The sequence below is a fragment of the Amia ocellicauda genome, chromosome 9, assembly GCF_036373705.1.
Source record: "Amia ocellicauda isolate fAmiCal2 chromosome 9, fAmiCal2.hap1, whole genome shotgun sequence".
Classification (NCBI taxonomy): Eukaryota; Metazoa; Chordata; class Actinopteri; order Amiiformes; family Amiidae; genus Amia; species Amia ocellicauda.
The window spans coordinates 11,583,471-11,727,649 of record NC_089858.1 but is presented as its reverse complement, the minus strand read 5'-3'; the positions used below and the strand labels follow the sequence as shown (position 1 = coordinate 11,727,649).

General features: G+C 38.9%; 1 protein-coding gene across 5 annotated transcripts; it reads right to left on the bottom strand.

The window, feature by feature from the left end:
* Positions 1-40,876: 40,876 nt before the first annotated feature.
* LOC136758612 (pre-B-cell leukemia transcription factor 3) lies at positions 40,877-137,007 on the bottom strand. Of its 5 annotated transcripts, XM_066713145.1 has the most exons (10): positions 135,360-137,007; positions 134,143-134,216; positions 63,639-63,880; positions 60,087-60,277; positions 58,403-58,538; positions 57,175-57,204; positions 49,025-49,190; positions 48,011-48,123; positions 46,560-46,649; positions 40,877-43,035 (listed from the first exon to the last, which is right to left on the bottom strand). In XM_066713145.1, the coding sequence occupies exons 1-10, from the start codon at positions 135,554-135,556 to the stop codon at positions 42,943-42,945; spliced, it is 1,332 nt and encodes a 443-aa protein (XP_066569242.1). In that variant the 5' UTR covers positions 135,557-137,007; the 3' UTR covers positions 40,877-42,942. The 5 variants fall into 5 exon arrangements, with proteins under 5 accessions (XP_066569242.1, XP_066569245.1, XP_066569243.1 ...); XM_066713148.1 differs by lacking the exon at positions 48,011-48,123; XM_066713146.1 differs by lacking the exon at positions 57,175-57,204.
* Between the last annotated feature and the right edge of the window lie 7,172 nt (positions 137,008-144,179).

Here is a 144,179-nt window from a genome sequence, read left to right as displayed (position 1 = left end):
GCAACCCCTTCTGTTCACTCCGCTATGAAGACGCATTGTATGTAAGGAGCGTTCTCCAACGGGATGTATTTTATTCCTTGGACCGGTGTACCAGGCACCACTTGAAACTGCTTCAAAAACACCTTCCTCCAAATCTTGACGAGACGGGAGCCCTTGTAGTTGTCGTCAAGCTACTTTGAGGAAAAATGTGGTGAACTTAAAACTCAGAAGTTCAAACACTTTTCAGGATGTGAGCATTAAAGAGAACATTTACAGCCAGGTGACTTAAGCAGGTGTGCCAACATTTTTGGTGATATTTTGTGGAAGTCTGGTTTCTTGCTCATGAAGTACTCAAGCACATGACATGTAACATTTAAATCATGTATATACATTAATGGCCTCATTTCATACTGAATTGTGATTCATTATTTGATCTTGTCTGCTCAGACTGATATCTAAAATGATTAATATCTATTTAACAAAAAAACTTGCAGAAAAAACTCAAAGAGGAAGGAAAGGGAATGACATGAAAATGTGGTAGAGGTCTGCAGCCTGTGACGCTTAAACTGTGAGTTATGAGACACTTAATTTACCTTTACTAAGCTTTAATTTAAATCAGTATTTATCTCAGCTGGACATGACCCTTGGAAAGCTACTGCCTTGGAAGAAGAATTTTCCCAATAGTGGTTTTGAGGTCAGATATTTTATGAACAGTTACACCCTGTACTCCATCTGAACTGATTTGCATAATCCATTGTATGCCTTGCAGGCTATGAACTGTATGTTAAAGTTTATGTGAGTATATAATATTCTGTTATACAAGAACATATAACTGAACTAGATGTCACCTTGGATGAAGGTATATACTAAATTAATAATAATAATAATAATTATTATTATTATTATTATTAACAATAATAATAATAATAATAATATTAATAATAATAATATGCCGCAGGTGGCTAGCAAAGCAAATACCCATTAATCAGATTGACCACATTTGGGCATCCAACAGAATATGCAACTAATTAGAATCAAACAAATATATAGTCCTCTGTCCTTTTTTCTTACTTCGGAATCCTGATGTGCAGCATATTAAATAAAATATTGACAATTAACATTTCAAGATTGGCCATCAAATATAAACCAAAAAAAACGGTGTAGTTTAAACTTCAACATCCATTGTTCTTCCATTGTAGTGATGCAACAATCCTGGTTAAAGCTCCACTGATGAGAATATTTCAATTTATTTAACTTGCCATTAAAGTAAAGCATCTAAAAATAATGAATTATGCTGCCTGTTTGTTCTACCTCATGTGCATAAACTGTTGCAAAAGCTTTTTATCACATTTGTTTTGAAAATGTGAATAATTTTCTCCACTGAGTGCATTAGCTAACATGAGTTTTAAGTGACAGTCTTTGGCTTTCAGCTTTCGTCTCTGGAGAATGATACATTTTTCCCATTACTGTATTGTTAGATTAGAAATAGAACAAAATTGCTTTGAATTAGTACAATTTCCATTCAATAAAATTAAATTACTGAGTAAAAAAAAAAAGAAAGAAAAAAATCAAGTTAGCAAAATGTATAATGTGAAAAAATGCATTTTAATAATGTATGTTACAGTTTAAGTGCAGCAGTGAAGGGGAAAAAGTTAAATATTATAACAATAATAAAACACATAAATAATAAACCAGATTGAAAACCAACCTTTATAAAGTGTTACCCTATCATACTGCTGAAATAAGTATTTTAGGAAGTCTTGCACAAATCCACACTCACTTGAAAAAGACAGACACACTCTGCAATCCAAAGCTCAAGAGATTTGTTATGATCCTCCTTAAAATGAGTTCCTTATGCACGTAAGAAAGGCTATTTTTTTCCAGCTGTACTTTACCCACTCTGCAATTCAAAAATGCTTAGACACCGAATCTGACATTGTATTTGAAATCCCACAATCTCTGAAAAGCAGAAGACAATTAAATTGAGTCGAGGAGAAGAAAAAGACATCGAGAGGGCCCAATTCTTATCGTCAAAAGGATAAACCTACACCTAACAATACAAGAGTTCTCCAAGAGTCATTTTAAAAATAATTATAATTATGAAGAAGGGATTCAAAAACTTTGCAGGATAAGAGCTCATATGTACACCGATTTCTCTCTGAAAGCAATGCTCCAATATTAGCATTATACGTGCATTGTGCGACTCTAATGTCTCATGCAAAATCAACTGCAAATAAAGGTTATATTTTATTTTATTTCTTTGGCGAGAGATGTGTAGTGGGTGGAAATAAGCTCTACACGATCACAAGCATTTCAAGTTTCCTAAACCTGCATCCCCGAATCCGTTCTTGCCGTCGCTGTGCACATTTCATTATTTAACACCATTATGTTCTCACAGAAACGTGAGAGTCCTCCAAGTTCTCCGCAATCCCCTGCCCAAGACGAGGATGTGGTGTACAACCCGGGCTGCCTGAAGGAGGTCATACAAATGTTCTGTTTTAACATCAGGAGGTAAAAGGTTCACCAGTGGGAAATTGTTTAATCCCACTCTGCTGCGAGCTTTGTCGTCTCAGAGGACAGAAAGACGCATGACTTGGGCAGGAAATTTTGTGGAATCAAAGGCAAGGGCGGATGACATTTCATCAGGACGAACACATTGCACATCCACAACCCATGAGTACTGACCAGGCAACGAAATAAATTATCTAAGGCCGTCATATCTGTCTCTCTCTCTCTCTCTCTCTCTCTCTCTCTCTCTCACTCTATTTATTTATTTATTTATTGGAGGCTCTTTTTATGGACTTTGTATTTTTTAAAAGGTCCATTTACCTGATTGTGCCCGTACAAAGCAAAATACTAGATTATTAAAAGCTTTAAAATAATGCGTAAAAGGTGTGGGTGAGAGGGGAAGGATTGAACGGCTAGAGTGCATGGCTAGTGTCATATAATGATAAGCCCTTTAGTGTTTTTAAACCTCAAACTGCCCACAGTCTCTTGATAAAATGTCAAGGGTCAGTGTATTTAACATCCCACAAACAATATTCTGGAAACCTCTAACAGCCATTTAGGTGTCAATAACACAGGGCTTGATCTATTGTGTGTTCTCCAGAGCAATCTTGATATAACCATTGCACACAGACACACAGTCATATCGTTAATGAAAGCTTGCAGACGCAATTGACAGCTCTTAGGTCTCACTTAAGTGATTAAAACCCAGCGTTGTCCCTGACAGGATTCATAAAAGAAGTTTCATCATGGATTCTCTCTGTGCCCTTTCTTCTGTAAGGGAAAAGCACAACACTAATGTATAATCTCCTAGGTGAATTTCTTTGACCTTAAGTAAAGCCTCCTCAGCTGGTTTTCAGATAATGACGGTCGGCAAAGAGAAATCAATAAGAAACTTTCTATACGTAAGTACCCCATTAGGGTTTCATTTTCAATACCACGAAACAATCCCTTAAAATCAGTACCTTGCTTATATTCGTGCAACAAACACACAAACCGTAAAATGCCAATAATGATCTTCACTTTTCCCCCTATACTGTTACAGACTGATGTCTAATTTGTCTATAAAATTAGTGTTACAAAAATCTACTGACATTTGACACGGAGAAAAACATTTCACATTGCAAGCCCATGGCACAAACAGCAGAACTTGGGTGTCAGATGGAGAACTAATGCAGTTCGGACAGGAAACACTATGCGCTCACAGCTACACAGTAGACAACAGGGATCTACGTTGCAAAGCAAGCTGAGGTAACCCTGGCTGATATGGAAACCACCCAACCGCCCCTGAAAAGCCAGTTCTAGACACTCCTATGGTAAAACAACTTTTGACTTGACTTTGGATGAAATTACTCGATTCACACAATGTGTGGAAGTCTTTAACAGTTACAAGGTGGTTTTCTTCCTTTGGGTGGGAACTGAAGTCAGCGGTTGATCACATGGTCATAGATTGCCTCTGCATCAACTTCTTTACCTTACCTGAGGTCTGATCTGCCTCCATAATTCCCTGCCTCAGAAGGCCAGAAGATATGTGTTTTTCATTCAACCAGAGCCTTCTGGTATCTGAACTGAACTAATTGTTTTTCGTAGGTCTTAACCAGGTGAGTCTTTCAAGACTGACTGCAGACTCGACTATACATTCGCACATTAAACCTGTCTGTTTAATAGCCAATGTTTGCCATTTTAACCTCCAAAAAAACAAGCCATGGCCCTAAGACTTTAAGGATTATTAAAGCTGTCCACCTGTATACAGATAACAGGGCTATGAATAGACTGGATATCCTGCAATGTCCTAGTTATTATACCACAGGGCCCCAATCCACCACCCCTGGTTAAAATGTCAAAGGTCACCCTAAATAACCTCCCTCAAATTATATTCTGGAATCCTCTAATAGCCATTAAGGTGTCAATAATGCCTGATGTATGTTTTTTGTTCCTCAAAAATCTTAACTATCAGACACGTAAATATGGACACATTCCTAATAACTCAATATCTGCTGTCCATTCAAAATGATATTTCTTGTGAAAATCTCTATCTCCTGAATGGTCTGCTGAGTATCTCATTGTCTTGCTATCAGGTTCAAAGGATTATCAAGCAATCCGGTGGATGGACAAAGCTGCAGCAGTGTTTGTTAGCTCACCTTGGAAAAGATGATCAATGAATCTTCCAAATCTTTCCTGGTGCAATTCTCAGAACAACACTGGACTCTCTAAATTATACTGTAATAATTGTTATTATTAAGTGTTATCATTTTTATGTTTGTGTAGCAGGGGGTGTTTGTATTTATTTTTGTTATTTATGCAAACTCAGCGACACAATATGAGCTGCTCCTCCATGGGTAATGGTATCATTTAACTCGATTTTGCAATCTTAACAGTAATGACAAGAGTCTGTAGGGGAAGGGACAACACTGTGCCAATCGCTGCCTTGGAAATATTACTTTCATCCACTATGTTAACTTGGGGCCATTCGTCAATTAGCGGAACAACCAAAAGCAGTCTCAAAATGATCCACCCATATACTAATTAAAAGGGTGTAGCATTTACTAAATTAAATGCCACAATAAACATAAAAGGAGTTGCAAAAGTAAGAAATAAAAAGCATGTTACTGGCACGTCTATGGGGCTCTCAAGACACATTGTAATGTTCGGTCGCCTGATGTGAATCGTGGAAAGTGCAGCAGTGCCACAGCATCATGTACCTTCTGTTGCGATCCCATCTGGGTTTTTAATTTGGTTCAATTTCATATCAATGAGCGGAAGAAAAATATTTGTTGAACCGCTGGATGCTGATCAGGCGAAGGAAAATAACTGCAGCGATTATTTAGGGGAAGAAAACACATCCTTGGTGTTCAGAGATAAAGCAGCGTTTGTGTTTTAGTGTTTTCTACGGGCACTGACTGGAATACAGGTGTAGAAGTAACGAGTAAACAAAATGTTAAAATTACTTATGGTAAACCATTTCATTTACAACACAATCAGTAACAACCTGGTTGTCTATATTTACCAGTGAACGGATTTTCAAAATGTACCAAAAACTAACAGCAGTGCGAAAGAGCAGGACGTCAAAATTGTAAACAATGCAGAACTGAATGTACAATGTCCTTTTTTTATCCCGTCGAGTATGGCTTTAGGCCTGGATATGTATAGAACACTGTCCTCTTAAAAGTAACCAATGACATATTCTTAATGTGATGGCTAGGGATCAGTTCTACACAGCAACCTTCACAGACCTATCCCAGAGTTCAGACCTGCTAAATCATGATCTTCTCCTCTGGAAACATGGACAAATTTGCAATATATGATGATGCAGCAGTAGATTGGTTTGCAGGCTACTTGAAAGATCATATTCAAAACCAATGGGTTGCACCCATGCCTTAATCAATAAATGAATCCAACTGATGTGACGTGCAGAAGCAAAGCAAATGTACAGCTCTGGTAATTTATTTGCAGCATTAATGTACACTTGAGGTGACTATCTGCAATCAAACACTGCCGTAGTCGCTGCACCAGGGGGAGAGGGGATAGGAAACCAGTCCGCGGTTGCTAGTGCTGAGCACGTGCTTCTCCCGTTCCCTGTTCTAGTGACAGGAAGAGAAAAGTAGAGACTCACTAAATATTTATCAGCTGTTGCTCTGGTGGGCATACGCGCTGCCCGGTGTCTGAACGGGACAGACAGGCCCTTCCGAGTTTGAAGTGGCTGATTTAATGTTCAGACCCTGGGACGCGTCGTCACTTTGCTGTACTGTGACTAACTTGTGGGCCAGTGGCATTATTTAGACGGAAAGCCCCCAGGGCAGATTATTTTAAGTGCCTCAGAATGTATAGTCAGCATTTACAGTGAAATATCTTCTGTTTAAAACACTTTTAATGCTCAGGCTCCCCCAAGGCAATGACCTGGTTCCCCGATAGCGAAAAGCATATCTGTCTCGGCCCATTTGCCACACTGCAGCTGAAAAGATCGTACTCCTTCACTGCTCTAGGAGAATTTTCCTCTTGCTTTCAGCATCCCTTTTTCCAATGGTCGTCCTTTCTGTCCTCAGCTTGGGACCTTTTTAAGTATTTGTCAATTGCTTCTCCAGCAGAGGTCAAAATGGGGGGGTTCCAAAATAACTTGAGGGGTATTTTCCATCATCCGATGCTTTAAAGTTTCTGTTTTAATCCCAGAAAAGTCCACGCCAGAAAGAATGCAGCACTTAATTCAGCCGTATCTAATTAAAACTATAACTTCTTAAGAACTGTGCAAAAGTCTAAAAGGTGGCAGCCTTAACATTTCAACACAGACTCCCCCCCTTAATGAATGAATTCAATTACATCGTATTAAAGTGATTTATAAAATAAATATATTATATACGTCCCTGAGTAAATACAAATACATAATCAAGCCTAAAAGCTCTTGGCTAACCCACTGATTTGACCTTTTCTTAATAAAACTACCATTAGGAAACAGTAAACATTTCATTCTACACCATAATGCAATATTATGTGATTACTGTATTCATTTCAAGTTAAAGCAATCTTTTAATGCATGTAGTGCCTTCTAAATGCATTTGTTGCACTGAAGATCAAAATAAAACAGGGATTTCGATTCAGGAGAGGCATTCGTTTTTTTTTAAAAGGCCGTCCCTTGGGAGAGCCATTGATTCATTAATGAATCTCAGGGCAGACAAAAATGGATTTCTTCCTTTGGATGTGTCTGTATATCTCTCCTTTAACATGCCGGCAGCGTTACGTTGCATTTGATTACACATTGGGAGGAAAAAAAATCTTTGCATTTCTATAAAATATTCATCGCAGTGGCTGTGCAAAGTGGTCTATATGTGGGTGCAGTGGTCCCATATGTATAGGGTATATGTGTAATCTGTCAAACACGTGTGTGAAGACTATTGAGACTATAATCTGTGAACGATATACAAACTTAAAAATAAAAATAAAATTAAATGCAAAGGAGCACAAATGATAGAATTACAGAAATAAAATATAGATATATACACTCACCTAAAGGATTATTAGGAACACCATACTAATACTGTGTTTGACCCCCTTTCGCCTTCAGAACTGCCTTAATTCTACGTGGCATTGATTCAACAAGGTGCTGAAAGCATTCTTTAGAAATGTTGGCCCATATTGATAGGATAGCATCTTGCAGTTGATGGAGATTCGTGGGATGCACATCCAGGGCACGAAGCTCCCGTTCCACCACATCCCAAAGATGCTCTATTGGGTTGAGATCTGGTGACTGTGGGGGCCAGTTTAGTACAGTGAACTCATTGTCATGTTCAAGAAACCAATTTGAAATGATTCGACCTTTGTGACATGGTGCATTATCCTGTTGGAAGTAGCCATCAGAGGATGGGTACATGGTGGTCATAAAGGGATGGACATGGTCAGAAACAATGCTCAGGTAGGCCGTGGCATTTAAACGATGCCCAATTGGCACTAAGGGGCCTAAAGTGTGCCAAGAAAACATCCCCCACACCATTACACCACCACCACCAGCCTGCACAGTGGTAACAAGGCATGATGGATCCATGTTCTCATTCTGTTTACGCCAAATTCTGACTCTACCATCTGAATGTCTCAACAGAAATCGAGACTCATCAGACCAGGCAACATTTTTCCAGTCTTCAACTGTCCAATTTTGGTGAGCTTGTGCAAATTGTAGCCTCTTTTTCCTATTTGTAGTGGAGATGAGTGGTACCCGGTGGGGTCTTCTGCTGTTGTAGCCCATCCGCCTCAAGGTTGTACATGTTGTGGCTTCACAAATGCTTTGCTGCATACCTCGGTTGTAACGAGTGGTTATTTCGGTCAAAGTTGCTCTTCTATCAGCTTGAATCAGTCGGCCCATTCTCCTCTGACCTCTAGCATCAACAAGGCATTTTCGCCCACAGGACTGCCGCATACTGGATGTTTTTCCCTTTTCACACCATTCTTTGTAAACCCTAGAAATGGTTGTGCGTGAAAATCCCAGTAACTGAGCAGATTGTGAAATACTCAGACCGGCCCGTCTGGCACCAACAACCATGCCACGGTCAAAATTGCTTAAATCACCTTTCTTTCCCATTCAGGCATTCAGTTTGGAGTTCAGGAGATTGTCTTGACCAGGACCACACCCCTAAATGCATTGAAGCAACTGCCATGTGATTGGTTGGTTAGATAATTGCATTAATGAGAAATTGAACAGGTGTTCCTAATAATCCTTTAGGTGAGTGTATATATATATATATTTATATAGCATTCACTTTTGTGGCCATACAACTTAGCTGAACAGAAATAATTAAGCTAAGAAATAAGTTATATTAAAATGTATTAATTCACAGTCAAAAGCACATAAATGTATATCAACACAACCAAAAAATATGATGCCCCATATAACTTTTTTTTTTTTTATGGAAATAGACATCACCATAAATTGATTTTAATGCTTAGCTTTTAATGTGTCTTAATATATTTTAATTAGGTTATAATTAAGATGAATATTTAAATGCAAAGTGTAATCAAATGAATTGCAAGCTTACACTAAATGGTTATAATTAAAGGGAATCAGAGTTACATCTGACAGAGGAAACGTATGAATTTGCCAGCTTTTAGACTCAATAATGAGAAATCTGTAGCTTTCTCTAGAGTACGCGCCTTTTAAATGTCTAACTGAAGATCACATTCATTCTATTGTTATCGGCATCTAAGAGAAGCCCTTATGAAATGCTCCCTGGTACTTTCATAAAAGACCACACTGAGGCTTTGAAATAAGTGACAGTGTTTAAGCATTATTTCATTTTTGAATAGCAGATAAATAAGTAATGAATTCAGTAGAAAACGGAGAGAGAGCAACCATACACTTGCATAGTATAATGAGAAACCAAGGGGAAACGAACAGCAGGAATATGTACTGCGCCCTTTCACAGCTTCAAGCATGGTAGTCATACAAAATAAACCCAAATAGATCATTCTTAAAACTGTAGATACCGTGTTGAACCCACTGTTTTTTACCACCATCAACAAATTGCCCTGCCTGTGGCTTTGGCTTGTTGCTTCTAGATCCACAGAGCATGTCAACGTCCCATTTGATCCATTTACTTTTATACAACTTCAATAGGAAGGTGCTAACCCTTTGGTGACCTACACAAGTTCTGAATACATTCTGACCCAAGCCAGCACCCACCGGTTCCAAATTATAATGCTGATACACAATGGTAGTTTACCTTGACATGCAAGAAGCCCCTGGCAAAGAGAAAGCCATCATCAAGTGACTTGAATCTAATTTGTAAATGGCAGATGGGTTGAAGTACTGATTCGATCCAGGCCTTAGGCTTCAGAGTTTAAGAGTGCATCACAAAAAAACCCACTATGACCCTGTGTTCAAAATTGTACCCATTTAAATACATGGTTGCCTTCATTGTTTTTATTAAATGAGCTATGAATAAAATGTAATCTGGCATTTGATAAATACTGTATGTCTGTCCTTTCAATGTGTGTCAGACATATCTAATGCATGTAAAATGTATCTTAATCATCTTAAGCCTCATAGTTTGTTAGTTTTTACAACTTTTAATACAAACACTAAAACAAAAAATGTTGTATACAAAACCAAAATCATTTAATTCTTATACAGTTGAAGCAATTATACGTGACTAGCTGGCATATCATATTCCCTCGCCCCCCAAAAAAACATTCTCCAGCTCTCCTGTATTTCCTGGATGTGACACGTTATAGAGATATATAATATTACATACAATGTGAAACTTTTTTCCTTTCATTTTTTACGGTATTTCTTGAAAAATGTGTTTGTCTTGGGAGCTGCAGGACTGTAGAGTGCTGGGCACTTAAGGTACCAGTAGGTGTCACTATTTTTACAACACAGCATCTGTCTCCTAGCCTCTGGGACAGCAGAGCAAGGGGAACCATAGCTATGCATGCTGTAGAAAACAGAGTTTGATTATTTTACCACGTAAAGGCTTAAATTCCTGTGTGGCAGTTAAAGTAAAATATATGTCTTACCACTCTAAATATTTGCTGTAAGAAAGTACTAAAAATCACTTACATCGCTTTATGTCCACATTTTGGATATTGGGTCAAACAATGCAGGGAGGGAAGCAGAACAAATCCTGTATTTTGCAAAAAAAGACAATATAACAGACTTAAAACGATTATGCTCTGTACTGTACTCTCTTATTAAATGTTGCTTATTTTAATTTCTGCGCTTCACACAGACTGATGCATACTTTAATTCCCTGCAATCCAATAAAATAAGTGTTTTGAAGAGCTGCACTTATTTAATAAGGATTTATTTATTTATTTATAAACAGACACATTCTGTCTGATTTTATTTTAAAAAATGGACAAGAAGTTTGTCTTTGGGACAGAATCACAATATTATCTTGGCAGATATTTTTTTTGAATTCACTGGGTAGACAAACTTGTCCATCAGAGCTGTGCCAATGTGTTTTAGAGCCCGGCATGAAGGGGCACGCACTCAATGACAGAAGCAGGTCATTTCTGCTCGCTGGCGCTATAAATACTGTCTGGCCCTGGCCGTGTGCTGATGCTGCACAATCCCGCGGCGGGCCTGTCTTCAGCTCCTGAGCTACAGCGCCGAGTCCGAGCGGCACACACTTACTGCAGGAGGGTTTAAATCACTCACTTCCTCCTCGACTCCCAGCGCCTGGGAACACTGTTCAAGGCTGTTGTTTGCTCTGCATATTTGTAGACATTGCGATATATTGCACTTCTCCCAGAAAACACCTGAATCATACAAGTTTTCAGAGTAAAAGAAAAAGAAATTGAGCCTCATCTCAATTAAAAAAAACAGACTAAAATGTAAACCTTCTTTCTCCTACACTGTTTTAGGGGGAGGTCTAATTTATGTCAATTTTAAAGTGCACAGAAACCATTACTTTCCATGAGTTCAGAAAGGGTGTGTTTTTGTAAAACCCTGAGTGCTGTCGGAAATCAACTGGAATCTTTATTGGTTATGTCTAGAAGTCAGTGTTCAACAAAATCCCAAAATATATAATTGATATGGAAGTATAGCTTAATGCATAATATTTATTAAAATAAAATTATTTGCTTTAATTTAATGGTGTGAATGTTTTTGAAAATAGCTCATTGTGCATTGTGCTTTAGAAAAATAAGTCTCTGAGAAACACTGAAGTATAATGGGATGCCGTAAAAGACGCCCTGAAGTGCACATGGGCACAGGTGGAGTTTGGTCCCGCTGCCTCAAACTAGAAGTCTGCTGCTCTTCAGTTCATTCTTTTCTCAGATCAATCCAGTGAATTTACAGCACCTGTTTCAGGTGTAGGAAGATGGATGGAGTCTTTATTTGCTGTTACCACAGTCAGCTGTGGTGGCCCAGGTCTTTGTAGAAACTCATCAATACCTTATTAAAATGCCTCCCCTTTCTTCTCCTATTGCTGTTATCCTCTAACGAAAGAAACATTCCCAAAATAGCAACAGGTGAAACGCATGGACCTCACAAAGTAACAGACCTCGCTTCCTCATATCTACTTTCTAAAAAATATAATTATATATATATATATTTTTTAAATTGTCTATCAGAAGTCTAACCTTCTGCACTGGCTTTCTTAAGCAAGAGCACAGCACAGCACCGAACAGAGCTGCAACTGGCACAAATGTGAGGTGGGGGAAGAAGGGAAAAAGAGAGAGAGCAATGTCTGTAATTTATTCCTGTTTGTTTAGATCTTGCCCAAGGTTAAAACAACACCTATTTCTCTTGGTGTCACATCTCTTTGGCTGTGTGTGGAAGGTTACAGAGTGCCAAATAAGGTCCGGAGAACACTAATAGCAAAAAAATAAAGATGAATGAAAAATGAAAAACAAGAAAAATACTGCCCCACGTCCTTTATTTTTCCCTTCCATATGGAAATGCAAATGCAGCTGGATTTGAAGCCCTTTTTACCTTAACGGGCGCTGACAGAGTCTTTACATTTTCGACATTCATGCAAGAATAATGCACACAGCACTTTGGTTCAGAATGAAATGTATTAATGTTAAGGCATATATGTTGAGGGATCAAATATGCGGTCAAAGATGGCACAGCTGGTAGTTGTACAGAATGCTAAGTCTTGTTCAACCTCAAGGTTATCTTTGAAAGCAGAGATTTTTTTTTTTTTTTTTTTTTTTACAGTTTTGGCTGGATGAGACGGTTTTGAACTCGGAGGACTTGAATTTGACTTTTGGGAGGTGTGAGAGTCCGATAAGTCCTCTCACCTAAAACTGCATCTTTAACTCGTTCAAACATGCTGTCACCACTGCTGGGTAGATACACTTACAACACCGGTAAATACAACAGCATAAATATAATATTCTGTCAGACATTCTGTCTACTTTATTTAAAACCTCACCCTTTTTGTTTTATAATAAAAAAGGGGGCAAAGGGTGTTATGCTTATTAAACAGTATGTCAGCACTCAGAAAATATGTATTTGTAATCCAGTAAGTACCACAAACAGTAGCCATATGAATTTTGTATAGCAATGAGACATGAAGAGCAAAACCATTTCAGAAGTGGTTCTAAGATATTAAATAGGTCATCAGCACGATACAGGCCGAGCTTGCCTCCCATAGATCACCACTAGCCCCTGCTCACGCGGTCTAATTATGCCATATTTGGTCAATAAGCCATTAACATGCAGTAGAGGATGTTAATAAGGATTTCATGAAAGGAAAAAAAAAAAGTCCGGGGTAATTTATGAGATCAACACCAGTTAGTGAGAAGGATAAATATTTCATAGCACCACAAACCTGCCCCCTTGCCCCCTGTGGCCTCCTCTCTCCTCAACGTCTTGCACCCCGGTCCATCCCTCTTGGGCCGACTCAGATTCCCTCTTTACATCGCCCATGGGGAACCTTTACGAATAAAAAAGGAAAGGAAGTCATACAATTTAAAAATCCAATGAACAGTATGTTAAATTCAAAGTGTCTGTGTAACCCGTGTGGGTGATTTTTTTTCTTTTCTTTTTTTTATGTGAAATCCCATAGCCATAAATCAGAGGCCTGTGTGACTGTACCCAGTAAAGTCAGACTTAACATTACGTTGGTGCTATTAACAATATTTATATAGATGTCATTTGCCAGAGGATGTAAGGCTGGGAAAATATGAGGCAGGCAAGCGGCCATTTTAAAGCCCTGTACAGAGTAAGTGTAAGGTCTTTCAAGGCAACAACAGGGCTAACACTTAAAGCTAAATCTATTTCTTTGAGACAAGCTTTGTACTATTTAAATTTAATTTTGAGGGAAGTGCTGCAGCCTAAACACACAGTGCTGCAGGCTAATGCTGGCTGGTTAAACAACCGCAGGCTGTTTTTTCTCTTTTCCTCACAGTTAGTATATAACATGCAGCACATACATATACAAGTATAGGTTTAAAATAAACACTTCAAAATGGACAACGATTTACCCTTTTCTCCCAACTTATCTCCTTACTAACCCCAGGAAGATTGACCGCTCTGCGTTGTGCACGGAAAGCATTTCAGTGATGTATTGCAATTGCTTTACCACACTCACAATGGAACTGCATGGAGAGATGCACTTAAACATAAAAAAGCAATACTAAAATAAAATGTGTATATTAGGAGACATTAATGATACACAAGGTCCCTGACTGGTGTGATACCCTGAGCAAGTCATCTAACTGGTGTACTGCATCAAACTTCATATGAGGTAAAAGACAGTAGCGACTGTAAGTGACTGCAGCAGCAGTTGTTGATGCACAGATCTCGTCCCACTCTCTGTAAGTGGCGCTGGACAAAAGAGTCTGCTAAATGACTAATTACTTGTAGTAGGAGCAGTAGCTGTAGGTGACACAACTTGGAAGAAGATGAAGTTCTCCATTCAGTCACCGGTACATTTCTGAACAGAACAGATACTTCCAAACTAGAATGCTGTTTGTCTATCCCGATGAGGGAGTTATAACAGCTCCACATTAAAACATAGGGAGGAAAACCAACAAACAAAGCAAACACTACAGATGAGAGAGCAGCCATCTCCTAGCCTTCAGGTCCCAGCCAAGATCAGCTGTTTCTTACTGCTTCCAGCCTTCAAAATAACACATACAAACCACGTGTGGGCCTTGAAAGTGCTGCGTGCAGACCGCTCAGTCTGATAGATTAATACAAATGAAATCACCTCAAAGTAGTTTAGAGGCTGCTTAAAAACAAAACAAACAGAAGTATTGCGCGATATAAAACAGATTATAAGACTGCAATTTTATTTTATCCCACGCCCCCCCACCCATTTGATTTAATTTATTTTACCTATTTCTCCCATTTCTTTCTTTTTTTTTCTTCCAGCGAAAATGGGGTTTATATTGATGAGCTGGGCCCATTATTGATTTCCCATCATTCCTGGTGTGGACATTTTCTGGTCTATTATACCACAGTCGCGGCATATTCCCTGTGCAGCCGTAAAGTGGAAATATGGACAACCTGACCTTGGCAATATGGAGATAATGAAATATCCTTAATGATCCTTCCTGAAAGATTTTACAGGCTCGGCTATAGACTGCCAACCCGTGTACAATAATAGTTAGTGGTGGGGGATTTTAAAAGCTGAAATCTATAGCCAGCTATATATAGTGTTGATGCAGTTAACCCTTCCACTCGGCAAAATTAATGCTACCATTAACAGAGCACAAATACACAATAGTCCCTCAAAAGTGAATTAAAGCACAGAAGACCGAGTTCTTATAATTTGCACCGTAATATTAAACAAGGCTAAAGAGTGGCTGAAAAATACATGGTTGATGTAGCAAAAGGAACACAATAGTTTACTGTTGGCCGTGTAGTACAGTCATCTCGGCCCTCTGTAGTTTTCTAGCTCTTGTGACTTTAACGGTTACAACAGTGACCATAAAATCCATTCAACGTTCAGCTGAATAGGGGGCTTCTCTTCTACAGGAGGAAAGCAGGAGCTGGTTTACAGGCAAAGTCTGAACATCATTTCAAGACCACAAAAGGAACCCGCATCCTGTTCTTTAACAGTCCAGCCAGCGTTCTTTATTTTATCATGCTGAGCACCACTTAAAAGTGCTTCAGTAAAGAACTCTGCACTGAAGGACTCAGAGAGGAAAACCCCAAACCAGTTCTGGTTTATATTATGTTCAATCAAGTCATCAACAGGTCTTGACAATAAATTATACCAAAATAAACCAACCGTAAAGAATCCAGAGTCTTTTTCTTTTTAGTAATATTTATTAATAATTGTTGGAATGCCTCAATTACTGTTAAAAAAAATAATGTTGCTCCTTGCTTTTAGGAACGGGATGGGCTAACATTTCAACCTTGGCATGCTTGTCGTGAAGGTAGATTGCGCAAGTAAAAGCTGGACGTCAGTATAATGTGGTTCAGTAAGATGTACAAATGCTGCCTCATAAATTTTAATGATGTTTACTGTCGGATATTGATTATGAAGACACATTGATTGGAAATAAATATGCTAATTATTGAGTAAAGTAAGAATTGAACGGATCACCTATTCTGATTACCGTTACCAGGACATTAAAAACTAAATTAAAAAAATCAAACCGACTGCACGAAATCCACATAGCACTCAAATGTATGGTGTACAGATTTATTTTTTTATTTTTTTAGAGCAGTGATGTAAAACATGGAGAAACTTTCTTACAATGTGATGGCTCTGCTATTCTAGAAACTTCAGAAAGAACTTCAAACAAAAATTACATCAAACGCCGAAGCGTGCGTCTCCTTTGATGTCGTTGACAAAGAGTACGTTTTGTTGCATCGCATTTAAAAAAAATCAATCATATCGCAGGCAAAATTGGGGGAGAAATGGGTTTTCACATAAAAGAGCACCTGGGATGTGTGAAGTTTTACTCTGCACAGCAAGAGGCAATCTCAATGAAGATCCTCATCTGTGAAACAGCAGCAGCAGCCAAAAGTAAATGAACCTTCTCAGCATCACTAAGGGTACTGGATTCAGCTTACAGAGAGCACTATCCCAGAAAATGTAATCGCCAACACAGCAATTGTACGTAGCGGAGGCAAACAAAAGCAAGAGTCTTATGAGGTTGCCTGCAATGATTTGCCAGGTCCAGTTCCACATTTTAAGAACAGAATATCATCATAATATCATAATTGTACAGGAAAAGTGCAGGATGATGTCACTGAACCTTTCGACTTCCCATTTTCTCCACCAACTCAAAATACTGAATAAAGTGGGAAGCCTATTGAGATGAGGAACTTAATTGAAAAAGCTTATCTGCTTCCTAAGTAATATTTCACGAAAGAGAAAGCACATAACAATCCTGAAATTGAACCTGCTTTCAAATTACCTTTAGTATTTACTGACAGGATACAACAAAGTGGTCTGAACTGAGTATCAGGGCTACAATAAAATAAAATAAAAACACCACGCAGCTTTTCATTGTGGGTTTGCTGCCACAGTGTCTCACTTCTGTCGGCGGTATGATGATCGTGAAGAAAAAATAAATACGACGGAAAACTGAGCTCTGCAGGCTTCTCAGAATCTATCATTTCACATTCCTCACCGAAAAAAGTGCTTTATAGAGATGGTTTATATGTAATGACTGTAATCACTGGCAGATAAGCAACTGGTGCACTGGCGAGAAAGAGAGAGAGACATAGAGAAAGAGCCAGAGTGAGTGTAATTGTTTCTTTTGGACCCTCACTCTGACAAAAGTAGCAGGTTTGAGGGAAGTGCCTCGGGTTGAATGACATTTAGATTACTGAGATTCCAACTCAATCCACGGTCAATACGCTGCACCACAAAGGAGGACCTGAAGCCTAGCAAACAGGTTTACAGAATAAAGTAGCAAATCTATTTCAAGGCCAGATAGAAGACTCAGCAACATGCCTGGAATCACACCGATGTGAGCATCTCAGCAGCACTGTCAACCCCCCCACCTCAATATGTGTAGGATCATGTGCAAGACAGTCCAAGCAACACATTTTGCTCGTCACATTCTTTTTGTGTTCCCATTTTTGTGGAATGTGAAAATCAAATTGATACTGTAGGTTAGGTTTTACACAAAAAAGGTGCCTTTTAGGTATCCGAAATCCCTAAAGACATATTTTCAAAGGCACACAAAATGCGTGTAAGGATTTCATTAATTCCGCCAACAAAAAACAAAAATGTATGGGTCGGCGATTGAAAAGTAGACCCTTTCTAGCAGTAGTGTGTTGGAGAATGAAAGAAGACTCAATTACTGGAAAATGCAGCCAGAAATAAATTAGATTTGATATTGCGATTCACTGAATTTGAGATCATAAAATAAATCGAATCAAATAAAACAAAAAACAAAAATTTGAAAATGGATGAGGAGGCAACTGTTTGCATTGCATAATAAAAATATCAAACCATCAGATACAAGCTCCTCCAGCTCTCCAACATCATTGAGTTCCAGATTTTACAGATTTCTACAAGGAAAACTACACATAGCTATGTTTTTATTTAAGTAGCTTAGTGACGCTTTTCCCCTGCCCTCTAACATTTGTCAAGTTGTACAGTAGGTTTGGGGTCCAAGGCCCAAAGGTGGGGGATTGGGGGGCAGCGAACAGATGCTTCCCAAAGATGATCTCTGTCTGGGGGACAAAATACAAATATTGAAATCTTAGGATCTAACTTCTTAGAGCAATTTACAATTCATTCATCCTACGATCTGCAAGAGCTTCCAGGAGTGGATCTGTCAGCTATAGTCCCACCGGAAAGCCAGACTGCTTTATCAATCACACCTGCTAAATTTAACCAGCAAGACACCATGTCATCCAGCAGGAACACGACGATCAATTCTGCTCAGGAGCGGCGGATGGCTTTTGTGGGGATTGTCACCCCCAAGCGCAGAGAGGGAGGGGTGTGTGAGGGGATCGACTCGCTAGAGGATGCCCCCAGGCAGGAGCACGATCGCTCTGGAAACATTGCCGCAGCCTGCAAGCCATACACAAGTCTCCATTGCATCCATTTCATAGTCTCCCCATTTCCACTTCACACATGGAAACGGAGGTTTGAATTATAGATGTAAATCACACCTGGTGGGTTTTCACTTTCTTTTTTGATGAAGGGAGATTCAGTGTTTTATGCTATGCTTAGAAGAGGGAAAAAATAAAAGACAGACATGCCTGAAAGGAACATGAATGATCTTTTAGGAAATCTCCAGCAAAATGAAGACATTACGATAGGCATTGGAAGAGAAGGGCAAATGGACCAAGGAAAGCTGTGCAAACCCAGAACTGGCCACAAAAAAAACACGGCACACAAGGTTAAAATGCAAAGACGGTAGCATTTCTTGCAATCTTTTTTGAATGTTTGCTTTTAATTGCCTGTGTCCCTGTCGACTGGACAAATGGACACATGTAAGTTATGCATTAGGAGTTGTAGCCTGAAACTGAACTTTCCTCTTCAATGCAGGAAACAAGCAAACTTTCCCGGTTCCTCCTTTTCCAGTATTTGGCCATAAAAAAAATTATATCCCCCGTATTAGAGAGATTGCATATTGCCCCGTTGACATATTTTAAATGTATCTCAGATTAATGATATATCACTGTAAGGGATCTACAAAAACCATTAGTAAGCTTGACACTTTGACGTCAGATTTTAAAAAATTCCCAAGTAATCTTTTTGATTTATGAAAGGGTGTCCAGGTTCATCGAGAGTGATTTCAGATTTATCACATCCTGGTTAGAATTATTAATGATTTTCAATTTGTAAATCTGATGCTGGCATGTCCACGACTGCTCGGCAGAATCACTAAGGGCTGACATCGGGGTCCTGAGCTTGTTCCTGAAGCCGCGATTACTTTATCAAAATATCGCTACCTTTGATTTACATTTCACTTATTTTCCCGTCTTCTCTCTCTCTCTCGCTCTCTCTCTCTGCCTCTCGCTCCCTCCTTCCCCCCCTCCCTGTCTCTCCCACACTTTTTCTTTCTCTGTGTGCCAAAGAAATGAGAGTGGCATTTTTCAAAAGAGATCGTAAGAGAACTAAAATCGATACTTATCTCTAAACATTTTGTTATGCATCATTCCTTTAATAGGTGATTTACAGTGTCTCAATCATATCTATCTGGATCATAGCTTACAACCGACTTGACCTTGCTTTTTAATCCTAAATGTATTCAATGATTATGATATTATGATTGGTTTATGATTTGACCAGAGTAGTTCCCGATGGAGCAACATTTTGCAAACACTTTACATTTTTGTTAAGATGGATAAAAATCACATTTAAAGGGAATAACTTAGATAGTATAAATATACAGTTAGTAACTGCTTGGTCATATCACCAAACATAACTGTTATGTGAATGAGCATTCATATTCATATTATCATACTCATATGATAATAAAATAGTAGCAAAAATATTTCAATCAAGTCCAGGTATACTTTAAATTGAAGTCCAATCACTGTACATAATTAAAATGTTTATTTCATCCCATAAGGCAAACTGTCCCTAACAGTAACCAGAAGATCATTCCTACCCCCATCTGTATCCCTATTTGAAATTTAGCTATGGCACATTTTCTGATATTGCTTTTTGTTTCATTAAACATCCAGATCTTACTTTCAAAAAGATAGGGTAATAAATTAGCAAAACAAATACCTGAATCTTGTGATTTCCATTCTAGATGTCTGCAATGTATTTATTTAAATGCATTATCATGCTCTGTGGTGGTACTTAGACCGATGGACAAGAAAACTATTTACCATTCTTTACTGCGTTCATACCGTTACATACCGGAGGAAGGCTGGAGGGCAAAAGTTATGTAGCATTTGAGCACACACTCTCTCTCTCTCTCTGTCTCCCCCTTAAGAAATACAGCCCTTCATCATCCTTCCTTGATTCATGAGAACTCACACTGAACATAAATATCTTACTAATACCGTCTCTTTACTTATTCAAAAGAAGGCTCATCGCAAAGTGCATTCCTCTTGGTGTAGAACTGCAAAGCTGGAGATCGAGGCCATTTGCGTTTTGCTTTTCACAGAATCTCCACTATTTCAATCCATCTTTTTGCTTTAATCTTTTCGGCTTTAAGTTTTAGCACAGATTAAAACACAGTGATTTCAAGACCTCCTATACTACACTGCTGAGGCAAAGATGTTCATACCTCTCAAGTACCACACATACACAGTCAGAAAACAAACCACTCTTTTATCCCTCTTATGGAATCATTTCTGACTTCTCTGGATTTACAATAATGTCTGCGTTCAACGTTTTAAGATTTAAAATCATCCCCGGGTCTCTCAAATCTCAGGAACCTTCTTGACTTTTAAATATCAAAAGCCAAGAAAGATTAAGAACGCTTCATTTGAGATGAATAATGTTAAGAAATCAAATGAGTGCCATTGGCATTAAGAATGGTAATTTATGGCTTTAATTACATGATTAAGCCACATAAAGATAATAGGCATTGACAATTTTGGATTTAGCAAAATTATGGGTTCACATTAGTTATACAGGCTAGTTCAGCTACAATACAGCCAAGATCTCCATACCATTTGATTATTTATGACAAAAAGTGTTAGAAATCTAACACGCAATCTGAACCAAAAAGCACAGATTTTTCTTGAAAGACCAAAATAAAAGAAGACACTGAGTATTTGCAGCTTGAATTGAGTTTGAAATGAAGAAGTTTTATTTCAGTTTTTTTTTTACAGCATCCAAAAGGCAATATGGATAGTTAAGCAAATATAAAACATACTCAAATCATCCAAAAGATTGTAGCTTGCCATAATAATAATCCATCCATCCATCCATCCATTTTTGAAACCACTCATCCTGGCGAGGGTCGCGGGGAAGCCGGAGCCGATCCCATAACAATAATAATAATAATAATAATAATAATAATAATAATAATAATAATAATAATAATTATTATTATTATTATTATTATTATTATTATTATTATTATTATTATTATTATTATTATTTGCCCATGTGTTTGGATTACTTTATGTTTTGACAAGGAAGTCACATCTGACCATTTGAATTGTATTAGTTCTGCTCCCAAACCCTGACTTAACATCAGCATGAAGACCACATGCGCATGTTATTGTCCATCTGTCTGTATCAAAGAACACTCAATACATTTTGATAGACCACAGAGAGACAGCAGTCCAGACAAGGAATATTTTGAACAAATATTGACAGCGGAAGGCACAATATTTCATAGCTGTATGCGTTTTTTCTTTCAGTTCTTTGTTTTGTGCATATTGTGAGAAAAACAGCTGAGGGTGACACCCGTTTCATCAGCTAAAGAAAAGCACATGGCCCACTAATGACACCATTTCTCCACCACCCAATGGATGGAATAATGTTTAAAAAGCATTATTTATACAAACAATTCAGGTGAAGCGTCATGTTAAATCAAGGTACAAATCGATAAGCAAGCAGAACTATAGCTATAGAAATGTTAGGGGAAAAAATAAAAAGAAAGCATTTAATAATATGGCTTGTGGTCACTGCTTGTGATGAGATGGCTTTGTGACCTATTTCACCCTGGAAGAAGCCATACACTATGTGCATCATGGGAGAATGCCAGGATGATGTGAGAGCAAAAGTGGTTCATCTGGTACCTGAGACCCTGATATAAATGGCTACTAGCAGCAAATCGAGTTTCTCTTTAATTGCCTGTTTTTTTGTTGGTATTTTTTCGCTTTTTAGTTTTTTTCTTGCTCGGTAGTTCGGCGGGCGGTGTCTCAGACAGACGCTGTTGTTTATTGCTTTTTTGGTGGAACGCCCTGGGGAGTCCGTGTGTCCTACTGGAGGTAATTAGCAGAGATGGAGGGGTGGCAGCAATTACTGTAAAAATTAACACCCAAGGAGCCTCCGTCTTCTCGTTACAACCTGATAACCCTTTTCTTTTTCCCTCTTCTCAGGATAGCGGCTTTCTCTGAAACAAATTACTCGCATTACTGAATCATTGTCTCCTACCTCACGAGCTCAATCCTTCATGATTTTAACCTTAAATGAACCCCATAGAGACCCTCCAGCCCTCAGCCTTGCAAAACATGTTAGAGAGCAGGGAAAAAAACACCCAGTAGAAAAGGCTTCGTCTTTTTTTTCCCTTTCCCATAGCATAGCACAAAAGACAACTAGGGCTGAGCCATTTTGCACCATACTCTGTTTTAACTTTTTTATGCCAACAGCCAATATTAAACTCTTATTTCTCATACAGCACAAACAAAATGATAACGAAGAAAATGTGAGAGCTTATTACTACCCGTCTGTTAGTTAAGAATTCCTATGTGAGGCTGAGTATGGTGTTCAAATTCATTGCAATATTGGCCATTAGCCATTAATGTAGTTCTTTACAAATACAAATCATTGCAGAGGCATTAGCACTAACACAGGGAGATGTCATTTATCTCCCTGTAATTCTACAAGCAAGATTTTGTCGCTTTTGTTTTCCTGTTCAGTTTAAAATCTGCAGACACGTGGGGAGACAAGACACAGATTTCTCGAGTGCAGGCCTGTGCATGTATCCTTTCTTGACAATGATTATAAACAGCGAACGGCGGAGCATGGAGGACAGCAATTACTGCACACATTTACCTCTGTAAACTTTTATATTGGAGTGCACAGTGTGTGTTTTTCTCAGGTATAAATGGCATCCCTTGAAAATTATACTCTGTATTCCTAATCACCGCAAAAATATTCACAAGCTGTCAGCACACGGCCCTGGGCTCATATGAAGAACAGAATTAAATATTAATCGATACTTTAAACAAAAACCTTTCAAAGCCTCTGCCGACAGTATTTTTCTATTTACATGTAGCGGGTAAACTAAGTAATACTGAGGCCAGTTTCCAGAGACAATATATTGCTAATCAATTGTAGATTTGTAAAGCAGAGCTCGGTAACCTGACCTGTTCACACACACACACACACACACATTTTCCCCTTGATATCTTATTCAGCTTTGTAGTATCTTTGCAGCATTTTGAGATCTAGTGTCTCGGAAAGACATTATCAGACTTTACTACCAAATAAAGGGGGGGGGGGGAACAACAACCCATCTTTCAAAGCAAAACTATTCCTCTGTTGTTGCCACATTACTATCACTAATCCCATTCCAGTCCACATTAACAAAGGCTACAGTCTTGTAATTATAATGACAAAATGCATTGAGAAATTGCATGCAACTGACATTAAATATGCTCTTAAAGCAACCAGTTGTATATTAAACATGTTTCATAAATATGTTGTTTTTTATTTTACTACTTTCTGAATTAAATTACTGATGTATCCTTTTGTTACTTACATTGTCATGCAACATGGCTTAAACAAACAAAATATGCCATAGCTCTCTTACTTGGAGTATAACACATTTTTTAAATAAAAAATAGGAATGTTAAAGGGTGTTTCCAACTGCATTATTTTTAGGTTAGGTTTTCCACAAAATACAGTTGATTATCTTTTTCCAGTTGTTTTTAAATGTCCATCAGATTGCTATTCTGTTTTGATACCATTTGTGATATAATGCAAGACCTCTTGCTGCTGAGGATTCAAAGGTTGTTCAGAAATGTCACAGTGACCCACGGGCATCAGGTGAGTGAAAGTGGAGCCATTGCAACTACAGATAAGCAGGTTAAGGTTAACTGGTCTGGTGTGGACACTGCCACTGTCAGTTACTACCCCATGCTGGGCAGATGTCAGTTTGAAAGTGGGCATTCCCTGCTCTCTCTCTCTCAGTCTCATCCTTCTCTCATTCTTTCTGTTCCCTGCCTGGGGAAATAAGGCCATTAACCTTCTAGAACAGGCAATGTGTACCACTAATGAGAGGCTGGGACTATGCCTGATAACGTCTGTCATATTTCTCTTTTCTTTACCTTCCTTGTTAAATAAACCGGTTGGGAAGAAGCAACGGAGGAGGATCTCTGGTATATATACAAGTATAATGTTCTTTTCTGGGCTTTTTCCACCCCAATTACAAAAATATGTATCAGTGAATTACTTGTGTAACCCCAGTAGCTGTTTCTGACTAACAAAATAATGTTGCAGATCTGTCGGATGACACTATTATATAATTTCCTCAATGTACAATAATCAATGGTGCTGTGATTTGCATTCAAAGCTAGGTAATGGCTTCTGAGAGGATGTGATGTCAGTACATGCTAGCCAGCCAAACCCCTTTTTGCTTCAAACCAAAACCAAAACCTTACATCTTTTTCAGGATGTATTAGTGAGGCCACCAGAAACAAGGGGTACACTGCTGTCCAGGGGTACACTGTACATGCTGGCAGCTGCCCTAGATGCTCTATAATGGTTGCATCTGAGCTGGTATCTCCATGGAGGAGAGTGTGGTTTCCACAGCCAGACACCAGGCTGAAGCAGTGCTGCACACTAGCACACATCGCCTCGCATTGTCTCCAAAGCCAGGATTACTAATAGGATAACAACTCGTCTTTGCTAATTTGGCTTGATGGGCTTCAGCCTCTATCCCTACCTCTGCCTGTGGCCACGTCTCTCCCAGCGGAGTGCGAAGGTGAAGGGTGACAGTGCTGCAAAATTGAATATTTAATTCCTTTGCTCTCGGGCTAATGTGGAGCCCTCCTGAAGGCATGAAGGAAAAGTCAAGTGCAGGAATTCTTCTCAGAATAAACACCCCGCCCGCCCCTCCTGCTCCAACTCCAGTCCTGCCGCCCTGACAAACTCTGACAAAGAAAGACGTAACTAGCTAACTAATTGCCTGACTGACTGACTGATTCCTGACAAAGAGGCAAATTTAAGGTGGCTTGTGATGAAGTATCACCGCTTGAGAAGGTAGTCGCGAAGTGCCAGGACTTAATTTGCGTCTGACAAGCGATGATCCTAATGATTTCCAGTCGTGAGGGCGGATTCAGTGCCAGATCTTAGAAGGCTGCCATAAAGACATTACACTGAGCTTCCAGCTGGCCACTGAGAACCCAACACCATCTGACTCTAAGAGCAGAAGTACTAATTTTTATTTATAAAGAATGCAGAAACACACATATATGTGTGTGTGTGTGTGTGTGTGTGTGTGTGTGTGTGTGTGTATCATATTTACTTTGCACATCTGTTCAACATCCTATTATTTGTTACAGGATTGATGTTAAGATCTGGTTACTTGTTTTTTAAAATCTCAGCTAGGGGACTTAATTGCTCCCAGTTACTGTATTTTAAGGAGTTGATTAGACCTTGTATTCCTTCTCATGTTCTCCATTTCTGTGGCGGCGGAGTCTTTCGAAAATAAAATTAGGCTCAGGTCTCGATGTCTTCTGGGAGTCACTGCCCAATATCTTTATCTCTCCGAGTTGTTTGCCACTGAACGTGCATCTGAAGCCTTTGCTTAAATATGACTCAATGATTAAAAGAAAACAACTGTAAATGTGGGCTTGCAATTCATGTGGTGGCTTTATAATGGGCTATTTCAATCCAAAGTGCATCATTTTAAGATAAATGAATACCATTTAAAATATAATAACTAAACAACAATCAGAATACACGTTGTTAATGGAGTCCCCACTTTTTGCTCATCTCTGGAAAATAATATAAAAAGTCCAGAGAAAGTAATACAGCCATGTTAATTAGACAAGTCAGTACAAGAACAGTGGCACAAGCTATCATAACCCTTGGTATTGGAAGAGTTAATGGAGGCAGTTCCTGCTTTCCTTAAATGTTTCTGTCAATTTCTTAACATACAAGTTAAAAGAAAGAGAAAGAAAGGAACGCCAGGCAGTATGAAAATGCCTCACACAGACCGCGCAACCTAGCTGCCTGCCATTAGCAAGATAAATTAGCCGGGTCCATGCGAGTGACAATGGCTACAGAAGAAAGCTGATCCTGGTGCCTTGAAGACCTGAGCGTCCAGACAGCATCAGGAAGCAGACATGGGGTTAGAGCAGTCCCGGGAGACACTACAATCAGTCCTGCACACACGCTCGCATATTCACATGCAAACACACAGGTAAACCCCCTCCCTAATTATGAACACACCAGGAACAACAGCCCGTGATTCGGGGATAATGCATTTGTATCGCTTTATGTTGATTAAAACACATTCACAGGAGAAGAAACTGCCCAGGCCTGCACACACGGTGAGCCCTGTAGAGCTGCGTGCGCAGAGCTGAGGCCCACGCACCACGCAATCATCTGCCCGCTAAAACTGTGTCAAACAGCCATACTCATTCAACACGTCGTGGTTCTACTTACACACCGTGAATTGGAGATGAAGTCCATGCTTTTTGTTGGACAGTCGCACCCGAGTCTGTGAAAAGTGATTATGGCTGGCGCATGTCCCAGGACAACCATGTGCGCTTTGTGTCCAGTATCTCTACAGTGAGACGTGCAACAAGGGCTTGCCATTGTTCTTCAGCAAATGCTCTGGTATTAAAAAAGTAACGATTGAATAAATGTAACTGTTTTGAATGAACGCTGGTTAGAATAAAACAGGTCCCGGTGTCTAAATGCTGGCGTGTCTTAACTGTATCCAACAAAGTATACACATCAGTTTTAGTTTCGTCTTTTAAATCGCAATATCGAAACAATTAACTTTTGTTGTACAAAACTCTTAGAATTGTCAATTATTTAATAAAATAATACATAGCCTAAGTAAACCAGACAAGCAAGCAGAACGTGTTCAAACCTGGGTTTATCAATTGCACTGACAAACAGGCGCATTTATAGATTAATACAAAAAAAAAAACGAATTTTCTAAAGTACACACATGTCATGCATGCTGACAATAATTATTATGAAATTGTTGCAAAAGCTCCCAGCTTTCAAACAGACAAGTATTTTTATATGTTTAATAGGATATTGGAGATACCCTAAACCAGTCAACACTCACCAGCGTTTGTGTTGATTTTAATTTAGGTTTTACTGCAATCACTGTAGAAATAAACACATGCATTCTGCAGAATTCCTCAGGGAAGAAGAGAAAACAAATCCAGATACTTTCAGAAATGTTGCAGGCCTTTGCAGCCCCAGTATTTCCGGATTGCTGTATATGTGTCCACACTGTGGATGTATATGGAATCTGGCAAAAAGCAAACATTAACATATGTACAATATTAGAATGTCATTTTCAAAGGGAACATCAATGCAGTTTTGTAATGAAGTTGTCAAAATACACAGTTGTGTTTTGACACATTAACACAAAACAGATTTTTCTATACAAACATGTGCTGCTTGTTGATATTTGTGCACATTTTGCCTTCAACATTTTGGTGCCCTGGTTGTATTTCCTTGCCCACACATGGCATCACCTCCTTTCAACCCATATTGCACTGAGGTGGATTATATTTATACAGTATGTATAATATCCCGCTTTCTGAAACTATATTGCTTTAGATGGAGAGAGTGAGAACAGAACTTGCTAAATTCACACAATCCAATGGTATTTTCTTTTATGCAGCATTTTGTAATTGTCAGTTTCATTCAGATGTTGTAAAGGTCCTTATTTTTGTATTTTTTATTTCTTACTACATAATGTGAAGTTTATCTTTTATTTTATTTTAAAGAATACATATATATTATATTTATATACACACATAGATATGGTAGGAACTAGGAATTACAATAAAATCTCCAGAGGAATGCTGAGTCAAATAGATTTATTTAAGTTTTGACGCCATAGGACATAATTTACTGCACTAGGGGAACAGATGCTTCCTTAGCATGTGGAAGATACATTTTCCATGTCAGAGTTTTTAGACTTTCTAATTTCAGAAATTTAATGGAGAAAAAATATTATCTAAGTGAACGAAATTCCCATGTGTTAACTAACACATACTTCACCCAGACACCAACCCACCCCCTACCCTCGCAGACCAATCTTAATAATGTATAAGTATTTCTCCATCAAACAAGAATCAAGGCCAGGGAGTCTGACTTCCTCTGACCCCAAGGCCAAGTCTCGTCACCCCCTTGCCACTCCGTTCCAGCCAAGTGTAAAAACAGGTCAAGCAAGAGACCCTTATTGGAAACAGGACGCTTGATCTGCATTGATGAACAAAGGAGACGGCACTGACTACAAATTAGGTTTCATAATGAATTCAAGTCTGATGCTGCTGCACAGATCCAATTATTCCGTGGGAGTTATTGCTCACATTCTTGACATATGTACAATATCACAAGGAGTACTGTATAAGTTGAGTTTCTTTTCTCTTTTTAGTTAAAGGAATTACCACTAGATAGATATTCCTGTTAGCTGCATATGCTAAAGGCAAAGAACAAGTGTACAGTGCATGTATCCCAGTCCCACGATGAAATAACCACTGCTGGTGAAACATCAGTTTTATCATTTAAAAAAAATAAAATAGTTTTTAATTAGACACTAACTATAACATCTTTATAGCATGACTGCATTCACAAAATTGTGGTTCCATAGGGTGGAAAACAAACAATTAAGAACCAAGTGCTTTAATATAGATCAATCTCAATCAAAGGAAAATTGTCCCTTTTTATTAAATTTTCATATGGATAGTGTGGAAACGTTCAAGTGCATTGAGTTGTACTTTAATGCAGTTTACATCTATGCTTTTTGTCCTGCACGTTCCATTCACAGAAATACATTTACACTATCTAACTCGAGGATTATGTCTCCCTGGGCGTGTGAGTGCGGAGTGGTGATGAGTTATGACACGTGGAGGATGACATCATGCCAATGGGTGGCCTCTCAGAGCGCTGCACCAGTGAGGTCACCGGTCCCCTAATGACTTCCGCGGGGTTCAGAGCAGCAGCGCCACACAATGAGTCCGGCTCACTGTTCCTGAGTGGCCTGGCTGAACGCTTGGGTAGCCTCCGCGTTCGCTGTCCCTAATCAGTTGTTCAGGGCTTGCGGAGAATGAGCAAATTAATTCAGATCTGCCCAGTGGTTTCTCGACTGAACTTTAGACAAGTCGAAGTTAAGCCAGCTAAAATCATCCAGAAGAGGCCAGCGATTTAAATGCACTAGTTAACCAGTTTGAGTGAGATGGGGTGTAAATACAGTGTGAAATACAGGAGCATTTTCATGTATGTGTCTGCAATGTAAAGACACATCACATCTTACAAAGAGCAATTACTTTGTGCAGTTGAGGATTGTTTTTTTTAAAGTAAAGCACTGTTGCAAAATCTCACAGATCTCGTTATTTTCAGTATATCTATGCAGTTGTTCTCTAACATTCTGCGCAACTGAAGTGTGTTTGCCTGATGTTCATTTGTTCAGGCATCGTCTTTTGTTCAGGACAACATCATTCATACCTATGATGGCTCATCAAGATCACCCAATACCGTTACACTGGCTTTCAAGGCTTGGCTTTTCAGATTTTCTAGCGCCATCTGTATTTTCTTGCCTGAATCATAGGTGGACTTAAGCTGTCGTGATAAATAGCTACTCCAGGAAGGCACAGCGTATGCTCTTTGACATTGTAGGTCACATAACCTTGTTGGTGAGAGAAAGGCTAATTCGCTGTGAAGTGTTAAGTTATTATAGTGGAACAGGAACAACAGGGGAAAGTAAGAAAGTAAGAAAAGGAGAGAGCAACGGACGGTGGGGGAAAGAGAGAAGGTGAGTATGAAAGGTCAAGTGAGAAAGAATGAAAGAGCAAGAGAAGTGAAGACAAAGGTATAGAGGAGGAAGGAATGGGAGGACAAAACGACTAAATAGGACCACAGATAAGCACATATGAACAGGCCAGTTTGCATTGCACAAATCTTATAGTGCAATTAGGATTCGCCACAGTCAACCTCGCTGAGGATTAATTCCTGGTTGTGACACAATAAATCAAAGTTTGAAAAAAGTATTTTCAAAGGAGATTCCCTAACGGAGTTTCAGTTCACTTGGAGAACCAATTATGTGTTTCCATAAGAAAAACAAAACAAAACAATCTTCGGTTTAAAAGGCTCCATGATGGAAATACTAAAAGTATGGGGGATCAGACAACTTGGGGAAGAGGTACAGCTCCAAATGGCATTCAAAACGATATTAAGCAGGCTTTATCTAGTACAATGTATAATGAGAACAACGCTGCACAAAAATAAACTTACTTTATTTATAGGAAACAAAATGTGTAGTCAGAATAACAATATAAATAATAATAATTATAATTATTATTATGTAAGTGAAAGCTGTAATGAAGACATTGCAGATCACCAAAAATGTTGTTTATTACCTAGTTATTTTATGCAATATGTGTGAATGTCATAATAAAATCTATCTGTTGATTAAAATTGTGTGGCCCCGGTCCTGTATCAAATAAACACCAGTTTGTGAATTATACATTCCAAATATGAATGATTTCCATTCTATATGAGTTCAATAGCTTATCACAGAAATTATTTAATATGTGATTTTACGTGATTTTAAGTGGCTTAAGTTACCAAAACAGGTATATAGCCAGATACCTGCTAAAGTATAGGAAATCCTCCCCAAAAAAAAGACTAAACACCTGTCAGAGAGATGCTTTTTTAAGACAGATGTAATAAAAAAAAGGATGCTATTATTACAAAGACAAATCAGATGCAAAGTAATTGTTTGCAGATGGTGAAGACAAACTGCAGATGTTAATATTGTGCAAAACATGAAATATAAAATATAAATGTCGCAGCAAGGGAAGGGAAAAAAAGAGCACAGAGTTCTCCTGACAAAATGTGTTTATGTACAGGATGCATTATAATAAGAGTGAATGGTATTTTTTATTTTAAGAAAATGCACTGTCAGAATTTTGTGGAATCAAGAGCACACAATCTCTCTGGGAATATGTATGATCCGCTGATAGAAAATGGTCCAGTTTTCACTGACACTGGTATTTGCCTCTTTTTTTCCTTTTTTTTTTCCAACTTGATGTCAAAGTACTTTAGCAGTACAAAAGCATCCCATGCTTGCTGACACACTTCTGCTGTGAGGTAAAGAGAACAGCTGTCTGCTGTCACAATCCTTCAAACGCCTGCCATTACACACTGAGGTAAGATAAGCCTCCATCAGTTTGGGTGGGAGGCGTGGTCCAGACATACATATGTACAGGTATAGGGACAGAGGGATTCCTTTTTAAACAGCATTGTTTTTTAATGGGTTTATTAATATAAAAGCACACTTTTTCAAATTCTTCTTCTTTTTCCTCTTCCTCTTCATTCATTTGGAAGATGTTGTAGCGATTTAGGACTACCCAAATGCTTGTTAATTGGAAATGTTATTAACATTAATTACACATTGGTCTTTTTCTTATTACCAAGAAAAAGTGACTTTGTGTTCTGGTAATTAACAGACCTAGATATCTCTAAACAAGCAGGTAATCTATGATTTGTTGTGAGCTTGTTTAGTTTCTATTGTGATTTATTTCTTAGGCTTTCTCTCTATATATATATATTTATAGACACAGACACACACACACACACACTGTATGCATATTTATACAGCACCACATGTGTTTGTATGTGGTATTGTGTATATATACAGAGAAAGTATTTTCAAAACCGACTATAATATACTGGTATAAAACAGAACTTGGGAGGGACCAGATCATAAAATGTTTTATGGTGTAGCAAAGGGTTTCCGGTAGTTTAATTTATTTATGTAAATGTAATTAAATAAATACATAAAAATAAAATCAGGTGAAGGTTCAGCACATGGTAAAGATTTTACCCCAGCCTTGTCACTGTATTTTAATGTCTGCTGTATTATAATGCCTCTTGCATGTCATGGTGGGCCATACATTTCCCACCGACATAAATCATTCCGAGACACTTTGTAATTGTGAACAAAGTGTGATTTGAAGTACAGTACAAAACTTCAGAGCACAGTTTAACTACCAAGCCTAAAGTATACTTAATTTGACAAAGTATATGTAATAAATCACAAACCCGTTTTAAACTAACTGGTCCATTTATATTCACATATTAAAGAGCAGGACATTTCTCCTTTCACATGTAATGTAGTATTCAACGTGGTACTGAAATAAGTAGCAACATAATGACTTCCAGACAACTGTACTTTCCGAAAGACTCATACATCATACTTTAACAAGTACCAATCAACACGTTTCTATCAGCGATTTCTATATGCTCTAATATTTCTTTATTTCTCCCCACAACCAGATCAAGTGAAAAATATGGGTGTAAGTATTTTCATGTGGTCTGAATTTTCTCTTTCATATTCACAGAAAAGATAAGCTCAAGTTATGCATTAGTCTACATTCTCAATTCATATACATAAAATAAGCTAAGGAGATTGATATTAGTTAGCATTATGTGTGTGTGTGTGCTTAACTAAGCAACAACCGGTAAATAATATTCTCTGGGTGCATAATATAAAACCAAAATTAAACAACAGCCAATAATAATCCCATTTCCATGCAACTGAAAATATGTGCAGGTACATTTAAACTGGCTATTCTTAGGAACTCGTGAAAGAAAATCATAATTAATTCTTCGGTTTTCAACAGTCATCTGTTGTTCAGAACAGCCAATGCATAGTAAAAATGAAATTGGCTGCTGAAAAGGAATGCATTTTTAACACACCTATATCTGTGCAGGGAAACCAGAGAGCCCCATTGTAATAAGACCATAACACGAGTAGATGAAATATTAAAGCAGCCTAATGAAAAATAGGAGGTTTGGCTTTCTTCTTGCACTTTCAAATGGGTTTATTAATTTATGTTTTAAATCATAACAATTTCATTTGGTGTGAGCTGTGCAGCGCAATAAGAACGGTTTAAAATATTAATGCATAAACAATATTTCTCTATTGAAATGTAACATGGCTCTTTGAACAATGTACCACCAGCAATAAATCAAAAACAGTAGAAAATTACATTTCATATTTAATAGAATATGAACTCTGCCTTAATAAATGATATCTTCCTTTTATTTAATTGGCGTCAGCTCAGATCTAGCAGATTGCTAATAAAATTCAGGATTTCCATATTTAATGATGCATGCTTTTCATGCTAAATTTTACTAGGAAAATGCTGTCTTTAATGAACCTTATAGGGAACTCTAATAGGCATCTTCTTTAACAAATGTAGCTTCTCTTATTTTAAAGGTCTTTTGGTCAATTTTGCTGATTTAAACAGATTTAGCCAATTGCTCTCTTTAGTTACCAAAGGATAAACAAATGTCTCCTACAGATTTATTGAAAATGTATACTTTTTTTGGTCCTTTTATGATAAGGCAGTTAATAATGCATACTTGCTCAAATTAAATCCTGCTAAATGAATCCGGTTTAACATAAACTGATTAAAATGGGTTCACATAATGTACATGGTAATGTACATTTCCAATGGATTCATTTCAATTTGAGCTTGCCTTATTACCTTGGTGTGTCACGTATGTACGGGAGAAAACGAGAGGTGTTCCTGCACCATTAAATATACAAAGGGATTTACAGCACATGCAGCTGAATGCTTTATTTTTATTTTCCCCGTAGTTACACTTTACAGCATCAAACATTCTGGAAGAGTCTGCAGAGAAAATGTGAATAAATGGACGTCAATTTCCATTTTAAATTGGTAGCCAATGACCCGTATAAACCGGCCCCACGCCACAGACAGACAGAGTAACTTGAATTGGAACCGCCTGACATTTAAGTTAATTGCACCAAGCGTGTCAACTTCACAGTAACCTCCAGACCAAGTTCAATTAAGTTTTCACCTTACAGCCACTGTTTTAAATTTGAACTGCAGTACTAAATGGGAGGAGAGCCACTGTATTATAAGTCTCCACTTACTACGCAAATGAGTCCAGGTCCTGTTATTGTATTTTAATTGCAATCTTGGTTTGGGAAAAAAAACAATAACCCTTTAAAGACTCTAGCAACTCAATTGTGGTTTAAGTAAATACATTTCAATGTGTGTGTGTGTGTGTGTGTGTGTGTGTGTGTGTGTGTGTGTGTGTGTGTGTTTGTATTTCCTGAAATTCAGAGCAATATCAAACACGTGAAAAGGCAGCAAAAGTTGTTCATAAGGCAAAGTCATATGACGCTTACTGTAGAACATCTGGTGTTGGAAGGATAACACAAGGGTTTTCACATCCGCTACTTAATGAATAGCTGCTGAAGTTTGGCATATTGCAGACATGCATTTTTATATTTATTGAATACACAAGCAGGTAAAACACTGTGTATAGTGCATACACTACATTGTATAGCATGTATTTATAAAATGAATGCCAGTGTAGAAGAAAACATAAAATCTGTGCAGGACAGTAGGACAGACCCATCTTTTTAAATATGCAGCAGAGAACAGCCAGTGCGGAACAGGCTTTCTGCCTCAGCAGCTCTTATGGAAACAGGGATAGTACAACTTGTACAGTAAGATAAGGCATATTCTGGATAATTTTTTATCATTTCAGTAGACAGTCAATGATCAAATAGACTTTTGATAGCTGGGGATGAAACACCAATAGGGAATGTGCACCTTGCAGCTCTTTCCTACCCTTCAACTTTTTCCTGTGGTTGATGCTTGAGGCAAGAGCTGAGCTACAAATACCAGTGCTCTGGCTCCCTGCTAGGAGAGAGGGAGCTGGGGATAGTACACCACATGGAGAGGGGACGGATCCCAGCTTAAAAGAAAAGTTTGATGTTAATGCTTCACAGTGAAATATTAAACAGGGTTTGGAAAGGGAGACGACCACCACATTTCCAAAGGCAGAGATTTTGTGTTGTTTTATTGCAGTAATGAACATACACACACACACACACACACACACACACACACACACACACACAAATATAAGTATGTATGTATGATCATAAAACACGCTTATTTTAAAGGGTACTTTGATGCCCAGAACTGTAATGAAAGCACCCAGGAGGCCCTGCGCACAAATATGGGGCTTTGCCAATGTTCAAAACCAATAAATCAAGGCCTGTACAAAGCCAGGCCTTCACCACTTTGAATGTGGAGAATCCCATTAGGACAACAAAGAATATCAGCACCAACATAAACTATATTGTTGTTGTTTCTTTGTGTGTGTTTTTTTTACAGATACGGGCATCCTTGAATGGCCTCGCATTCATCACAGCCATATATCATACTCTCACCTCTCTCCCAAAAAATTGTCATCCCCACCAAAAACAATGGTGAGCCTTGCACTGGCACATCATGACAGTGAGAAGGCTGTCCCAGGGGTGTGCCTGCCACCTCTCTCCGCGTGTTTGGCCTGCCGTCAATGATACAGGTCTTTGTGCAGGGCCGTCATGTGGCATCCCATCATTCAAAGATTAGCGCTGCCCAAATGTACACGTGTAGCCTCCTCTGCACTATCATTTGTCACCCTAAACCATAAGAAGCAGGGTAGTGGGATCTTGCCATTAAATGTACATTGCACTGGGATGCCAATTTTGCCGATTTGGACAGAGAAAAAGGTTGCTGTGTTTTTCTCTATATTGAATAAAATCTGGCCATGTTTTGTATGTCTCCTAAAGCATCATTCCGGTGTTTCATTTAGATTCCGCCTGCATAAATGGGGCATCCTTTTGAGTGTTAGTCTTCAAAAGTGGTCTCCGCTTTGGTTAGCTTATATGAACACCGACACAAGAGAACAGTAGCGTACAGCTGAGCTCTCAAAAGGATCAGCGTAACAGAGTGAAATGCATTCGTATTTATGAAACTATAATGGTGGCTGTGTTGAACACACACCTTCTTCCAGGGATCCAAACATGGCGGCGAAGAAATTAGCCGACAGAAAGGATTCATAGGCAGTCAAATCACTTTTAGCAGGACCATTAAGGGAGCTGTTAAATTGGCTTTCATTATTCAAGGTTTGTATTGTATTATTTCCACCACCCCTCATTAAGAAACACAGTGACCACTGGGAACAGTTGATTGAGTCCCTCCTAATAAGGTTTGCCTGCAACTTGAGTTGAAGGTCAAACAGAGCACTGCAGGGTTGTGTTGTGGGGTGTTTTGAGATACTAGAATATGAGGAACTAATGCAAAACACACACACACACAAACCCCCATGGTATTTCGAAACAAATAACATTTACACACAAATGTCTATAGGCATTCGGATCTGTTACATTTACACTTTTCAAAGATCCAGCTGTTGTGCGTACTGTTCTTTTCCTTGTCTACATCACTGTTACGTTTTATTTATGATTGTCTGTTTGTCTTTCTGTCTTCCTTGGAGGCTCATATTCGTAAACTTGAAATATATCTGTTTTCTGCCCATTTTAATTTAATGATTTCGCAAATAACTGCAAAAAGGAAACTGATGCAGGTTTTCCACTGTGAATGTTTGTCGGCCGATACCGCAGTCTCCACCTGGTCCCCTCTTTTCCTGAAGCTGCTGTTGTGACAAGCCTTGTGTCAGCTGTTGTCTTGTACTGTCCCTCCCTTTGGATTTAATTGCAGGTTCATGTTGATAAAGGAGAGGCCCTTCGGTTGGATGTCTATGGCAGGAGGCAGCGTAGAGTAAATAACATCGCTCTTCATTGGGGCGTGCGTCTCTTTGGACTGTGCAAAAAAATGCTGTAAATAAATTGTTAAAACGCGCTGGTGGGGTAGGCGTCTGATGTGGGCTGGGTCTGACAAACCTTTAAATTCCACATCTTATCCGGGGCCTGTTTTTGGCCCCTTGCGGTGAGGTGGCAAAATCGGGGCTTGTTCTCGAAGCGGGGTTAAGTAACCAGGAATGGTGGAGTCCGCAAAGGAGGGGGAAAGCCATTTTTGTTTGCCTGCCTCACACATGGAGTACACAAGGGCGCCTGAGTTTTATCGGGTTGGAAAGGAAAGCAGCAATTGTGGCTGTAATTTGAGGAGCCCCTTATGCCTAATGTTGTGAAGAAGCTCTATTAAAGGCACACTAATAATGCCCGATAGGCTGGAACTGGGGAAGTGCGGCCGAAAGGGTTGTTGATGGCCTTCCTCTGAACCTCATCAGCCTCTGACAGGTCCTTGCCTGTGGCTACCAGCAATGTGATCAAAAGGAGGGCTGTCTGAGTGTTCATTAGGCTGCCCTGAGCCTCGATCAGCCCAGGGAGCTTACTTTTTAAAGCTGTGGTTCTGTGGCGCCCTGGATTACCACTGTAAACACTGGGGGAGGCAGAGGGAGAAGGGAATCTGATTTTTGACCATCTGCAATTCCTGTGGCGCTTTTCCCTGTGAAGCCCACTACGTCTGACAATTATTCGTTTACAACACAGGCCTCTGCCCCGCTGAAATGACAACCTTATAAGTACAAAACAATGGCATTTCCATGCCTGCGGTAGGCATCTCAGCCTTCCTCGAGATTGTCTACATGGGGCCTTCTGTGATGCACAAGGCCAAGCTGCAAGGTTCAGAGGTGGCTGTGCCCACTCTGTTTCATGTTTCTTAATGTTTTGTTGCAGTGGTGGTATCTCTGTGTTAGAGCTGCTCATTTTAACATAACGTGACCTGTTCATAAACGTACTCTCAGGTATTCACTTTTGCAGGAAAGTGGCTGGCTAAAAAATAGTGAGCCGTTTTATTCATTAGTTGCAGATCAAAAAGGTTAATGAAAAAAAGCTTAATAGGGATAAAAATGCAGAGCAAAATTGCACCCTACAGTACAGATAGAGCAAAACTGCACACTACTGAACTCATACATAAGACGTTCTAGGAAGGTCAAAGCATTCGAAAAGATGTTTATGATTTTTAAGGTTGTTTGCAAATTCATGTAACGCTTCTTTTTTAAGGACCACACGTGATCACTCTATTTTGCAAAGCATAGCAGGGAAATAATTCAAAGCATAGTGTATGAAGTTTTTTTTCTCTGACCCGGGGACACAAAACACAGGGTTGAAGCATGATCCAAACAGAGACCTTGTTTCACCTTTTAAAGATGAACTTCTGCTGCACAAACTAAGTCAATCTGGAGTTCTGTGTAATGCTAACAGAGCCAGCACAGCGCCATTATTATTTCAAAAACATGTCCGCAGTTATCATGCATCAGGGCTTGATGTATAGTGATTATATTCCAATCATATTACAGTGAGTCACATCCTGTAGGTGAAGAGACCTTGCAACTGCTGACCTTTTCAATCCCAAACTATATACAGTCATAGCACTCGTATGTGTTCCTCGCTTATGACTGGCACAAAAAATTAAAGTTACTCTCGAAGGCTGTGGAGTGAAAACAAACGCACAGACTTCTCTGTTTGCAGGCCTTCATCATACTTAAACTGTGTTCTCTAAAAAATACAAAAATATAGAATTTGATAGTAGCTGCTCAAATACGTTTCGAAAATTAAATCTCTTGATGCATTAGTCAGCATTTTTCTGTAACAAAAATTACTCAGCCCTCATTTATTTGCACTAAATACCCACAAATGGCAAATCATTCCTACATCTATAATATATGAATGGCAAAATAAAAAGAAAGTGGAACCGTGTACGGGTGCACGTTAGGACGTGACTCCTCTGTTCTGTGGTGCGGCCTGCATCCTTTCTCGTCATTGCGGCTTAGCGCTGGACCTGAATTATTTATCAGATTGCTCACTGAATTTTTAGCTGCCTTTTTGGAAGGTTTTCAAATGTTTAAACTAATTTATACAGCAGTGCCTGACTGCCTTTGCTTCACGCACCTTTTCGCATTGTCCATTGAAGTGACAGGGTCTGGTAGCAGAGCCGCAATTATCATCCCGAGAGCTGGCATGCGGGAAAGACTGCGTTCCATCTGCGGTGGGAGGGGAGGCGGGGGGGACGTGTGCGCTCGCGTGAGGAGCTGATAGCCCAAGTGCTGAGTGCGTCCACCGACAAGATAAGGAATCACAGCTCCTCATAATCTGAACATTGATACATTCTGAAACCCATTCAGCTCGCGCACGTTCCCTATCCAAAACCCATTATACAGGAGAGGAATTACTGCGACAGGGAAATAATTCAGTGTGCAAAACTACACATCCTCCAAGCCACCAGGAAAATGTACTGTGGCTCCTTCGCTTTTCTTTTTGCCTTAAATTCTCCCAGACACGGCTACACCGTTTTCCCTTTTGTTGGCGTAATGGTTCACTTCATTATTGATAATACTTCTATCTTTGTGTTTGCATTCATCTTAATCCACTTTCCTGCTTCCATTTTTCTAGTTTTTGTTTTCTGTTTGGCTGTGACTGATTCGATTTTCATGTCTTGTGTGTTACATTTTTAGGCATTGTGTTCAGAGCTTAAGTGCAGGTGGAAACTGCAATTTAACATACCTCTTTAGCATTGCAGAAAGTATAGGAGATAGAAAAAAACAAAGCTTCCTTTAGTGCCATTTTACTTTTTCTATTTATTCGTTTTATTCATACGTTCATTTTATTTGTGTAAGATTCTGAAATGTTAGATGGCCGACTCCCCAGGGAGTTTTAAGCATTGTCCGAAGAAATCACATCTCCCCGTTTGTTTAGCATAATCCAGAGACCATGATCAGTACAGATCTGCAAACATCTCAATTAAACGCAGTGATTAATTTAGTTGCATTTGTCAGGACGCTCAAGCCACAATTAGTCCTGTTATTAATACAATCTTGTCACATAACATCATAGTGCACATGACGCTTCCTTTTAAGCTTTTCTCTGGATTGCTATCAAACCTCATACTTCAAAAAGGACCTACAAGCCTGTTTTCCCTCCAGTGGTTTTTAAAAAAGAGATACACAAATTATTTCTGTTAATGAAGACCTGCATATGGTAAAGCTGTAAAAGCTGTATGTGAAAGACGAGGAGCATTGACATAATTCAGAAAACATTATATCTTTGAATGTGTGGGGTAGTTTTTTCCTCAAATATTTTCCAAACGAAGCATTAAATGTAAATGTTTTTATCTGTATATTTATATATTTTTACATAAATAAAAAAAAGATCGTATTTATTTTATAATAAATAAAAAGCCCTGCCAGAGCTTTGCCTACATTTGCCAAGCGGTGGTTGACTTTGTACGATTTCCAAAGTCAATTCCACCAGGAGGATATTTCCCATTGAAAAAGTCCATACTAGGGCTTTGCGGGCGCTCTAGCTCTAGAAACTGCACTGTTAAAATGTAGTTTACAATAATACTCCACAGCCCTTACTCAAATGAGCCAGATTGTGTGTGTTGGTGTTCTGCTTTAGCGTTTAAAGAAAATAAAACATGGAAATATAAACAGCAGCATGAAGAAATCCAGGAGCAGAATACGTGAGACATTTTAATACAGTTTTTTAATTTGTGCTGCAGGAAAATCATCGACATGAGTACAGTCTTCAAAACCAGAGAAAATAAGTTGTAATGGAGTGGCTCCAGTCACACATAAATACATGCCTATGTGTGCACCGTTGTCTCTGTGAACCCTTTTTATGATGATCAAATACAAGCAAGTACAGGCCAAAATAAAAAAAGCAAACTTTCAAGATGTACTTTCACTCAAAGGCTTCAATGACCTGAGCGTGAGTAGTGAGGGAGTTCAGATGAGTCAAAGGCCTCCTCACAGTTATCTACCTCCTTGTTAGATTAAAAGAACCCAACACAGCGCTCTATCATGAAAGCAAAAAGTTTATTCATGTTTGAAACTACACATAACTACCACAAGGAAGACTCTTCAGTCCAGGGTGTAGTCTGGTTAGAAAGTAACACGAAACATTTTAATACATTAGAATCACTGCCACAATTCATCTTTTCATGACTTAATCAGTTTCAGAATCGCATACAATACAAAAAAAAGAAAGGAAAAAAAAGAATAAAAGGAGAAAGAAACGTATCACCCTGTTAGACAGGGCTTGAAATATACAGTTCCGAATACTGAAACTATGCATTACAGTTATTTGTTATTTTTTTTCCTTTTTTTTTCTCTTTTTGCGTGGATTAGTAACAAGATGAGCAACATTCAAAATGTTCTTCAGTATTTACAACAGTTTTACTGTTTGGTGTTAATTTACGACCAATGTCCCCCCCACCCCACACCACCCCACCCTCCCTCCCCATCCCCCACGCACACACACTTTATTTTCATTATTATTATTATTATTATTATCATCATCATTATTATCTTTTTTTTGTTTGTTTTTAAAAGTCGCGCCAAAGCAACTCTATATTTTCTTAAAAGATTAAAATATACATTAGATTACATGAAGGGAAACAAAGAGTTTATTACAAGATGCAAAACTTAAAAAATAAAAAATAAAAATAAAAAGACAAAAAACCATGGTAGTGATATTGTTTAGAGGTAGTAAGTGAGCACTCTAAGCTATAGAACATGTTGAAATTCTATTGGTTTGTATGAGTTCGCATGAGGTAATAAAGCTGTTTTTGATTGGTGGGATGTATAAATACTCTTTAGCTACATTATATACAACACTTGTGTGTGATTGGTGCCTTTTGTTGCCAAAAAAACCTAGTTGCCTTTACTGTAAGACCCAAGCTATTTCCATTAGCAACAATGGGTTAAAGACATATAGTAGAATCAGAATTTTGGAAGCGCATGATGTTCAAATAAGATCAATGAATGGTTGCATTTATTTATTTGCTAATTTGATTATTACTCTGTCTTACAAAAAAGGAGATTATTTGGGACACATTCAAAAGAGAGAAAGCACTCTTCAAAACTTGAACGTGCTGCTGATCAAATACTGCATCTGAATCAGAGCCACAGCCAGGATTTCTATTAAATTACAGTTTTTCCAAAGCAAGGCAAAAAAAGCCCCAAACAAAGCAAAAAGAAAGGAGTTTCCCCAAGCTGCCTGAAAGTGTAGCATCTTATCCCTACTAAACAAATAAATTAGAAAGTAATTGACAGAAATCAGTCCTTGCAAACTGAGATTGCACTGATTTAAACTTTACACTGGACTTGGAGAACAAATAATGAGAATAGCATGAAACAAATGCATTCAACAAGCTGGTGACTGAGCGTGGAGGATCATATTGAGGATATCTGTCATTACGCGTACCCAGGAATCGAAACCAAACACAAATGATAATAACAATGCTCATGTAACCCATTATAGCAAAAATATGTGCAGCACAACACCATTCTTCACTCATTCCCTGGTTTGGGTTGGTATTTTGATCGCGATGGGTGTGGGGGGCTTCCCCTGATGGGATAGAAAGTGGGGGTGAAAAATAGACCGCAATGAATCAAGCAGGTCAGGCAGAAGGCAGAAAAAAAAGAAGACGTAGAAACCAAGCGCTGAACAGAGTCTGCTTTGGGTCTTGCTCCTGTTGCACTGATGGCAACCGAGAAACGACGCAATGGTACAAAAACAAAAAGCCAGGCAGTGGCGGTCTTGTCAGTTTCATGGAGATATAAAAAACTGTTCAGGAAAAAAAGGGCACCGGATTCACTTCAAGCAGTATGGAAGGAGTGAAGGCTCTACTGCCGAGTTGCCATGACAAACAGAGGAGTCCGAAAGATGGTTGTTGTTTTTTGTTGTTGTCGTCGTCTTTTTTTTTCTGGTTGTTTTTTTTTGCGATCCCTAGGGTGAGGGAGGGTTTTACAGTAAAATGCAGCAAGACGATTGGTTCAAGAAAAAGAAAGCTTCTCTGGTTGGTCAGTCAGTGCTAGTCAGGGCCCTACAGCTTGGGGATTGGATGCGTCAGTGGAGAGATCAATTCGAGGTATCAGAGTGCACACTTCCAGGTCCTTCTGTTGGGGACGTCACAGAAGATGGAGTGGTTGCATCTTGCCATCCCCCATTAGCCTGCGAATAAAGCGAAAAGGAGGCTGTAAAACATGCGCGGAAATGACTGAAGCAATAGGTTATCGTTGTTTTAAAAGAACAATATACACACTTCATTTACGTGTACATATAAGCATAGATATGTTCTGTATCTCCTTGCACAGAGAACTGACATTCTACATGTGGAGAAGAACCTGCAGATAAACTATTAAGAATCACAAATACCCTACAGAGGAAGAGCAGTTTGAGAACAGATGGGGGGATTTATCCTGATTTTCGTCTGTGGCGTAAGAGAGGCAGGGAAGGAGGGAGAGCAGGGTAAAAAGAATATGAGAAAAAGAAAAGGAAACAAAAAAAGGAAAGACGCAGGATCTGTGTGTCCATCAGCTGCTCCCCTGTGTGTGTGTGTGTGTTCATACAGATATTTATAAAAAAGAAAAGAAAGAAAAAGAAGTGTTTCTCTTGATACTGCCAGCCGGCGGCCCTCTTTGCATTAGACTAGCATCAGCAATGAGAGACTCTCAGAAACAAATTTGCCTTATGTCCCAGCCAATGGAGGCAATTGCTGAAATCAATGTCTAATCAGATTTCTGCAGTGGCAGACAGCTTGTCGCTACATATTTTTATGTCAGTCAAGAAGAGGGAAGGCGCAGGCCTGGTGAGGTGGGGAACATTGAGTGGAAGTGACGGGGCAGGCCTTTCCGAGGAAGCTAGCGTAAGTTGGCTTGACTGTGACTGGCTCGCGGCGGGGACTAGCCTTTGCTGGATTTCTTCCCTAGCCATCACGAGGCACCATCCACAAAACGAAAGGTTAGCGTATGCTAATTTATTTATGATGCGGTTCATTATCAAAACAATCCGTCTGCATTACTGTAAACTATAAGCTATAGCACTCATGTGGCTTGTCCGTGGAATTAGTATTTTGCTGATTTAGAGTTCCTGGAATAGGTCAATAAATAGATTAATCTGGTTTCCTTGGCTGTAGTGCGACTGCTGCATTGAAATAAGAGTTTGGATCCTGAGCCAGTCTCCCCAATCACCCTTAAATGCGTCCGCTTGCTTCCTTTTGACTGTACTTTGTTTTTAAAATCTTCAGTTGTTTCAGATATTACCACTTTTGTTTTAGGGTGCATCAACAATCTCTTTATTATATGTATTATTATAATTATTATGAATATTATTTTTAATGATACTTAGAAACAGACATTTTGGACGATATCTGTTGTTGCTGTTTTTGTTTTGAGATTCATAATAAACCGTGCCTTGACCTAAATTCTAAAGCAAAGCGAGAAACCTAGACACTTCACTGGAGGCTGCTAGAGGTTGGCACATCATCTCAAGCGCTGGAGGCAGGAGGGCACTCAGCAAAACGAAAATGACACCTTAGTGTGCAAAAGCGGCAATGCGATGGACTGATATTGCTTCCTTTCTATCTATCTGTCTATCTAAGTATCTATCTATCTATCTATTAAAAAAGATTACCTTTCTGTCATACAGAATAGCTGTAAAACAAGACTCGTTACTATTATGCTTCAGGAATTTGTAATATTGTTTTTAGATTATAGTAATAATTATGGTGGGGTCAGCATTCATTGATTATTAGTGGGAGTGGCAGTATAGTGTTTACAAATCAGATGGGATTCTGGGACATCCTAGTGTGCCCTGATTACAGGTTTAGAGCTGGGCTGATGGGGGACAACATACAGTAGTTTTACAATCTCAAATCAGATAGTGACAATTTGAGTTCAAGCAATATAAGATTACACACCCCCACCCTCAAACCTTCTCCTCAAGAAGGAAAAGCTCTTGACCATAACTGCCAACAAACAATAGGTTAGTGTCTGTTAATTTATTTATGATGTGGTTCATTACCAAACCGATCCATTTCTGTTGTTGTGAATTACAATCTACAGCACATGTGGCTTGTCAAAGAATCATTTTAAGGTTCACTATTGAATTGAGTGATTACAGTCAATCGATACCACATTTATTCAACATGTATGACAAGGCCCAAATCATACATATTTTTTCACACACTGCTTTTTTTTCCCCCTCTCTGATTTTATTTGGAGTTGAATGTTTATGAATTTGTTTCGGTTGTCCTCTCTGTCAGCTGAGTCGAATTTTCAGATGAAACACCGCAGTAATAACTGGTATGGGGCTTAGCGTGACAATAATGCAAAGTTCTACTGAACCCAAGCGGAAATAAACACTGACATATTCTAAGGAGTCTTAATGGGACTACAAGCTATAGAATACAATCAGGATAGGAAACACTGCAAAGAGAAACAGCTGCACCCTAACTCTACTGACCCTATGTGTCTGTTACATGCTCTTCTAACCTCTGTAATATGTACAAAAATACACTACAACAGCTGATCTATTCTGAAGACTTTTTTTTTTTTCAACAGATAAAAGCAAAATTGTGTAAAAGCCTTCAAGTCGCTGCTGTCCCTTTCATTTCCACATAAAGACAACAAATGCTAATATTTCACTCCCTTGTACTGCTGAAGGAAAGATTGTCAGCAAGCATTTCTCTCTCACTCTCTCTCTTTCTCTCTCTCTTCAAATAAATTAATCTTTACTCTGGTGGTTTCAGATTATGCACTGTATTATAAAACAGCGCCTTATCAGCCCTCATCAGGGAAGATGGAATTCATGTCTGTAAAATGCTGCAGGCAATCACAGTTTCATATTTTATCATGTTGATAAGGATATGGCAAATTCTCTGAAGCATTTCAAAACAGTTAAATGAAAACGTAGATATGCAACTAAAAGCCTTTTTATACCGTTTTGCTATAGGTTATTATGAAATGTTTATAAAAGCAAAAGGGGAAAGCTTTGACGTTTTCAAATTTAAAAGGCTTTTTCTTATCCTCTCTCTCTCTTTCTCTCTCTCTCTCTCCCTGCGTGTTAATATTAAGCGATACTTTTATCCTCACATTAGAAAAGTCTGCCATCTCTTTTGCAGTCCCTAATCTGCCCTGTCATTTGTTTGCCTCATGCTAAAGGCAGCTCAATCATTCAGGGGCTGAGCCGAACCCTTTCTCTCACTTCCTCGGTGAGTTCGGCGGGACAGGTGAATGAAGATTATCCTGCTGCCTGATTCAGTGACATTATCCTGGAACCAGATGACACAACCCGTCCGCCTGTGGGAGAATAATTATTGGGTGTTTTCTCCCTGCCTTTATGATCCAAAGAAAAACGTGCTTTCCATTTCTCTCTCTCTCTTTTTTTTTTCAACAGTTTTTTTCCAGTTCAACATAGTTTTGGAAAAGTACCTGAGCTTTATTTCGTGTTGGGGGAGGTGGATAAAATTTCATCTGTATAGTGTTTGAAACACGAGCCAACCTCATTTGAGTCATTCCACTCTTCCATTTGCGTTTTTCCAATGGGTTGAACCATTTTCAGTATTATATACCCCAATGATAAAGAGCAAGACTTTTATAACACTGCTACCTAACTAACTACATTCATATCCAAGTTTTGGTTCCTACAGTGGGCCAGCTGTAGTGGCGACTGGGGAAGGTGAGCTGTTTACTTACATTCAAGCCGTGCGGACTGTACAGAGAATTCCCTCCGAGGCCGTCACTGTATCCTGCCGTCTGACTGATAACATGACGCAGGGTATCCACCTGCAGCGAGAGAGAGAGCCCGGTCAACACCGCCTGCGCCTTTGGTCAAATCACTGTGGGCGGAATTCACAAAACTTTTCACTCCAAAGTGTGAAGCAGTACCCTTTGCAATGTAGAAACACACAAACAAACAATATATATATATATATATATATATATATGCACATACAGTAATACAAAAAAAACGCCATGAAAGTGTCACTAGTGTCATTCAAATGGAAGTAAGAATTTGTGCTCTCTGATTTTGTGACATCACAGTGTTTTAAATTAACACAGAATGAAACAGAAAGCTCCTTCAATTCCTTCTGCCTGAGCTCCTGGCACAGCTCAGACGAAGGAGTGAGTTCACAACAACACTGAGACGTGTCAAAATTGTTTGGGTTTTTTCAGCCACTACAGTTCTCAGACGTGTCCATGTTCCAGACAGCTAGTGTGGATGTCTCCCACAGTGTAACATGGAAGGGCTTATCAAAACTGCTTTTTACAATTTTCATCATCAAATTATTGTGAGTGGGGGAAAAAATAAATCACACGTTGTGCATACTTGTTAATATCAGTTAGCAAATTGCAGTCATTTTCACTTTTTTGTTTCCAATTGGTTACTACATTTTAAGTGTAATATCCCATTAAACACTGGACCAAGACATCTCTGTCTTCTCATTTCCTTAATCAGGTGACTAAATTCATCCCCAGCTTTGATAGCTGCTCAATGTACTGATTGTTTGTAAACCTGGGCTGACTGCATGGCGACTGGAAGAGGAACAAGAGAACGGAACAACAACAACACAAAGCACAATACAAAATACATACAAAAAGGAAAGGAAAGGAAGAAAATAAAAAAACAGACAGACAAAACAAAAAACAATACCATACTCCCATTCCCAACCAAAGAGCTCAAGTCAGAGCCGAAATGCCTTCCATATAGTCAGTAGCAAAATCAAAACAAATCCTCAATCTAGAATATTTGTATTGCTTTTTTAATGAGATACAACTGAAAGTATACAACCTGAGGTATTCAAATTGTTTTTTCTGTGTGTTTGTTTTTTACTATGTTAAAGTGGGGGGGGCAATTTGGGGGTGGACCAGAACTGTCAATCTCTGGCCATTGGGAGCTGTCAACAGGGCAGGTTTTCCGTGTAGCGAGGCATGGGTTATCAACAAGAGAAAAAAAAAAAAAAGGAATTTGTATTTCAAAGAAAAGTGGATTCCCAATAGGTCTGAATTTCCTCCTCTTAAAGTGCCTGGCATTAAGAGAAAAAGCGGTGAATGAAAACCAGTACTGTTGATGGCTCAGCCAGGTTTAGAACCCCGGTCTACCGCAGCCCGGTCACAACGGCCCTGTCTCTGTTTGCGTCTCCTACCTGTGACTGCACATTGGCTCCGACTTGTGCCCCTTGGTAAGAATCCCCATTCAGACTCTGCATGCTCATGAACATGTCCCCAGAGTTTGGGAGGTTAAAAGAACCAGAAGAACCTAGAAAGGAAAGATTTAAGTAGCTGAATCATAAGAGAGCTACAGACACATCCCCCAAAAAAACAAAAATAAAATAAAAAAAGCAGACGAAGACTGAGAAGAGGAAGAAAGAGACACAAGAGAAAGAAAGCTAAGGAGAAGCTGAAAGTCTGAGGAGAATTAAGCGAGCAGTCCTCCCAGTAATAGAATAAAAATCTCCTCACAGAGAACCATGTAACGCAACACAGATCAGCACTTTTGTTGGTCTGCTATCAGTATCTTCCAGTCTAGACAAAAACTTAGACCAAACTCTCTTTATCGTCTATCCTTCATAACACCCTTGAGTGATTTTACAGTGATAGCCAGGGGCGGTGGTGAGTACAACTGAAGAAAGATAACGGAGCTTACAATACTGAAAATGTATGAGACATGTAAATGTATCCAGTGGATTTCTTCAAAAGCAACCAGTTGGGGGACCAGTGAATTAAGCTTACCACATCCATCAAGTCCAAGCGGAGTCCCGCGACAGTGCCAAACGCTTGCAATTCCATGTGTGTAGAAGTGAATATTGTGTTGATGCTTCACAGTTATCAACTAGTGAAATAGGTTGTGTATTGTACAGTGTCTCGGAAAAAGGTAGTTCTGTATCGGTTTCATAGTGCTGCGGCCTATACTAAACACAAACCAGGACAGGATAATACTGAGAAAACTTAAAAAGGATTTCAAGGAACCCAAGACGACAATAATTCTGAGGATATATTTGGCCTTTTTCATTATTTTCCAAGATTTTTTTTTTTTGGGGGGGGGGGGGTGTTCTGTGTGACTGAACGTGAATTTATCCCCAAACTACAATTACAGCACGAGCCGTCGCCACTTTCCTTTTTACATGTGAGTGAACTGCAGACGTGGGAGCTATGCCTACCGGAGTTTGGTGTGGTGGGCGAGTTGGTCTGGCTGTTCTGGACGGCGGCGGCTGCTGCGTGGGCGGCCGTGACGGCGGTTTTGGCGGCGTAAAGGTTCGCTTCCTCCTGGAACTTGCCGATGTTCTTCTTGTACCTGATTCTCTTGTTGCCAAACCAGTTTGATACCTGAGGGAGAGAGGAGAAGGGAGGAGAGGGAGAGGAGAAGTGTCAGACGTCAGGCAGCCGAGCTCTGTGCATTGAGCAGTGTGATTGTTTCAAGATGTCACGTTTAGGTCCATCAAGTACACAATTCCCAACCTTCGCAGTAATATCCGCTGGGTACCCAGACTAATTAAGCAATAATCAAGGATCACTTGTGCGTTATTATGGATGCGAGCATGACATGGTTCTGTTTGTCCCTTGGCAAAACCGATACACCAGGGGTTGCTTGTCTGTGACAACACACATCTTAAAGTTTTCCTGACGTGATTACATTGCTAAGCCTACTGTTAATAATGAAGCTTTCGTCAGTTTGCTAAATGACAGGGAAGGAAGAGAGACAGTGACTTTTGTTTCTCAAACAAGGGGAGAAAAAATAAAAGGTATAATGCTCCATCTCTGGAACGTCATTGTTCTTTGTTTCTGGGCTGGAACAACCTCGGACACTTTACTGAAGTAAACCAGGGGCGTATAGATAAATACAGAGGGGGAGATATTAATCAAAAGCCAATGAAATGTTTCTTTGTGTTTCACTGCCTTTCAACAGGCCATGCTCTGCTTCTCTCCTGCCAAGCCCTGGTACGGGGAGCCAGGAAGCTCGTGGCAGCGGCCATTCTGCTTCTCCAAAAGGGTTTTTTGTTTTATAAGGTCACAAAGCATTAAACTGAGCTGTAAATACAGCCAACAGCAGCCTTGTATTTCTGGAGAACCTGCTTATCCAAATGGAGTAGATGCATACTTCATAATGTGTTACAATATTTTATTACTGGCATGTTTTGTTACTAGCATATATTGTGATTCACGGCTGTTTTGCTGTGTACGTCTCCCGGAATGCTGCTTAAAAAAAGAGAAAAGGGTAGGTCGCTATTCTCACACTGTAATATATAAATTTTAAAATGTATTCAGTCTTTGCGCAGCTCGTTTGATCTATGCACGAGGGTGTCGGCGGAAACACAGGATCCGTTAAGGCAGAAAACAGTCAATAAGAGCAAACGTCCCTAACAGTCATTAAGTTTAACATCGCGCTCAATGCAACGCGCTCAGGCAGAGCTACGATCGCACTCTATACCTGCCTAGTATAACTTGGCCCAGTATGTCTTACAGCCCCAGGAGTGTGCTCTATCCTCCATTTTTTAACCGGTCTAATTATATTTTGTTTCCTGTACATGCATAATGCAATTGTGCTGCTGAATGTCAGCTGCCCAGCATAAATGCCTCAAACAAACAGACCAAAAACAAATAAATAAATAAACAACAAGAAAAATACAGAGATAAATACTCTGGGACGAGATTAGAAAGGACGTTTTCTCCGTCTTACACTTTGATTTGCTTTCTGGTTCCTCTCGCAATCCCACCTGCCACATAGGTTGGGCTAAAATGGAAATCTCCCAATCAAACCCAGTTATTCTACCCAGGCTTGATAATTCTACCTCCAGGCTTGCAGGGTAAGACACTCAACGACAAGACTGCGCTACACACTGAGCACCATTAAATTCCTTAATCATGCAACAATGCATACACAATATTCTAACCTGTTACCACAGTATTAATATGTTTAGGTGAATGCTGTTGATATTGCTACACACCTATATTTTCTGGTCCAGAGGAAATTATTCTGCATTTCTAAAGACAATAAAGCCCAACCTAAGTCTTGTGATACATTCATAAGTCACTGTGTATAAAAAATCTGTTCTGATAGGACGAGGAGATATGGCTTCATAATCAAGACAGGAGAAGACAAGAAACTCACTTGAAGCATGGAAGATGAAACGTGTTTTGAAAGCTCTCTTTGCCTGAAGTTATTATAATGAGGTACAATAATAACAATTCATGTGTGTTTGTATACTACATATAAATACACAAATGTGGAAAACCAGACATAAACAACACTGGGATACTGATATATAAAAGGCACACTATTCGGGGCAACTGATGTGGAAATCTAAGGGTAGATGCAAGCTCTGCAATTATTGCAGAATAAGGCACAGATTACGGTTGTTTTTTAATTGCCCTATAAATTAAACAGGCCTGTCGCCTTTGTGTTTTCACGAGCTCTGCCGTCTTCTCTGCTGATGCCTCTTGCCGGACCAGCCAAAGAGCAGCTGTCCTTAATGAAGGTTTATTTAATTTCCATCCTTGCGCTTAAATTTTAATATCTGCAGCAGCCCGGCGAAGCTGCAGAGAGTGGATTTGCATGACATCAGATCGTTTCCATCCTGCGAGTCTCGGTGCTTCTAAATCTTTAATATCTAGGCAATTAAAATTAATGACCATTCAAGCGAAGCCACTGTTGGCAGTGTTTCCTTGACATCAATTGTTTGATGGGTTTACCTAGAGGTTAAACTAACAAGCGAGGTTTAATTGGAAGCAATGAAAGGACTAGCCATCATCCTTTATACTTAACCTGCTTAGAGAGCCCTCTAAGAAAGGAAAAAGATGCAACCTTAAAAAAATAACAAAAACACAAAACGCGTACACACGTTTTGCATTGAGTTGGTCTAAAAAGAAACGTATTACCTATGAATATTTAATGAATGACTTGATATTAAATCTGACTAATGAAACGTCTCGGTAAACACACACAGCCCCTGAAATAAATAACCATACATGAGCGTGGCAGGCTGTGGCATAGCATCCCTTAAGAGTGGTAAGCAAAGTTGATCTCTAAAGCCAGCACAGTTCTTAAGAAAATGCAAGAGTTAACCTACCATGCAATTAAAGCCAAATTCTAATTAAAAATTAAAAAAAGAAAAACACCAATCTTTGTTTTTAAGAACAAATTTGAATGTTGTTATTATGAGTATGTTTGACAGTTACATTTTTCATAAGAACAGACTTGGAACTTGACTGTGTTTACCTAAGCAACTAATTTCAATGATCAACTAACGAAGAGTTATCCATAACTTTCCCTGCCCTGAGTGGCAGTGCTCGGGAATGGCAGCCAACATAAGCATATACTTCAACAGATTGCAAGGCTTAGAAAGACACAGAGTGATGTCAAATCAGATCCTTTGTTTCCCCTCACAGTTTTCCTCCTAACAAATAAATAACTGTGGGATCCACGTATGCTGTACAGCTGATAATTGTCTATTCAGTTCAAACCCTTTCTTTTTTTAAATGAAATCTATGAATGCGCCTGCAGTGTCTGCATTAATGACAACTATGGGCATCTTAAGAGCATCAAGGAGATGTGACTTACTGCCAGCGCAGTGTTAACACAAGGGCCCTGCAATAATGAATTCTGCTCAGCTTCAACACTGCAAGACACTTTTATGCATACCATTTACAACATTATTGTGCATAATTATCGTGCTGATTACAATGAACAAAAATCTGAATAAATTAGCAATCATTTAACTGCCTTATTTTTTCGTCAAGTTTATTTTTTCATCCTGTACAAGCTCTTGACTTTTTTTTCCCCATGTCCCTTTTTTATCTGTAATTATAAAATCTATGCAAACTTTGCTGCTACTCAGATTGTAGGTAATTATTGCAGTTTTAGTATTATGTTTACAGCTTTGAGCAATTACATTTCTTTCCTTGTAATTGCTTCTGATCTTTTTTCATTAACACCCCCCCCCACCCTTACATGCACATACGATTTAATTGGCAGCAGAGCTTGTGAAATAATTAAATAAATCTGATAGAATTATATTCATTAAGAAAACAGCATCAGTTTTTTAAAAGGAAAATGATATATGATCTGTGGAAAGTGAGAAAATCACACCACATAAAGATGTAGAAATGTTCAGGAGTATTAAAATGGAATGGGCGTTTACAAAGGGAAGTCATTTTTATGGGTAACTTACTTGGGTACTTAATTTTACCAGTCTTTAGTAAGAGACTCCACAGCATTATATATAACGCTCACAAATTACAACCGATACGTTAATTTAGAGATATTTAAAGGCAGCAACGGAGGTCAGAAGGTGACACTGAGCAGCTGATATTGCAGGACTTTTCTAACAGTTGTCCTGGCGAGGTATAGCCCAGCTTTTCCTCTCTCCCTGCGCTCACCTATTTCTGTTTGAGGCTCCCCTCAGTCGACACAAACTGACAACCTCTCAGGGCCGTCATAGAACCCGAGCGCTCATGCACTCTGTCAGCACTCCAGAAATGTATGCTTGTATTCACTCCCCCGTATCCCAGCAGCATCTGAGCTCACCCACCTGCTGCTGGGCTCCCTCTACCCCATCCCTGAGGGATAAGGAGGGGGCGGCAGAGGTGGGAGGCGGGAGTGGGGACTCAGAAACTGGCTTGGGCTGTTTGAATGAGTGTCCTGATATCACCTCTGACCTGTCACCGAACCCTTCCAAAAGCACAGCAGAGTGTAAGAACCTCTGATGCCAGTAAGGCTGTGTTTATCCCCTCCGGTCCTTACCTAAGCCCCTGTTATTGCATGGAATTACACAAAGCTCTGGATCTAGGGTGCTTTCCAGCACGTCTGTGTTGAAAGTGCTGTTTAAGACATTAGACAGGGAACGCTGGAAAGGAAACTAAACATAAACCGTGCTGCACATTGCTCGGGAAGATTTAAACACAGGCTCGCCTTGGGAAATGGAAAGTGAGGGGAACAAGGCCCTAAATAGCCATAAATACAACTCCAGAAATATATACACGAGGGTGGGGGGGTGTCAGTCAGGTAGTTAATTCCAAAGACTGACCTTATGAATCCTGAATGATAATACATGCACAGTGTGCACTCTATTAAAAAGATCAGATGAGGTCTGTGTGTGAAGTAATATTCTGGCCAGTCTTGGCTGCTTTTTCCAGACGAGCGAAGGGGAAGGGGTCTTATTTTAAAGCCCACACTGGTCAATAATGTTTATTACCACAGGTAAATTATGAGAAACGCATGGGGGAATTAAAGTCCTTGAGGGCAGTAAATTCATGGCCAAGCTCAACAGTTGTGGCCTAGATAAAATGCACATATACTTCATCCTTCCCCCCTGATTTTTTTTTTAATATTCTATGTCCAAGAGCCAAATATTGCATGATGAATAATATACAAGCAGAAATATTAGTATTTCTAAATTGGCAAAATGTGGAGGAGAAAAAAAGGAGACTGAATAGGTCCCTTGTGTTACTATTCTTGATTTAACAAACAGACAGAGAATGGAAAGAGGGGGACAGGGTCCTCACACTGTATCTTAGAAACACTCGCAACAGTTATTTGTTTTTTCCCCTATTAATAGTCAGCAGAAACTGTTATGCCTGTTTTTAGCCACTGCATGGTGTTGCAACCCAGTCCACACACAGAGAGGGTTTACGACAGAAAGTACAGGCCATCTTCAGATCAAACTAAGACTCACTGTAAGGATTTTTCTAAAAAAAAAAAAGAAAATGTGTTCCCTTTGAGGAAAAAAAATCAAACAAAAACTATTGTGAGGGTACAGGCTTACAGTTCTGATAAAAAGGTCTGCACAAAAAGGGAAACATGCAGGGATGTCATAAGGTTTTGAAGCAGGCTTTTTTTTGTGTGTCAAGGTGAAGATTCATTAAAACTCAGAATGGAGCCGAGTACCAGACAGACAACTGAATTACCTTACCTCCGAAGCATCCGCAAAAGAAAGTGATTGTACCCAGCATGCATTATTTCTTAAAAGAACTCAACACTAAGTTTATTCTCTCTGTCACTGGAAATGGCCATATCGTCGCACTTAATAATTCACTAGCTTTCCCTCTTCATCCCAGGTCAATAGACTTCTGTTGTCATTTAAGGTGAATGGATGTTCTTTCCAAGTTCTCAATACAACTGGATTAATAACGTCTGCTTTGGAGAACCCTTAATGAAACCTCAAACCAGGTCTTAATTATACTGCCAAAGGTTGTTTCGGAGGCCTTGCTGCTAATATTATCAATAATAGAGTAGAATTCATTAATACTTAACACATTAACCTCAGGCATTGTTCCTCTAAATATATAATGACTTAAAATATTGATAAGCGCCGTTCATTTGAACTGTAAGTGATCAGAGCAGAGGAATCACAATATAGGCAATAATTCGAAAATCTGCCTTTTTAATTCCCGTCACGCCTGCTTTTTATAACAAAGCTGGGAAGCGAGCATGCACAGAATCGGACAGGCAGGCTGGCATGCCGACATTACAAGATTATATCAATTCCCACATAAACCCTGACAGAAACTGCTGGCACAAATAGGTTGCCTATATTTGTTTACTTAATGTCACACGTCAGAGCTGAGTGAGTGAAATAATAAGACTGCATGGCGTATTTAATGCACAATTGTCTGATGAAGTGCAGTAATTGCACGAACAACACCATTAACTTCCTTCAGATCAACAATGGTCGCAGTGATACTGGGAAGCAGAATATATCATTATGTGAACCTAGCTGTGGCTTCTTTCCTGATAACAGATCCATGCATTTTCTCCACATTCAGATAAACAAAAGTCTCCCACTACCGTCACTGAAACAAAGGGGTTTAAGCCGTGCTGGAAGATAAAGTATCTTTGTTCTCATCTCTTTCCGCAAAACCAAAATATCAAAGCAGTATTTTACTTTTACAACCTGTTTTTTCTTCTGAGCACTGTGGGACTTTGGTACTTCGGTGAACTACCTCAGTAACACACAACACTTTTCATCGTTTCCTTCTCAATTCTACTGATATGTTTTTATTCATATTGTCATTGCTGTTCTTCATAATTATTGATAGTAAAGGAGTCCTCCTGTGATTTCCAAAACATTACCATATTTCAAAAAGATTGCAAAACAAATATTATGAACAATAAAGACTGTTCTTTTCTACCTTAATTAGTCCCCTTTAGCTGTACAGTAAACAATTGTTGAATCGCTAAGTGCTTTTGAGTACGTGTAGTTGTGTTTTGTGTTTTTTCCACAAAACCCTAATGTGTTAAACCTGAAAAACACAAAACAACAACTACACCGTACTCAAAGCACTTAGCGATTCAACAATTGTTTACTGTAACAAAGCTGGGAGTAGTCTTTAGGTCCTTGTTTGTCCCAGTTTGAAGTCAAGAACTAAATAAGAGACAACCCCATGTTGCTAATGGGTTTTCAACCTGTCTATCATTACTCATTAAGTGGTTCTTAGGAGGAGTTCAAGTGAGTTTTGAAAAGACCTCTAATTTTCTGATTTCCTCTGACAAATTGGTTTTCCAGGTTGGAACCGCAAAAAGCTCATACATTAAGCACTTCAGTCACAGCCCCACATCACAATGCCTTCATTAAACAACCCTGCACTCCAGGATAACAGAGGTGTGCCCCGATTGTTAAGAACAACTTGAATTAACAACACACACTCACTCACTCACACACACACACACACACACACACACACTCACACACAAAAGCCTTACATTGTGAGAGACTCTGGGTCATCCTACAACTTTGCATCCTGGTACATTCACTAGTGTCACATGGAACAATCGGCGGTATGTCATTCTAAGCATATATGTATTAGATCATGAGTACACATGATTAACCAATGCTTAAAAAAATGAAATTGAACAGGTAAATCCACACGTCGAATAAGAAAAGCATTCTTCCTTATTCTGGGGTCAAAGTGAGAAATGGGTCTCTACTTGACAACACACATCATCTTACACAGAGGGGATGGAGGAGAGGGGCGGTTATTGGGGATGAATTAGACTTATTAAAAGGGGTGGAAATGCCACTGTCAGATGTTAAGACAGGTTTCCGAGACTAGAAGAGAGAGAGTATGGATTTTCACTTTGTTTCATTTGTTGCCCCTGTTTTAACCAAGTCAGCGCTAGCTGTGTTATGTAGAGACCTTGTCTTGATCCAATGAACAGAGCCCAATGTACTACAGTATTGTATTCTGTTACTGCACTGTGGAATCTACCAAGTGGGGGTGGGGCGGGGGGTGTCTGCTCCTGTGTGCCATGTGGAAATTGCATTGGTGTACATACATACGAAAACAACAGCGGATCAGTAGAAGTATGACATACCTGTGATACTGTGATGGTGCTTCCCACCCCCTGAAGGCAAAAAAGAATGGCTTTTACAGTATCTGACTCTTAACTTCTACACTCAATACCCCTCCACACCCCCTCCCCACAAACCAAAAAAAAAAAAAAAAAAAACATTTCAGTTGATATATAGTATTTTTCCTTCTGAACAGCAACAAACATGGGAAGTATCAGTTCTGTCTTGCTCTTCGGACAGAGCAAGACAGTTACAGAGTTATAGAAATCTGACACATTAAAATGAGCGAGTACCCACCCCCCCGCACATTAAAAAAAAAGAAAATCACCACAGCACTTCCTCCTCTAGGGTGTCAATATCAGCCTTCCACATGGCTGGCTGTATCTGGTCAAAGGTGGTGCACGGGGCAAAGCTACCAGGCACCCGTGGGTTTGCAGAGCAGATGAGGTACTAGGTGTAGGTGGAGGGGGCTAATGCTGTACAGGACAAGCACGATACAGGGCGTTTACATTAACTAGGAGGTCATGTGATGCTGGGACTGCCCTGCCTCCACAACTGTGCTTGAACAGCATCCTTTGAAGCTTGTATTTCTTATGTTTATCTTTGGATCTTCTAGGTGGTAGCTTTAATAACTCCTTCACCCAATTCTCAGCAAGCTCTCCGAGTGAAAAAGGGAAAGCTCTGCTTCGAGAAGAAAGAGAGCCCAAATACCCTATAGTGTCAACGGAGTCAGCGACCCACCCCAACCCCGCTTTGATGTGCTCACCCTAAAGTTCATATTTCCTAACCTGGACGAAGACTGGGCTAAACCTAGATCATAAAACCACCCACTGGGAAGCTCCTGTCAGAGATATATTGGGGGGTGGGTGTCTTTTGGAGTATTCTCCTTAGAAAATACACCTGCCTAAAGTATTTCATACACAAGACACATGGAAAACAGAACAAGTGCACTTCGTGGACTCAGCTGAAGCAAAAAAAAGACAAGACACACAGGGCAGATGGGAATGAGAGGAAAGGCAGGGGACCCAGAATGGCTCTTTATGTCTGGTCTATTAGCCACTGCTCTCAGCCTGTGTCTCCAGCTGATTCGCCAATCATAACCATTAACGGCCTGATCTTAAGATCCTCTCCGTGATCGCTGTTCTGGTCAATTCGTTATGTATTCTGGCCTATGGACCCATTTCCTGCCTTTTTGACGCTAATGCCCAACAGCCAGGGTTCTCTAGGCTTAGCCAGTGTTACGGGACCCACCTGTGATACTGTGATGCTGCATTTCTTGGCCAGCTCCTCTTTGGCTTCTTCGCTGGGGTAGGGGTTGCTGAGGTGGGAGTAGAAATACTCGTTCAAGATTTCCGTTGCCTGTTTGCTGAAGTTTCGTCTTTTTCGTCTGGGTGAGGATGAGACAAATAAAGCATGATACAGTGTGTTGCAAAAGCAAAGACAAGCTAAGCCATAACTATCCTTCAATCTGTTTTAAAAAAATATATATATATTTTCTCACAATGCACTCGTATGACTGATATTTAACTTACATTTCCTGACATCACTTTTTTGAAAGTAAAATAATGTCTGAGGAATACTGATAGTTTGTCTGATTTTACAAACAAAATAAACGACCACTTAACCACAGCAGTTTCATCCCATTATTATGTGTAGTGGAGTATACTACAATATCTCTGAACCAAGTCAAACTCTGCAGAGTTTCAGTGACTGTAATGTAATGTTCTGGAAACGGTCCATGGCAGAGCCGAACGCATTCCAACACACCTCGTGGAAGTCTCTCTTTTTCTCCCCCCCAATTTCTCCATGACAGCCTTCAATGTGTACTTTAGGCTGTTTCACACAGCGGACAATATGATAATGGAGGCGTTTAAATGGAGCTGTAGAAGCCTGCTCAGGGTGTATCTTAGTACATTATAGAAATTACACTATGCATAGTTGAGCTTCAATCCCAAAGTGCCTTGTCCCCTGGGAGCTCCATTGTTACTAACTACACTAACTCGAGCCTGGTCTAGCACCCTCCCTGGAGCACTACTTATCTTGTTATTGAGCGTTCGCTTATTTTGCCTTGTTTACCTTCCTTCACGCGAATAATGGGCTGCAAATGTGCTTCTGCCCGATTTACCTTGCAGAAAGTTACTAGCACTCTCCAAAGACATCCACCAACTGTTTGTAATTACTATAATCCCACACACCTGCTGATGACCTTCTTGTTACTGAAATTACTTCATTCTTAGTTCATTTTACTTTAACTGCTTTCAGGTGTGATGGTGATTGACTTAACGAAGGTGGAAATGAAAAGTGTAATAAGCACTTTGCCAGGCTTGACTGTGCCAAATTTACCTCCAGGCTAGAGGCTTTCCATCCCAGACCAACTGAGTTGTATATTGTACACTTACATGTTGGAACATTCAGCATCTCTGGCACGATTTTTAAAAACATGCAAAGGGAGCTCAAATTGAAATGCATGCCGATTTCTCTTCATAGTGAGTGGATCATAAAAGCACTGGGGTTATTTTTTCTTTTCATTTTAATAGTTTTATGTAAACTGGGTAAGGCTCACCATTAATAATAAAGAATTTCTCCACTTATCACTGCTTTAGTGATCATTTGTACCTATACAGCACTGCTAATCAAATGCGTGCCTGCTGTTTCGGTCTGCTTCCCTTGGAGCTTTGGAGGAAAATGTACCATACCCCAATGATCTCATAACTGATCTGTATAAGCAAGTAAGTGTCACAATATATACCAGACACAAAAAACAAGGAGTGAGTATTGATGTTGGACACACACACACACACACATATTCAGACCCTATTTAACATTCTAGCTAACAAACAATATATAGCGTATATATTGTCACTGTTTATCCACTACTGTCTGCCCGACGTGAGCGAGACGAGAGGTGAAGCGGAGTCTGGGCAGGGGAACGCACCTGGCGTCGAGGAATCTGGAGCGCAGGATCATGACGGCCTCACAGGTGCTCTGCTTGAGCTGCATCTGGATGGAGCTGAACTTGCGGTGGATGATCCCCACCATGCGCTCGATCTCCTTGGGTGAGATGGGCCGGGTGCGAGACTGTTCCCGCAGCAGGTTCATCACGTGGGTGGTGAACTCGTTACATGCCTGTGCACGGGCGAGAGGAATGGAAACATCTTTGAGCAAATGCAGTACAGACAGGATGGCGTTCCAGTAATGTGAGCAGGTGTGTGTGTGCGAGTATGGGTGGGATTATTGTACTGATGTCATCTCTTTTCACAGTCTTTGCTGGACCAGAGTGTCCCCATCATTGGAGGCAGTGTTCATGAGTCACCCCAGACCCTGTTGTTATCAGATGCTTATTGCCTGTAAGGTCTCTGTTCTCAACTGACTTGCTTTATTCGTTTTTTATTTTTGCTTTATGTCTTAATTTTTCTTTCTTCCAAATTGAGTGGCTTTCATCAATTATCTTGATGAAACATAAGATAAATATCATATTGATAACATAAATGCAATCAAAATAGGTGCAAAGTGGAATCTGAAGTTTGAAATAACAATCAAAAATACAACATAGCATAGGTGACAATCCAGATGAAACGCACAGTGTAAGGATAGTTTATACATTTATTAGTGATCCTACTTATCAAAAAACAACTTGTGCGAGAAAAAAAATACAGCACCCCTTATGCTCAATCCCAAGTCCTTTATTGTGATTTAATTGTGTCTAAAATCAACATGTGAGAATAAAAATATGCAGAAGGCACCAGAAATGCCTCAGTGATAAGACACTTCAACTAAATGAAGATGCTGCACAAAGTGGGGGCTCCCTCTAAAAATAAACAGAGCTCTGGATTTCAGCGACTGCTGCACATCTCACAACTTAATAGGTGAAGTCGTCTATGAATGCAAATGCCGATTTGCAATTTGGCATTTGCCCAGCATTCAGAGAATTTAAACAGCTTTTCGTTAAACCAGTAGTTCATACATGATTAATTAGAACATCTCATTTATGTAGTGCACACTTTAGCTCATTACTCTAAGTAAAATTCGTTAAGTATTTACATTTAGATAATTAAAATCTGGATACACCCTTAAGAAAGATGCATTCACTCCAGGCGAAGCGTTGTTGTTGTTGTTGTTGTTGTTTTTTTCTCCAGTGAAAGTAAATTAGACTAATTTACAAGACTTGTTTTAGTTATGCCATGTTTAAGGCATTGCAACAGCACCTTGTATGTGTTTTTTAATGGCCTCTTGCTGTTTTGTGTGTATGAAAAAAAGGTACTTTGCATTAATAAAACTAAAGGGACAAGCTTCGCCTTGATGATAATGGATGGTCTGTGAAGGTGCAGCTTTAATTTAAGTGTGTTTTGAGATTGTGGACAACCCAACATTGGTGGAATTTTAGGACGGCCCTATACAACACAACAGCGTGTAACAAAGTAGAGATTAAACAAGCAGTTTCAAGGAAAACAGGCTTTAAAAGCATTTCATGGCCTGCTCAGAGTCCTCACCTAAATACCACAGAACATTTCTGAAGAGAATTGAGCAGCAGATGGAATCTCATAGCATTCAAAACTCTCAAAAGGTTTGCAGGAGTAATTTAAGGCCAAGGGTGGGGTGACATTATTATATCGTTTTTTTAAAGACATAAAATAAAAACATAAAATAAAAATAGTGATTGACAGAGGCATTTAGAACACCATAGTCAAGATGACGGGGGATGGGGGAACAAGAGTTTCAGTGGGGTAACAAGGCCATGCAAACATTTATATACTTAAATTTATTTATAAACTAGAGTAAAATAAATGAATTGCTAGAATCATCTTGAATGATCACCAGTGGTCAAGTGTATATAATATAGGAGTGATTTTCTTCTTATGTGATTTTCCCAATGAACTTTGCAAGGGTTGATAATCACGGCGTCTGTTGCACAGCACCTCATATTATTCTGGCTCCGATTTTTTGGTGTACCTCTCAGGCTGCATCTTTTACTGGTGACCACATTGTGCTCTTTTTTTCCCGACCGCTTCTCTCATTGTGCATCTCGAGAGGACGCAATGCACCACCAATCTTATATTTATTTATTTGCAAAAGTCAAGGAGGGCACATTAGTGTTTAGAATTACAGAGAGGCTGTCTTCAGGGCAATTAAAGGTTGCTTTTAGACAGCTGAGCTTGAAAGTCACTGTACATTTCTGCTTCCATTAACACTTGTAAGTGAAAAGCAGTATATGTCATGCAAACTTTAAGCCCCTAAAGTATTAATCCGTTGTTGTTTTTTAAAGATTCACAGTTGGAATTGATTAGCAGTTTTATTTTATTTAGTTACCCTCATTTCCTTTAAGCTGATGCTCTCTGCTATTAAGTCAAACATGTTTATTAATTTACAGAGAAACCTGTTAATTGAATAATCAAATCCATTGATTTACTAGAGGTTAGTTTAATGGGAGCTGCCTGGAGGAATTGCTTGGTTTTCTTGGTGTGAATTAACACTATATTTGTTTACTCGACCCCAAGTAGAAGCCATTTAATATGTATGCACATACTTTATAATGAAGAGTTTTTCTGCACCTTTACTTCTAAATGCAAGTACTTTGTGGAGATCATTGACTGTGGATTTTAAAACATTTCCTTATGAAACGTGCCATGTTTAGAAATTAAATCTGTTACAGCGTAAAGCAATCCTTAGGTAAGCACTTATCAGCACGAATACACTTGTGTTGATAAGGCTGACCTGTTCAGTGCATGTGTATAGTCTCTGACTTCTATGCACTGGATGTCTGGAGCAATTGAACGGATGCATTTGTGTAGCTCATTCCTCTCCTTATTCAATTCCTTATTCATACGGATAAGAACCTGGTTCAATCTGAAAAATCTCTCCTACAACTAACAAAGCTGATTATTGAAAACTGAAGGGGTTTTCTTTTTGCCTGCTTTAGCTGCTTCCTCTTTGATTGCACGTTTAAAAGCTTTTATTGGACACCTAAAAAAAAATCTTTATAGTGAAAATAAATCGAGAAATGATTTAACAGAGGAAATAGTACTCGTGGAACTATATCAGTTATATCACTTGCTGAGAGGACCTGGGGATAATTTTGTGCAACCTTATTCCCTTGGCTGAATTTTAATGAAGCATTTTACACCACTGAGAAATCCAGCCTGGAGTGTATCAAGCACCTATCTGTCACCATGTGGGATGATCTCTAAAAATAGGTTCTACTATACTAGCAAGGGGAAATCCCTTGGTGCAATGAAATAGCGCTATCAAATCCAGAAAAGGTCTATCCCTTTCGGATGCTCTAGATGCCTGGAAACAATACCTCCAGCCCAACGATAAAGTGATACTTAATAACATACTTATAGATGTCTTATTACTCTGCCATCCATTCTTATTATGGTGTTATTACATGGAACTGCCTTCAGAACATAATTGTAAAGCATTCAACCTACAGTAAGCTATCTCCTCCTTTTGTTTTATTATTCTGATTATTTTGTATTTGTGCTCCTACCTGTTCATATTTCTCCAGCTCAGTGTGGTAGATCTGTCTGATCTGAGTGAGTTTGGCTCTGTAGTCGGAGTGCTCAATGGAGTTGTCTGCCGCTCCCCCTGAGGCGGCGGCAGCGGCGGCGGCGGCAGCAGACCCGCCCCCTTTCTCCGGGCCGGACACACCCTCTGCCAGCAGCATGTTGTCCAATCGCATCAGCTGGGGGTCGGGAGGGTCCTCCTCCTGGGCTCCACGAATGCTGAGCCCTGAGTGACAAGAGACAGATGGGCAACAGGGTGAGCAGAGCGGCAGGTAAACCACTGAGACCACATGAACACTGAAGTTAAATATTGCAAAGCCAAGGAGAGTGATTAAAAAAAAGTTTAATTAAATCAAAGGTGCTTGTGATCTTTACAGCAGAAACCAAATAGAAACCTTTTTTATACCCTAACACCCAGAAACGCTCACAGACATTGACATGGCAGTGATAAACTCAGATTCCTTTTGGTTTGATTTGACATACTGTGTCGTTTTCGGAGAACTCTTGTCATATGTGTGTTTTTCTTCCAACTCCTGGGGTGAAAATGCTAGACTCACACACTTCAAAAAACAAAACAAAACAAAAAAAACTACAACATTCATGAGCACCCAACACAATTAACATCTTTGCATCTACTTAAAGCCCGGTATTCTTCCTCCGGTTAGACAGAGGCCCTGTGGGCATAAAATTGGCACGTCGTGTGTCTGCATTGTGTTTCTGTCGCTGGTGCTTGTGCCTGTGTTTATTTCCACAGTGCAGTGCACATTGTGTGTACAGAGAAGCTTACATGACAGCAACATCTATAAGCTGCCAAATGTTCAGCTAAGATGTGGCATTTCTATTTTCTGAGAGAATGCTAACCAGAGAGAATATACTGCATATTTTTTATATATGTAATATTTGCCTTTTTATTTATGTTGTGCATATACCTTACAGCTCGCCTATATTGTTCATGAGGTTAAAGGGAGCTCTTTTCCTTATTCCCTTTCACTCTGGTATTATCTACACTGGAAGGAAGGGATAAATGGCATCCGATAATAGTAATATCATTCCATTTATAAAAGAAAAGAAAATCTTTTGCTCTCTGTTGCCAGGTCACAGTATCATACATATTTGCCACATCACTGCAATCAAGTACAAGAATATGTCTGACTGTATGTCGGATCATTTCTTTAGTTAATATCCTGTAATATTTTTGTTGATGAATTCAACTTGAATACTCCTACTTATTGTATTGTGAGTTATATTATAATTAATATTGTATTTGTTATTGTTATCGTTATTACAAGTAAAGATAACTGTTTATTTTTGGAGATCAAATCTCCCACCAAGGGTGAAATTGACTGTTGAATCCCCTATCTCCTGTCACAACTTCTCAGCTCATACTTTCGTGGTGCCGGTGCCTCTGAGAGAGATTGATACTCAAGAAAAAACGCATCCATATTCGCAAAGATTTTAATCAGCTGGTAATCACAACATCTACTTCATTAATGCTGCGGATTTGGGAAAATCCCAGAAACAGACACTGTTACATTGTTGAACACCGCTTTTGGCTTTGTTATCAGGCTCTGAGTTTTTTTGCATATCTTTCGACAAATCCTAATTAGCCATCTTTCAACACACAACGCACCTGCCCTGCCAGATAATACTGGAGAGCGCCTGCTTGGAGAAAAGCGCAGTAAGAGGCCAATAAATAAATTGCAGGTCAAAATTATTACAAAGCTTTCTTTCCAAATAAGCTCCCATTGTTCACAATACAAAAGCGGCGGCAGAAAAAAGTACCGCAAGCCCACTCTAACGTTATGATAACAGGGGCCGTTTGAGTTCAATCATCTGACTGCAATTCAGGGATTTTCAACAGCTCATTAAGGCTTCATTAATATATGGTGAGCCTGTGAATTATAAATAAGAAGATTAGGAACCTGCAATGGCTCTATTGTGTGGTACAGTATCCTGGCAGTCAGAAAGACGCTGCGAAGGCGCTGACCGTTTGACCCGGGAGACGGAGAGTGTATGCCAAGAGCAGTAGTAGAGACTCGGGTATTTAGAAAATGTTGGCCCAGCCAGTTTTGTTATCAGCTGACATGTATCTTTCACTGTACGGAAACCCAGTAGCGTTTGGCGGTATGCATGTTATTATTTGTTTTGGTGACAATAAGCGGTTGCTAAATCAATCCTAAAAGGCCGATGTGAAGGAGCAACGTGACACAGGTTCACCAACTGATATTGTACTAAAGACACACCATCATTTCCACTTGCCACAATTAAAACAGCACACACACACAACACACACACTCAACCTCTGAAATCCAGCACAGAATAACACAAAAATAAAATAAAATAACCGTAATTCTCAAGACAAGCAAATACATGAAAGATCCCGATGTTTACGGGTTTTAAAAATTTACGAAAGAACATCTGCACTTCGCGGAAGGTTTTTATGGCTTGTACATAAAGACAATCCAAGAAATGTCTACTTTAAGTGGGAAACTGATAGATAGATAGATGGATGGAAACATGAACAAATAGGTAAATAAATAAAATACGAGAGAGGAGGAATTATTCTGCAGGGAGAATATACTAGTATAGTTCTTGCACATTTGGCTCCAACAGCAGGCTCGAGTCTCATTTTCCCCGGTGCTTAAGGTGGCTGTGTGGTTGTATGCACGTTTTTCATGTCAGGTATATTAAATATAACACAGAGACGCACTGCACATTTCCACGCCAACCCAGTTGTCACTTTCGCTTGACTCATTCTCTATTGAGGAAAAATGCAGCGGTGGGAATTTACAGGGCTTTTCAGTTAAATGGACATAAATCACGGGTTTCATTCAAACCAAATAATCACAGGCCATAAAGAGCTACTTGTCTCTTACCATATATTACTGCGAAGTTCCTGTGAGCAATAATGCAGCCATTCATGGTGAAGAAAAACAGAGCGAGACATTACGAAGTGACATGTAATCCTGTTAGGGGGCTGACGTGTGGAGTGGGGCTGACATTTTTATCATACATGTCCATTTCTATTTAGAAAATCAGCAGAATAAAAATGATTACTCCGCCGCCCGAATTCCGCCTTCCTAAAAGAGCCCGCTGGGGTCTGTTCGTGCCAGAACGGCAGTTAAGAGACATCCATAACTAACGGATTTGGAAACGCTCCCCCGACCTGCAGCAACCTGAAGAGAATCTCAAAACAATTGTAGGTCTCTCTTTTTTTTTTTTGTCCCCTGCCTGACTCCTATTGTTTTTCTTCTTCCCACAGGTTTCTGTTCCGCCACAATGACACGATACACTCAATGGCGTCTCTTTCAGAAGTTAATGGCTGAACCAGTGTAGAGAGGTAGGATTCTTTCTTGGAAAAAAAGGAGAGAGAAAAAAGACTACTGAGGCACTGTCTAGGAGTAGCAGCTGTCTTTAGTCACATACATGCTCAAGTTATGACTTCAAATATCTGACATGTATGTAGATAGCAGACATTATTTTTTTTAAATCTGTATTTGGTATAAAGTTTACTATATAAGAAAAGCAAATTCCTTATATTTGACACTTACCAATTAACATTAATATTTTACAAAGGAACTGCTTATTTCTTATTGTATTGTTGTTTTTACAAAAGTGCTATAAAAAGTGTCAGCTCTGTTCCATAAACAAGTACACAATCAAACAAACCGACTTTAACACTCTCAAGTAAGGCCCACAATACTCTTTAGTGGTTGCAGTTCCTGTAGCTCTCTGCCTGGGTGCCTTCCCGCCTGCACTAAATCTGTTCTTGACATGTGACACCACATTTTAAGTATTGAAACACATAACAGAGCTACTGGAATTGGACTTTTCGGCCGCTGCAAATCCTGCTACCATTCTTGAACTATACCCACTGTCACTGCATGATTGATTCTCTTTATATAAATGAAAATGGGAGTCTCTCGGAGGCGTCTCTGTAAAACACAGATGATGATATGAACTTCACATTGAGACTTTAAAGAAAGTAGTTCAGACCTGGCAATGCATCTTGATTAGTAATTGAAATTTGTATTTCTTTTTTTTCATTTTTTGGATACATATCATTTATTTCTCTAAAACCAATCCTTGCATTCGGTCCAAGATTCGCCATGACAAACATTGAACACAGGAAATGAAACAACATCCTGTGTATGTAGTAACCGATTCATGTGTGTCAGGGTGATGGCACCACATGCAATTCCAGAATGAAATATTAAGAAAGGAGATAGCTGTTGAAATAACTTGTCAGGCACAAACACTTGACCTGAATATCATGCACCGTTTACATTTCTGATGTGCCGGACATTTTCTGCGGCCCTGTTTGAGCAACAGAGACCCTCTCCAGACAGGTCTCCACAACTATTCCAGATAGTCCTGCTCAGACTATACTCACTACTTACATTGTTCAAATTTAATCAGTCCTACTGCGTACAGACACAATTGATTTAGTTTGGTCACAGATCCTTACAGCGCAATGCGCCCTGTCAGTAATTTACTGCTATCCTACCATGCTCTGTGTGGTATTGTTTACAGTCTTTACTAACATGCCGCCCATCGTGACAAGAAAGGGAGCCCTTCTCGCCATGAATCTTGTTGCTCCGTTTTGAAAATCCTGCAGCCAGTAAACACTGAAGGACTCTACAACAATACTCATCACAGAGGCGTACTGGACCAGCAGCCAGTGCAAGCCGTAAATTGTACGTTTTTATGCTGCAAACAGTGGTTGCCCGGGCTCCTTTTGGTCACCCTTTTGTCCTAGGCCCTGCACATGCAACATTGCACGATTGTTCGAGGGGATTTCGGTAACGAGAATAAAATAAATAGTTCCACTCATCCCTCCATACCACCAAGCAACACCTCTGGGGCTCTGACCGTGTCTTGTGGATACCTTGGCAATCGTTCCTCTCAATGCTCCACAGAGTCCTCTGATCTGATCCCCCTCCTCTCTACTCACCCAAAAGCTTCCCCCTCCACCCCCCCGCCCTCCCTTCTCTCCCATTTCAGTGGGATTAGCTGACCTTTACTCTGCTGCTTGTTTACTCTCATCACTGAAGTGCAAGCAGGAGAGCTATAAAGGCAAGGCCCTGCTGGGTTAATGTGATCTGAGATGTTGGCTTGGCCTAAAGGAGGGAGGAGGGGGGGTTTAGAGAGAGGAGCTTATACTGTACTGCACTGTCAGGGACAGGAAAAAAAAAAGACAATAAAACCTTTTTTATGGCCCTGAGGCCTTACACTCCGTATAAGATGAAAGCTTAGCAGCACATAAAGAATGTGATTCTTTCTTTTTTTCCTGTTTGTTGTTTCTCGTTGTTTTCCAAATTGCATCGAGGGAAATTTTATTATGGATTTAATTTCAATTTTCAGAACACTTGTTTTAGGTACAAAACATGTGTATGTAGGCCTCACACAGGAACAATACTAGTGTTAAGAGTGTTCAAGCAGTGTATAGGTCTTTGTGTAAATAAGCAAACCTTGTTGTTCTGAAATGAGTATGATGAAATGAAAATTGGGACACCAAAAAAAAAAAAAAACATTCTGACATTTCTAAGCCGTCATTTACATAATAAAACTGGGTATTCAATGATATTTCAAGAATTGGTTATTGTTTTTACAATGTATACTTTTTTTTTTTCTCTTTATCCTTCCCTTATCACCTCCCTCATATTTGATATACTTTAAAATATCCTTATCACAAACATAATAACCTTCCCTGTTCTCACAGCAGAGACTGTCCTATATGTTGATATTCAGTGGGAAATATTGACATGCTATGCATCTAATTGCATTGATCCACAATGTCTCCACAAGCTGGCCAATCGAAATAGAATTATTCCCATCGATATCCACAAAGGTCATCGCGCTTTAAACTGGGTTACAATCACCGAATAATGATGGATCATAACTCTGCGTGACACACAGGAGAGACAAGGGCAGTTTTGAGAAGTTTGGAATTGTGATTTTCACTTCAGTGCAGATTGATACTCCACCAACATATCAAAGTAGGATAAAGCAGAGGGTTAGATCAAAAAATAAGTAACGGTCTGAAGTAACATTCACATGACGGGCTTCTCTTTCTCAGTTGTGTCTGGTTTTCTAATGTTTTTCAAATGGAGCCTGGATCAGATGACTGACATTTCTTAGGCACACGAGTGCACAGAATTAGCATGCTGTTTAAAAATCTTTTGTTCTCCAGACTAAAACATTAAGATTCTCTTTTGCTGATGTCCTTTAAGGTTTCTTTTTTTATGCTTGGCCTACATCCACATGGCACAGTGAAGCTGGGAAAATGCCTCAGGGCTCTTCCTAACATGTACAGTAATTAACACGCCATTAACACATTAATACACATTAGCTATTCCCAATGTTAATCGCGGAATAATTACCATACCTGATACTGTGTCAAGAAGAGCACGGAGCTGCTTTTGGTTTTAATTTACTGCAATAAATAAGGTAAACTCTTTCTTCAAAAAATGAATAAAGAGTTCATCTTTTTATTTACTAGCTGTAAGTTATGATTTTGCTCATAACAATGTAATAGTTAGAACAGCGAAAACATGTTCAGTGTGTATACATATGGGTTTTTCGCTGATAAAAATATTAAATTACTATGGGCAAAATAGTAACTTACAGCTAGTTAGGTAGATAAACACAATTACACATATTTGGGCTATGTTAGTAAGTAATGACAACAAATTAACAATGCTTAATTTTTTGTTTAAATTGATTGGGCTCTCTGAATGGCGTCCTACCTTTCTGTCATTATTTCATCATCAGATTTGCTTTGATTGCTTCTAATATATATATATATAGGTATGATTAGCATGTAGTATTGAGTCTAAGTATTGAACTAGCATTTCTTCAGCCCAGGCTTAGGTTGTGTTATCAAAGGAAAGGAAAGAAATAACAAAAAGAAGAGGGGGGGGAAGTGGGGGATACACAGTTGTAGGGATAAGATAACCGAAACAAACATCTTGTAGACATTTCACCAAGCACACCAAAATTAATCACTGCCCTGTTGTAACTCTGACATTTCTGGAAAGTGACACGCGCAGTGACAGTCTGGAGGGAGGCTCGAGTGGCTTGGTAAACAAGTGCTGTTGTTGGCGTGCTCCCCTTGGACCCCCATGTCCGAGGCTGAGCGGGCAGGCGGCCAAGCAGCATAGGTGACCGCTGACCAGAGCCAAGCTTCAGTGCACCCGCGTGTCAGCTGGGGAAAGTGTGTAACGAGCTGAGCTGACCTCCACCAGGCAGCGGCCCCGCGTCATGTGTCTGTCTGACTATGGGCTTCCATATAAATAATAACAATAAAATAAAATAAAAAGCTCTCTCTCACTCTTTTTGTCTTAGGATATGCATGTCTGTATTCTTCTCATGTTCATTTATATAGGGAGGTCACTTGGGAAAGGCAGCAAGGTCAGTCAATATTGATGGGAAAAAGAAATTAGTCAATGTTATGACTGTCTTTACAATTTGTGAAGTCTGCCGCACATAGTTTTGTTGTGGTTGCTGTTGTCGTTGTGTATGTTAGGGCTGTCATTTACTTTTTGGCAGCTGAATGCAATCCTGCCATCCAAAACCCAAGCTGCATGGGTTGGTTCCTATCATTCGTCCGCAGTTCAGCATTGTCTGGAGAGTTTTGTTTACTTATTTTATTATTGTATCTCAAGACAATTCCCATTTGCTTGCATTACGCTGAGGTAGCTTTGATTGAAAAGGATGCAATCTAGCTCTCCGCCGAGACTGCTGACCACTGTGTAATTCTAGAAGTCAAAGAGTGCCGCCCATGACGAAGCTAAAAACGCAGCGGCAGAGGAAAACTAACAGCTGACAAACTGCTCCCAAGCAGGAAAAAAAGAATTGCATGTACCATGGCCCCGTTTCATAATTTCATGCTCTTCACAATGTTTTCCAGTAAGTCCAGTCAGGTTGAACCTCTTCATTTTCCCACATTGCCGGGGCACGCTTTCAAACAGGCCATTATCATCAATTTGGTGAAATTTGGGAGAAAACAGAAAACAGTAGCCCTTCAAGCACCGTTTCATGGGAGCATTTAAATAATATCAGCCCCTATGCTTTTATCACTACCGGAGCCATCAAAGGAAGCAGCAATTTAACTGAAACGCTTTTCTTTTGCCACCATTTCCACACTCCACAGGGATGTTTGTAATCCGAACGCTCTCCAACGATGGCCTAATTTTATTTCAATGTATTTATTTTATTTTATTTCCCTTGTCCTCTTATTAAGCTGCCGACTCTCTATTGACGGCAAAGGTACTGTGATTCTTTATTCAGACCCCAGGCAAATAATGCAAATGTGCCACTGAAAGCCACTTATGAAATACCCACAGGCTCCTAATCTCCCCTACACTTGTCCCTGGACTTTTTAGAGCACCCTAATTAGATGGCAGAGATTGCATAAAACCAGGTCACGCAGCAAAGCAGGTCTTGAACATACACACATGCATGCATATATCCATATCAAATGCAATCTGCGACTGGATGCATGCATGAAAGTGTTTGCAAATGTTTGCAAACTGCATTCATAATTCTGTAAGGTAGAGGAAAAACCCTTAGTCTGTACAGTAATTTCAAACTGTAGATTATAGCCAACCACAAGGGAGTTGATTTTGACATTAAGAGTGTGTGTGTGTGTGTTTGTGAATGTGTGTGTAAGTTTGTGCATGTGCGTGTGTGTGTGACTGTATATGTGTTTCCGTGTTTATGCACTGTACAGCAGTACTGGAAACATACAGCAAACTGTGATCCGGTGCCAGATAAATTATTCCTTGCAGTGGCATACCCACTAGAGAGCTGACAGTCCATCATTAAGATTTTGTTTCGTTGTATCCACAGACATGGCTGTACAGCCTAGAGGAGAAGGAGATGTTGCCCTCTGAATAGTGTATTTAATAAGTCAGAATAGGACTCCAATTTAAAGATTAACATCCCCTGGGGTTCAGTAACAACAGAGGAAACCTATATAACACCAATTAAGCTTCAGATCGCAACAAGAGAATTGTCTGCTTCTCCAACCCTATAACCTGAACAAGTGCAATTTCAAAAAAGGGTGCTTTTTTACTTTTAGCTAATATGAAAGTAAAATAATAAAATAGCAAAAAATTAAATATAAAAAAATAATAATCTTGACATCATGTCATTTGACTCAGAATATTGCACATGGAGGGGTGGAATTGTTTCATACAGTAAACGGGAGGGAAACCATGGGAACAGATTTCAGATCCTGTAACATATTTTTGACGTTCAGAGACGGCAGGAAACTCTAGTGCAGTGCGGGACGTGTGTCATAATGGCCTTTGACGCTCTGCCCAACTCTGGCACGTGCTCCTGGTGGTTTATGATGGTGCAGTTTTGTTCTGAAGTGTCGCCTTCAAGAAGGTCCTGGAGAAATCACCCACAGAGGCGACAACCGCAAGTGACAGAAGCGGGACAGAGAGGAAGACGAGGGCAACGCGACGGAGTCAAACAGTGCCCAGTCTGACCGCCATATCTGTCGACATTTAATTAGATATTGTTATACTCAACCGTAACAGGATTTGCCCCCTCACAGCACTCGAATTAGCACTGAATCTAAAGCCACTACGATTAATAGGTTACTGGTATGTAGGAATATGTATAATGTAACCATGTTTTAATAGCTTATATCATATTTAATACAGTATGCATTTATAACCTGATACCGCAACCCTCACCAGGAAAAGCGGTGTAGAAAATGGATGCACCAGGAAAAGCGGTGTAGAAAATGGATGGATGGATTTATAACCTGATGTGGTGGATGCCTTAAAGATGAAAAAAGCTTTTGTTGTGTCTGTTTGTGTTCTAAACAATGTGTATTACTATTTATAAACACTCTGCCCTTTTTCTATTAGAGAACGTTCATTATTTTAATTATGATACCCCATTTCATGAGTGAACATAAGGCCAGGCACTAGTAGCTGTTTGATTAGTTTTATCAATGAGCCGTCACACACAGTGAAACATGACTAAATTGATTCTACCTTACTTAGTTCTTGAGAAAGATTGACAAAATATAATTATATATGTGTGTATGCATATATATGTGTGTGTGTGTGTGTGTGTGTGTGTGTGTGTGCGTGTGTGTGCATGCCGTTCTGTATTAGTGACACAAATAACTCAAAAATGAGTGCTGTGGGCCAGAGCTAAGCAAGAGTTGCAATATAATATAACTGCATCCATGGTTAACGAACCCAAGAGGGGAAGGAGTTAATTCCGTAATTACTGTAATTAACAGTTGCCAATTTAATTGGAACGGAGCACATTAACATGAGTAACATTTGCCAGGGAGCGAAAAAATGAACCTTTATTGCTGAGGCTCTGCTCACACACACCTAATGGAGCCCCCTGCGCTTGATTTTGTTGTCAGAATGCTGACACAACAGCACCGAGTTCAGACGGAGGGACCTGTCAGCAATCAGACAGAGACCGGCTAATTAGGTGCCAGGTTAATGAGTGCACGGGCACTTGACAGCATTTTGTTACTGTATTTGAACAACTAATGATTACTTAAACATTGCAGACAACCCCCCCCCCCCCCGCCCACTCACTATCTCCACCCTGGTTTTAAAACAACCATCTAAATAAAGTATTTTTATATTTCATAGTTTGCAGAAAAGATTTCAATGGATCACTGGACCTGTTTCCAACCATAAAGGAAAATATAAACAAGTGTTATCATTGTTGGACAAACCCAAATATATAACAACCCATACCATAACACCCTTCAAAAAGTATATTGTTAAATATTGTGACTAAAGCCATCAAAGACCACACATTCCAGGTCAGAAAACTGTGCGTGACTTTCCTCACTTTTTTTCTTTTAGTGTAAGCAGCACTTTAGTCTTAAGTGTTCAATCAGTACCCGGTATCATCTTTCCAAATGTGTTAATGAAATTCCATGCCTCCCACAAAAGCAGGGTCTTTTGCAGTTCCACGGGGCTAATACAGGAATGCTTTGTAGGAAATCAAAAAGATCAAACTTTTTTTTTTCCTGCTCCTGCAGCACAACCATGTAATTTTAAAGTCTACTGTCATTGCATCACCGTAAACGTCTTCCTACCATACCTAGGAGTGAAATTGCATTGTGTCTATCTGGTGCCGTTTTTAATATTACATTTTGATTTGATTTTCATATGGATTTTATTTTCAATACACAATCAACAAAAACACGAACGTACATTAAAATAATACAAGTCAGAAAAAAGGTTAAAAGCTGACAAATGTCTTCTATTAATAGAATGAGAATAAGACATGAAAAAACTGTTCGGGTGATATCGATATTGTTTTGGCTTAGTGCATTTGCTGTGATGTCTAGCTATTGCTGGAAAATATTTTCCAACTGAAATCAGTAGGAAAAGTTGTGAAACATACTCTTCTTTTAAAGTCTGTCTACAGTACAAGTCCCGGTATACAAACATAAACAACACAGTCAATGCATACTGTCGGTCAAATAAAAGAAAGATGAACCTCCAATTTCTATAACAGTGTCCTCTCCTTTTTACCATGTTAAGAGCTTTGAGGACTGCAAACATTCACTGGGCAATGTGAGCCGAATCAAAGCCATTTCTACTTTGCGGCTGTCCTTCAGTGAGTTATAGATTTAAAGGGATATCTATTTGAATGTAAAAAAAAAACTGACACACTAGAATGGTACTAAGTAAAAAAGGAGATATTTTTACATTTAAAAATCGAAGAAATAAAATCCTAATCCTTAAGTATTGCTTCAGAAGATTTAAACTTAATACTGAGCTGATATAGGCAAGCTATCTCATTCTCTGCTTAGGCACTGTGAAGCTTTGCAATGTGCATGCTACTTAGTTCTGCCGATTTGCCTTTGAGGTCTATAATGGGGTGGTTTGAGGGGCTTCACTCAGTGGAATTTGAGATGCTCTTACTTTAATACATGTATCTAAACTATGGAAGATTGTATTTATTGAGTGATTGTTTTTTTTACCTAAGTTACCCAAAGTCTTTCACAGCATCTGTTGTTGTTCTTTCCCATCCTATTTCTTACCTGTTGTTAAGCATTAGGCAAACCTATCATAAATAAATTCAAGCATACATAAATAAACACAGTCATGGAAAAATTGTATTGAAAATGGCACACTTTTGAATCAGACCAAGCAGTGAGTGTGTTTGAGTGAAATAAGGAAGGAAAGCGAGAGAAAGAGAGAGAGAGAGAGAGAGAGAGAGAGCCAGCATTCTACCCAGTATTCCTGAGGAGCCCATTGTCTGAACTGCCACAGTATAAAGCACCATGTTCATAGCTAGTAAAACAAGTCAATAAATACTCTTGTGAAGCCAGAGCTGTCTCGTACGCTTTCCTCAATGAAAACAGAGGTGAACTGCTTATTTTCAGCAGCACACTATAAGATGACAGCAGCATTATGACTGCTCATACATTCTGACTATCATTTGCCACAAGCTATCTCTGTCAGCATTAAATACGCCTGCATTATAAATGTAAACAAAACACCCACATCTACAAAAAGAGCTGTCCGCAATGGCTGTGGGCATGAACTGAACCTGCTGATTGACTCAGGCTTTGCTCTGCTCTGCTCTCCCCCCCCCCCTTCTCTTTTCTTTTTCTATTTATTCTTTCACAAAGACAGTCGTTTTCCTCATCCCTGCAGAAGGGGAGGCCTTTCCTGTCTGCCTCTGCCTAAATGGGAAGGTGATGACACAGTCATAACTAAATGGAAACACCATTAAGTAGGTAAACACCGCACACAAAACATCTTATCTGATTACAGGTATCTCTCAAAGGTCACAGCAGACACAGACACTGACTATCCTTTTTGTTTTCTTCTTTTTTTCCAAAACTGACGCAACATAAGAGCAAATATTATAGCAACAGGCTGTGCTTTTTTGTCTATGCTTTTTTGTTCTCTCTTGTCCTAAGTTGCAGATGCTGTCTCAGCACCACATTTTAAAAACAATACAGCTGAACAAATGAGTTCGGAAAAGTGATACTCCATATTAAATCCAATGATTATGCTTTAAGTGTCTTAAATATTTGACTTTCAATCACAGCCCACGGCTATTCATAAATAACTGAAATAGGTCTCCCTTTCTCATTTCTTTTACACTGCATTATGCATTAGAGTTTCATTTTGGACCTTCACATGCATGCATACTCACATATATCCCTGCGTACATATATATATATATATATATATATATGTGTGTGTGTGTATGCATGTCACAGAAGAAACCATTGTGCAAAAAGTAAAATATGTTCTTTTTGGAAGCCAATAATAGCCTGAACTGTATGAGTTTCAGACCTCACAAGCCTTGATAACAGATTCAAAGCTGCACCCAAACAAGATTAAATGTATTAAACATGTTTCTGCCTTAAACTCGTAAAGTGGGTATACTTCAAACCATGGGGATTTGAACTACTTTCACACGTCTTTATATAAAACACTAAACTTGATTATATATATAGTGGTACATTCTGTCTAGCAATGTATTTTTATTCCCTTTTAAACTTAAAATGCCATTCAATTACAGTATGAAGACAGCTTAAGGTACTAGAAATATATCAAGGAAAACAAAATCATCAAAAGTGAAAACAACATCACAGTCATTTTCACTTCTGTAAGCAAAATACTAAGATGATTCACTTATTTCATACTGTTCACTTGGAAATAAAGCTTAAAAACACACACACTTTGCTAAACGGGGATCAATAGAAATTAATCCCATAGCCCCTGATTGTCCATTTTACCTTATTGGGTGACAAGTTCCCCCTGATTGAATTTCTTTGTTTGTTTGTTTTTACCCCCCCACCCTCCTCCCCCCAAAAAATCAATACAACTTCAAGAGTCTTTCCAACAGGACTAGGGCCACAAAAACAGAACAGAAAATTCACTGTGATGGTTTGGTAACAAGAAAAGTCCCACAAGAAGTTCAAAACTGCACTGATGTACTTTAGACACCCACATGTGAAAGGCAGTGTGATAAAAACACAAACCCTCTCTGCTCTCCCTAACATCCCAGCAGATAACAGTGTTAAACTGCCACAAGGGACTTATTTAACCTTGGAGTCCAATTCAAAGGTAGAGGCTGCCTTGGGCTAACTGCAATTTCCCGCCACTACAGAACACAGCACTGCTTTTCACACTGTGCGCTGAGCACAAACAGATTGCCTGGTCGGCTTTCTGCTAAGCTTTTGAACCCCAGGGGAGAGCTAAACATTAGGAGCTAAACCTGCTGTAGGGATTTCAATCTTTAAGTCACCTCTTACTTGACCAGTTAAGTTGGTGTTATTTACTTAATAAATAATATTTGTATTATTTATGCTCTTTTTGTTTAAGTCTCTCCCTCCCATTGTAACCCTAAGCGGTGGTGTGTGGATATTATAATGAACTGTGCCCATGCACAAGTTTGGGCGATGTGCCTAAGTGAGAGGGAAGAATGTTATTTTGTTTTGGAGTATAGCCGATATTCTTTGTGTTGTTATTACTGTTCATAAGATTAACATCTATTGCTCCGTTTGGGTGTAAGAACCTTGTGTTGTGTTTCCAGTCCAGCTGTTAAATAGTGTTAGAATCACGTCCATGAATATAATATGAATGTCAGACATTATCTGCCCATATTCACTATTGAAGACAAAAAAGTCCAACGAGCTGTAGCATATGTGAATACATTAACCCCAGTTGAGCTGATCCTGGTGTTTATAGTAAAGAATTGTACAGCACTGTTATAAGTCCAGGCCATGTAATCTGCCTCCAGTCTGCCCATGAGAGTTTTCTAGAACAGACTTTAACCCATTCGTGTCTGAATGTACCTGATTTCCGATGTGCTTTGTAGATATTTCTAACAGGTTTTCAAATTAGCATTAAATTAGCATAAACTACCTGGAAAACTATACATGTTTATAAATGGTGGAAATCATTATCGAATGACTATACATATATATGTGTAACATTTATAGTGTTACATTTATTATTATTATTATTATTATTATTATTATCATTATTATTATATTAGTAGTAGTAGTAATAATAATACTAATCATATATGTAAATGGTTAATCTGAATAAACATTATACATGTATTGTATGTTGTTGAGTGATGTTTTAATTGAGAATTTGCTTAGTGAATTATAATTTTTTAAATTATATTTGTTGGATGCCTAAAATAAGATTATTCTGTGAGGTCATATCTGAAGTGGATTTGTGTAAACAAGACAGGAACAAGACATATTACAATTGATTTGCTAAATAACAAAACAGTATCAATATAAATAACCAGTATTCTCTTGATGTTTCAGCCATCTTGAAAAATTGCATTTGGTGGTAAGTAGAAGAATCGGCCAGGTAGCAGATTATTATGAGGGAGCAGTTTACAGTGTCCCTTGCTTTTCTTATGTGAAAACATAGTTCAAACATCTACACACAGTAAACAGAATGCTCAACATTAATGGGTTATTTTTTTATATATATATACATCCTCAACTAATTTCCAATTACTGCGTGTGTTTAAAATTACTCTGACTTGCCAAATCCAAAGTCCATTTCTCCTGTACTGCTACACTGCACCATATAACATAAAAATGTGACATTAAACCCTCAAAACATGGGACAGGTTAAAATATTTCACCATGCCAATCCCTGTATTATATATGTTAATGGAGCTAAAGCTGGGACACAATTAAACACAAAAAAACACTGCTTTATCATGAATAGGACCTTTTGAACTTGTGTCTTTGTTCTGTTATTGCATTGTATTAATATACCATTTATTTGAATACACTGGTGCAAAATAAAATGACAATGGTGGTTGTGGAACTATACAGTACAGTACAGTGGGGTAATATATGTACTCTCCTGGCAAGAAAACTATTAGGGAGTTCTCATTTTCACTGCTGGCTTCCTATAAAATAAACGAAGAGCCATTTTTTTCCCAGAGAGCCAGTGTATATGAAAGTAATCCACCAGGGAATGCTGGTTTGTTATGTGTCGGCAAAAAAAAAGATATAAATAAATAAATATATAAATACACGTAGCTAAACCCCTTTTCGCATGAGCTCCCATTATTACTTGTGCAAAACAAATATACAGCCCACAACCTTTAAATCACTTCAATTCCTATTTCCAAGTATAATTTAATCTTTTTCTGCGACACTTGACGCTTACTTCATCACGGTGTAATGACAGATTAAAAAGTTGTTGAATTAAATATTAAAGAGGACTTCAGGCAGTTGTGAATTTTTTAAGGAATAACACAGATTGGAGATGAAATGAGGAGCCTAAATGCATATTTTATACCATAAGGAAAGAATACATACATTTTCCTCCAGGCCACCTACATAGTAATAAAGCATGGGGCTCCTTGGCTTTTATTTAGCCGACAAGATGGTACGGCTGCATTGTGAGATTCATATCGGGAATAAATTGTTATTAGACTTTGTTGTCAAAATAAATGAGGCTTCATAAGATCATGTGACAGAGAGATAAGGATTTATTCACTAACAGTAAGTAAAACAAATTCACTTTCAGATACATAAAGAGACCAGTCCTTTTTATGAGTGTGGAATAGCCTGCCATTGAAATAGCTGTAAACAAGAATTCAGTGTGATTTTATTTTTACTTTGTACTTCTTCTACTAATACACACACAAATCTGTAAATCAGCTGGTTTTCAAGCTGTCTGGATAAGATTTTTTTTTTCAAGAGTATTGAAACACACACATCTGCACAAGCATATGAAGGCAAGCACGTTGTGTATTTATCTTTGCACAAAATTAAAATTTCACAAGCAAGGTTAGTGAAGTACTGCTGGAAACAGCAAGGTGAAATCTTTATAAAGGCCATTACGGTGTTGCTGTTTCAAAGCCCTGAGATCATCAATTCTGTGAAACAATGTCCAATCAATACACAGAAAGTCTCTTTTCCTGAGTTGCCTCTTTCATGTAGATTTAATATAGTCCCATTCCACAGATAAGCAGCAATTCCTGGGTCAATAAAGGCTCTTGGGCCATTCAGTTGACTATCGGTTGGTAGTGCTGGAAGGAGGTTCGTAAAAAAACAACAGACAGCTTTGCCAACTGCAGTCTAAACGTAGCTTCATTGGACCCACAGTGATCTGCCGATGTTGTATCAATGCTGTTAGGCCCCATGCAATCCTGACTGGCCATTTCAACATGGCGGCAATCAAAACTTTTTAAAGCTCTTCACAGTTTTAACATTTTTGTTTGCTTTTCCATTGTGTTTTCCTAGATCTGCAGCTTTGACCTTTCACAGTTCCTTTACGGAAAAAGGGAAGCGACTTCGCAAGCAGAAAAAATCCACCCTATTACTCGGCTAACAAACCTTTTTGCGTCTGTCATCTTCAGTTGCTCCCAGACATACTGTAGATACTTTAGCCCACTGTAATGATACATGACTAAGTAAGTGTATCATTCTGGCAGCTAAAACTGGTCAAACAGTATCGTGCAATCAACCGTGTTGCAATAATGATATCCTACAAAAAAAAAACGAGTAGCGCGCAATAGCTGATGTGCAGATTGGCTGCTCATCCTTGAGGAGATGTTAAAAAAAATTGAGGAGGACCGACTTTAGTGTTGGCGCGGCGCGGCGCGGCGCATGAGAACGCAGGCTTCAGATCATTCCAGCGGCCACAGTAATGCATCAGGACACAGATGCTGTGATAAAGTGCAGCACTTGGCTCAGTCAAATCTAGGGCAAGGTTTAAAATTAGCACCTCTGCCTCTGCACATCAAGACGCCCATAGCTGCCACTCTGGTTTGGTCATGCCACAGGCAAACGAGCTGCAGCCAAACGCTCTACCCCCCGCCCCCCGCCTCCCTTCCTGCTTCCTGGCCTTGTGTCATATCTGCCCTCTCACCACACGAAGTGCACCTGATGCGCTACAAACACTGGTGCTCCACACTCCTCGAGCCAGATATCAGATATCACAGATCCATTACTGCTGCCTCTCAGCCTTCCACAGTACGGCGCGGCATCCATTCAAAAGCACGTTCTGGACCTGTTTCATAGCATACACTCTCACTTTAGGTCACACTTATTCAAATTCATATTTTTCTGACAAGAATGATTATGCAAATGCACTTTCTGGGGATTTTTTCGTGTTAAGACGCACAGTGTTATTTTTTGTGGTGGGTGAGCACGGACTGTACAATATACAACTAGAACGAATGTGGCCAAGACTGTGTGTCACTGATAGGCTTATTAATGAAACTTTCTGTAACACTTTCCGTTGTAAAATGTGCTCTAAATGTCCTCTGTCACTGTTCTGCAGGGAATCGTAGGAGGTGGAGAGGGAGCAACATGACGCTTCATTCGGAACGAGCCTCTGCCGGCATTACAGTCCACGCGTCGCTCAAGTCTCCATTTTCCCTTTGTTGGTCTGTGTGCTTCTGCCCTTCCCATTAAATCGTTTTACAATAAGTGGGAAAGATCACGGGGTGGGGGTAAAAAATATAAAAAATGCCATTGTTCTCTCACGCTCATCCTAGATACTCTCCTGCTTACTCTCCTCTCTTCTGTTTTTTCTCCTATTCCTTTATTTCCTCCCTGCTTACATATAAATGAACTTTAATGCCTCTCGTTGAAGCTGGTTTGAAGAGCACTCATTTTGCCAGTGTGTTTCTTGTCACTGCTTTTTTTCTCACCAGCCCCAGACTGCATAATTAATGCAGATGCTGTCGTGGTGTCATGAGCCCGGGCCCTTCTGGTTTACTTTTGCACAACACTTTCCCGAGGAACATTAACTAGAGAAAGCAGGATCGCACCAGGGGTGGAAAATCAGCCTGTCAGGGCCTCATTGCCGATGCCATTGAAAGAGCTGCTTCAGGATTGTTTCATCAAGGTGATTGAGAACAAAAAGTACTGAAGCAAATTCAAGCTTACATTTAAGCACTCCAGCACATACATTATTTATGGCCCCCTGAATATATCATCGTCTTATTCTCAAATATTTCTTAAGATTTCAGCAGCTTTAAGCTATATCCTTTTCGCATCAGCCTTGCCAACCATTAGATGCGGGTAGTTTTTTATGTGATACAGACCTGAAATTATGGATGGCTGCCTTTGCGTGGCAACCGTGTACCTGATAGGAATTTCCTCCGATTGGTAAATGATGGGCCACATACACAAATGGTTCCGAATTCCTCAGCCCCGAGCAATCCCAGGGGGCCACGGCGGAGCGGGGAAGAGGGGGGAGGCAGTCAATGAATAAGGATGTGGAGGAAAAAAAATACACAGTATTCCTCTTTGCTGTGTCAATGTTAATTCTAATGGATTATTTCATTAATGTTTAAGGTTATGTGCGATGTGCGTGTGAGGACTGCCAGCCTTATTAGAATTTAAAGCAGATAACAACACCTTTGATCCCGTCTTTCCTTTAGCATAAGAGATTTTAACCCTTTGTTAATGGGAGAGAGTGGTTTCTCAGTAAGGCCAGTTTGTAACTTGGGGGTAATCGTGTGTAAACTAAGATTGCAGAAAATGGCTCTCGTCTCCGAATGTGAGATTTGTATATTTTATCACACGTTCTGTAAACAGAAGTGTGAAGAATCTTTGCGTAATTTAAAATATTGGAATTACACAAATCCTGGAGAACATATTTGGACAATATGTTAAACTGAGAGACAAAAAAAAAAATGATAGGAATGTGGGAGAAATTCCCCCAAAACAGGAACACTGAGGACTAGCCTAGGTTTGACAAGACAGATCAACAACCTGCCTCCCTCTCTGTCCCTCTGTCTCTGTCCTCACTTGTGTGAGTCCTCTCCGGACCCAGCCCTGCTGCCCCCCTCCCCGCAGTAGGCCCCCGCCAGGGCCGCAGATTAAATGACTTGATCCTGAAAACATCTGAGGAATTCGGCTCCACAAAGGGGTCAAATAAAGGCCAAGGGATAGTCTTACAGGTCCACGTCCATTAACAGATCAGCAACAATGTCATCCACACGTCTTCCTAAGTTTGAAAGAAGCAAGGCTTTTCAACTGGACTACAATGAATAATCATGTATTATTATAAACATTATAAATGATGACTTTTATGGGTAAAATCCAGAGTGCCACTGCCATATGTGGTTAATTCATTTTCCAGATTACTTCCACGATTTTATTTTATTTTGTTTTGTTTTTATCATTTCGTTGACTCTTATCAGCAGCGGGATGGAGTGTGGAGAAGCCCAACAAGCCATTACTCCCAAGGACCCATTTGAAAGACACGGGCCAGTCTGACTGCAAATATTTACACCCACTGGAACTTCACACGCTTCCTCCCTGTATTATTATAACCTAATCCTTACCTCCGTGGGAGTTGGAAAACTACGTATTTGACATTCTTCGTGCCTATTCTCGCCCGACAGTGATGTCTGATAGAAGGGGATTCAGGCGGGATCAAACAGAAGCAGAGATGCTAAATCTGTGACTCACTTAATATAGACACAAACACTCGTATATATAGGCATCTTCTGGTCTGCAAGAAATATTCACAGCATTGCAGATGGGATCATCCCAATTTCAATGATGCTTTTCATTTATTTAACAAGAAGGGGCTTCATCAACAAACAAAGGGTGGGGTGGGATACTGGCAGATTGGATCGTATTGTATTATTGCTGCATTTTTAGCTCCAGTGTCCAGCAGTCATGAGCGATTTTCCACTAAAATTAATTTGTTTGTTACAGCGCTGCATTGCAATACAGCAGACCAATACGCAACTCCGCATCACGGACTTGTGTCTGAAAGATTCCACTGCCACATTGTTCATGATCTGCAATTATTTCAGAGACAACAATAGCTCTCAAAGCATTAGCAGTGCATACCACAAATTATTCTTGGGAAAAAAATGTATGTACCTTTTTTGGGAAGAAAATACATAATGTTCCCTTAACATCAATAAAATATATATTTATTGTTATATCACTATACAAACAAATCATCAGTATAAGGGGGGGGGGTCAACATTTCGGTGCTGCATGCAGCTTCGTTGAGATGCCTTTTCTTTAAATTTTCTAAGTCTTTACTATCAGGCTGCCTTGATGGGCTCCCTGTGTTGTCTGCTTGGTTATAGACTTTTACATATTCCAAAGCCAGCACATCTTATCATTGTAACCCCTCACTGTTAAGGCATTAATATTTAATTTGTGCTTTGAGTAAACATCACTGTAGATACAAGAATTGCCTTAACCACTGTTCAGCTCCCAGTTAAAGGGACACAAGCTTGTTTTGTCGATTGCCCTTGACATACAGTATCTGCACAACTACATTCGGCCCATCACTCAGTATTGGGTAACACAAATCCAGCAGTACAGCCCAATATCCATTTGAAAGTCAAATAATCCTATTTGTGATTATAGCTGTAATTATTAACATGGTCTGAGGATAAAGTATGTCTTAAACGCAGATAGATGTAGCTCTCTTTGCATCTGAAGAGGAAATCAACTAAAGTATTAATATTACCATTCAAGGAATAAGCAACTCTGTTGTAAGCTGGAAATTACAATATATATTTAAGCGTGGCGCAAATCCCTTGGAAGACTTCGCTCACTGCTACACAATATCCAGTGTTGGGGGATAGAAACAACTTGATATACCCATAATCCTCAATCTATTTTAGTTTCTGCAATGGTACCTTTAAGCTTTTCCACATTAGAAGAAAAATATCTTTCAGGTTACATGCTCTAAGTTTACTGGTAACACTGGCTCATTGATTTTACTTATTCTGTGCACTTAGTGGAGAGCACACTGACCTTGACACTCCTGCGATTTCTGTGCAGAATTTGGTATTCAGTTACTGTAAGAGCTGCACTTCCCGATGCAGGAACCTGAAAATTAGCTGGTCTCATTTCAAGACTTCTAATGAAGAGGTGTCCATGCTGGATGGAGTGGGGGCTCTGAAACTTTCGATTACAGGTTTTCCCTAGTTTTAGTTTTAATCCAAATAGACACTAAACAGCATCCCTTCTCTATATGAAAAATAGCTTTATATAGTATTCAGCATATCACTGCCCCTTTTCTCTCATCTTTTACTCGTTACTGTAATTTTGCTCTCTGTGTTCCCCTCCTCACAAGAACTGATGTAAAAAAAGCCACCGCTGTATTTTCACAGCCTTGTCCTCCTGGACATTTGGAACAGGACATTCAGGACATATGGAGATATTTTTTTCTTTTTAATCCCACCAAATCTCTTCTTTGATGTGCAAAGATCATTATTCCCCCATCTGAGATATCCAATTTGCATGCAATGAAATCATTATCCTATCCTATGATCTTAAGCAGCTTGTGTTGACCAAATTACACTCCTATTAATGAAAGTCAATAAACCAATTTTCTGTTTGGAGCCCAAGTCTCCTTTTAGTGTAACAGCTGAGAACTACATTTAAAAATAATTTAAGAAGGTAGTGGGTTCATTCTTTTGTTTCATATCCTTTCTTTTCACAAAATAGATTTGTTAAATAAACTCAAAATGAACTACTACTACTACTACTACTACAATTACAAATAATAATAATAATAATAATAATAATAATAATAATAATAATAATAATAGCAATGGAAAAGGCACCTTTAGTAATATTGGACTTCATGACAGTAGAACCAGAAAAAACCTCACAAACACAAACAGGAGGCACACGGTCTTCGTGGCATTAGTATGTGAGAGTGTCTTTTTATTCTGTTTATCAGGGGATAGATTTATTTAACGTAAAAGTGCAATAAATCCTCATTATTCTAAATAAAATTTCTAAACGTTAACAAGTGCAGAGGAGAATGGTTCCTTTTATCCTTAACTGCCTTTGCAGGAAACTGTGAAGCAGTATGGGACATAGTTGTCACAGTTGGAGGCCTCTCCTAGCCATTTTAACTCCCTATTAGTAAAACACTCATTCTCTGCATATGAAAATGAATATAAAAGCTAACTTCTTGATAAAGGGGGACCACTTTGCATGCTCAGGAATTTACACAAACACACACACACACACACACACACATATATTCCATTAACTGAAGGGAAATAAGCAGCAGATAAAGCAAAAGCAAAATAAAAATAAATATGAGATTCTTATTAATGAGGAATCATGATTATGATTTTCTTTCTTCATGGGGTATATTCTAACCCAATTAGACAGATTAATAAATAATAATAAAAATAATACAAAGATTGGCTGTAAAGTATGTTCCACGGTTCATCTGGGGAAAATGGCTCTTAAATTAGTAATCTAAATAACAGAGTAATCTGAAGCAACAGTAGCGGAAAGGGATGGAAATTCTTCAGGCAGCCATGGAAAACCACAAATGAGTGCCGAGCAAAATCACACAGGCTGTGCCCAGCCGCTACCTGATTTAACAGAGAGCTGCTCCCAAAACAAGCTCATAGCATTCAACGATAACAGCAATAGCAACAAAATGACCTTCAGACCAGTAACACACATCTTTTTATTATTATAATTTAGTTTTTGACCCATGTAGTGTTAAATTCTGTCTTCATGGGCCCCAGTACGCAGTCAAGAGCTTTTCCAGCTGTCTTGCTAAATTTAATGAGTTATTGCACTGCTGGGATCATAAAGTAGGTGTAAATAGCAATCTTGGAACTCCGTGTTTATAGTTCAAGTGCTCCACAATACGGTAAATTCCTGCACTCATTTATTCATGTCTGAACGGATGTATGTATGTATGTATGTATGTATGTATGTATTTATTTATTTATTATCAAATTAACCTACTGGATCAGCAGCTCAGCTCTCGCTTCTGCACCTCTCATAGAAGAATGGTATCTCTTTGTTTTTCTCTTGCTGTTGTTTTTTTTGCCAGGCCTCGGTGTGGTGTTGCCAGCCTGCCTTTGCCCGTCTGCGGACTCACTCTATGACTACACTGCCGAAGTGCAGATGAAGTGAGGCCGGGTAGGACTCCCCGGCTTCGATGCCTGGCTGGGAAGCGACTGCTTGGAGCTTTTTCGCTGCCACACATTCTGCCCCGACTGCCAACTCTCATGCCAATGCCTCCGTGTTGCACTCGTTCTGAAATAGCTATACTGTCACTAAATGGCACATTCGCTCAGCCCCAGTCCTCTCTTTCTAGGCACGGGCTTCTCCAGCTGCAGCTTAATTTCCTGTGACTTGCCTAATTACTGTAATTAAGGATTAATTGCCATTAATTATTCACACATAAGCTCATCGCAAATCATGGGGTAAATGTCTTATGAAAGCTGCCATACAAGCCATGTATAAACACCCTGGGATGCTCCAGGCTGCTGAATCTATCACTCAGCCCTCAAGCAAATCTCCTCGCTGCTCTTATGAAAACAGCTATAACTCTCGCAAAAATCAACAGTCTATCCAGGTAATGGACAAATTAAACTAAACAGCTTTTTCTGTATTTTTTTTGCTTCTCCCCCTTCCATTTATTTGTTTCCCGGGGAATAAATAACCGTCTGAAACAGGGTACATGAATGCTGCTGTATAATGTATCAGAGCGCCAGCGTTGTGAAGATGGGTATGAATTTTTCATTTTTTCTGGCACTTCCTGTGATGAGACTCTTCCTCTACAGTGTGAGGGTAGGTGGGGGGGACATGGCCCCGTGCCGCTCCCCACTGCTGCTTATCCGGCTGTGGTACCTCAGGAGGATGCCCTAAGCGCAAAGCCAACGCCATGCCAACACAACAACACCAATGCCAACTCAAACACAGAGAGAGGGCACGGGTAGGAATTTGGGAAACAGACTCAGAAAACCAAACGTCAGTTCGGTTCTAAGTCTGTGAAAATCCAAATACCAGGGTTTAGGCCTACTTCTTTAATCATAGAGCATGAGGTAAAAAAAATAATAACACAAATTAAAATACAACAGATTACTGAAATACCATTAGTTTTTCATTTATTGATTCACATAAGGTTATCTTTGAAGGTTATTTGCACAAATGTTTACGAGCTGCAAATGAAATGTGTAAATGGTTAGAATGGAATGGAATTCACTTAATTACGCTATTAAAAATCTTGTTATATTTAGTTTTACTGCACAGAACACCACATTGCTTTATATGTGTTTTACTGTACATTTGTCAAGCTTCGTTAACAACCCACTTCAAATTAAACTGTCAATCCAGCGCATTGCTGAACGAATCTAAACTAAACCTAAAAATAAAACCACAGAGCAGCTAAAATAGTTGATTCAGACAAAATGTAGAACTTCTATGATTGCAGACAAGGAATTTTCAAAATATTCCAGATGCTTAAAAGCACTTTTTCAATAAACAAAATCTGACAGTAGCAGAAAGTGAAAGAGAAATTAAACACAACTTTTTGTCACCTAAATGCATCTCCTTTTGCTCTCACTAACATTGCATTATAGGAAATAAGTAAATTAAAGAGGCGATTGGCTACCATAGACAAGCCACGCCTTCAGGTTATGACAGAAAACAGGAGATGCTTGATACACCAGCAGTGCTGTTCACGCTGGACTGTCACACTCAAGGTTATTACAGGAAACTGGGCAAAATTATCAACCTGTAGTGCAGGAGGCACTTTAAATCACATCACAGATTTTTGTGGGTTTTATGTAAAATAATCTGAAGGAAGATATGAAGGGGGGAGAGGCGTCAACCTCTTTCTCTTTCCCATCCACAACTGAAAACCAAGACGACTTTCGAAACATATCACATACGTGGAATAAATGCAAAAGCAATACAGCACTGTCCCATTACATCGTGCAACCTGATTCACAAAGACTGAGGATCATATACATTGCAAACTTTGTTAAGCACCCTGTATTTTTTAGGATTGTAACTGAGCTAATTGTAATTGAGATGATTTTTCTTGGCTTCACTTCACTTATCTTTTGAAATCCAGTCTCATATGTCTGTAAACAGACCACAGTTTTAAGAACTAACTACATAGAGGAATACAATATTATTAACCTATTGCTACTGCTACGGTGTGCAGCAAAGCCAAGTGTCATTCAATATAGAAATGCAGTCAGGTCACATTGCGTATTTGGAAAAAGAATGGGCCTTGTCCTCTCCGGCAGGCAAGGCTGCTAGACTTCACAATCCTGCTGACAAATTCAGTCATAATACAAGAGTGACGATTATTTTAAAATTCTCTGTGTCTACCAACCCGCTGTATCAGCACTGACGTATTCAACCAGAAATGCTACTCCAGGTATTTTCACTATAAACAGAGCAGTATATGGTGGTGGTGTTGGCGGAGGGGGCTGCAAGGAGACGAATCTTGCACTAATTGTTATGCTGTTGCCTGCAACGGCAGATTAATGCACAAAACACTTTCATTTGGGTACATAAGTTTGTTTCTCTGATTTAAACATTTATGTTAATGGACCTTCTGGCAGGTCTTTAATGTTTTACACACTCTTGTGAACAGCTCCTTAGCAAATACATCATTTAGCAATTCTTTCCCCGTTATCTTACAAAAATCGAGGCTACATAGATTTGTGGAGTGAAGAATTCCACTCAGAATTTGAAAGAGGATCTTCAAACACGGTTACCTTCTTGGAATTTCATCACATCGACTTTACTGTGTCAGTTAGAATTTTTTTAACAGTTGCATATTTGCTGTTATGCACTTGAGGGACTAGTATAATCTGATTTGGATTCACCTGCAGTTCATCTATCTATTCATAAGCGTTATGTTGTTTTTTAATTTGTTTTATGTTTTTAGGTTATTTATCTGCTGTATATGTTCTTTTATAAATTACAACATTCAATATTTGTCCCTTGAACAAGTAGCCTTTAGATGATTAAATAGTCCTAAGCTTTTGTTAAGATGCTGTAAGGTTTAAAAATATATATTTAAAATTACTTTAACATTCAAATTCAAATGTCAAGGTACAACTCCAGGAACAGGCAAGACAGGTGCAGGAAAAAATGAATAAAATTTGTTTTATTCAAACATTACAATTGATAAGGTTGAGATTTTTATTTTTTTAATGCACCAGAGAAAAAGCTTTACAAGTTGACATTTGAACTAATGTCTTCAAGACAATAATGGGCTTCCAATGCATTATTTATGTAATTTGTTTCAATTGTGTATACTTTAAGACAATGCCCAAGCTCAACACAGCTGTGTGAGGGTGTTTGGGTGTCAGTTTGTGAGCAGCAAGACCTCACAGCCTCTCACTGTACACAGACACAGCTCCGTGTCACCTCCGTCAGCTAACGCCGTGTGTCCCAACACACGCATGCATCACCATCAATGTCGTCTAATTGATACTTCCCTATTTATCGTCACCTTCTCTCTCTGTCAGCTGCCAAGCCTTGCCATGTCGCTTCTCATTTATGGACTCCCAACTCCCTTGATCTGGGTAATTAGAGTTTATGTGTTAATTGGTGTAAATACAAAGATGGGAGTTGCGGGCGTAAATTTCAAAGTGCAGCCATAAATTGTGCTTCTGATAAGCAAGGAGTGGAGGGATGGAGGGAGAAGAAGGGAGGGCAAGAATGGAGGGGGTTATGGGGGGGTTGCAATAAGAGAGCAACTAAATCTTGTCTGTTTCAATCATACTGTTGGTGAAAAAAAATGATATTACAGCACAGGTTTGTTTACAAGAAGCTTAAATAATAATATATATATATATATATATATATATATATATATATATATATATATATATATATATATATCTTTGCACCTCAAAGAGTGTTTTTTTAAACATTCACTGTGAGTGACGAGTGAGTTTCCAATTGCTTTAAAATAAAATCACAAATGGGAACGGGCGCATCCTGTACAGTATGTGTAAAACAAGATTCCCAGGTGTACTCTTAAAGATGTATTCATCCTTTTGCTATTGAATCGTAATGAAGGCCAAGGATGCGCAGAGAAACCTTGTCTTATAGTACTTGATCAAAGGGTGGGGATAGAGATGTTGTGAAGTGAAATTGTCTTGTACTTTGTCTCTGTGCTGTGAACCAATAATGTTTTTTTTTTTTCTTTTTGGCAGAAGAGAGATCTAGAGGAGACTGAATGAAGTAGTGTCAGATACAGGCTAGATTGGCAGTTTAATGGTTTAACTGTCTCATATCTGGCAGGTAAAAGCCATCCAGCACTCTTTATATATATATATATATATATATATATATATATATATTTAAACTGCAAACAGCAACAACGGAAAAGAAACATAAGCAGTGATTTAAAGACAACTGCTATACAGATCACACCGTGCCAGAGTCACTGAAGGATAGCGGTGCGAAGTGCAGTCACAGACCAGGTGATTGCTGGGGCTTCAGAATTTCACAACCGTATCTGAACAGACTTGAGGGAGAGTGCATTTGCATTTGCAGATGTGTCCTTGTTTCATTTCATGTGCGTGTGAATACACACAATCACACACACACACACCCACACACGCACACACACACTCACACATAGACACACTCACACGGACACACAGGGGTTGTTTCCACACTGTTTTTTTTCCTCTTCTGAAACTCTCCCCGTTAGCAGATGTCCTTCTGCTTAGGCTTGAAACAAAGAACCAACAGGGGCTGAATGTCATCAGCATTGAAATGAGCTGCTTCTTGCGGGACCCTTAAAGTCGCATCCTGAGCATGGCTCCAGCCAGTACAGTACCTTTTCAACTTGCAAATGACAGTGTCACCAAACACTATCCTTCCATCAATCAAGCGGGGGTCATGAATATACAAAAGGCAGCAGAGAGACTGGCTACCTCCCGCCGTTCCACTTGGCCCAATTATACAGGCCTGCTCTCTCTCTCTCTCTCTCTCTCTCTCTCTCTCTCTCTCGTGCTTTTTTCTGTTCCTCTCTTTTTTTGTTTCAGACTGAAGGGTACAGTCCCAGGCAGCCTGGGGCTTAATCAAGGTAGGTCACGCATACTAGCCCTCACGTGGACAGCGAATGCAAGTTAAATGTGGACACCAAATGTCATCTTTCTTTTTCATCATTACTGTGAGGAAGCGACAGAGCTAGCAGATACCACCCCCCCACCCCTCCCTGCTCTGGCTTTCCTGTGCCCCCTGGTGTAACCCCCCCGTCCAAGAGATCCCTATTCGGAAACACCATTCTGATGCCACTTTCAGATCACCCCCCCCTTCCCCAGCACCTCCTCCTCTGGCTCCCCTTGTCCCCCTCCCACTCTCAAGCCCCCACTTCCCCCCACATCCCCCCTCTCTACCCCAGCTGTCAGTTCACAGTAGTGGCTGCCAGTGCAGTGAATTAGCATTCTAACTGATGCGCCACTATTCTCAGATGAATTACAGCAAGAGGGTAACTAATGACCTCCCTCCAGAAAGTGGAACTGATAGTCAATGTCTCCTGATCAATACTGGAGCTGGATTTGAGGAATCATTTCACGGCCACCACCACACGCCAAAGCCATTTCTTAAAGACAGAGACGTGACTGCTTGTTATCACTGTTGCCACAAAGGCAGCGTAACCTTTCAGAGGCAGCAGGGGAGGGAGAGAGGGAGAGAGAGAGAGAGAGAGAGAGAGAGAGAGAGAGAGAGAGAGAGAGTCAGAGAAAGGGAGGGCAACAGAAATCCCCCCCTCCACAGCCGGGAAAGGGAAACAGACACTGCACAGGGCAAGACACAGGTTAATAGGGAGGGGCAGTTTTCAGAAACACGCAGGGCTAAGGGCTGGGCAGAGATCTTTGCATAACATTAAGTGTGAAATGTCTTGTGTTGCGCAAGATAAATATTTAAATATGACAGAAAACACTGTAATATTGCCACCGCTGCTACCAGCACTAATAATAATGTATGTCAAGCATCAATTACTTGCTCTACCAATAATTTATGTACCCATGCTCACATTGTCAAATTCATGGCACACCATATATAATCTGTTTTTTAATTACAACTGATGGCCCTAATTGGTTTAATTAGAAAGCTACTTTAACAAAGGTGACACTTATTACAGCATTCACAGCACATACAGTGAAGGCTAACTCCCTTCGAATACCTTGGAAGGAAAGTGACATCCCAAGCAAAACGGCTTGTATTCTAACAAAACTAGAGAGGGAAAAAAAACACACATACACACACATTTTTTTCTGGATATCTACCCTGGTAAGCAAGGTGTAAAAGTGATAAGATGACAGCAGGCCTAGCGTCTGGTGTTCACTTGCCAATTTATACTGTCCCTTTGGCTTCTCAACTGAAAAAGCCCTTGCGCATCTAGCGGTTAATTCATGTGCATAAAAATAAATAAAAAAATACATCAATAAATACGTTTCTGCTCTGGCTGCACTCTCCCATTCCCTGCAGACTGTTTCAACTGGCAAGAAAAAAAAAACGGAGAGAAAAATACGCACAATTTCCCAGGATAGTTAGAAAAATCTTGGGAGGCCTGACTGCATCTGACAGCGTCTGCCTTTGAACTATTTTGAAAGTGTTAATGCTGTACCGAAAGCCCTGGTAATCAACACATGGGCTTTACAGCACAGGCATGCAAGCAAGCGCAGGGTTAAAGCGGGGCTACAGCTGGGAAAATAAATTACTTTAAATATGTAAGTGGACGTAGGAATTCTCCGTCTGAGGGAAGGGAGGGGGGACTGCGTAAACCAACATTCTGTCCACAGTAATTTATAGACAGCTATGATAAATACTATTTGTACATGACAGTCACATGAAATAATAAACCTTGCTCGCTATAAACATTACCAAATCCTGACACTATTGATTTATAATGTCTAACAGTGACATCAAACCAAACAACTGACAGAAACAATGCTGGGGCTTTAGGAGCAGTTTGTCAACTATTAATTCTGTCAAACGGGGTTTCGCTCTAAGCTGGGAGAGCTTGTCTCGCAGTTGTCAATCCCTGTGCCGAAAATTACTCCGGCTAGGCGTCTGCCTGTGGAGGCCCCAGGCACTGCTATGCTAGCCCTCATTACCCCCATCCCTGCTCAGGCAACGGCAGGGCCAGCCCCTATTTAAAATGCATGTTAATTATGCAAATCATTAATTGGGCTGGTGCTCGAGGACTTGTGTTTATGCCCAGATTAGAGTTAATAATTGTATCAAGCAGCATTTTAAACCTGACCTATGACAAGCACAGTGAAGCACTGAGAGCGACGTTTTCCAATTCACTGCTCTCGATTTATTTTCTTTTTTCGATGTTCTTTTCTTACCCCACTTATTTTCTCCCGTGAAAAGTACAGCAGCAGTGCACATATTTGGGGGATTTAAAAACTCCACCAGGTGAACAAAGGAGCAGTTATTTCCTTCACACCACTATAGCAGCTCTCGTGCAGAGAAATGGGGACTTTGACTACTAAAATATTCCAAAGTTGTGTTCTTTGCATTCTTACTATTGTATTCTTCTGCTTCTTTTTCTTTCACTTATTATTATGCTACAGTTATTATAATATAAACAGTTATTGCATTGAAGTGTTTTTTTTTTAAAGCTTTCGAGTTAATTTCCTTTTATTTCATTTCAACAAAGGCATGCACAGCAACACGGGGCTGTCAGGAAGTGTGCTGTTTCATGCCTGTCCAGGATTCACTGTCTGCCTAATTGCACACACCTGTGGTGGGGACCACACCTGTCCTGTCACCACCTGCCACTGGGAGCCAGTTGAAAGCGGTCTGAAATCACCCCCAGCCCCCTCCGCTCCATGGTGCCCTTAAACACATTGCAAGGCTTATACACTGCACCTTTCCTAACACAAGTTTGGATGTGGTTCTGAGAGCTAATATCTGTGTCCCGTAAAGACTCTGAGCTCAGTGCACACCATCTGACTGACACAGACCAGTAGATGTTATTGTTTATTAGTATGCACAATTTCTTTTCTCTTTGTATAGTTGTTAGAACAGTGACATGCTGCAAAATAATACAATTAATTAGTTAATTAATTAATTCACTGAGTATATAAATTACAGAAATGCAAAAAACTCCTAAGCCTACATGGTGAGGCCTACATCCAAGGCCACTTACCTTCACCAACACGACTGCATCATTGACTTCTCAGTAAATGCTACATACAGTGGAGCTATTCAACAATGAACTCAGAACACAATGTATTATTTTATGTATAGGTATATATTCACCGTGCTGATGGGAAAGGGGACACAGAAAGTAAAGGACAGAGGAAAGATGAAAAAGTCTAAACTAACTGCGCTCCAACCTGGCATTGCTTAAACTACTATTTAAAAAGAGCCTTTTGAACTTCCCAGGACCCCTGAGTCCTCTCTGAGTGCTTCCTGTATGGGGGATTGCTTGATTTGGTGTGCAGACAGTTGGACTGAAAAGGGAAGCACTATACTATACCCCAGGGCTATAAAAAAAATATCCCCAGCCAAGAGGAACACATTAGGGAATTGTATGTCTAATTTTTTTATTATTTTTCCTCTTTTTGTAAGCTCTTGAAAGCCTTTAGGCAAGTATTCATCCAAGTGCCAGAACACCAAACCAACAGATCTGCCCCAATAATGAAGCACAGATTACAAAAACACACTGAACAAAAGCATGCTGACTTTTCAAAAGCTTTCAAATAAATCTCCAAATGTCCTCGACTCTTTTCCTGTCTTTATAGCAGGTCTGGACATGGAAAGTCACATGCGGGTGTGTTTACACTATAACAAAGTCTCTGCTCAGGTCAAACAGTAATTACTCCCAAGTTATTGACCTGTACAGCAATTGTATTAATCCTGCTCTGGGCGGGAATAACTTTTTTATTCTCCAAATTTAAATGGCTGTGCAAAAGGTTACATTTCCCTTCCGTTCCAGCTCCTCTTCTTTACCCATCAGAGTATTTTGCTAAGCTAGAGGAGAAGAGACTCAGTAGTCCAGAGTCTTGATGTTACAGAAACTAAGTTAATGCCAGAGAAACTGGCAGGGTCCAGGGTGTAAAATATGAAGGGTTGACATTTTTTATTTGCTATTCATTGTGTATTCCTGTGCAGCTACATGGATTAACAGTCCAGGATTTAAAACACTGTGAAACACTGGTAGAAAGATCTAAAAAAAAGAACTCCCTTCCTTCTCTAGCTATATTTAGTACATGGTATCCAGAAATGCCTATAAAATCAGGTCTCGGTCATTCACGCATCGTACAGCGCTTACAGATTGCACAGAGATGGTTAAGGGAGCATTAAGGTATTTTGCTCAATGGCCCTTAAACGATATTCTAAAGGAACTGCGACTGCACACTCTTGATTTACTCTCAATGAATCCACACTGATACTCATCTGTAAAGGAATCCCAAGGCCTTTGTTTTAAAATAAAGATGAATGAAAGGACCAATGGAGGCAGAACAACAGCCCCAACCTTCCTGCTTGCAAGGAGGAAAAAAAAGAAAAGCACAGAGCAAACCTCCCAAACAGTCGCGTTGTATTTTAATTCAGCCTCGTTCGTCCGTTTCCTTTTTTTTTGCTCTGCGATTTAAATTATACAGTAGTTTGATTAAATCCAAAGAGAAGGCTACTGTAAATTCTCCTCTCTCAGGGTGTTTGTTCTGCTGTTCTTCTGAAATGGGAACTATTGATCATTGTGATTTCCCAAGATACCCGAGGAAAAGAAAAGAAAAAAAGGGGGCATAACTTACTGAATGGGAAAAAATAGAGAGATAAAGTTTTGATTTGAAATACTATTCCCAGCGTTGCCCTCCCTGCTATTTCAATACTATTTAAATACCAATGTACTTATAAATCCCCTTTCTCAGACATAACAGATTCTGTATTTTAATTTATAATAAGCACGAAGGATGATTTAAATGCCTGAACGTTGTGGATGTCCCTATTTGTAGGTAGGATCCTTAGCCCTGGGTTCTTGAAATTAGGGAATGTTCTATTAACCCCAACAAGTCCCAATTCCCCTGTTAAAACCTCATAACCAGCCAAGCATCATTGATTTCAAGAAGGTGTGGTGCTCACTTTATTATATTTTTGGGGGGGTGGACCCGCAACTTTGGCGCAGAATCAAACTTCTCCCCTGTGGCTGAGCTCTAACTGACGTGTTGTTTTCATAAAAGGCTGTAAAGTGATCTAACTCAGGGCTCAGATGTGGTTTCCCAATTGTCTTTTTTTTTTTTTTCCAAGGGTGCCCTTCTTCTTTTTTCCTCTTTTTTTTTGAACAACAATCGCACGCATCAGGCAACACATCAAAGCAAATTGTTCTGCTCAGTACAGGCCCCAAAACACAATCACCTCAACTCTCCATGTTTGTTTTGGCCAAAGCAGGTTGGATTCCTTTTCTTGTTTTTTTTGTTCTTATGAAAGAAGAGTTATTTGCGGATTAAACAGTAAGGCATCTGCTTGACAGCACAGGTGAAACAACATATAAGCCTTTTTTATGTAAGTGTGGGGGGGTATTGAATCGAAACATTCACAAGGCCATTAGCCTTGATAGCCATGGGAACATTTTGTTATCTTAACTCAGCGGTCAAAAGACAATATTTACAACAGCTGATATGCAAAAGTCAGTATTGATTTATATGAGTTTATATTTCGCTGTATAACTGTGATTTCCCGTCATTGGTGATCTTAGAGATAATATGTGGAATTCAGATATTGCTACAACAAACTGCTAATGTAACTCCTTATCAGTTTGTTTTGACCTGCTGTGTATATATATATATATATATATATATATATATATATATATATATATATATATACATGATTGCCAATATGGTCTTTGTCTTTCAGCAATACATTTAAATGTACTTAAATACTTCCCACTCTATTTATTTATCGTATTCTTTAAGTTAATTTGTCGTACATCTTTGAGAAAAGAATCCTGTATTTCTTTCATTATTATATATTTTTTGTACCTATTACATTAAAAAGTGATATATATTCATTAAGGGGGACTGTCCACAATACGCACAATGCATTTTCTGTGTGAGACTTCTTCTGCCACTAGATGCTAGGCTAGAATAAATGGCATCACAGTGGTGTTGAGATTGATCCCGATGCCTGTGAATCAATCGATATGCACGGATATAAATAAACAAAATCGGAGAGAGAGAGAGACAGAGAGAGAGAAAAAATCTCTAACAAAGGGTTTGGATTCCGAGCAGCTGGCATCAGATGAACTCTTCTGTACTGCGAATGCCAGTTTCAAAGCGCCCCAAGCATCGTTTGTGAGCCAAGGCAGTAAACAGCTTTTATCAGCAATAATGATGGCATAATCCCAGCTAAAAAGGAAAGTAACATATGGCACCAGCCTTCCAAATACAATCCCAACAAAGTAGGGGGCAATTTTATTACAACGTCCACTTGACAAGAAATCTGCCAGTTTTTCTGTTTTTTTATTTGCGGTTTTTTTCCAGGTTATCATCTTCCCTGTTTGAGTTGAATGTGACACTTGGGAGTTTTTAAGTAATGAGTTCATTTTTTTTTTCCTGAAGACTGGGGAAGAGGCTGCAGACCTTAACAAAGGCTTGCCAATGTAAACAGCCTCTCTTGCGCTACTCTGGGTATGCAGTCGGCAATCTCTCTTAGACTAACACAAGAGCTGTGCTGCCCCACACCGCTGTCTTGCGCTCCTGTCTATGTGGAAACATAAACTGTCTTGAGGCTGAGAGCTTCCTTCTTCTGGGTTTAGACTGGAGTTAGAAGTGAAAACGTCTCTACCTCTCACTTTATGGTCCTATCTGTAACCTACAGATACATTTTCACACTTTGGGGTCGAGAACAAAAGACATCTTAATGGTTTAGTGACTTTCATTTCAAAATAAGAAGTAGCACCTTCAGTTTCCAATCCACACAGGCCCCATGTGTTTTGAGCTATATGATCCCATTTTGATGTATGATCCTAATAAATTCAAATAGACTTGACGACACCATAATACTCAATCATGGCAGTTTGAAAGGCAGATGGAGGGTTGCTTGTGTGTAACAGCTTAATGCATGAGTGTGGGCGCATGTGTGAGTGTGACTACTGTACACAAAAGACGCACGTTGCAATACAACGGAAGCAAGGTTTGCCCCATTGCCCCTTCGGCCCTGCGGTGGGACCAGAAGCACTACAGAAATTTACATTCAAAGGGAAAGAGAGAGAAAGAGATAGAAATGGAGACACGAGTAAAAAAACATAGGTCCAAGTTGTCCACAAACTGTCAGCTTACATGTCTTTTCCAGGTAGTTAGTGAATAGGCCATTGATACTGTCATTAACTGTTTTCTTCTTTAAAAGCCTTCAGCTTGACCAAGGCTGGGCTTAAATCCCAGGTTTGTAGTCTGTTGTTAGCTGCTACCAACTGTCCCTACAATAGTCCCCTTTTGGAAAAGCCTTGTACTTTGGCGGTTTGAATTCACAGAGAACACTGCAGGGCTTTGATGAATTTACGATAAAGATCACGTGAATGTCTCTCCTGGCAGGGCCCTAAATCTGTCTCCCTCATTCCCGGTACACAACACAGCAGACCCACGGACCTAAGCTAGTCCTAATTATCTTTACATTTCCCCTAACTTCAGGGCTTGTCTCTGCTGTCTGGTGGAGCAAAGTAGGGGAAGTCTGCTGCAGCTGGCTTGTGGTCTGTACATCTACATTTATGTTGCATAATGAAATGTTCAACGAAGAACACTGCTGCTATTTCCTGATGCCACTGATTAAGATGTATTCCCAATCAGCCAGCCTGGGCCCCTCTTGCTCTGATGTGTAATGCACTGCACTCCAATATCTATATTTCTGTTGTCAGTTTTATAGTATCTCCCTTCATTAAACCTATCAAGTTTTCCTTTTGATCACGCACCCAAGGCCAGAAGACAGATATCTTCCTGGAACACTGCGCGCCTGCCAAGTTGTTCTCAAGACCGGCTTCAACCTCCCCATTGATTTTTTTCAACACTGCGGCCATTCATTGTTTGTGACATTCTCCTGTCGGCTCTTTAACACCCTTCAACCAAATCAATTTCATATTTTTGTCAATGCCTGGCTAGAGGATGAGCCGAATGGGAAGAGACTTCACATGATTTAGGATGTCGATTTTCAGCAACAGTTTTATCTGCAGTTTTTACAAGACTTATAAAGCCAGCACAATGTGTTCATTTAAGGACATATAATGGAAGGGGGAAGAAAAATGTTGTGCCGTTCCTCAGTGCCTTAAACCCAGCTTTCTCCTTAACCACTTCTAAACAGATGCTTAAGGCAGGAAAATAAAAACGAAAACTAGAAAAACATACTAGCTTCTTATTTTTCTATTTCTTATTTACTTGGACTAATTAAATAGATCCTCAGCTTTACTGTAAAATGATGCTACAGAAAACACAATAAACTCCAACGGCAAAAGACTTCAAAAAGGAATGAAAAACCTCACAATACAATCTTTACAAAAAAGGTTGAAAACGTTGGGAATTGGAAGTATTCTTTTGGGAGCACCAGTTCTAAACTGATTAATCAGGAAACAATGCATATTCCATAATAATTAACCAAGATCCCACCAACTGCCCTACAAAATAATCCTTCTTCCTATATATGCTTCAAAATAAAAAAAATAGCAAATTAATTAATAAACACACACACACACACACACACACACATGTCAATCTTAAAAAATATGAACAATAACGCTTGTGTGTGTTCATACTTGATTTGTTTTACTGTCTCACTGACTGCCCTGGCGGACGAGTGCACTGCAAACTTTCACACCATCAGCCCCCTTCAGAAAACGCATCCCATCGAACAGAATGGAGCATATTAAATTTGATTTTTCCAGCTCCTGCAGCTGACCTATTTTATTAGTGCATGTTTCACTGTGGAAAGATAGGATCTGTAATAGAGTCAAAACATGACAAGCTCAAGACAGTTACGCTCACGTACATTTGCAATACAGATGTGAGAGTTCCCACACATCTACTATAACTGAAATAATAAAAAAAATAAAAAAAGAGTCTGCAATGGAAAGGACTGTCAGGAAAACATCGTAAGACAGAACCACCATCTGAAAGCAAGGAAAGGGAAAAGAATTACGAGCAGGGGGTGCCATCAAACACATCTTAATTCACATTCAACTATACATGTGTATTTGTATACTGTACGCTATGGCACGATATTAGAATCTCTTCCATTGCCACTATTAGAAAGTCGCCAGTAAATTAAAGTAGTTATATTGATAGATTTATTTATTTTACCAAAACACACTCTCTGGCAGTGTTGAGGATATCATGTGAGGGGGGTGGAATATATTATCACTGATATTAACATTAACAATAAGGACAAACATGACATCGGTATTCCTGTTAATAGTAATAACAGGCGCAGTAATAATAGCAATATTCCCTATTTAGCAGGGACAGCTTCAGGACAAATTCTATAGGGAGTGCTGCCTGGTGTAGCTACATGCTGGTCACTCTTAGTCTGTCAAGGCTGATTTATTGCCTCCTAGCTGTTCAATTTCACATTTTGTCCTCGTCATATCCCCGACTCATGATCATTCTGTGCTGACCCTTGTAGGGCAGGCAGGGAATATTGATAAAACAATTATCTGCTGGCCGTTCATTTGATTTTCCATTTCAATTACGGATTGGATGAGGCAAAAAGAAAAGGATTGCGGCATTGATTTTTTTCTCTCTACCTTACAACAGGAAAAAAAAGGCTGGCTTTGATGGTATGCTTTGATGACATGAAATGAGCGCAAGCCACACGGTGTGTTGTATTTTTGTTTTTGTTTTTTTTACTATTAAATGCTTTATTTTACGGCCTGTTTTTAAATGAAATGAAAAGCACCGACACTGCCCAGTGATAGGGTTTTTAAATGTAACAAGATGGCCATCATAAACATTCAGGAAAAATAGAGGGAAATGCATTTTAGATAATGCACAGTCATTACAATTATTCCTTTCTTGTCCTATTTTCATACATACATATATATATATATATATATATATATATATATATATATATATATATATATATATATATATATTTCTACCTTAAACACACTGAATGTAGAAAACAGTCTCATGCACTTTATCTACTAATGTCTCAGAGGAGAAGTATAATCATATGTATGTATGTATGTATGCATGTATGTATTTATTCTGTAATTAAGTGTCTATTAAACGAGTCTTCACGTGATGTATGAGCACTGGCAGGGCTCTGGCTCGGAGTATTTAACCTTGTGAGCCTGACACACAGTCGGACACTCTCGGCCCTTCCCTGCACCATCAGATTGGCTTGGGCCCCATGCTAAGCTTGGATGCATTTTATGACCGTTTGGGGAGGTAGGCTGACATCCACGGGGGACCACATCTAGGCAGCTCAGTTCATTTTGTTGCTGACCTGAAGTAAATTTGAATCTGGGGGAGGAGGTGACAGGTACAGGTGGCCAATACACCGTGTCACTCAGCGCCCCAGCCAGGCTCTGCGTCTGGTAGATCACTGAGCGTGATGTGTCCAGGCGCCGCAGGGCTGCCTCAGACACTCTCTGCATCTCCCTGGCGTGGAGACACTATCTCCAGATGAAGAATGTCAGTGCACCCACCATATATTGCACTGTAATATCACAGACTGAACCCCATAACCTGCTAAATGGAGGTCTCAGACAGTTAAGTGCAATTATAGCTTAACACTTAAGCACAGAAAGTACACTTTCTTATAGGGTCTAGTAACCTTTCCTTTGATGAATTGTCATTTTAATTGTTTTAGCATTTTAATGTGTGAGAGATTTTGATATATTAACAACAGCCCTCCTTTCTTTCTTTCTTTCCGTCTTGGTAATAATGTAAGATCATAGACCAGTCGGGGGAGCCTGCTGGATAAGGGTTTAGGAGCAGGAGATTACAAATGACTGCATTTGGGTTTCAGGATCACTGTCACAGAATTTTTATTTCCTCCTAGACGTGCAAATCATGTTAATTCTACACTCGTCTGGTATTGTGCCTGATACTGTTGTGCAAATCTACAAATCCAAACCCACTCATTGTCTCATTTTGTTTAATGTCACAATATAGATTATACACAATGATTACAAAATTAGATAAAAGTGGTCTGAACGGGTTTGGGCAGAAATGAAAAGGAGAAATTAATAAAAACGATTTTCATATAATGTTTGCTACACATTGCCTACACAGAACTATTGTGAGAGAGATACATCAGCAAACTGATAAATAGATTTACAGTAAACCGCACAGACAATGATTCAGCGCTTTGATAAGGGTTAAAATCGGGAAGGGAGGAGAGTAAAGACCCCTTGGGGACCCTGGGAAAAATCTGTCTCTGTGAACTCATGCTCGCCAGAGAAGGCAGGGGAAGGGAGAGGAGACCCGGTCTTTATTAAAGAGGCGGAGGACTGCCTAGAAAAATCTTCACCCATCGCTGGCGATAAGTTCCAGCGCTGAACATAATCGTGTAAAAATTCCGACTACTTGAAAGGCTGATGATAATGCTATTGCTGGCCAGTGATCCAGCACGGTCACTGGCAGCCCGCACTAGTGCTGTAGTACCTACTATACTTCAATCCGGTTCAGTGCACAGTACAGCTCCGGGGGATTTTCACACGGCTGACCTTAAGGAAGTTTGGCTTTGATCAAAGTTTAGCATTCCTGTACTAGTGCCGCAGATCAGGGCTGCAAGCCTGTGCCATAAGGTGCCGGGGCTGATCTTTCCAAAGCCCTGGAGTTTTCTTCCAAGGCAGGATTATGTGTGGCAATTAAGGTAATGAACTAGCTAATGTAACAAAGCATAATGATCTCTTTTATCCTTCACAGTGCTGATGCTCTTGTTCTTACTTACCTTTGTAACCTATCACCCTTTTAACAATCCCCACCCCCCCCCCATGTAATTACTCATCAGCTTGCCATTCAAAAAAAGGGGTTAACATTGACGCTCTCACTACAGCCACAAGTCTCGAGCGCTGTGACTGTTTCGTTACGTCATGGTTTATTAGTATTGTTTTCTAAAGGGACAGGATGCTGTGGCGCAATGGTGCATTTTAAACAATTAATCCCTATGAAAATCATCACAACTTATCAACATTTACCAACAGGGCATTATTATTATTATTATTATTTAAATCCACTGCATTTTCCCTTTTTTTTTTTTTTTTTGAAGAAACACATTTCTGGTGACGACTAAAAACACATACGAGATGAGGAGAAAGAAACAGGAAAAGACCAAAAAGGCCCAGACACTCCCCAGATTCCAGCACAAGAAAGGCTGTGTGTACTGCCTGCACCCCCCCCCCCCACTGCAAGACTGTCTACTCGCTGCCTTTTCATCTTAACACATTTTCCAGCCCCAAATTTCACTTCAATCTCACCTCATCTCTCCATACTACATTAACCCCTGGCAATTGCCTTCCAAATGACCCCATTAAGCTGTAATTGCCTCAGCAGGCCCGCTCTCTCGCTTGTAATTCTGTGCCGCTCACCCAACAGACGTTCCCTCCGCATCATTTCGTGTTCTGGCTCTCTTCAATGAGTTCAGCTTATGACCTCCTGCTCTGCGGCCAGAGCTGCCACTAACAGCCCTACTGTCAGGCTGCCACCTCAGAGGTGCAAGAGAAAAACACAGGGATTTCTGGAACAACATGCCGAAATGCAGTGATGTCCAAGCTGTGTCTCTGTTGTGTGTTTTTTCTTGGGCAAATGAAATGGCCAGCAATACTGAAATGTGCAGTTGTATGTGTGCAAAATAACGAATTATATTTTGTGCAGCTTATGCACAGAAAAAAACGTATCACACACAGCGATTTACTGCAACCGGCCTCAAAGCCTGGGCCACAAACACATAACGAAATACAAACCTGTGGTAGGCGGTATTAGGAAGTGTCCTTGATAGATATTATGAAATCAAAAGGCTAACCAGCGCTCGGAAGGCCATAACGTCTGGCCCAGAAGCCTGACTCATTATATGGAGCGTAAAGGGCAAAGCTAAAGCTTCTACATGTCATAAAGTATAGTGTATATTGAGAAAGCACACTATATTAAAGGCCTGTATTATTTACTCATAGAAATAACCTCTTAATGTTTGTAGTTTCATTTCTCCCACAATGTGGCAGTGCCTTGCAATATGCCCCTTCGGGTATTCTGGATCCAGTAACAATCAGAGAGGGATTCAAAGTAAACATTAAAAGAACAATTTTTATTATATCGCCCACTGCTGCAGTTTAATAGTTCTCTTCTGATGGATTTTGTTGTAGGGCACTATATGGTATCTCTGTTTTTTTCATAATCCCTGGAAGGCTCCACTGTGCGCTGACGACTTTGGAGGGAGGAAGACACTCGCTCTGAAACCTGACCATGAAATGTCCTGCACTTCCAGCCTACAGCTTCAAAAGCAAGTTCAACGGCCTGTGTATTTTAAATATTTAAAACAGGCCCTGTATAACTGTTGCTATGGAAAACAAAAGAAAACCGGACACTTCAGGCCTCTTCCAGGGAGCCTATCTCCAAGTACACAAAGTTATGAGACACTGCAGACTTCACTGCCTGTCCTTACGGCACCTCTCCCAACTAATCTTGTTATTTAGAAACTCATCCCTCACTTAGAGAGCCTGTAAATAAAGTTCACCAGTCTGCTGTTTACACCCGTCTCTTCCTGTCCGAGTCTGTCACTCACAACCAATCTGTACCCTGATGAGAAACACATCTGTGGCAGGAAACCATTAGTGCAAATCCTATCATAAGTCGCATATATACTATTATGATTGTTTAGGTATGCTGTTTTATTGAATTATTCATGCTTTAAGATCATTTATCTACATGAAATGAACAGACTATGGATCCTGCTGTTGGCTTTCCATGTCAATCTAGGGATCCATAAACTGCACTTATAAAGGCTTAATTCACTGTCTGATATGCAATATGTCCAATTGTTAATTTAAAGAATATATGATGTCATAACAAAGGGTTACCCTGCTGTACTTTGCTTTCAGAATACATAATAATAATAACAATTTAGATTTAATAAGTGGGACTTCTGCAGAAATATTACAATCTGTGAGTTTGTTTACATATATATACATACATAAATATGCATTTATTCTGTTAATGTGAGTGTTAATGTCAGCTTGTTTGTTTTGTATTTTTTTATAAATAAAATACAACACTAATAAATTCATTGTCTTTCTAAAAAAATATTGGTTTTAAAACTGTAAAATAAAAAATAAAAATTGCATGCAGGCAATCGCCATTTATTTCTGAAATGTTGGAAAATAATCCACCATAATAATATGCAGCAGTGGTATAAGAATATACATTTTATTAAAAAATGAAAATGCCTACTGCTACACACCTGTCAATATGCAATTCAGTGTCAGGTTTGAGAGCAAACAGAAGTTTCATATGTCACTGATGAACAGAATTAGGGGAATCCTCTATTTTCGTTTTTGGCACGTATATTATTCCTTAGTAGACTATAAAAATTGCCTGAAGCTATTAGTTACTGTGCTGCTTGATTCTGCAGAATGCAAAAAGAAGAAGGTGGAGCAAAGGGAAATATAAAAAAGAAGGGGGGAAAAATGATATTGAAGTCTTCAAAGCAAGTGAGCTAACAATAAATTTTTCCCTTCAGTTTTAATCAGTCGCCGTGTTGTGAAAGCGCAGCAGACAGTGACGCCAGACACCGTGCCTCCCAACATCGCTTCACCTTTGCGTTTCCACCAGGGACGCCGTGTCAAGATTGTTCAGCTTTTTTGACGAGTGCTGCGTGGGTAACTAACGTGTAAATGCAGATACGTTTGGAAAGCGATCCTGACAGTGATGTATTGCAACTGGTTGCAGGTGTCGGCAAAGGAGGCCCGGCCAGGCGCGGGGGGCTGCGGGAATCAGAGGAGCAGCGCTGATACCCCGACTCTCCCCACGCAGCCACTCAGCCTCCCATCACAGCATCATTAAACAATCACCCCCCTCTTGCCTCCTCTGGCTGCCGTTAATCTGGGGACCACCACTCTCTCTCTCAATCTCTCCCTCCCTGTACTCAGACTTCTGTTTCCTTCACTCTTTTTCTCTCTCATCCTTCTTACTTTTCTTAGTCCTAGTAATTCATATTCTACCTCCCTTTCTCTATTCCACCCCCCCACTTCTCTCTTTTTTTTTGGTTTTTACAATTACATCTGATATATTTCCACTTGGATTCTGTTTGTCAACAGCGATAAAACGCACTATTGGGAGGCTGCCATGTTGAAGTGGCAAGCGAGGCTGGATGTCTTGCTTTATCTGAAGAAAGCTGTAGAAGGAATTAGGAACTGGCAGATGATTTAATAAAAATTAACCACCACTGCCCCAGATTTTGTATTGTCGTGCTTCTTGTATGGTTCGGTTTTGTTTTGTGTATTTGTCTAACTGTATAGAAAAAAACAAATACCTACACAACCAAAACAAAAAAAGAAAACCGAAGGACACTGCTTTGTTCCTCCCCTCTTATTATTTCTTCCAGGTTTATTTATAATCCTGAATGAACAGTCTGAAGAACAGAAATATATGCAATAACTAAACAGATGATAACTGTATATTTTCTCAGCTACGGTTCTTCTTTTACCAATTTGAGTATAACAGGGAGAGCAGTCTAAAGAAATGTATTCATGAATATTCATTATGATTCAACACCTCACATGTGTCCCTACTCACAGGAGAAAGAAACATGGAACACATACCTCTGGATCTCAACATATGACAGTCAGAATTCAGTTTCAATAAAGGCTTATAAAAAGCAAAACACATTGACACACACACATGCTAACACACAAACACACACACACAAACAAATAAAATGAAAAAACCTTGATCCCAACTGTGTTGCATCTACAACAGAAGCCCTTTGCCAGCAGAAATGCCTTATCCAGTTAAACGATTACAATAATTATTTTTTATTATTATTTTATCTTTCTCTCTCTCTCTCTCTCTCTCTCTCTCTCTCTCTATCTCTCTCTGAATATCAAGGTGTTTTTGTAGCAAAGGCTTTAACTGATCCAGAGGGATTTTGCTCTAACAGCAGTCGGTCTCCTTTTCTCTTTCAACACAAAACTCTGCGCTCCAATCAAAACTATTCACCAGGGACTACCCCCAGCTATGCTCGCTCAGTGTGCTGTGATACTAGCAGTCCTCGCATTGATCGCGCAGTTTGCAGAGAGCACGCTCACTACTGTTACCAGAGAACAAAGACACTTGCTTTCCTACATGCTACCACTGATTGCTACTGCATTTAATGTCTTAAGCCTTAAACACACACACGCACGCACACACATATACACTTACACACACTAAAGAACATGAAGAAAGCAAACCAGAAAGACGGGCAATTATCATGGTTAACCAATGTCATGCTTCAGTCAGAATTAATCAAGTAACAGCTTATAGGAATTAATAAATATATGTATTTCTTTTTAATCATGAAAAGCACCTCCAGTTTTTATAGTGTGCCTGTAATGTACTCTCAAAGCCCATTTACGATCATAGTACAAGGTATATAACACGCTGGAGAAGTGGTGCTATGATCCTTATTAGTAGCTGCCCATGCCAACTGGATATTTCCAAGCAAAATAAAAGCAAAAACTGTTAAACAGCCCTATGAACAATTAGAGCTATCTTCTAGCTTATATTTCAGGATGATTTTACGTGTTTGCTGTGCACCAAAATTCCATGGGCCTCTGTGAATTAGTGGCACTAAATAACAAACCCAGTAGGTGATCGCCACGCGCCTTAGCAGTCGCTCGGTACAGACAGGACGCAGAGCTGCCATGCCAATATCCATAACTTCACACGACACGACCCTCGCGTGATCCCCAGCCGCGTGCATGTTTGGTCCGACCACAAAGATACAGTGCTAATTATTTTTGAAAAACTATGTAATTCTTCCTGGCAAGGTTTAAAAATAACTCCACTATTAATATAGGCCCCCTTATTTAATCACAGGCTAATTTACTTCTGACAGAAAGTAAATTCCACTATTTTCTGTGAGGCTTTATGAAATTGCCATCATTTTTAATTAATTCTTAATTAAAATATATTACACCACAGCTTCTACCCATCTCTCTTGATATTCTAACATAATCAATTCAGAACCATTTACATATCATTAATTAAAAGCTTTCCTCTCTCATCCTTAAAATCATAATGAGGCCCTATTTCTCATTAACAACCTTTAAGGGAGAAAATAACAATACAGTTGAGAGCGGATGGCAATTTTAAAAACGCGCCGCCGTCTCTCGCACTTTAGAGGCGGCCTGTTTTAAATCTTCTGAATTTGCTAAGTATATTTTACAAACTGGCTGAGGGCCCCACTGGAGACAGAATTTGCTGAGCACAGGGCGGCCATAACAACACCACTCACCTCTGGCCCTCAACTCGCACACACTTATGTCACACACACTTATGCTTTTGATCCACTTTAATCCATACAAAAATGTGTAGATTTTGGAGAATTCCAAAATCAAATCTATCCTGTTCACTTTGCGTTTTCCAAAAACAAGAGCAAGATAAAATATTGACTTTTTTCTGCTTGATTCCAGACATATTGCAGATGCTCTATGTCCTGTTCAACTTAATTAATTAATTAGTTAATTGATTAATTAGAGGCAATCATTATTATGATAAAGAGCATTTATTAACAGGATTTGATGTATACATTGTCTTAAACTAATAGCAAAGCCTAACTTTATGGCATTGTTGTCCTTGAATATAAATCAATTCTTCATATTATGATGAGCAGATGGTTGCACAGCATAAAATACAGTCCAGGGTGCAAGTTCTTATGCATGAGACACTATGCTGTGGTATCATATTACCTACCTAAAAGTCAGTAATATTAAGCTATAATGGAGAAACTATGCCATTGGGATACTCTTAGTTCCTTTCCACCTAAGGTGACAGAGGGAGAATGCAAAGAAAAATTAAATGTAAATAATCCTATGTAATAAACAATACATTTGTGGGGGGAAAAAATAATATACTTGCAAATCATGAATTAATTCCACACTGCCAGGAAACAACCACACATTGCAAAGGCCTAGCAGTGTCTATCTCTCCTCTCACTCTCTCTTATAAGGAAAGGTAATAATATCAAGTAATAATGGGTATTGTTATGCTTTGTATCAAGCGAATCTGATTTTTATCAGCGTCTCTCTTTCTCTCGCAGGTGCTCCACCACAACTTGTCAAGACAGCGTGTCTCAGGCTTCACACGTCAGATAAAAATCGCTGCACTTGTGTTTTGGCCCAGTGACAGCAATTTATTTGAATGTTTTGTCACAACAGCAGTGTCTTTCGGGGGCCTGTGCACTAAGGTGCCGACAACTTCCACGGTTGCTCCCCCCACCTGTCACCCAGTGCCGGGCTGGAGTGAGAACGATGACACTTTTTTTAATGATTCCACAACCCCCGCAATCAGCCCTGACAATCCCCCCCCCACTGCCATCCCACCAAATACTGTAAAGCACTAAAACACAGTGGGGGGAAAAAACTTGTGTCACCAAGCACTCTCACTCAGACCCCACAGTGCACTTTTTAAATGTGTTTATTTTGTGTGTTTATTTATTTATTTATTTTTACAAAAATGTGTTGACAGTTTGAGGTGATGTCAGGCAATTAAAAAACAGCAGGTGCTCTCTGCAACCTAAGCGCTCCCAAATATTTAATTCAATAAATAAATAATAACTCAACTTTACACAGTGAATAAATAGTTCACGAATGCATTACAAGCAGATGTACTAATGTGAAGTCACATATCATATCTTAATTCAAAGGAAACACAGCAATGTTTTTTCTGCCTTAAAGGCCTCTCTTAAATTCAAGGCCAATGACTATCTGGGCAGTCTACACAAACCTAATAAGCATGTTTAGACTGTCCCACAATATTTTCCCTGCCTTCAAAAAGCCAGCTTAACACACCGCAATCCCAACACAGCTGCACCAATCCCACATCGCCAGTGTCCTGATCCTACAGATTTTGAACAAGTAGCTCTTGCAGTCCAAAGCATATGCCCAATTATGCGCCTATAAAGTCAAGTATGTCCATGTAGAGAATTAGGGAGAGCAGGCACACACACACACACACACACACACACACACACACTAGAAGAGCAGTGATTCATTCATTTGAAACCACAAACACATTATCGAGTCTCTAAGTGCGGTGAACAAAGTAGCTCCTTGTAATCCTAGATTTGACCAGCTTTTGCAGCCACAAGCTGTCTGCCCATTTGCTCCGAGTCTTGCTCTAGTGTTTCAGCTGAGCTCGTTCAAAGCCATGCTTCTCTCTCTCGCTCTCTCTCTCTCTCTCTCTCTCACACACACACACACACACACACATTCGCTGGCCACCTACTGTTAAACTCTTATCAGTTTAAGAAGCCCTAAATGCCTGTTTAATGCAGAGGACTATGCACTAAAGTGTAAACAGTGAGGTAAGACTTGAACAAATTGTCCAGGGTTTCATGGCAACAGGGAAAGGACAAGCATATTTCTGTCCTGACAGGCGCCCATTGCCACTATAAACAACAGTAACTCGAACTCTGGTGCATGTCCAAACTGAAAACAAAATTTGCGCTCATGCCTGGCTGGTGAATGTGAAATTCCTAAACCTCATTTACTATTTTTTTCTACTACCTTTCACAAATTCCAGGTGTCTTTCCCTGGTTTTGTTTGTTTATATATATATATATATATATATATATATATATATATATATATATATATATATATATATATTTGTACATATTGGGTTTTAGTACATATTGGTGCTCTGAAGTATTACAAATACAGTAGTAAACCCCCAATTTGTTTAGGCCCAGAAGAATCAGGGACTGACAGACCTCAAGTATGAGTTTCGTGTTACTGAAACTCATTAATACCTATTCAGTTTAAGTTACCAGTATGATCTGACTCTTTTCTTTACTGTGAATTAACTGAGCAGTAACATCATTCAAATCCAATTCCAGTCGTTAAAACTGTGACAATTAACACAAGACATATCAGAATCATTCTGCCACAGTGTAAGCAACATGATAAATTCAAATCCAAGTGTATACGTGTTTTTTGTTTTTTAAATGGGAAGGTTAAAAACTGAAGAGATAAAGGCAAGATGAATCTCTTATTTTTTCTTTCTTTTTTAAAATCTTAATAAATATGCAAATCCCAGTTACGAATAAAATGTACCACTGATCGAATGCAATCAACATAGCAGTGTTAGATCTATATGTATCATCTATGCAGTTTGTGCAGTTATACTTATAACCATACAGCATTTTTTTAATTAACAATAATTACTAATAATGATGCTTTGGCACTTATTTTCTTATAGCTTCTCTTTTTTTCCCCATAGTGTTATTTAAAACAAAGTGAAAAGTGTTACTTGCAAGATTACACATAAATAAAGTGTGACTCATGCTGAAATAGCTTTAACATTAAATATTTATTATGAGAGCTTACAACTAAATCCATCGGCAGCAAGGAAACTTCTTTTGGCACAAAAATAAGCGGGTTTGTTTGTTTAACAGAGGAGCTGCAGAATCTATCAAAACAGGCTTCGGTGCAGACAACACCATAGACAGTTATTTAAAATGCCGTGTCAACTACAGCAGCCTACAAACTCTCCGTATTTTAACGATAAGCAGGCACTTACTCTCATTAAGCATGTCACCATAGGACGGGAGCATTTGGTTCCAGCCTGGGATGAAAACAGGAGATTTATACCCCCCACCATTTACTTTTTTATTATTAGTATTATTTTTCTTCTTTTCTTTAAAACACAGCTCGTAACCCATGAACGAGGATCTAAAATTCAGTAAACAAAATGAATGTCAAAGCATCCTCTTTAACCAAGGTGAACTGATTTCCTCATAATTAAAATACAGCTTTTTAAACTGCCTGCAATAAAAGTTTACAACACTCTCTGATGGTTATAAAGATAAGGTAGTAAAAAAGAAAAAATTAAAAAGGGGAACAAGAAGAGGAAGAGAAAAATACAGCCAGTGTACCAGTGTACGGCTTCTACCTCGGATTTCCCCAAAACAAAACAACAGCATTATATCTTTTTAGCATCACAAAATCAATCAAAGATTAGGTAATGAAATATGCACCGGCCTTTTTATTTTTTCCTCTCCCAGAACCTTTGACAAATCACACACAATCCGAAATCTCCATAAATCACGATTAAAGACAAGTATATCATCACCAACGCATATATCTTCCCCAGTCTGACCTGCAGACTAATGAGAAAAGGCCTAGACTATCTCATCTGATTAATTAATTCAAAATGTCGGCTGTTATTCAAATGTGAGGCTGGTGTTATTTGAATAACACTTGACAGCAACGCCTGAAGAAATCATTTCTGGTTTGTGTAGCCACTGCTGCATTACTGATGATGGCTTATGAAGCTCTTATGCAGGAGCTGGGCCTCTTTTCTCTCTTTACTTCTCTGCTTCTTTCCTATTTCCGATCATGATTGCTTTTGTAAGTTTTTATATCTCTAAATCCATGAATTAATGATCCTTAACAACCCTTCCCATTTGCTTAAATATCACCTCTTTCTGTACTTTAATTTTCTTCTTGTTAAATACTGGCAGGTCTGTTTGTCTGAAGCCTTAAGAAGTGCCGACATAAACAAGAAGTTGTGCAACCTGCCCATTCACAGTTTTGACTGGAAGCTACATTCCTGTGTGGGTTTGGAAGCGAGTTTTGTTGGGCTTTCCAAATCCCTGGGACCAGGTTGCAATTCCTATGAAATGACATGTAAGCCATGTCATAATCATCTGATCTGAATTGCTTTTTTTTGGCTTGGTACTTCCGTAAGTTTGTTTATTGTTCAATTACGGTTGGAGTGCTGTTCGGTTTCCCTTGCATTGATCCTGAATTGATCGGAATGATGTACTGCTCTGACCTCCATGCCGAGTAATAAAACAGCAGCAGTTAATTAATAAAATTAAGAAATAATAAATGTACGGATAAATATCTGAATGTACGTTCCTATTGCGCATCCCGTGATGTCACAATCCAAACTCCGATTGTAGAGTTTGTCCTTTGGTGCCAAGTCAGGGTGAACGTAAATCTGTTGACGTACGACCCCGAAACAGACCTGACCCTCGATCAGAAAAGAAGATCAGTAGTACATGGTGGCATGAGCAGAGAGACCAGCATGCATCAGACTGCTTGCACTCTTCACAACTCCCTCGTCGAGCATGGATTCCAATCAAGTGTCTAGAGGTATAAGACGTTCGAGTCATTAAATAAATTAACTTTGCTAGTCCAGCCTCTATCACCGTTATGTAGCGGTGCTTTGCATACCAACACTTCCCTAATAAGCCTGGTTGGTTACATTTGGACTGGGACTGCATATGACACTGCCTAATTATAAAAATTCATGTTTATTTCCCCAAAAGGAAAGAGAGGGAGCAGCTTGTAAATGTAAGCTTTTATAATTTTTAAGGAAGAAATCACTTTTGGACATATTAAAAAATAATGTCTTTCCATTACATTGTTTCCAAAGTATTTTTTGTTTATTTATTTTACTTTTTAATGTGATGAGAAAATGAATTATTTGAACCTTCATTGTTTTCTTGACGGGGGAAAAACATCAGCAATACTTAATGGAAATTGTTCAACATCTGAACAACTCCAGACAATTGTACATTCACAAAATACAACTTGAGAATTGGAAAATTACATTTCTTCATATGTATTCATTGTATGTTTATTATTATTATTATTATTATTATTATTATTATATTAAATTGGATCAAAAATAAAATTATAATATTGTAAATATAAACAACGCCATAGGGTGTTTTCTTGTCATTTAAAAAATCTCTCCCGTCTTATTTTTGTTTAGTCGACTTGTGATAAAGCTGACCACTTCTAGATCCGGTTGTTTAACAAGGTCTCTCTGTAAGGGTCTCTGTTATACTTTTAAAACAGTGATGTCTTGAGCTCCCTTTCAGCTTCTAGCACTTAAAAAAAAAAAAAATCCAAATGCGCAGCCTAAAACAAATATAAATCAATCATTATGACAGAAGTAGTGCTTATTTGAGAGCCAGAAGTGAGGAAAATATTCTATGTCAGCAAAATGTCTCCTGTCAAAACCTGCTCTTTAAATTTTCACTGCAATGTGCAGAGACAAATGTCCTTTGCAATTCTTTACAAGACGCCTGGCATCCTCCTAATGCCTGGTTTCTTACCCATTACTTAGAAATAAAATACTGGGGAAGCTCGAAAAGTGGTTATTGAAACTAAAGGGTAAATGAAAAGGTCTTAGTACTTTTACTTCAGACAGTATTAAAAATTAATACATCTCCTCATGGAAAAAAATACATGATTTCCACAGTTACTGAAACTCAGTCAATATGTTTACATTTATATTTATAGTATGCTTACTGAAAACCTGTAGTTTATTAAAATTTTACATCACCAATCAAGAGAAAATTCATTTACATTTAAAAAAAATTGTTAACTCTAGGATTCCTTCCCTAATGGAACATATTCGGTCAAAATATATACGTACTCCAGATAAACATTTCATCATTTTGGTCAACAAAAAAAACGGAACGCACTCAGTGTTATTTAAACAGATACGTCCCAAGTAATTGCTTTCTTAGTTTTTACCTGTAAAATTTTACAATATATACATACACATAAATCACATAAATTGGACTATAAGAAATGTAAAAAATGTAATGGTAAAAAAATTGTTTGCTGGCATATATTGACAGAACAAATAATACACCTTTTAATCAAGTTTACACCACTGGTGTCGGATTTCTTTGCATGGTATCACTCAATAAAATTACGACGGGATTGAAAATACAATGTCAAGTGTGCCAAGAATCATGATAAAATGAATTAACAAGTAACTGACACCAGCACTCGGTTTATTTATGGTCGTGCACCAGCCCCCAAGAAGACATTCGCTTTTCCCAAGCAAGGTAAAGCCAGAGCCTCATAAAGAAGCGGCATGCTACACAAAAGAAATGTATATATCAACACGCGCACACACAAAGACATATCTATACAAATGAACACACACTGTAAATGGATATTTTATTGATTAATGATATGCACTTTAAGCAGGCTTTCATTTCAAAGTCACAAGCAACAAGCTCATTATTGCCATGCGAGGGGCATTAGTTAATTAAAACAGAGCAAAATATGATCCTTATGTCTTGAGTAATATTGACAAGGCAGTGATCTTTTACAGTAGCCTGCCAGCAGTGTTTTTATTTTGAGCATTTTTATTTATTTATTATACATTTCTTTTATTTATCAATCACATTTAAGTTACTCTTAAACTGTATTCAATTACTCCCCATCTCCTGGGTTTTACGATTCTGGTCCTGTTGACCAAAAAGGAAAAGAAAAAACAAGCAAAACAGAAAAGAAAACAGAGATCCATTCAGTACCAAAGCATGTGGCGTTCCTTTCCAATTTGAATTAATTGAATGCAAAGCACAAGAAAAACAGGGTTGTCATATTAATAATAACTGTGATATGGGGGATGTTAAATGATGCTAGTGCCTTTTTATTAAAAGGCCCTCCTCCTTCTCCCCCCATTAGCGGGGTATTTCGAAGGAGGGGCTCACAAGCGGATGAGTGCCAAAGAGAGAGAGAGAGAGAGAGAGAGACAACCATCTAAAGTGAATTTATAGTGCTTCCCAAAAAATTGAGAGAAAAATAGCAGTAATGTACTCTGCGTGACCTCCACTTTCTAAAGAGAATAAAACCAGCCTTTTTTCGCTTTTCAATCCCCATCAAAGTGGAGTAAAAGGAAGGACAGCGTCTCCCTGCTCGCTGCCATTAATCATGGCTTTCTCCGAGCAAGTGCGTATTAATTTCTGTCATCCCAAAACATCATCGAGTATTGTTATGGCACTGCTCACTCCTTATTCACTACCAGGCATTACCAGTTTCCCCTGGCTGAGAGGAGACGGGGCGAAGCGGGTGCAGCTCAGTGTTAGAGGCCTTTATCCCAGGGGTTCTGACACCAATTAAGCCATTTCAGGAAGAGATGAAAACAGGACCAGCCTTTTCACTTGTAACATAAGCCGGCACCTAGCGATTGGCCACTTGCCATTTTTCCGTTGCTTCAGCCTACAAAAATGAACTTCGAAGGCTTACAACAATAGAAATTAAAAAACAAAAAATCTGTTTGTTTAATGCTGCATTTTCACACATACACATAGATATACTAATGGTGTGCATTCTTTTAACTGGAAATTCAAAACCTTTTTTTTCCCCCTCTTAATTTTCCCAGGTGCAAAGATATTATATTTTCCTAATCTCTTTGAATTCAGTCAAGTATGAAGACAGTCTCATTGTGTTCAACCCAAACAGGAATCCGGCTTAAGCATATATTCGTATTTCATTCTTTGTTTCATGTGTTTCATATCTCGCAACCCCCAGTGAGTGCTATCCCAGATGTACTTTAAAAACTGAATTAAATATCTAAACCAAATGAAACTTTGGATTAAGCTTCAACATTTCCTCTCTGATACCTTATAAATAAAATTCTACATAAAGCAAAAAGTAAAATAAATATTTCAGATTATATATATATATATATATATATATATATATGAACTGGTAATGATTATATTACGCTCTGGAGCAGCATGGTTACAAAAATGTATTGAATTTTAAACTATCCATCACATTTCAAAAGCAGGGTTTTTCATAGCGTACATGTATAAATCAAATAAACTTTTTTATTTGTATTTCTAACAATAAAGTTGTCACTTTACACTCTATTGAGAAAGTTGCATCACTTAATACCATAGGAATCTGTCAGCAATTTTAGTAGTAGAATCTAAATCGGGATGCTAGCCAAACATGATTCGGTACATGAAAAAAGTACGGCCTAGATATTAATTTAATATAAATAGTATAGCTTCCTCTGGGTGTGGGGGTAGTGAGTTGAAGAATGTTAAAAAAGTACCATAAATAAAAATAATAATAAATAATAATAAAAAAAATCCCTTGTGCAATTTAATAAAACATCACCATTCAGTCGATTTTTACGGACTGCTTTAGATCTAGTCGTCGAGTCGGTTTTGGACATTTACATCTGCTTTTAAGTTTTTATGGTTGCCTCTTGGCAGGCTGCAAAGTGGTGCTTGTCAGGGTTGCGGCGGAATAATGCAAGGTTTGTTATGAATTAAATATTAGAAACCTTAACGCAGCAGCCAATAAGAATTATTTGCCTTATTAAAGCAGCAGAAGACGCTGATTAAATTTTCATTGCATTGCAGTCTTTTTCCCATTTCTGCTTTCAATTTATCATTCTAATGTATGAAAGGCATGTCGAACAGTGGCATGGAGACTTAATTTCAGGAATGCAAATATGAGGAGGGGGGAGACGACATCCAAAATGCCTTTTTGGAAAACAATATATAGTCGGATCCAATGAGGGCAGTGTGAAAATCGTGGGCCCTCTGATACCATCGTCCTGCGCTCTCTCCTTCTCTCGGCAAAACCTGGACACAAACTGTGCAGAAATATTACACACCTCACATTTGCAGGAGCACGGCTGATAGATTAAATTGAAATCTTAATCAAATAATTAATTATTAATTTACAGACGGGCTCTTAACTTTGCCCGTGAGTAATTGTATCTTAAATATTATGGGTTGATCTTCGAAATGTTTTTTATTCACGGTCTTTATGATTTGATTTTATGTGTGTGTGAGCGTGTCTGTGTGTGTTAGTAATATTAATATTTATAATAATTTGTACTACACAATTAACACTATCTCTTTTAATTTTTTTAAGCAAGGTATTACAATGCACTCGTCTCACACTTTGCCATGTGTGCTTTAAATATGTCAACATAAGCATCAGCATTCATGAAACTATTCAATATTAACAAGAGATCCCTAAATCATAGCAATGGCATTTTGCATAAACTGCTAGATTACATACTTACATTATTATGTAATATTTTATTTAATCTGTACAATATTTTGTGCATTTTTACCTGTTTTATTAGTCTGATAATATAATCAATTTTCTGTATGTTAGATGGATACAATGAGAGACACTGAATACATTTGCAAGACGCCTGAGTAAATAATTTAAAAATTAAATTTAGCAATCTATGACAACTGTCGAAAAAAGGAATGGATCCTAAACAGATTTAATAAATGATCAAAGGACATTTGAAGTCACATTATTTAAAATAAGCGAGGGCTTTCCGAGGCACGTAGAAAGTGACAATCAATGATCTGTTCGTAGAAAATCAAACAATTAAGAATAAATAAATAAATAAATAAATAAATAAATAAATGTTCAGAAAACATTAAGGACGCAAGGACAACCTCCCCTCAAAAAGCACTGTGGTGTACATGTCCTAGATAACTATCCTATATCGAAGGTTGTTCACATTTCTACATTTAATGTGTATCAGAAAGAAAATGAACTTCAAGTATCTATTCCCCCTAGAGAAAATCTCTTCCCTGAAACTCTGGAACTAATGAAATGGGGATCTATAAATAGCACTATCATTACCGTGAGAGGACTTGCTTTGTACCAGTCTTCGCTTCTGACCCTCTTTACACTAATAACTGCTCAACTGCAATATTGCCTCTCCATCTGAAGAGCAACATTAAGACATTAAACAGTACAGGATGCAAATGAAAAAAAAAAAAAAAACTACAAACATTTCCGATTTTGTTCACCGGCGCTGTTGGTGTTCATCAACTCTCAGAGTGGACATTCACTTTTATCCACTGTGGTATTTTCCCCTTGCCTTCCACCTTCAACACAATCCAATCTCTAATGGCGTGAGTGGCGTTCACAGGCCCTGCCTCTGCATTCGTACAGCCCTCCACCTCATACCACCTCCCTATTATTTGAGCAGTCTCCAGATTTTGCTGACAGGAAGGGATGTTCTCAAACACAAATTGCAAACTTGCACCTGCATTACATTAATGAGTATTACAATTGCATTGTGTGTGCAGTTTATGAATTTGCAAATATAACAGTGTTAATAATACATATGGCTGCAACATTGAATTAAGCAGCAAGTCTGCATTCCTTTCTTCGGGAATTTCTACTCTTTAACCTAACTATGAATTATTTATGAATGTGGCTTGATATCACTGCTTAGCACCTTGCTTATTTACAGGGAGAGAAAAAACACAGCAAATGCAGACTTTGTCAAAATTACAATTACACACGTCTGAGAGGTGACACACACTAAACAGGTTGTTCAGAGGTGTGTGTCCTGTTTTGCACAACATTTAGAAGCAGAGAGATCACGTTTTTAATTTACAGACAGTATGAAGTAAGTTTAATATATGTCAAATTAAGTTTGATTTTAGCAATAACACCACAAATTAATTAATATAAAATACTGTCATTAATTAATTATAATTCATAAATTACCAAATAAATAAACTATATAAAAATAATATAAAACCACTATAGCATCCAGGCCACTTCTGCTGTCCAAGAAAGAAAAAACAGTATTTTATATTGGTTTATGTGTGTGTAAGATGTAACAGTGTTAAAATAATTCCATTATAAATCATTACAGGTAGAAATGGGCCTCTGTGCACATCACAGATGCAAGAAAAAGTTCAATTGCTTTGCTAATTCCATATTTGCTCCATAAAAAAGCAGCATAAACACAGTGGTGGGTGGATGAGGTTTAAAGCTTTTATTCCCGGTGACAAAATTATTGATGACAACGCATCACAAATGGCACTTATTTCATATACACATGTCAGGGGAGAAATGTAAAATATTAAAACAGCAGCAGCGGGCGGAACATTTACTTTTTTTAAATGAAAATTTAATGTTTCAATACTGAGCACAATTTGGTTAACCCAGGAAGAATAGCTGACAAGTCAAAGGTGATGTCAAATTCATCAGCCTATCTCTTTCAGGTCTGAAATGTGCACAGCCTAGGGAATAAATGAGCCCAGACGTGTTTTTATCAGATGCAATGCAGTGATGAAATACAAGCAATCTTTACCCCGTTTTTATGTCTTGGAAATATTTTAAATATTTCCCTAGTGCAGATTACAGCTCCAGGTGGCCTAGAGGGGGTAATACTGTGACCTTTCACCCCGGGGGCCTGGGCCCAAGCGTTGTTTAGCTCACCAGGGAAATAACAGGTCTCCAGAAAATGCCTGATCTTGCAATCAGTTCCAGTGAGGTATAGCTGCAGTTTGATACCCTGCAGATTAGTTTGATGGTTTCAGGTTATCCCCCAGTGGATATGAATTAACATTACAAAAAAATAATACTAATAGTAATAATAACGCAGACACTGGAGAAAATTGATCAAGGTTACTTTGGGGGGAGTGAATTATAGTGAGGTCACGGTGGTGAATTAAATGTTTGCATTTATGTTCACTTGCTGAAGAAAGGGGGACAGGGGGTTCAATAATCTAGAATGACGAATAAATAAATAAGACACTTAATACATTTACTTGCGTGTTATTTGTACAGATGTCGACCAAAATTAGTCAGAGAACTTTTCCCCTTGATGGGAATGTTACTTGACTGACAACTTGCTGGTCAAAAGGTAAAGCTGTCAGAAGGCTTGCAGTGTGTCTTTCTCTTCCTGTTAGAGCACTCGTCAGTTATAGACGAGCAGAGAGCCAAACACCAGCTACAGGGGCCTCGGAGCCGCGTCAGCCGGCCTCTGTGACTGGCTGCCAGGCCCTCCGTCGCTCACACTTTAAGCTGCATCATCAACAGGCGTATATGACGGCTTTTGTCACATGACAACCGAGGCTGCTGAGATCACTCCATTCCTTCTGATGCCCCCCTCCTTACTTTCTATACTGTGCTGATGCCATCAGTTCAGAATCTGAAGACTGTGTTAAAAAAAAAGTACAAGACAAAGTCTGTCCAGGAATAAAAAGTAATGGTTTGTTTTGATTATTTCTTCCAAAACCAGATTGGTTGGTTGGCCTTGTTAATGAGGAATCAGATTTTCTGTTGAGGTTTTCTTCAATGCTATATGACCACGAATGTGTACGTGTTTTAAATTAGCTGTTTACAATTCAGAATGATCCTGACAGTAAAAATGCATTTAATATACAGTTGGTCTTTTACAGTAAGGCACTGAACTGTGCAATATACACCACGGTGGCGTTTGCATTTCCCTACATGGCTACAGTGGTAATTGCAGATACATCTGATACGGCACTACGCTGCTGTACAATCCCCTAAGAATACAGCGCAGGAATCTTTACAGATTTAATTACCGCTGAGTTTCTGGAGAGCAGGTTTCCAAAAAAAAAAAAAAACTCCAGGGGTTACAACCCAGGTAATCTTCTTATTTATTTTCCTATTATTGGGAGGATTGCAGCGGAGGACAGCGCGTGGCTCCCAGACAGAGGAAGCAGGACCATTTCAAGTTCACTTTCTAATAACAGCAAAATGAGCAATCCGAAAGAGAAAGTAATTAAATGAAATATGAGCTCACCGCCAGCATCATGGGGTCACATTTAGCAAACAAGATTAGCAAATAAAAAGGCATTGCTGCTTGTCAGGGGTATACACTTATTATGGTCCGTGGGATTTATTTTGATTCTTAGTTTTTTTTCCCTGTTTTGTCTGAGTTCTGCGTTTGTGCAACTAAGCAGTTAAGGATATGAGATGCAATACGGTGTGTTCGGGGAGGGGTCTTGAGTGGCGGGACACTGCGAGGCTCTGGACCGGGGATCTTGCTCTGAGCAAACCGTTGGTATAAGGCAGCACAGCGGTGCTTGACAACAGCCACGCTCCCACAATTGTAACCCTCAAATCCAATCAATCCTTGCTCTTTGCATCTCAAGCAGCAGCTTCTGGCTGACACTGCCTGAAGATAACTATTTTACCACCTCTGTCATGCCTAATTAACAAGTCAGATGTACAATTTAGAAATTTCGCAATTAACCTGCTAAAATATTGTTGGAGGATGCTAATTGTTATGCCAGTTGCCATAAAGCCTCATTTGCATAACTTATGTGCGAAAAACAATTATGGGCTGTGTTCACACAGGAGCCCAACAAAACTGCTTCCAGCTACAGCTGATGGGAAGGAGAAAGAAAAGAAAAGAGGGGAGGGAGGGCACTGGGGGGGTTCTGGGGTTGGGGGCAGAAAAAGAACATTAATTTGCCCCCAAAAAACGATGTCCCCTTATTTCTATCAGCGTTTGCTCTCAGTTGCCGAACGCAGGCACTAGCTAAAACGACAACAACAGCAACAAAATCAACCCAACGATTAGGAGCATATGAAAGCAGGAGATTTTTTTTTTCCTTTGCAATTACAACTACCCCCCCCCACCTCCACCCCCCTCTCCTCTGTCTCCTCCTCTCCCTCCTCTTCTCCTGCTGTTAGAAAGGAAAGGGATTTTCAGAGCTCCTGAGATAAATGCCTCGTCTTCACAATTCCCCTACACACCAGAGAGGAAGTACAAGTGGCAGTGCCATTGAAATCGCCAGGCGACCAGCTGCGAGGGAGTCACGCCGCCGCACACTATCTAGTCACTGCAGTCGTATCACTGGGGGACACTTGAACAAAAAGAAGCTAAAGTCAATTGTTTCTCCAGTGAATGGGTTTCTGTTCTCTGGCATATATTTACACAGGCATTTAGAGCAGATTTATGCCATTAAACCAAAGGCTGAAGAACAAGGCAGCCTTACAAATATTTACATTAGATCTCAGTCCAAGGCCCCTGCTGCTGTCACTGTGCAGCTCAACAGATACCTGTTTTTATTGTTTGTTTATTTTTTTATTACTATTTTCCATTGCAACTGGGTGCAGGGCATGAAAGGATATTTGTCTTTTTCTTTGCTTTTTGCGCTCTCTGGCTTTTCATTTTCTTTATTTTTTCTTTTGTCTCTGGGTGTGTTATTTTACTCTAAATATAAATAATGTATCCGATTTGCTGTCAGTGATACCCAGACATACATACAAAGCAAGTTTAATTAATAAGCCAGTTTCTGCACTTGTGCATCATTTTAAAATGTCCAGTGGCAGGTTCTGTATATCGTAAATTTTCTGACACAAATAAATAATAATAATAATAATAATAATAATAATGTTTCAGTCAGTTTATTTGTTTTTACATATTATATTATTTAATTTATCCCCCAAAAATGATGCTTTGTGATTTAGTTATATTCATAATAATTACAAATTAAAGATTAAAAATAATTTATAGATTTATAAATATAGATATAGATATGAAAAAAAATTAAACCAACTTAACCGTATTAATGAGTGGATAGATTTATTTGCCTCATTAACTCTCTGTCAGGGTGCCTCTAAATGAATGTTCCCCACAGGTTTCAGAAGTGCTGGGCTCCTCAATCCCAGCACTCCAGCGATTCAATGTAATCCTTTTAGTCAGTCGCACATTTGCTTTATTATGGACTAACCATTACATTAATTCAGTCAGCTGAGCGTCCATGAGCAAATATGCGAAGTAGTAAATAAGCAAAATAAATAAATGAACGGATTGAACATCTCTGCCAGGCCTCCCCCAACCCAGACATCGAAATAAGTGACGCACCCCACTGGGGAGATTAATATCAGCCCATGAAAATCAAAATAACACCCCTAACCCAATTCACTGCATGGGGAGCTAGGCACTTAACACTGCATGCTGATACCCATTCACTCCCTGGCCTCCCTATTCTGAACTTGATATGGCAGAGGTCAGGAAAACAACAAGTCGATACGTTGCTAAGAGCGTGGTTCCACAGCTGAGAGGGGTGCGAAAAAGAAATCACTCAGAGAGGCCTAAGTTCCTCTGCAGTACATTCTTATTTACCCCGTAATAGTTTTCTTTAATCTCCTTCTATTGATTAAACCTCACATCAAAGAGGGGCCCTGCTGAAGAAGTTCTCTCTTCCTGCTCAGAAATACCATATGGAGCTCATCTTTCACCTCTGCTGCTGCTGCCCTGGCTGCCGCCGCTGCAAGCCGCCCTTGAACGGCACGGGGAGAAGTGAGCGCAGGAGGAAACAAACGCGGAGAGAGAACCCGGTTAATTACTGCAGAGCCCATCGGATCCTGGCCAGTCCAGCCTCCAGTACCGTGGGGTAAATGTATGCTTTGCTATGAATTTTCTGCGCTTGCTAGATTGACATTACAAATTTGAGAGCGGGATCTGCTGTACACTGATTGCGAGGTACGCTTTTCATTATCCTACTGGTCAGATTTCAGAGGGGAAAAGAAGAAGAAAAATTATTGTTGTTGTTGTTTTGGAATCACAAACTCTTTGAAAAGCCCTCACACGCAATGTACAGATTTTTGCACACAAATTCACAAATTCTTTCATTTGCATATTTTCAGATGAACTCATAATAATCTTATGATTCTCTCGTAAAATACAAATAAAAATAATAATAACACAAAAGTAGATTAAAAAAAGAAGGAACTCGCTTAACTTGTTCTGTGGAGTGCCCTCCGCTTAATCTGCCCCATAAACATATTCCGTTGTCTAATGCAGTTTTTGATCATTTGGTAAATTAGACAAGGAAGCTACAGTATAATGCAAAGAAACAAATCCTTCAGGAACGGATGGCTATGTCCCTAATCTATTTAGTGTTACTAAAATTAAGTATAGAACAAACATTTTGACAAATAACTCTTGGTTCAATGTTTAACAGTGAAGCGGATTAGCAAGATATTTCTGCTTGCTACTGTGGGCTATGCTTTAGTATGCTCTTAATTACTGTGAAACTGCTTTCTGGCAACTGCAAGCACAGACCAAAGTGATCACACGTGATAAAAACATTCACCCAAATCTATACATTTCAATTGACATTTCATACCTATATAGTAATTAAATATGAAGAGAGACTGGGGGGGGACTTTATAGGACAGTAGTCAATGACAGTGAATTAGTCTCTTGCTTGTTAATTATAACAGGATCAGATATTGCTGACTCTAAAAATAGACACACACACACACACACACACACACACACACACACAAAAAGAAACAAACACAAAAAAACTTGAAATAATTCACTCTCCTCTCATTTCGTGCTTCATGAAATGCTGGTTTTAGGGAGGGGGTAGAAAGAAAAAAAAGAGAAGAAAGAACACAAAAAAAAACCTTCAAACAAAACTAAAGAAAATTCTAGCAGCCTCTTCTCTCATACCTCTCAATCAATTCATTTAAATGCAAAACCAAGAGAAACTGAAAATACAAACCCTCCTGCTAAAAACGCTCAATTTACTGACAGGCAAATGGCTTCATGCTGCCACTTAATCTCATTTCTTGCATAATGCCCTCTAATTAGCATATCAAAGTGAATTAATACTTCTAGGGCATTAGCAATGGGAAAATCTGCTCTAGGCTTACAATAGCAGTTAGGAGAGTGCCAAGAAATCTTCCAAAACACCACAAACCGCTTTGCATTGCAAAACGCTTCCATCTATTTATTCTCTCTGTACACTTTTTTGCCACACAACATGGGCTACTGTTCCATTCAGAGAACGAAAGTTTGAGTGCCCCCTCAACCGCCCCTAAAAAAAACACACCAAAAAAACTAAGTTACCAACCTTGCCTTGCAGATTGCTGTCTATGACCTTATCTGCCAGCAAACTCCTATAGCACACTAAGAAGCTTTTCTTATCCATAGGTAAAACAAGCTAGACATGCCCCAGTCATATCTAGAGCATCACATTATTTAATTTAAAAAAGGACAGAAAATAAACTTCTTTCCATGTTTATGAAAGGAGAGATTGGTCTAGATCTACACCTAGAACATTAGAGCATTAGAGCCCTTGTGCTCCGGTGAGATGGGGACTGATTTTGTGTTGTTTTTAGTTTTTTTTACGGCAGGTCACAAATTCAAGTTCTGAACATCATCAGCTACAAGCAAGCTTACGAGGACTGGACTGTGAGATGCTGTAAGAGACTTCAAAGGGTAAGATAACTAGGAGAACCCTTGTAAACAGTGACACGATCGCCACTGAACGGCTCCCCGTAGACTCCCAATTCTGCGTGGTCAAGCAGTCCATCGAACCAGCCGAGCTGTTTGATTTGCTCCAAGAAGAGGAGCTGCAACTTCACACGACAGGTTACTGTCTAATTGTAAACCTACATAGCATTCTTTTACACAGTTAGGATCATGACATGACAATTACGCTGTCAAACATCGTCTCATAATGACACCGCTCGTGGTCTTTAATCGAAAACAGCAAGCTCTTTTTTCTTGGTCGTCCCCCCCCCCCTCCAAACAGATGTACATACAAAACATTTTTTTTTCTGTCGCTGTTTACATGGTTACCAAGCAAACACTTCAGTTTCAATTTACCCCTTTACATTTTAAGCTTTCATTAAAATGAAACATAATATAACAATGAGCGTTTAATCTCCTTCCAGCTCTTTTTCTTGATTTAGGATTTATATTTAGTTCAGAAGTTCTTTAATGAAATAAACTAAGTCTCCCCAAAAGAACCACAATGTTTCACACAGGATGCACATGCCTTGGTTGTTTTAAGGGGGGGGGGGGGGGGGTTGGTTGTGTGTGTTTGCTAATTTGTTTTAAACAGATAACCAGAAAGACTCTATAGATAGGCTACTTGATTATCCTCAGCATAAAATTATAACAGGATTTTAGTTATTCCAGACTAATAATTATTAGTATGGTTTCAGCAACTGAACCTTATTTTACATTTCTGCGAAGAAAAATACTCCTAGTCAGCAGAACTGAAACATAAGTGAAGTTCACAAGGTCCGATCATTTAAACACACTAAACTGCAGTGCAATAGTAATCAACAAACACAGAGAAAATAAGTCATCTTCATAAACATTTTAAAAATGCACAAGAACAGTACACAGCGCCTTGAAAACTCAAAAAAAAAAAAAAGACTGCTTATCTTTTCATATTTATAGTATAATCAGGGTTATACATCTGAGCCGTGACCTCTGTGAATTTCCACCGCTTTGATACATGGCCAGACAAAAGCCATGAGGCAGGTGGCTCAGCCTACCAAGTTTTTCTTTCAGAACTTCTAATCCTGAACAAGAGGTCCTGATGACTTGAAAGATTTGACATTTCCAAAGCTGACAACTGCAGTGTCTCATCCCCGTAACTTATTGACTGATAATGCAACTAATAAAAACAGCCCTGCTTTTTAAAATAAGCACTGTATTAAAGAATGCTAAAAGATGCTACACAGCAGTTCAAGGACTCTTACTCAGCTTACTAAAAAACACGTATACAAATATCTGCCTAGAAAATTTGCCCAAACAGTAACCGGCAGTCAAATCTTCTTTCCCAAAGTCTGCTGCACTGGGCCTGCTATAGTTACCCTAAAATTCTTGCTCGTATTATCTGAGTATTACTCTCGCCAAATTCACTGTTAACATCCAGAGGAGGGTGGGCGACATGCAAAAGTTGCCAAAAGAGAACTGTGTAAAACAGCAAACACGCACACACAAAAAGAGCACAACTGCACGAGGAAGGGGCTTTATCAAAAGAAGGCCTGCTTATCAACCAGATAAGAGGATGTCATTCAACAGGCCTGCTGAGAAAACAAACACCGCTGGGCTCTCAGAGTGAGAATTTCCACAATAAATACAGAGGGCAAACACTGTTTTTACTGGTAAGGCTCCTAAACAAAATACACACACAAATTAGAAAAGGCCAAACTCCAAACTAAAGAGTGCTTAACAAGTCTTAACGCTAATGGTTTAAAGAAAAAAGAAAAGGTGCCAAAAAAATCCAGAGATTAATGATGGTTGAATTGGTGGGGGGGGAAGCAAATAAACTAACAAAAAATACCTTGTTAATGTTTTAGCGCTCGTGTGAAGGCAAACCTTTCAAACACGTTGTATCAAAGGGATTAGAGAAGATTACAGCAACTCAACTGGTAAACAAGCTCATTTAAATAATTAGCATACTTAGGGATTCTATTCTTTATGCATATTTAATTTGTATTTTAATATAATATACAATATATAAATATGTTGTACGGAACATACTATGAGCACGTGCAGATGTAAACACTGCAGGTGGATGTTCGTGATGAAGCACAGAATCAGGATTAAGATTTAAGTGCCGTTGCTGTATCAGCACTGCCTACGATCTCCACAGTTGGTGAGATGTTTTTAGTCTGCAGTTAACAGCTATAACTGCACATCAATGTTTTAAAAAGCCAATATGTTTCTTTCTGTGTTCTGAGGCGAACTGGGGTTCTTCATTTTTTTGAAGAAGTGCCCACAGATTGTGAATTTTAATATCAAAATTATCCTACTTTATATTGTAAATATATGCAGGATAATGATAAATGTTTGATGAAAATTGTAAAAGCATGAGAAATATTGTCATGTAATTATGCTTAAAAATATGTTCTCTTACAGCATCAAAAAGTGGTTGTTTTCTGTACATAAACAGTTGATTTTAACACTCATTAACAATTTAACAAGGTCAGTCTGTTGATATCCCGCAATATTTGTGCAAAGCAATTTCTGAATTGTGCCGACTCTTGTCATATTTTATCGCTTGTAAAGAAGTAATGACAAGACTTGATGTAATCAATAGTGCAGTAAGGCAACTGTCTGGGTTAAACTTAATAATGCACACAAATCTGCACTAAAATACTGAAAATGAAACCCAGTAAATAAGCATTAAATAAAACAGCAAGAAAACCAACCAGAACCGTTTATTTCTACAAGTACTGGCAAGTTAGCTGTCAGCATAATAAGACAGATTTTTTTTATTTAGCAAAATGTTACAAATTGAAATGTGGTGTATTGTCCTTGATAAATCTGTCACCATTTATAAAATCCAAGACCAGCATTACCAAACACGCAGCTGCAGACACACTAGCACCTACAAACATATAAAAGCCAAGCAAAGGCAAAAGTATCCCTGTAAAAATATATTTTTAACTTTCAGTGTTCAGAGTAGCTTGAGCATCCTTACATCTATAGTACTACGACTACATCCAACAACTACCAAACTACACGGCACCGATTCACATGTCCTGGGCTCTTTCTCATGCTTTTTGCCCCACTCTAGTCTCACAGTTACTCTGCCGTGTTTCCAAGTAATTTCTTCAGGCTGTCACCCCAGGGCTAAAACATTTAGTGATCATTTTCCTCTTTCCTCGCACTCTCTCTCCCTCTCTCCCCGGTAGACATAAAGAATACCTCAAACAGACCAGGCAGTCATGCAGGCCCTCCCCTTCCCCTGTGGACACCTCCTGCAGCCGAGAAGTTCATTAAGTTTTATGATCTTCCCCAAGTCACTTCTGCTTATAAGCCTCACAAAGGCCACAAATCTGGCAAACCATCATGTACACTATTAGGAAGCAGTAGTAAATGAATGTCATTTAGGGGTTGTGGTCTGTGATGGCTATATATCTTTTTTTTTATGTTGTTTTTGTGGTTGTTGATGTTTATTTGACAGCTGTCATTTCTGTCTCCCCCCCTGCCCCGCCAAACCACCACCACTACCACCCACCACCACCCTTCAACTGTACACGTCAATGCAATATATTGGATATGTGCATTTTGTAATACAATAATATTTGCACATATCTCTATTTTTGTTCAGCATTTTGGAAAGTGCTTTTACAATCTCTACTCTCATCCTCCAAAAAACTAAATTGTAGATCATGGTAATAAAACCTAGCGCTTAAGCGTCAATGAAGACAGCACAAACTAATTTTTAGTTTTTATCTTTGAACATCAAAACATGTTGTCTATAGTTGTATCATATGGAAGAAGGATTTAAAAAAGGCAACAAAGAATTGCTCCTTTTATATTTTCTAACATAATGTCTAAAGCAGGAGTGTATAAAAAATACATTATAACTAACATATTTTTTAAATGATAGCTACACACAGTTCTCTCTAATAATATGCTTCACACTGCAGTAATTTTACAATGCAAATTGCAAGTACTATCTTCTTCATTAGTTAGTAAATAAATACTTTGTTTAAATCTCAATCATGTTTTTTTGACACCATTTCTAAATTATACATTGTTGCTACAATTACAAAATATTTTACATTTCCCAAACTGTATAATTCTACAGCTGCCAGTTTGACCAGACTACAGTTTGCTGGTTAAATTGCAAAAACTAAATTAAAATGAAAATACATAAAATAACATCTGTCCCACTAATTTATTATTAGCCTATTTTTGATCAGGGCTGTTGTCTTTGTATATGAATAAAAGTACTATACCCCAAAAACAATAACACAGCAAAATGAACGCAGTATTAAATGCATTCCTACGAGGAGCTTCGTTTATTGTTCATATCATCTAATTTTAAAAACAAAAAAGTCTGCAAGGAGTCAGATCACCTACTATTGTACGACAGAAACATAAGTGAAGTACTTCCAATAAATTCTCATCTTTATTGATTAAATGTTATTATTCTAATAATTTAACTCTTTATTCTACTAGATTAAATCTGTTATCGCAAACACAAACTACAGTTCAGACAACACAGTATCAATAATACTAAATCTAAGCATCCTCTACACCTTGCTTTGTAATTTGCTTGTTTAATCTATTAGTTTAGCTCACCTTAAGATCTGAGGAATGCGTTCCTTCCCGAGAAACCGGTTCATTAAATAATGGTGAATGACAATCCAACCCTATTGCCTTTTCTTTCCTTTCTCCAAATCTCTAAAACGTCCACTTCGTGCAAAGTTGTCATTGTATCCAGTATATTTACTACAAAACTTCAGCAGGCAAAATTTACTTCCATTTGTAGCATTTGGTGAAGCTGGGACGCAGAAGCAAACGGCAGCGTTTTCACCAAAGTTTTGCTACATATTTGCAACCTTGCTCCAGTAGCATTGCAGCATCAGTAAAGTTTTGCTACACAATTTCAGCCGTGCTTCTGCAGCATTGCACACATGGCATTGCTGGAGGAGACTTGTTTGATTCAAGGCTGGGGACTTCCATCAAACAACATCATCTATTGTGATACAGTGACACATGTTAATGCTTCGTGTCATCACATTTATCCCGGACACTTGCCTGTTTCTTTTACAACGCATGGCTGGCGATCCACGAAAAACTCAAAATAATAATAATAAAAATAATAGTAAAAACTGTAAGTATAATCATAAGACACATATGCGTAAGGATTTCAAATGCCCCGATGTATTCATTTATTTTGTGTCTTCATACTAACACACACACAAAGTGCCACTTCGGAAAACAGTTTGAGGTAGATGGAAAGCAACAATAGCCTACAAAAAAAAAACATAATATTTTTTAAATAAAGTGTAATTGTTTTCAAATATATATATATATGTCTTGTGAGTCTATATACATTGTAGCAGTAAAAACACAGTCCAGATACAGGTATATCATTTTATGATCATACTCCATATTACAAAATCCATTTCTACACAACCGCGAGATTAAATAGCAAAGACAGCAACATGAAGTAACCGATATCAACTACTTATTGTATTGCCTTAACTGTCGTTTGCTTTGCATACCTCTTCAATGTAACACTGTAGCTTTCCGCGTTTAGGATACATGGAGCAAACAAAAAACAAATGGAAGACAATCTGATTATTCCCCCCCAGAAAAAAGCCCAATACTGGAATAGGAACACACCACACAACACTACTGGATAAATCGCATTTGTTTTTCTCCGGATATATATATATATTGCTCACCATTTCTAATTCAACAGATTGTATTTTTGTATCATGTCAGCCTTAGTATTTTCCCGAGTTCTGCATGGATGACACAAGTTAAATGTCAAAGTAGCATTTGGCTTCATCCGCGCATCTACCCGCTGGTTTAACATTAATTTCACTTTGATGCGTCAGGACGCATCGTAACTTTCGCCACCCAACGCCCTCTTACTCTTTCCTTCTCCATCGAGTTCATCAGCTATCTTTAATACAGGATTTATTTGTATTGACGTGCAATGCAACCTGGGATGACTTGTTTGCTGATAGCTTATTTAATCATTTTTGAAGTAAAAACGAATGTATATATTGGTTGTGATGGTGTGTGTGTGTGTGTATATATATATATATATATATATATATATAAATACATAAATCATGGGCTGGCAGCACTGGAATAATAAAATAATACTTTGCAATTTAATAAAATAATAATAAATAATAAACACTTAAATAATGTTATTGCATCTTAGATAAATCCCACGCTCTGCGTTATAATGAAGACTGCGATTTGCATTGCAAGTTGCGATAGCTGGCTGCACGGATGCATTATTAACATCATCGCTATCTGCATGGCTTGTGTTTTATTTACAGGATGCGTGTAAGTTTTCAAATAAACGATAAGATAAGGAGAGGGAAAATGCTAAAAAGAACAGCTGCCGGTCGTCTTCTGTTTCTCCTCCAAGGCATCCGACGTACAAAGAAGCTATCTGCAGCCCGCTATCCCCCAAAACAGCCGAAAGCCCGGGGGAGGAGAGGGTTTGCTCTGTGCATGATATACGATCGTCTTCACCCACATTTTCATTGCACAGCGTGCTTATGAATTGTAAAATTTACTTTAAATGTATTACGTTGGCTAATATAAGAAAGGGGGGTGGGGGGGACAGAGAGAGCAAAGATGGCGGTGTGCAAGCGTTTCCCAACGAGCCATGGGAATGTTGCCTTTTCTGTGTTTTCCCCTCTTTATTGTATTGGTTTGCAAACCATACAAGAATAAAAGTCTTACCTGTTTTTTCTTTAATCTCACAGAGGACACTGAAGAGGGCAGGTTTCATTCTGTGGCAGTTCAGTCCATGTTTCCTGTTACAGTATACGGCAAGAAAAAAAAATGATATACAACACTATCAAAATAACTTTTAATACAATACTTCCCTTTTTCCCACACCAGACTGCCTCCATACAACTTGGTATAGCAGTGGTTTAATGTAGACTTTGTGCATGTGTGTATAATGATATGAGGCATAATAAAAAGCTGGTCGTCATTGCTTTTGCAAGTTATGATCCAGAATATGTACATGGTCAACATGGACATGAAACGCTGCTGTGCTAGTAGCAGGTCAAATAATTGATCACATGCATAAAAGTGTACAGGATAGTATTGTGTATGTTCTCTACTTATGTTTGCTCATAAGCAGTAACTACATATGGAAACGTGCTGAATAACAGTTTGCACTAAATACATCTGAACAGGTGAACTTGGTCTGGAACAAGTTCTCTTTCAGCAGCAACTCTTTCTTGGGGGGAGGGATATTAAGCCTAAATATGTATTTGAATATGGTATGTTATGCCCAGGGTAAGCTATGCCTTAACCAGGAGTATTGTGTATAAATAGACACTTATTTAGCAATTGAATGTGATCTGCTTTTTTACTGTACTTTGCATTGTCTGCATGTGTGTGTGTTGAATGTGTGCATGCTTATATATATATATATATATATATATATATATATATATATATATATATATATACACACACACACACATATAATTCAAATATTTCACTCTACCCTTGTCAGCACATTACTCCAATATATATTTTTTTTATCTTTCTGTGTAACATATTCCTAGAGTCAATTCACAAACACTGGGTTTCAAACGTTGGTGTAATTGTACCCCAAGAAATACACAGATGAACACAGTATTGGTTTTAAGAGCTATCGCACAATTAAACATCTAATATGCATTAAACATGTAAATAAATACCCTAAGCACTGATACATGTTCTAATCTTGTTCAGAAATTAAATCATGAACACAAATACATATAGCAAATATATATAAACAGTATTATAGATTATTAGTAACAATACCTTTAGTGTTAGAAGTAGCCTACATATTATTATTATTATTAATAATAATAATGATGATGACAACAACAACAAAAACAACAGTGTTAGTGTTAATACGTGCAACAATTTGTATGTATTTTATAAAAGGAACCAACTTTGCTTGCGCCTCGTCCAGACTTTGGTCAGTTATGGTCATGATTTGATGCAGGATGTCCCCGATGTCTTGCTTTCTTCCGTCCCCGTCCGTCCCTTCGTGTCCGTGCGGGGGAGGCAGAGCCATCCCCCCTTGCACCGAGTGGCCAGCCAGGCTGACACCGCCGAGGGTCTGCATTATCCGGGACTGCTCGTCCATGCTCTGCCGCAGCACAATCAATGCGCTTCTTTCGGAGCCACGCAAAGCGAAAAGGGCTTGGAAAAAAAGAAAGAAAATCACATCCAAAAACAATTGTGCGCGCAAGAGAAAGACAGAAAAAACGTGCGGGATAAAATGAGGCAAGCAAAACGCCACGCCGAAAAAGAGAGCAAATCAATTCCAATAAAAGGAACAAGATTCGCCTGTCCAGAAATCACTTTTTTTGTTTGTTTCTTGCAATTGTTTTTTTTTCCTTCTTCTTCTTCTTCTTCCTCGATCCGAAGTATATAATGCAGGATCAATATTTATGTTAGTAGTTGTTGTAGTAGTGTGGTACCAATAGCCCGACTTTAATTATTGGTACTTCGGTAGTCGGGATGACAACCTGTCTCTTTGATCCTGTTCAGATCTTCTTGCCAATTTGTCTTTTCTTTTTTTTCTTTTTTTTTTCCTGTGTGATTTTGACGTCTCGGATATGATCGCTATAGCTCCTCGCCGATTTCTCTCATGTGTTTGTAATCTTCTTGCAATTCTTTCTCCCCGTGCAAATCTTCCTGCAAACTTGTCCAAATCCCCATGAAACCAGCAGGACACAGAACCTCCAGAAGCTAAAGTGGAAAATAAAATGTCAAAGAACCAAATAATACAAAAACCAAAAATAAAGAAAATCTACCTATAGTATATGGCTAACTATAGAAGACGCATTTAAAAAGCAAACAAGAGGAGTGCAGATGGATTAATTGGATGAAATGGCTACAACCGGCAGCTGCCCTAATAATAATAATAATGATGATGGTGGTGATGATGATGAGAATAATAAAAAGTTTTGGAGCTTCTTTCAGATAACAAAAAAAAAAAAAAAAAAACAGAATTGCACAAAATAAATTAATAAATTAATTGCACGGTGTAAAGCAATGCGCAAAAAAAGATCTGCCTGCTGAAATTGATGAGCCCGGCTCTCTGACTGGGTGCTTGATGTTGTTTGATGGCAGCGCCAGTGAGCGATTGACAATGTGCCAATGCCACTCACTCAGTGCAGACGTGTCAGAGGCAGCGCAGAAAAAAGACTAAATCGCAATCAAAATGCACGCCCCGCCCAGCAGAGGAGGGCTCTGGGCTGGCCACTACTTCCAGCAGAAACAAAATACTGGAGTAGCACTAATGACCAGAGCAATAATAATACAGAGCACATACAGTAAAGCACGAGTGTCCCACTTTTTTTCTCCCCCTTCTAGCTTCACTTCAACGTGCTGTAAAATGCCATCACATTTACACAGCTGCTACTACACCACCACCGGGCAGGCCCATTTGCAATAAAACAAACAAAACAAAAAAAAAAAGTCCACCCACTTCAAAACCCCGAGTTTTATATTGTTTGATACAGAAAGTGATAATGAATGGCTCGGGCTCCTCGCTTTTCAAGACATGCTACCGCCGTCTCTACCTAGTCCTGCTCAGGAGGTGGGCCAGGCGAGGGGGCCATGTTACAAGATCGCAAAGTGCGGTTCATCTCCTCCAATCCGCCGCCGCCGTGCAGCCGAGTGGCGGGCGCGCCGGCCAATCAGCGGGGCCGTGTCAGGACGTGTTCCCGCCCACCGAGCCCGCGGCCTCCAGCACGCTTGTGCGGCCGCGCGGGAACTTCTGATTGGTCGTTGCCACGGGTGACACCGAGCGAACGCGCGGCTCCGTCCCCGGCCGGGGTTGCTATGGCAGCAGACGAGCGAGGCGCGGGATGCGGCTCTGAGCGTCCCGAGCCTCCCGCGCGTGGAGCCGTGCGCTCGGTGGAGGAAGCGCGCAGATGCCGCACCTGTCCTTCACTGGGGTTCTTCGGGATTTGTTTGTACCGTCGTAAACCCGAGATTGCATTTTTATTTGTGTGTGTCTGTTTTTTTTTTTTACGTGCATGATTATTTTTAACAGGACCCGGTTTATTTTCCTTATGTGCCTTTTCAAGAAGATACCATCATCCAGCCGAGAGAGAGAGAAAAGTACGTGAAATCTGTGTATAATTGTGATTCACAGCACTCGTAACACGTTTTTCACTTACTTTTTCCCGATTATAAGGTATTATTTGTATACAGAAGTGTTTTTCTGTTTCTTTAGTTTTTTTGGTCTTTGGTCTGTTGGTGCTTTTCATTGCACGAACGCACTGGTATATTCATTTTGATGTTCACCTGTGTGAAAAAGCGAAATATCTCATGGATTCATTTTCACTTGAAATAAAATAGACACGAGTGTTTTCTTAATAAAAAGTGAATCACGTACTTTGAGATGTCTCACTGGGTTATTCACACGAATTGAAATAAATACAGTTTAACAAAGTGTCTCCAGTTTTCTGTGTAACTAGACGGTAGCTTTGTTAGTCTTGTCCTATTTTTATTTCTGAAAACAGACGATATATGGAGTAATCGATACATGGATAGTAACAGATACTTTGTACGTATTTTTAAGTGTATCAATTGTTTATGACCAAGTTAAGATCATAGTTTCGTGAAAAACAACACACGGATACAAACTTACACAGTTTATATATATATATATATATATACACACACATACATATACATACATGCACACAATGAGGCTTATGCCCTATCACTGCATTTATTTCAAAGGTCTGTTTTGTACATTTCTTATTACTATTAAAAATCTGTTAATTAATTGAAACAACATCAGGAGCAGTAACACTTGAAGTAAAATACATAAAAATCAATGATATTGCTTGGGACTTTTGGGGATATATTATTATTATTACTATTACAATTGTGAAGCTTGTTATGATACCCGTGGCTGTACATTCATGATAACGCAGTCACTTTACAGTTTAAATCTGCGTTCCACAATCAACAATAATTACAACAAGAAATGGACAAGTGCATTGACAAAAAATGAAATAAAAAATCACACACGCGTTAGGCTGCACCAGGCGAGCAGTATGGATTGCAAGCCGTGGTTTGAACTTGAACTCGGAAGTTGAGAAGTGCCTTGTAGCCAGAGGCGTCAATAAATAACATTCATGGGTGGGCGCCTCGTTAAAGTTGTGAACATGCAACTACATTAGTCATTTTTAAACCAATACCTGCGAGAGCTAGCTGGCTGTTGACAGAAACCAGATTGATATTTAAAAATTTAGAAGACACCCTTGTCTACATGTTTTTGTGTGTGTGTTCATTGGCGACGGCTACAAATACAGAACATCATTAGCGAGCACCTTTCATCACAACGTCTAATCCACCCTATTGCACAATAAAAACATTTTTCATCAAGCCCATGCACAGTCCAGTATTTAATGTATCAATATTGTCCTTAAGGCAAGCACTGGTCTTACCTGTAAACCATACTTGTGGCATAAAACAATATACTTATTGATCAAAGTGGAAGGACTCTTATGGATGGTAAAGAGATCTTGTGAATGGCAATTGCATTGACTTGCTGCCACCACAATACCAGGAACAGGTCAACAACAGATAATATCTTAATAAATTAATCATTTTAGTTAATTGGAATAAAAGTATCAATGCACCTATATGCATACTCTGAAGATATGAACCTGAGGCCTACAGTCATTGCCTTGTAATGTTTTATTTCGAACAACTTCCACAGGTCTTATATAAGCAGCAACTACAGCAACAGCCTTTTAATGATGGTTGGAATAATTATCTAAAATTAGAGAGAAGAGGAAATAAAGCTGTTAATTTGAATACATTTTGAAAGTCAATCAGACATAGTTGTGCAAATGCCTGAACACATGATGGTACACTGAGAATTAGTAAATTTTGGCACCAATTCACATACCATGGTGCATGAATTGATTCCAAAGCCCTGTAGGCTGCCTACCCTGACACATTGTTACAAGGGGAATTAACATTTGATAATTAAATAGCAAATAATCAGATATGCATGGAATAAAACTTCCTTTGGGACAATCTTGTTGTTGGGAGAGAAAAAGAGAGGGAAATCACACTAGGAGGACAAATCCACAGGATGAAGAAATGTAAAACAGAAAAATGTTTTTTATTTTGTACTAAAAATACATCTTGAATGATTGACTGTATATTAATTCATTATATAAGATACATTAATGATTTGATTTAATATAAGACTCTGGTGGAAAATAAACTTGTTTTCCTGCTTTTTACACAGAAGACAAGGTTATTATTGCCAAGGTACCTGATATTGCAAAATAAATAAATAATGTACACTACAACATCAGATTGGATGATGACAATGATTAATACTAATACTAATAATAATATTAATCAGTTATCATCATTTCATAATTCTGTTTTAGTGTGGTCACAGAAAAAAGATCTGCAGGAACTGTATATCTAAAAGTATTGCTATGAAAAGAGTATAGCCTAATTAATAGCCCTGATCAAATTCCAAGCGGTGTTGTAGAGATTCTGCACTACATTCAAACCTGTCTTGCTGTAACATTTTCTTTCCAGAGGTCAAAAAGCTTCTTGTTCAACCAAAGTGGCTTTTGATTTACATGAGTCTTTATAAACAATGCTTGTCGGATTAATTGGTCTCTAAAACGCTTTACAATCAACCTCATAACAAGATTTATAGAGGACGGGATGCTTAAAATATTAGGAATTTATATTGATTCAACTGTTTAAGTCATTGATTAAATGCTGTGGCCCGATGTTTGGACCATATATTAGTCATTTTGTGTGTTTACAGTGTTACTGTGGCCTGAGCAAGAATAATACATTTGCCTTTCTCTGTATTTGTCACATTTCACGGACAGAGACAATACAGAGTGCTAGTTTTATTGGACCATCAAAGCAGATTTATATTTTATACACCTCCCCCCCGCTTGGGACAATTGTGTGTTGTTTGTTTTTTAATTGATTGACGGTGTTACTAATTTAGAAATATGTTTCAAAGCAAGTCGAGTACAATAATTTAAAATTGCATAGCAGAGGTATGGGGGTGAGCAGCACAGGGGAATGGAAAGCCACTTAATATTGCATTCACCGCCTCATACTTTTAATGAGGTTGGCAACTGAGATTGCCAGAGGAATTAAAAAAACAACAACAACAAAAAAAGGATACTACTTTTATCAGTGACTTACATGTATGTGATTTTCTGTGGAACATAAAAAGCTAAATATGACGAAAATTTTTAACAAATATGTATCAGTGAAGAAATATCACATGACAGGGAAGACACAGATAAACTATACATGCTGAAAAATAACTGATAACTGATTCATTGTATGTGGTATTATGACATAGAGCATAGAATCCTTACTGTATGGATGCATTCACTACACATTTTGCTGTATGGAATTTTTATAAGACTTTGTACAACCATGATTAAAATTCCCAGCTGGGAGCTTTATTTGAGCCCGGATCCCTAGTGACGAAAGGGACTTTTAAAGAGATTTACTGATAGAACGTCTTTGCCTTTCTGTTTGCTGTTGTGCAAACATTTTTCTAATCAAGCCCCAAGTCAGTTACCCAGCTTGACATACTTAAATCAGTACCTTACCTTGAAACAACTTAATTTTGACAAGTCACTCTCTTTCTTGGTAGTAAGGGGTAAATCCATGTGCTCTTCTGATGGGTGCGAGTGGGTGTCACTTACTGGCCAGGATACAGTGGTACCCAAGGTAACTAATCTGGATTTTGTTTTTCTCCCCCAATTATTTACCCTCATTAGTTTCTAATCCTTGCATACAATTGTTTATTTTTGGATGCTCATAATCCTTAGGGTTAACTAATCATTGAGACACCATGAGTAGCCAGTGCTGTAAAGCTCAAAACATGCAAATATCTACTGAAAAAGTGTAGAAGTTCGTCAAATTAAGTCAAGCAAAGTTTCCAAAAGACACCTGGCACTCAGAATTAACTTAATGTACTAAACATTAGACATCAGTAATGACATGCTCAATAGTGCATTAACTATTGCAGTGCAAATGCTTGGATATAGTTGTAATTTGTATTTTTTTCCCAACCATTTCTTTTTTTTTCTCTTCATGTTTCATATGCCTCACAGGACAAGAACCTACACAAACAAGTGCTAACCTTTTGCAAGAAAAGCAAATAGTTCCAATGTGGTCTTCATTTAAAAGAGGCCTTACATCTATTATCTCTGAAGCTCTATTGGCATCTTTTGGTAACCAAATCCACTTGGACATGAAACAATATTATTATGATATGATGACCTCCAAGAAATGAAAACATTCAAAATAACTGTATGACTGTTCCCTCCTTAAATGTCCATTTGCCTGCTGTATATGAGTTAACTAAATATTGCTGTGGCAATCTGAGAAACGTAACATGGAGCAAAGACAACACAATGTATTGTAAGGCTTGGTCACAACCAGCTCCTTACCAGTTTAATTGAGAAGTCATGATGAGTTCCATATTTCAGCAGCTGGTTATAGCAACGTCCAACAGTGAAAGAAGGTATTGCAAGAGGCTTACAGACTGAGCATCCCTGCTCTACAGCAAAACAAGCATTTTGCTAGCCACTACAACTGTTGCAATTGTAATGGAACAGATCAGAAAGCGAGTGATTTAGCAAGCTGTGTGGTTTCACTCTTTCTTATTCACTTGACCTTGAAGTATCAGCTCAACACACTCTTGAGTTCAGTGAATGGGAGTCCCAGGACTACTGCATTTATCATTGAAATACTGAGCTGTCAAGTCACACTGCATACCTGTCAAGGAGGGCTCATAGGTACAGAGAGAGCTCCTCTCTTCTGATGCAGTGCATGATTCTTCATTGCATTAGATTGCTTGCCTGCTCACAATCATTTTCAGCCAGATCTCAACATAATTCATTTTCATGCAAAGTCTTCTTCTTCTTCTTCTTCTTCTTCTTCTTCTTCTTCTTCTTCTTCTTCTTCTTCTTCTTCTTCTTCTTCTTCTTTGTATTCCTCTTCTTCTACTTCTACTTCTTCTTTGCTTTGCATTAAAGGTTTTAAAATCTCTACAAAATGTGGTCTATATATTTAACATTTTTAAATATTGTTTGAAATGGTTAAATGGCAATTTTGACACTTAAGTTTAATTTGCACTCATGCACTGACAGTATATTTATAAAACTCTGTATTTGTTGGTGTAACATCTTACATTATGTTTATGCTTGTACTTTATCAGACCATTTTTGTGATTAACCTTCGCACTTATCTGTGAGTAAATAGTATTCCATTGTATAAAGACAGGGAGAGAGGCACGCTGTTGGCTGAAACAAGTGGAAACATCTTGGGGAGGCATTCATCCAGCAGTGGATTTATATATATATACATATATATATACATATATATATATATACATATATATATACATATATATATATATATATACATATATATATATATACATATATATACATATATATATACATATATATATATATATATATATATATATATATATATATATGTATATGTGTGTCTGTGTGTGTGTGTGTGGTCTTTCCTCTCATGTCTGACTCTTTTATTTCCCCACATTTATTTAAACAATGCTTATTGTACTTATTCATGATGGGAAACTGTAACAAATGGCCAAACACACACATTGTAGGTAAAAGCCAGTGCAGATATTTTACAACTGCATCCCCACTCAAGAAAATAACCAAAACAGTTGGTTAGGTTGGGTTCTGTTAATTAAATGTATTCTTTGTAGGTGGTCTATTGAACTGAATCTACACTGTGGTCCAAGGCATAAGTTTTGTTTTGTTCAACAGTAATGCATTACAGAAAATCAAAACAATCAAAAGAATGTCTGCATCAGAAGATATATGATGTGTTATTTTGCAAGAAATATCCCCCTAATTCCACTATATCTATTTAGTTTTCTTCAGTGGGACAGAATGTCTGGAAATCTATGACAGGGCAGCAATTCAATTTTAACATAGCAGTTTCTTATTATGACATCTTAAATAAAAAACATTTGGATAAATACTAGATAGTAGTAATCTCATTATTCACCCATTAATAGTAGTAGTAGTAGTAGTAGTAGTAGTAGTAATATCTGATCATACAGTAGAAATAGCATACATGACAAATTTAAATGTTTTTACATCACAACACCTTTAATACAAGCTCAATAAGGAAATTACACGCAAAGTCTGGTACAGGACACACAAAAAGTGTCATAGGCTGCTGGAACCTATATGTCATACATGACCAACAAACGTTGCATGTGACCAAACAGTGTCACAACGAACCAAAAAATGTCATATGGGAGCAAAAGACGCCTTGCAGTACAAAAAAGTGTCAGATTTTGAGAAAGTGTTGTTGGGGACAAAACGCTGCCGTAGAGGATACAAATGTCATTCATCCTGTGATACATATTTACATTATTTACTGCTTAGTCTGTTGCCCTAGAGAAGCCTATTTCGACTTCGCCCTAATACACACTGTGTAGTGTGTAACACTCTGTTCTGTAATAAATACACTATTGTACTGTATTCATGTGTTGTGCTGTATTGTGCTGCACTGTAAGTACACTTATTGTGTGTATTATTATTATTACACACAAAATAAAAATATAATTTATCTGTGAATGTGTCATGAGTGTGTTTGTATTGTTATGATTTATTTTATTTGTATATGTGTGTGTATGTGTAATTATTATTTATGTTGTGTGTGTGTGTGTGCAT

Excerpts from the sequence above, each read along its gene's own strand:
- LOC136758612 (XM_066713145.1), bottom strand. The coding sequence starts at position 135,556 with ATGGACGAGCAGTCCCGGATAATGCAGACCCTCGGCGGTGTCAGCCTG. Across the intron at positions 134,217-135,359 it reads CTGGACGAGGCGCAAGCAAA|GAAACATGGACTGAACTGCC; the intron begins GTTGGTTCCTTT and ends ATACTGTAACAG. Across the intron at positions 60,278-63,638 it reads AGCTGGAGAAATATGAACAG|GCATGTAACGAGTTCACCAC; the intron begins GTAGGAGCACAA and ends GCCCGTGCACAG.